Source organism: Myxocyprinus asiaticus, chromosome 38 (genome assembly GCF_019703515.2).
Source record: "Myxocyprinus asiaticus isolate MX2 ecotype Aquarium Trade chromosome 38, UBuf_Myxa_2, whole genome shotgun sequence".
In the NCBI taxonomy this organism is placed as follows: Eukaryota; Metazoa; Chordata; class Actinopteri; order Cypriniformes; family Catostomidae; genus Myxocyprinus; species Myxocyprinus asiaticus.
This window is the reverse complement of record NC_059381.1, coordinates 4,507,217-4,622,792: the sequence shown is the minus strand read 5'-3', so window position 1 is coordinate 4,622,792 and position 115,576 is coordinate 4,507,217. Positions and strand designations below refer to the sequence as shown.

General features: G+C 38.6%; 1 protein-coding gene across 1 annotated transcript; it reads right to left on the bottom strand.

The window, feature by feature from the left end:
- Window positions 1–5,850: 5,850 nt before the first annotated feature.
- Window positions 5,851–110,318, bottom strand: LOC127429293 (collagen alpha-1(XXVII) chain A-like). Its single transcript, XM_051678246.1, has 61 exons — window positions 110,124–110,318; window positions 102,506–102,573; window positions 97,019–98,784; window positions 91,846–91,899; window positions 86,330–86,383; window positions 82,219–82,272; window positions 77,168–77,221; window positions 66,504–66,548; window positions 57,159–57,212; window positions 55,155–55,199; window positions 52,831–52,884; window positions 49,897–49,941; window positions 48,901–48,954; window positions 46,529–46,573; window positions 45,135–45,188; window positions 44,999–45,043; window positions 44,379–44,432; window positions 44,219–44,272; window positions 43,746–43,799; window positions 43,292–43,345; window positions 43,114–43,167; window positions 42,982–43,026; window positions 41,308–41,361; window positions 41,171–41,215; window positions 41,031–41,084; window positions 39,012–39,065; window positions 38,295–38,348; window positions 37,956–38,009; window positions 34,125–34,178; window positions 33,987–34,031; window positions 33,849–33,893; window positions 31,949–32,002; window positions 31,308–31,361; window positions 31,024–31,077; window positions 30,608–30,661; window positions 29,821–29,874; window positions 29,611–29,718; window positions 29,303–29,356; window positions 28,377–28,484; window positions 27,931–27,984; window positions 27,727–27,780; window positions 24,003–24,059; window positions 23,847–23,900; window positions 21,762–21,815; window positions 21,616–21,669; window positions 21,293–21,346; window positions 14,312–14,419; window positions 14,061–14,168; window positions 13,840–13,947; window positions 13,641–13,694; window positions 12,920–12,982; window positions 11,713–11,766; window positions 11,568–11,603; window positions 11,427–11,444; window positions 11,284–11,319; window positions 10,965–10,991; window positions 10,775–10,837; window positions 10,494–10,662; window positions 9,630–9,739; window positions 9,217–9,417; window positions 5,851–7,390 (listed from the first exon to the last, which is right to left on the bottom strand). The coding sequence occupies exons 1-61, from the start codon at window positions 110,174–110,176 to the stop codon at window positions 7,244–7,246; spliced, it is 5,541 nt and encodes a 1,846-aa protein (XP_051534206.1). The 5' UTR covers window positions 110,177–110,318; the 3' UTR covers window positions 5,851–7,243.
- Window positions 110,319–115,576: the final 5,258 nt, after the last annotated feature.

Here is a 115,576-nt window from a genome sequence, read left to right as displayed (position 1 = left end):
TGTTGCATCAGTGTAATCTATGATTGTACCTCACAATGAGTTCACCCAATGCTTAGTGATTGAATTGATCGGGATAAAGTAGAGAACAGCTCGCTCGCTTTCTCTCTCTGTGTCCCCTCCAGCAATTTTCATCCCTCACACAGTATTACATTGTCAAGCGACTTCGTAGTCACCCTGGAAAAGGTCTACCAGCAAGATGTTACTACTAATGTCGTGAGCGTGCTTGTGTTCAGAATGCATCGGTCTCGAGCGTTGCGGTGTGTGTTTGTTTGGGTGCTGCTGGGTGTGTGTTGTCGAGCGTTTGAACTGCAGGATACGATCCATGCGCTGATTGAGGAGAACATCCACCTTCATGACCAGCTGGAGAACCTGACGAGAGCCCTGAGAGAACTGCGGCAACTCCTGTTCCACCACAGCGACGGTACAGACGTTAGAGAACCCGTCAGGAGCCCCTCCTGTGCTGGTCTACATCACTTTTTGCTCTTCTTAAAATGCTCTTAAAGGGGTAGTTCGCAAAAAAAAAAAAAAAAAAAAAAAAAATCTGCCATCATTTACTCGCCTTCGTGTTGTCCTAGCCTTAATGACTTCTATTTATTCTCATTCTAGGCAGAATGACAGCCTCAGTCACCATCAGCGTTGTGTAAGTTACTTTTTAAAAAAAGTAATCCACTACAAATTACTAACTACATCTCTGGAACTATAATCAGATTACTTTACTAATGACTTTATTGGAAAAGTAATCAAACTACTAATGACTTTACTTTTAAGTTACTTTCGAAAACACGTATCACAATATGTTTTTTGTTTTTCTGCTCGACAAATTCAAAATAATGTTTCATTGTCGCACGCCCTTCAGCTGTCACAGAATTATAAACAGACATACATATAAACATATGAATTCACATTTTAATTGTATTACACATAAATTATATATTTTTTAGACATTTTTCTAACCTAAGTAATGTACTTAAAAGTAATTATTTTCATTGAAAACCAGTAACTGTAATCTGATTACAATAATTTAAAATGTTACGCATTACACTACTTTCTGTGCCTAAAAGTAATTAGATTACAGTAACAAATTACTTTGTAATCCAATTACACCCAACACTGGTCACCGTTCAGTTTTATTGTATGTGATGAAAGTGAATGGTGACTGAGGCTAACATTCTGTCTAACATTTTCTTTTGCATTCCACAGAAGAAATTGAAAACTTTTGGGGTTGGAATAACACGAGGGGCAGTACATGATGAAATTTTGGGTTAACTATCTCTTTAAATTTGAAGGGATGATGTTAGATGTGAAATGTAAACCTTATTAGAATTGTGTTTTTTCCACTCTGAGAGAAAAATTAGACCAAAATGACAATCTGTTTAATCCAGAGCATGACCACGAACATGATGAAGAACTTCAACATCTATGGGAGGAATGGTCACAACACAGTGAGTTTATCTCTCTCTGTCTTTCAATCTCGTTAATATACATTAATAACTTGTATTAGAATTTCCAAACATATTTTCCTTTTTTTGACTTTCTTTATTTTCCCCTGAACTAACACGGCCTATATCGACGTGTTGTGTAATGATGGAAACAGAGGACACTGGTTGTCAATAATAGGCTCAGAGTCACTGATCGACAGATCACAAAGCAGACACAACAATACACTCATATATTCCAAAAATCAACTTATTTTCTGGTTTTCATGTAAAAATATAAATGGCGTACTCACTTTCACATGCCCTTTCGGAATTTAATCACGTTCAGGATATGAATATCAAAATTAAATTTTTACAAGCTAATTCTTGAAATCAGCAATTACATTTGCACTAGTAAAAATTGTAATTCTTGATATAAAAAATGACAGCATTACTCACTGAAATTCACAATCTTGATATCAAAAATTGAATTTTAACAAGTAAAAATCTGTAACTGCATTTCATTAATAGTTTCATAATGATCTGACATTCTATGGCGAGCACTTTTAGCATTTAATCATGAGCTGGATATGAATTATATACATCAACCATTCTATTTTTACCAGTTAAAATGCTCATTCTTGATATCAGGAATGGAATGTACAGTAATTTCAAATCAGATGATTGCAACACACTCCAAAAAAGTTGGGACAGATGAGTGTTTTCCACTGTGAAACATCATCATTTCTTCTAATAACACTTATTAAGCACTGAAGACCCCATTTTCCCCCATTCATCCATTATGTAGGTCTGTAGCTGCACAATTGTACAGGGTCTTTGTTGTCGTATTGTGTGCTTCATAATGCGCCACACATTCTCTATTTGAGATGGTAAGGACTGCAGGCAGGCCAATCTAGCACCCACACTCTCTGCTTATTCGGCCAGTATGTGGTTTGAAGTTGTGCTGCTGAAAATGCCGGGGTGTCCCTGGAAAAGACGGTGCTGGATGGCAGTATATGCTGCTCCAAAATTTGTACATATCTGTCTGCATTCATGGTGTTCTCACAGATGTGCGAGTTACCCATTCCATGGGCACTGACACACACCCCTGACACATACAGACACTGGCTTTTGGACCTGATGCTAATAACAGCTTGGATGGTCCTTTTCCTCTTTGGCCCGGATAACACAATGGCTGTGTTTTTCAAAAACTTTTTAAAATGTGGACTCTTCGGACCAAAAAGCACAGTTCTACTGTTCTACTTTTCATCTAAGATGAGACCGAGACCAGAGAAATCGGCAGCGCTTCTGGACAGTGTTGATGTATGGCTTTTCCTTTACATAGAAAAATCTTAACTTGCGTCTGTGGATGCAGCAGCGACTGGCGTTGACTAACAAAGGTTTACTAAAGTAATCCCAAGCCCATGTTAATGATATCCATTACAGATGAATGATGATTTTTAAGACAGTGATGTCTGAGGGATCAGCGATCACTCGCATTCAGAAGTGGTTTTCGTCTTGCCCTTTACGCATCGAGATTTGACCAGATTCCTTGAATCTTTTAACTATAATGTGCACTGTAGAGGTTGAAATGCCCAAAATCCTTCCAATTTGTCTTTGGGGAACATTGTTCTCAAAGTGCTGGATTATTTGCTGAAGCATCACTTGGCAAATTGACAAGTCTCAAATGATCCTTGCTCTTGAAGGACTAGGCTGTTTTTTGAGGTCTCCTAATATACTATGACACGATTGCCTCACCTGTTTAACATCTCCTGTTTCACATTGTCTTGTTATTTTAACCCGTCAAATTGTTATTAGCCTTAAATTGCCCGTCTCAACTTTTCTGGAGCGTGTTGCAATCAACTGATTTGAAATTACTGTACATTTAAAAAAAAATAAATAAATCACTGGGTAAAACATCATATAATGTGTAGTTGTAGTGCTTTCAATATAGCAAAGGGTAAATATAATTTACAAATCACTCCTTTTTGTTTTTATTAGCATTTTTCATACTGTCTCAAATTGGGATTGTAGTTAAAATAACATTATAGATATCTAAAATTAACACTGACACTAGTGAACAGCAAATTACCCATATCAAAACTGAGCCTTTTAATGGACCAGAGCATGTATTGATTCTGAAATGTGTTTTAAAGGTTAATAATTGTTTAGTGGAACACATGCAGTCCTAATGCAGCAATTTATTAAAGTGTGTGTGTGTGTGTCTTGCAGGCATTACACCTGAGACTCACCTGCTTTTGGAGCATGCTCTCTGTGGACATGACCTCCATAGCTCCACCCACCTCATTTCAGGACACACCGCCTTTCTCTTTATTCTCACTGTCATAATGCTAGCACACTTTCTCTTTTGAAGTGCACATAAATAACTATGTTTATGAGTTTTTTGGTATGTAGTTGTTGCACAGTGTGAGTGTGTATTCAGCATTTTCAGCCACCCATAACTGGTAAAACAAAATTTAGCTGCTATTCCTTTTTATTCAGAATTGTGATAAAGGAATTTTTTATAGTATCAGGCCAATGCAATGTCATGAGGGAACAAAATAACCACAATGCTGTATTAATGCAATTATACTTGTGATAAACTGTTTATAGAGCAAATTGGACTGGTTTTGGGTTATTTTATATTTACAGTATAATGGTTTGTTTTCACCCTGGATCATTCTAATTTGCTAAATAATTATGTGCTTCAAATACTAAGCAATACATTTTGTGTTTGTAAGCACTTAGTAATAGTAAAAAGTGGGTGAAACTGTCATGTTAAATGTGTTAATTTTAAGGTAAAAAAAATGTATGTTTGTTGTTGTCTGTTGGTCTGGTACAAATTGATTTTAAAAAACCAGAAGCAAACGTTTGGTGTAAGAAGATCTTTATTGGGTATGTAAGCATTAATTCCAATTCAGAATCCACATATTTAACTGACACAAAGAACAACACTGAGCAAGACTGAGAACTGTGTTTAAAGAATAAACTGATTACTGAGCCTTCATTACACAAGACTGAGTTGAATTTTCACAAACAGAAATGATGTTGCATTGAGGTAATCAGAATTCAAAACTTCTGAAATGGAACGTTCACATGTTTTAAAATGACTCTTAGAACTTTAGAATAATGTTGAACACAGTCCTGGTACAGTACGACTTTTGATTACTATAGACAAATATAAACAGAAATTGAAACAAGAAGGCTAGAAAAAAGCAATATATTGTTCTCTGGAACCCCAAATGTACATATTAAATAGAAATCTTATCAACTGTACGACCAGTTGGAATACGGATAATTAAGTTATCTGGAGAGAAACTCAACAGAGAATTTTGTTAAAAGCGCATTTGTAACATTTAAATAACATTAAATAAGCAAAAGGGACTCACTGTATACACCAAAGCCTGCAGAACTATACACACTGTTGTGAAGAATACAGGACCAAAAAGCTTTTAAAAGAACATCACTGTTTTTTCCTTGTTGAAGGGAATGCAACATGTTGTTCACAAGATTATGACCATTATTTATAGACAATAATACACTTGCAAGACATTCCTGATGAAATTTAACATTTATTTAAAAATGTATCTATGAAAAATGTTTCCCCTTACAATAGGTATTAGTTGATGTTTTCACTAGTGAGGTGAAAATACAAAACTGTTCTCTACCACAGAGTATGAAGCACACAAGAATTCAAGATTGTGTAGCAAACACTCAAGACTGAATGGTAAATTTCATTCAGTTCAATGGCAGATTAAAAATGATCGCATTTTGATGACCACTGCTTGTTCTGGGAGCACCTTTAAAAGTACACAATATTCCCACATCATATTTCAGCATAACGTGGGCAATTAACGTGACAAAAACACTGAATCTTAAAGACAAACTTTACAACAGCTTCATATTAGCACCATTGATACTGAGATAAAAGTGTCAGAAACATGTCTGGGTCATGTTTCACATCAAATTAAAAGAGAGAAATAAGAAATTATATTTTGCATAAAGACAGTTTTATTGTAACATTTCCACCCAATAAATTCTAATTTCCGTTATGCAATAAACTAATAATAATAATAATAATAATAAAACCCACAAATAATTATTGCTGTAATTCTGTACTCTTTAGGGGAAAAGAATACAGTACAATTACACTAATGAGAATCACCTTTGGGATTAAAGATGCATAATGTTAATGAGAATTTAGGGGTAAAATGTGTAATTGTCATGAAAATAACATTGCAATGCAAAAATCTTAATGCTCCAAAAAATAAGCTTAATTTTTTTATGCAAAATATAATTTAGTATTATTTTAAATTTTTTTGCTAAATATAATCCAGACTAATTTATGAATGATAGACTTTCAGATGAAAACTATTTTTAAATGATCATAAGTGAAAATAAAAATCTTGAAGGAAAATGTTGAACTAAAATGCATACTACATTATAAAGTAAAGAATTAAAGTACTATAATCCATTGTGTATTGTATGTATTGGTCTGGTACAATTTGATTATTAAAAATCAGACGCAAAAAAAATGCATTACATTAAAAATAATTTATTTGTCATAAAAAAAATGTCACAACACAAAAATCATAATGCTTCATTTTCTATATGCAAAATATAATGTATTATTTATTATTGTAGGTGAAATATAACCTGAACATGTTTTCGTGAGGGTTTGCCCCTTATACACACACCTTTGAACAAGACACACCCATTTGTCTGAGACACACCCCCTCTTAAAGTGACAGGTGCACCTCAGTCTGTTAAAAAACAAGAGTCAGGCATGTTAATATGCACAGTCGTGTCTGTTTAGTGACGGACAAGGTGTAGGCTTGATAGAAAAACACACCTTCACTCATTTATTGAACTGCGACACAAACACACAAACATACACTTCCACAGCTACACTAAAATGTGACTTCTCTAACAAACACATACACACTTCCCTGTTTGATGGAGTAAAAGCCTTCCATAAAGAGACACACACTCAGCAATATATAATCAATTATCATTTTTTTTTTCATTTTCCTATTGCACTTTAGCATTTCTTTTTTTTTTTTACATGTGACAACATTACTGTAAAAAAGATCAGATAAACGTTATGTTTATGTATATAATATCTCCCAATGATCTTACAGGGTTAGTTCACCTAAAAATGAACATTCTGTCGTCATTTACTCACCTTCAGCCTTAGTCACCAATCACTTTCAATGTAGGGAACAAATGTGCAATGAAAGTGAATGGTGACTGAGGCTAACATTTTGCCAAACATCTCCTTTAGTGTTCGGTATGGGTTTGGAACAACATGAGGGTGAGCAAATGATGACAGAATTTTAGTAATTGGGTCAACTGTCCCTTTAATTAATCTCTGCATTAAACTGGCTCTTATATTAAAAGTACAAGTATTATAATAATTTATTCATTTTATTATTGTACATTTGAAAGAGAGCAACCAAAAGAAACATGAAAGAAAAAGGAAAGACTGATAGAAAGAATGAAAAAAAAAAAGAGATAAAGAAAGACAGAAAGGGCTTGGCAGTGTCTCCCTGGCCAGGATGTCCTAAGTGTTTGTCCCCGCGAGATGATTGGCTTGTATTGTCGAAGAGTCAAATCTGATTGGACATCCGTGGCTGGTAGGGGCGGGGATTCCTTTAGACTGTAGGAGTCTTTAGTGCTAAATCTCCCAAAGCCCCGCCCACACCACCTCTTCCTGTTGCTGCAGTCCAATCAGTGGCTGAATACCGAAGGGGGCGGACTGTGGGCGGGGACACAGTGTGTGGCGTTAAGCACACACACAAACAAACACACTCTTACACAAACACACACTACAGGAAGCACACAGGTCCGACCTCTAGGTGAAAGCGTGTTGTGGCTGTCATCTTCGGTAGATTGCTTATGCGTACAACAGGAAGTAGGTATGGGTCCGAGACCCGGAACAGGAAGTGAGCTTGTTGCCAGTGCCCATTCAGTTGCTATGCAACAAAAAGAAACAAATAAATATTCCGAAGGTAAATCAGTAAGTATGTTTACATGCACAGCAATGGCATTATTAGGTCTGTTAGTCTGACTTTGCAAAAATCGGACTGGTACGATTTTAGTCAAACTAAAGTGTTTACTTGACATTTTAAAAAGACGAATGGTTGTTTTTAGCCCAACTGAAATCAAACTTTTGAAATGCATTTAACCTTGTGCGACCCTGCGTACACATGCGTGGACGTTGCAGTTTGGCTTTGCTATATGCAATGCATAATTTAAATTCATTTAAACCAACTGATGTCAGTTTAGAAGACTCTGTGCTGTCAGTCACTGGGTTTCCATCCAAAATGTTAAAAAAATTGTATGCGCATTTCTGAATATTCGACTAAAGAGAATGCTAATCATTGTGTGTTTCCATCCACTACGTTATGTGCATTATCTTGAGGGAACCCGCTTTGTCATGATGGAGCCCGTTGCTTCGGAGAGAGTTATTTGTGGTGTTGGACATCGTTTGGCAGACATGGGACAATGGTAATCAGTACATAGATTCAGAATATATAATGTATAATTTTATTTTAACATGGTTGGCAGTGATTGGATGATGCTGACCATTACTTTGAATCAGAATTAATTATGCAAATATCTAATGTAATGTCTGTAACGTCTCAAAAACATGAATAACCAACACTCCTGGAAACATAATAAACAATTTGATATAAAAAATCTGACTTTCTAAAGCTGGGTTTTACTTACAATTTCACAACTTAGTCCTGCTGTCCACATATGTGGACATACATTTTTAGGAAATCTATTTGCTCTAGAATTTTTTTTTTTTTTTTGCATGTTAATTATGTGCTACTAGTTACAGATCAAAAAGGGAAATGGAAAATGCACACAGCAGTCATGCTCGTGTCTCAAGGGGTTAAACGTGCTGAGTGGCCTTATGCCTGTAAAAAGAAAGTCAAAAATCCTCTGTTTTGCATAAATAATAACACTCTGGCATGCTAATTAGACAATTTAAGATATTATTATTTTATTGTGTTATTTTTTTGGGATTTTCCCCCTTTTTCTCCCAGTTTGGAATGCCCAATTCCCAACTGTGCTTTTTAAGTCCTCGTGGTGGCGTAGTGATTCGCCTCAGTCCGGGTGGCGGAGGACGAATCCCAGTTGCCTCCGCGTCTGAGACCGTCAACCCGCGCATCTTATCATGTGGTTTGTTGAGCGTGTTGCCACGGAGACATAGCGCGTGTGGAGGCTTCACGCCATCCACCGCGGCAACTATGCGCAACTCACCACGTGCCCAACCGTGATCGAACCACATTATAGCAACCACGAAGAGGTTACCCCATGTGACTCTAACCTCCCTAGCAACCAGGCCAATTTGGTTGCTTAGGGGACCTGGCTGGAGTCACTCAGCATACCCTGGGATTCGAACTAGCGAACTCCAGGGGTGGTAGCCAGCTTCTTTTACCACTGAGCTACCCAGGCACAGTACTAGGGTGGTTGCCAGGGCATTGCTATGCAGTTGCTAAAGTGTTGTAAGTTGATTTTAGCATGTTGCTAGGGTGCTTTGGATGGTTTCCAGTTAATGAATTACTGGCAAAGGAGTAAAAATTCAAAAGTCTCTATGACATTTTGGCTCGGGTCCCTATTTCAACATAAGTCTATGGGTTATTTTGCCTGTTTTATTGTGTGCCAGGTGAAAATCATAAGTCCAAACACTTAAAAAAAAAAAGTAATAGCACACCTGTCCTCAACAAGCCACATGATTTAAAGCATCATTCTCAACATAGCAAAAATGCAATTGCAATGACATTCTCACCCAGCATGTGTCTGTTAACACATCAGGCTCTAGGGTCTCTCCAGTCCACGCGTGAAACTGAACAACATTCTGGGATGGGAGTTGGGAGGGGCCGTGGCTCCAGATCGTCACGTTCAGGCAGTGTATTGTGATTCGCTGTTCGGCTCCGGCACTCAGCAGATGCAAGAAGTTCATCTGGACACGCCCAACACTGAACACCAGCTGCAACCAGCCAATTGTAAAGCAGCGATCAATGTTAACGCTTGAAAATGTGATCTGTGATCTAAAGCGATTCTAAACAGAACTTTTTTAAAAAAAGAATACATGTTCTTTCCTCTCAAAATACAAGTAAAAGAGTTTTTAAAATGGAAAACTCAATGGGGTTAATACAGATGATTTGGTTGCTTTGGAAACGTTGTCTAAAAGTTACAGACCTTGGCTGTGGTGATGGGTCTGAGACATGTTCGTCCACCACCCGTGAAGTTACACATCACTTCTATAGAGTCAGAGGAGCAGCCCAGATTTGGGTCGATCCAATAAGTGCCTGTAAAATTGGATTGGTTTATAAATATTTCAGTAAACACATAAAGACAGTCCATTCGTAACATATACAAATCAATCTAAAATGATTCATCAAAGCAGGGTTTAATAAAAAATCAGAGTAGAGTTTTACACATTAAAATGGTGTAAATGTGTCTTTCAGGTGTCAATACATCCAATAATAAAAATACATAATGAAGCAACAAAGAATGTATTTAAAGTATAACATATGAGTGGCTAAATTTTGAACCAATGAGGTTGGAGCTAATGAGCATGGCACATCGGAAATTTGAACATAACCACCAATCAACTGACATGGTTTTACAGACTGTGCGATGACACATTTCCACCTTATTTAGCAGCATAAATGTAGCATTTACATTTATTTTTGTTACATTATTAAATTTATAACAATATTCTTTGTGTTATTTTACCCTGGTATTAATAAAAAAAAATATAATCATAAATAGGCATCTTTCTCTGTTCTGACTGTCATAATCCATCAAAAAATCTTCCTCTCTTGGAAAGTTGTGGAAACATAATAGTGAAGTTTTCACAAAAAATTATATTTGCTGTGGTCTCTCATTAACCACTACAGAAGTTTACCCTGAAATAGTTTACTTCCATGTTCCCAACCAAGAAATGTGAAAAGGGTCTATTTAGGACCCAAAAAACCCCTCAAGATTAACACAGAAGACGTGAATTTTTTAGGATTCGCCGTTACACTGATGTAAGACCATTTTCAGGTCCCAGCTCACCATCGTAGAGTGTGTCCTGACAGTCGTGCAGGTCTTTGCAGAGTCGAGCAGGATGATCTTGTGTGCCCAGTGGATTCTTCAAGCTGTGAACCAGAGAACTCAAGTAATGGAGAGTCCGCAAGATCTCTGGAGCCTGATCCAACATAAGCATGTCCAACACACTCCGACCCTGAGAGAGAGAACATTGAGACATAAAAACACCCTCATCAAAAACAATATGTAGTGAGATACATATGTCCTCCTAGTGAATAGTAATGTGTGTTGTGTTTGAATGCTGTCACCTCAATTTTGTGTGTGTGTGTTTCCATAAAAACTGGCATGGGTACACCAAGACCATCTTGCTTCTGTTAAAAAAATAAATAAAAAATAAAATATATATATATATACACACACACACACACAAGAGTGAAATTAAGATACAGATTGCAACCTTACAAATGAATGTGTGAACAAAAAATGTAAAGTACTTACAAAGTTCAATGGGACTCCTAATGGGCCCTTCAGAGAACAGAAACATAAAACAATTAACCTTTGGGGTCATTCGGGGACATCCTCATCCCCTAGTTCATTCAAATGAAACAAATAGTGCTTTTATAAATTCTAAAAATGCAAAAGGTTTTCTGTTAGGGTTTGTCTGTAGTTATTACAATTAGCTTTACACAAAAACAATAAAAGTCTATGGTATGTCCTCTTTTAGACGGCCAAATAAATGTGAGTATGTGTGTGTGTGTTTATAAGATATTAGTATTATTATTATTATTAAGTATTAAAAAAGAACTGATTATTGTACCGGAGGTCCTGGAGGGCCACGTGGTCCCGGAGCGCCCTGGAAAAACACACAAATAAACAAGTTAAAAATAGATGACAGACCATTAAAAAAAAAAAAATCACTGATTGGTGTGATATTTTGTATCTGTGTGTTTAAAGACTTACTCTAGGACCCTGAACACCCTGTATGGAAAAGAATGAACACGTTTATGAGAAATCCATCTTTTCTACTGCAATTTGAAGTCTCATCAGAGACATAGAGAGAAGAAGATTGAGAGAAAGAGATAATCTATCTTCATATCTCACCATTCCTCCTTTGCTGCCAGTGTCTCCTCTTGGGCCCTACAGAGAGATGTCAGTGAGAAATCAGAAGTCATTTGTAACTCACACAGCAGATTTGACCTTAATTTACACCATTGTTATGTGTGAAAATGATGTGAAATATACTCACTGGATTACCGATAGGACCAATTACACCAACAGGTCCAGCTAAACCACCTCTACCCTGAAACCAACATACCAGCAGATCAATATTACAACAAGACCAGACAGACAAACAAACAGACAGATTTTTCGACAGACAGACAGATAGATTTGTTCGACAGACAGACAGACAGACAGACAGATTTGTTTGACAGACAGACAGATTAGTTTGTCAGACAGACAGATTTGTTTGATTTTTTGACAGATTTGTTTTTGACAGACAGACAGATAGATTTGTTCGACAGACAGACAGATTTGTTTGACAGACAGACAGACAGATTAGTTTGTCAGACAGACAGATTTGTTTGACAGACAGACAGACAGATAGATTTGTTTGTCAGACAGACAGACAGACAGACAGATTTGTTTGACAGACAGACAGATTTGTTTGAAAGACAGACAGATAGAAAGACATTTTTTTGACAGACAGATTTGTTTGAAAGACAGACAGATAGAAAGACATATTTTTTGACAGAGACAGATAGACAGATTTGTCTGAGAGACAAAAAAGCCAGCCAGATGCTGCCAAGCACTAGAAATATTTGTTTGACAAACAGACAGATTTTTTCGACAGAGACAGATAGATTTATTCGACAGACAGACAGACAGATAGATTTGTTTGTCAGACAGACAGACAGACAGACAGACAGATTTTTTTGACAGACAGATTTGTTTGACAGACAGACAGATTTGTTTGAAAAACAGACAGATAGAAAGACATATTTTTTGACAGAGACAGATAGACAGATTTGTCTGAGAGACAAAAAAGCCAGCCAGATGCTGCCAAGCACTAGAAATATTTGTTTGACAAACAGACAGATTTTTTCGACAGAGACAGATAGATTTATTCGACAGACAGACAGACAGATAGATTTGTTTGTCAGACAGATTTGTTTGAAAGACAGACAGATAGAAAGACATATTTTTTTGACAGAGACAGATAGACAGATTTGTCTGAGAGACAAAAAAGCCAGCCAGATGCTGCCAAGCACTAGAAATAAAACTTGTCACACACGTGCGAATGGGTTAAAATTTCTATACGCACATTAGAATTTTAACTGCAAACGCGAGCACAACTGTTGCACTACACAGCTCTGCATCTACTACACACACACAGAGTGGTTCCAGGTTTTCCAGAACGTGTGGAAACCTAGTGTGTGTGTGTGTGTACTCACCATGTTGCCCTGGGGTCCTTTAGGTCCCTGAATCCCCTTTGGTCCAAAGTCTCCTGGTGGCCCCTAAATAAACATTAATTTTAAACACCAAGCCCACACAAACAAACACACAAATACACAGCTATTCATAAGAAAACATTACTGCTAATATGTGTGTGTTTGGGTGTATTATCTACGTACAACACTAGATCATTTCCAAACTTGAACATTCAGTGACCACAGACACCATGAAAACACGAGGCTATTTATCACTGTGTATGTGTGGCTAGCATTGGTGGTCTTCTTTTTTTCCATAACTCTACCATAGTTCTGAGTCTAAAGGCTAAAAGCATTTAAAGTCTGCATAAATTAGGACACCACAGTAACTTTACAACAATCCTTGCTTGTCCTGTTTTATGAGTTTACTGGCTCAGGGTCTCAGATGCACAGTTAATCCAGACAAAACCGCTTTCTAGCTTCTTAACAAAAATACATAATAGCTCTCTGAGCGTATGTCTGAAGATATGCTTCCCAGAGGAAGGATCTGCTTAAAAATGATGAATCTAATCTCTGCTAGTTTTCCTTGGCCACACACACACACACACACACACACACACACACACACACACACACACACACACACACAGACACACACCACATTTTCATGGACTATCACTTGTCTGTTTTTCACCATTAAGAACAAATAACATTAGTTGCCTTTCAAACTGGCAAACACACTCACCTTTGGTCCAAACATTCCAAGTATCCCTGGAAAACCGGGTTCCCCAATGTCACCCTAAATTAAACATGGCTATTAATGCTGTTTTCCAAAATTAACCCTGGGACTTTACAAAGCAGGATTAGTAATAGTTGTTTTGGGAAGTTCACAGTAAAAAAAGTTCAGTATTTGTGGCATTTTTCGGATTGTGTGTAATACTCACAGGTTGGCCCTTACGGCCCCGGTCACCCTGGGTTCCAGGAAGCCCCATTCCTCCCTTAAAACCTCTCTTTCCTGAGGGGCCAGGGTGCCCGGGAAGGCCCCTCTCACCCTATTCATAAACATACATAACACATACATCAAAACAATGCAGTGGAGATAAATTATACAATATCACTTTGCATTTCTCTGTAACTTAAATTATCCTCAGGGTTATTCTCAGACCTTTGGACCAAATGATCCCTGATTGCCTGGTAACCCGGGCACGCCAGCTTTGCCATGGGCACCTGGTTTACCAGGCAAACCGAATTCACCATCGTCTCCTTGATCACCCTGAAGAGAGAGAGAGAATTTACATGTCAAAAATAATCAAACATTTGCAGAACGTTAGCGGACCTAGTACTGGCACCTGAGGTACTCCAATAATAAATGTAAAAGATAGATCATAGATTAGGAATCTCAAGATGAATTCTTACTGGTATTCCTTTGCTTCCATCTTTCCCAGGAACCCCATCCATGCCAGGAACTCCCTCCTGTCCTTCTCGACCAACAGTACCTTTCGGGCCAGGAAACCCAACAACACCCTGATGAGAAGAGAGATCTGATAATTTATTCTGTTATTAAGTATGAAAGACAAGTTGTTCAAGAAGGTGTATTTGGGATTCATTACTGGGTGAATCTCACAAAAACTGTCAAATGCCGGTCATACAGTATTTGATCCTAACAAGGAAGCTTGACTATTGGCCTGGTTTGTTTATGATCTGAATTATATATACACTGGCGGCCAAAAGTTTGGAATAATGTACAGTTTTGGCTCTTATGGAAAGAAATTGGTACTTTTATTCAACAAAGTGGCATTCAACTGATCACAATGTATAGTCAGGGCATTAATAACATGAAAAATTACTATTACAATTTGAAAAAAATATTCAGAACTTCTTAAACTACTTCAAAGATTTCTCATCAAAAAATCCTCCACGTGCAGCAATGACAGCTTTGCAGATCCTTGGCATTCTAGCTGTCAGTTTGTCCAGATACTCAGGTGACATTTCACCCCATGATTCCTGTAGCACTTGCCATAGATGTGGCTGTCTTGTCGAGCACTTCTCACGCACCTTACAGTCTAGCTGATCCCACAAAAGCTCAATGGGGTTAAGATCCATAACACTCTTTTCCAATTATCTGTTGTCCAATGTCTGTGTTTCTTTGCCCACTCTAACCTTTTCTTTTTGTTTTTCTGTTTCAAAAGAGGCATTTTCTTTGCAATTCTTCCCATAAGGCCTGCACCCCTGAGTCTTCTCTTTACTGTTGTACATGAAACTGGTGTTGAGCGGGTAGAATTCAACGAAGCTGTCAGCTGAGGACATGTGAGGTGTTTATTTCTCAAACTAGAGTCTCTGATGTACTTATCCTCTTGTTTAGTTGTACATCTAGCCTTCCACATCTCTTTCTGTCCTTGTTAGAGCCAGTTGTCCTTTGTCTTTGAAGACTCTTTGTACACCTTTGTATGAAATCTTCAGTTTTTTGGCAGTTTCAAGCATTGTATAGCCTTCATTCCTCAAAACAGGATTGTCTGACGAGTTTCTAGAGAAAGCGTTTTCTTTTTTGCCATTTTTGACCTAATATTGACCTTAAGACATGCCAGTCTATTGCATACTGTGGCAACTCAAAAGCAAACACAAAGACAATGTTAAGCTTCATTTAACGAACCAAATAGCTTTCAGCTGTGTTTGATATAATGGCAAGTGATTTTCTAGTACCAAATTAGCAATATAGCATAATTACTCAAGGATAAGGTGCTGGAGTGATGGCTGCTGGAAATGGGGCCTGTCTAGATTTGATCAAAAATGACTTTTTTCAGGGGGTCTGGGTAACTCAGCGAGTATTGATGCTGACTACCACCCCTGGAGTCACGAGTTCGAATCCAGGGTGTGCAGAGTGACTCCTGCCAGGTCTCCTAAGCAACCAAATTGGCCCGGTTGCTAGGGAGGGTAGAGTCACATGGGGTAACCTCCTCATGGTCGCTATAATGTGGTTCGCTCTCGGTGGGGCATGTGGTGAGTTGTGCATGGATGCCGCGGAGAATAGCGTGGGCCTCCACACATGCTACGTCTCCGCGGTAACGCGCTCAACAAGCCACATGATAAGATGAGACCGACGGTCTCAGACGTGGAGGCAACCGAGTTTCGTCCTCCACCACCACGAGGACTTAGAGCACATTGGGAATTGGACATTCCAAATTGGGGAGAAAAGGGGAGAAAAAAAAAAAAAGACTTTTTTCAAATAGTGATGGTGCTGTTTTTTACATCAGTAATGTCCTGACTATACTTTGTGATCAGTTGAATGCCACTTTGGTGAATTAAAGAACCAATTTCCTTCCAAAACACCAAAATCTGTACATTATTCCAAACTTTTGGCCGCCAGTGTGTATATATATATATATATATATATATATAGTATATTAATATATATACGTAATGTATATTCAGAAAGTATTCAGACCCCTTCATTTTTTTTTTTTTTTTTACATTTTCTTATGTTGCAGCCTTGTGCTAAAATGCTTAACATTTTTTTTTTCCCTCACATCAGTCTTCACTCCATACCAAATAATGCAAAGCAAAAACCAGATTTTTGATAATTTAGCAAATTTCAGGGTTCGTACAGTTATTTAAGAGTGAAATTCAAGCACTTTTCAAGGTTCAAGGTCCCTCGAAGCTTTAAATAAACTCAGCAAAAAAAGAAACGTCCTCTCACTTTCAACTGCTTTTATTTTCAGCAAACTTAACGTGTAAATATTTGTATGAACATAAAAAGGTTCAACAACTAAGACATAAACTGAACAAGTTTCAAAGACATGTGACTAACAGAAATTGAATAATGTGTCCCTGAACAAAGGGGGGATCAAAATCAAAAGTAACAGTCAGTATCTGGTGGCCACCAGCTGCATTAAGTACTGCAGTGCATCTCCTCCTCATGGACTGCACCAGATTTGCCAGTTCTTGCTGTGAGATGTTACCCCACTTTTCCACCAAGGCATTTGCAGGTTCCCGGATATTTCTGGGGGGAATGGCCGTAGCCCTCTCCCTCCGATCCAACAGGTCCCAGATGGGCTCAATGGGATTGAGATCCGGGCTCCTCGCTGACCATGGCAGAACACTGACATCCCTGTCTTGCAGGAAATCACGCACAGAACGAACAGTATGGCTGGTGGCATTGTCATGCTGGAGGGTCATGTCATGATGAGCCTACTGGAGGGGCACCACATGAGGGAGGAGGATGTCTTCCCTGTAACTCACAGTGTTGAGATTGCCTGCAATGACAACAAGCTCAGTCCGATGATGCTGTGACACACCGCCCCAGACCATGACGGACCCTCCAACTCCAAATCGATCCCGCTCCAGAGTACAGGCCTCGGTGTAACACTCATTCCTTTGATGATAAACACGAGTCCGACCATCTCCCCTGGTGAGACAAAACCGTGACTCGTCAGTGAAGAGCACCTTTTGCCAGTCCTGTCTGGTCCAGCGAAGGTGGGTTTGTGCCCATATGCAACGTTGTTGCCAGTGATGTCTGGTAAGGACCTGCCATACAACAGGCCTACAAGCTCTCAGTTCAGCCTCTCTCAGCCTATTGCAGACAGTCTGAGCACTGATGGAGGGATTGTGCATTCCTGGTGTAACTCGGGCAGCTGTTGTTGCCATCCTGTACCTGTCCTGCAGGTGTGATATTCGGATGTATCGATCCTGTGCTGTTACATGTGGTCTGCCACTGTGAGGATGATCAGCTGTCCTTCCTGTCTCCCTGTAGCACTGTCTTTGGCATCTCACAGTACAGACATTGCAATTTATTGCCCTGGCCACATCTGCAGTCCTAATGCCTCCATGCAGCATGCCTTAGGCACATTCACGCAGATGAGCAGGGACCCTGGGCATCTTTCTTTTGGTGTTTTTCAGAGTCAGTAGAAAGGTCTCTTTTGTGTCCTAAGTTTTTATAACTGTGACCTTAATTGCCAACCGTCTGTAAGCTGTTAGTGTCTTAATGACCGTTCCACAGGTGCATGTTCATTCATTGTTTATGGTTCATTGAACAAGCATGGAAAACATTGTTAAAAAGTTATTTGGATTTTTACAAAATTATCTTTAAAATACAGTGTCCTGAAAAAGGGACGTTTCTTTTTTTGCTGAGTTTATTATCCAATTCTAAATGTTGCTTGACAAAAATGCAATAAAAAAAAGCACCCTCTGTGATTTCAAACATTGCCCAATCTATAAAAGTTAAAGTTTTAAGAATTCCTTTAAACCCACAGACAGATAAGACTGGAATCCTTAATATGATTACAATCAATGTCTTGCGTTAACACACAGATACAGTCGGAACACCAGTTATCTATAGGATGTGAATTACCATAGGGGAAAACAAATCCTGGTTACTGTAGTTACTTATTTATTTCCATGTGGAAAATGAAAATATTTGGAAATCTACATGAAAATAAAGTGATGTTGTAGCACTTTGCTTTGTCAACACATGTATTAAGAAAAATGCACTGCGCATTAATAGTAAACCAAACTCAAGAGTCACAACACTCCCAAGATCGATGGCGTTTATGTGGGCTGTTCGCTGTTTGCGAGCCCCTGAGACAGTTGTAAACACAGTGGGCATGTAACATGGACCATTTTAATCCAGACTTTAAGTACATTTATTTAATGAAATTGCAGCCTTTTGGGGGGGTTTAATAAATCACACTGGGCCATGTTGCGATTTCGATTTTATTTGGATTAATTTAGCCCTGGATTTAACATATTTAATTTATCACATACATTGACTTTCTGCCCTAATTAAGTATTCATGCGATACTACATATTGTATTATTGATTGTAAATTATTCCAAAGTAAATTCAAGTTTTAATGAAATCTTTGTCTCATCTTATACCTTCAGAATGGCTTAGTGCCAACATCCATTGAAGAATTTTTTTTTTCTTAGCCCCCTGAGGTTGTGTCCAAAACCAAATGTAGCTGCCTTGTTGCCTCGCTACCCTATCAGTCAATGACTCAACAGACAGCGTTTGTGTAGGAAACTGGTTTTGGACAGGCTACTGAGGCAGCATAAACATCATTGCTAGGATACCAGCAACTGATTATTGCCATCTGTTGTCCACTAAAGGTAACGTGTCTGCTTCATTCATTCCAACCGAACCACAATGGTCAAATAATCTAAAACAAATCAAGAGAGTTTTGGCGATAACCAAGTGTATACTGTATTTAATAACTACAATACTACTTTCTTGCTAGAAATGGAAAAGTTGGGAAAAGTGAATAAAAACCTACATTTATACACAAATTGGCTATCAACTGCCTCTTCAGCCACCTTTTTTTCTTCTTCAGCTCAATCACTGTGGATCCCCACACACAGAATTGTGGGATTTGATAGGCAGCGAAGGATACATCTATGCTACCTTCAAAAATCGATCAGATGAAGGTAGTTCAGTAGACAGGATGTGATGAGGACATTGGATTTGGACGTGCCTTGATCCCTTCCTGCCTCCACATACAGCCACTGGAGGCAGCATTTTCCTGGTTTCCTGGTGCATCCCATTTCTCTGGATCATCTTTGAGATGTTTCCACACTTTGATTGGAGTCCACCTGTGGCAAATTCAATTGATTGGACATGATTTGGAAAGGCACACACCTGTCTATATAAGTTATCACAGCTGAAAATGCATATCAGAGCAAAAACCATGAGGTCAAAGGAACTGCCTGCAGAGCTCAGAGACAGGATTGTGTTGAGGCACAGATCTGGGGAAGGCTAAAAATTTTTTGGCTGCATTGAAGGTTCCCAAGAGCACAGTGGCATCCATAATTCTTATATGGAAGAAGTTTGGAACAACCAGGACTCTTCCTAGAGTTGGCCGCCCAGCCAAACTGAGCAATCGGGTGAGAAGGGCCTTGGACAGAGAGGTGACCAAGAACCCGATGGTCACTCTGGTTGAGCTCCAGATATCATGTGTAGAGATGGGAGAAACTTGCAGAAGGACAACCATCACTGCAACACTCCACCGATCTGGGCTTTATGGCAGAGTGACCAGATGGAAGCCTCTCCTGAGTGCAAGACACATGAAAGCCCACTTGGAAGGACTCTCAGACTGTGAGAAACAAGATTCTCTGGTCTGATGAAACAAAGATTCAACTGTTTGGCCTCAATTCCAAGCGTCATGTCTGGAGGAATCCAGGCACCGATCATCACCTGTGCAATACCATCCCAACGGTGAAGCATGGTGGTGGTAGCATCATGCTGTGGGGGTGTTTTTCAGCGGCAGGGACGGGGGACTGGTCAGGGTTGAAGGAAAGCTGAACACAGCAAAATACAGAGATATCCTTAATGATATTAAAACCTAGTCCAGAGCGCTCAGGACCTCAGACTGGGCCAAAGGTTCACCTTCCAACAGGACAATGACCCTAAGCACACAGCCAAGACAACGCAAGAGTGGCTTAGGGACAACTCTGTGAATGTCCTTGAGTGGTCCAGCCAGAGCTGGGACTTGAACCCAATCGAACATCTCTGGAGAGACCTGAAAATGGCTGTCCACTGACGGCCCCCATCCAATCTGACAGAGCTTGAGAGGATCTGCAGAAAAAAAATGGCAGAAAATCCCCAAATCCAGGTGTGCAAAGCTTGTAGCATAATACCCAAAAAGATATGAGGCTTTAATCACTGCCAGTGGTGCTTCAACTTAGTACTGAGTTAAGGGTCTGAATACTTTTTTTAAGTTAAGTTTTTAATAAGTTTTTTCTTTTTAATACATTTGCAAAGTTATAAAAAAATCTGGTTTTTGCTTTGTCATTATGGGGTATGGAGTGTATATTGATGTGAAGGCATATGCTTAAATGTTTGACATTAGTTTTGTAGACAAAAATATTATTGTGCCAACACATTTTTTTATTTCATTACAGAACTAAAATTTTATTTAAAAAAAGTTTTTGAAATGGATGACTTGAATGTTGGTTGAGAAAATGCCAAGAGTACATTTCTGCAAATTCTAGGCAAAGGGTGACTACTTTAAAAAAATCCAAGATAAATCTATTATATTTTAGCATCTTCAGTCACAACATAATTTCCATAGTTCCATTTCTGTTATTTAATAGCTTTGATGAATGTATTTTTCTAAAATGTGAATAATAATAATAATAAAGGATGAGTGATATCTATCTATCTATCTATCTATATATATATATAAGTATTAAAATTAAAATGTGTTATTTACATGTATTCACATTTATTCATGTGGCAGATACTGCAAGAAACTATCTAAAGTGACTTACAATGCATTCAAGTTATATGTTTAATCTGTATGTGTGCATCTCCCTAGCCAATTTGTGAGACTAATATAATTTTTTTCTATTATAGTTATTATTTTTAACATTTATAATTATTATAACAAAAAGAGTTGTATCTTCTTACTGGTGATCCTCTGCTGCCATGCTCACCCTGTTGACCCTGTTTACCCTTCTGACCCTTTGAGGGAAAGAAAGAGAGAAAGTGATGAAGAAAAACAGACAGCATTTGAGAAGTGAAAGTAATGCCAGGATGAAAACCACAGAGACTGAATTAATCTTATAAAGCACTAACATAAACACACATATCAAACCCATAATGCTGTATTATGTGACACGGCTGTGATTTCTACCATGTGTTGTTTACAACTGTCATTCCAAAGCATAATCTGAATCAAGACAAAACATATGCACAACTTCCCAACACATATGAAGTGCTTATAGCTTTACCTGTTCTCCCTTGGATCCTTTAGGGCCTTGTAATCCACATGGACCAGGATCGCCCTAAAAACATATTCAAAGACATGAAAGTGCATGTGAGTATGTGTGTTTAAGTTCATGCATGTGTGTAAAATTTGATATCATAATGTACTCACAGGAAGCCCAGGAGCACCAGGTTTGCCTCTTAAACCATCAACACCCTGCTGACCCTGTGCATCCAAACAAACATTTTCAAAAACCTCTTGAACAAAAGGATCATATGTAGCATAAAGTTAATTATATATGCAAAATGAAACTTAATTAATTAATTAATCATCAAGTGGTACTTGGCCACGCAAAACTCGCCACCATAATGCTAGGGTGATGTGGATGGTTGCCAGGGTGTTGCTATGTGGTTGCGTACGTGTTCTAAGTGTATGCATTGCTATGCCGTTGCTAGGGTGTTCTGGGTGGTGTTAAGTACGTTGCTATGCAGTTGCTAGAGTGTTCTGGGTGGTTGCTAGGGCGTTGCTATGTAGTTTCCAAAGTGTTCTGAGAGGTTTTAAGTGTGTTGCTATGCAGCTGCTAGGGTGCTGTGGGTGGTTGCCAGGGTGTTGCTATGCAGTTGCTTAATTGTTCTGAGAGGTTTTATGTGTGTTGCTATGCAGTTGCTAGAGTGTTCTGGGTGGTTGCTAGGGCGTTGCTATGTAGTTTCCAAAGTGTTCTGAGAGGTTTTAAGTGTGTTGCTATGCAGTTGCTAGGGTGGTTTTTTGTGGTTGCCAGGGCAATGCTATGGAGTTGCTAAATTGTTCTTAGTGGTTTTAAGTGTGTTGCTATGCAGTTGCTAGGGTGCTGTGGGTGGTTGCCAGGGTGTTGCTATGCAGTTGCTATATTGTTCTGAGAGGTTTTATGTGTGTTGTTATGCAGTTGCTAGAGTGTTCTGGGTGGTTGCTAGGGCGTTGCTATGTAGTTTCCAAAGTGTTCTGAGAGGTTTTAAGTGTGTTGCTATGCAGTTGCTAGGGTGGTTTTTTGTGGTTGCCAGGGCAATGCTATGGAGTTGCTAAATTGTTCTTAGTGGTTTTAAGTGTGTTGCTATGCAGTTGCTAGGGCGCTGTGGGTCATTGCCAGGGTGTTTCTATGCAGTTGCTAAATTGTTCTGAGTGTTTTTAAGTGCATTGCTTTGCAGTTGTTAGGCTTCTGTGGGTGTTTGCCAGGGCGTTGCTATGAAGTTGCTTAATTGTTCTGAGAGGTTTTAAGTGTGTTGCTATGCAGTTGGTAGGGTGCTCTGGGTGGTTGCCAGGGCGTTGCTATGCAGTTGCTAGATTGTTCTGAATGTTTTTAAGTGCACTGCTATGCAGTTGCTAGAGTGATGTGGGTGGTTGCCAGGGCATTGTTATGCATTTGCTAAAGTGTTCTGATTAGTTTAAAGTGCATTGCTATGCAGTTGCTAGTGTGTTCTGGGAGGTTACTAGGGCATTGCTATACAGTTGCTAAAATGTTCTGAGTGGTTTTAAGTGCATTGCTATGCAGTTGCTAGGGCGCTGTGGGTGGTTGCCAGGGTGTTGCTAGGCAGTTGCAAAAGTGTTCTGAGTGGTTTTAAGCGTGTTGCTATGCAGTTGCAAGGGTGCTGTGGGTGGTTGCCAGGGCGTTGCTATGCAGTTGCTAAAGTGTTCTGAGTGGTTTTAAGTGCATTGCTATGCAGTTGCTAAGGTATTCTGGGTGGTTACTTACTGGACCAAGTCAGGCTCGGGTCCCTCATTCAATGTAAGTCTAAGGGATTTTTCCCTTGTTTTATTATCCACCAAATCAATCAAATGTCCAATCACTTAAAAAAGTAATAGCACACTTCTCCTCACTGTCTGATGTATCATTTATGTCTGTAGCACAACCAATGTGGGACAAGTTTCGTGCTGAAATTTAAAACTCAGGGAAACCTTGCTTTAGGAAGCACAACTAATAATATTTTGTATTTCTCTGCCCAAAGATATTTTATTTATGTATCAAAACACTTATTTCTGTCTACACTAATCATAGTTTTTGCTGGGAGATATTTAAGTAAACAGAAAGTCAGAAGTCTTGAAATGTCCTTCATCTTAAACAATGTAATCCATAACACATTTCTTACATTTACTTAATTAAAGTTAAATCTTCTTAGCGGGTTCTTAATCTGTTATAGGAAAGTCACATTTCGGTGTGAGCAGGAAGCACATTGGTAAATTATCTGATGCACTTCATATGTGATAAGGCAATATTTATCTCACCACGTATCCTGGATCTCCTGACTCGCCCCTGTCTCCTCGCTTTCCTATTGGTCCCTGAAATCACACAAGCCAAAACACATGAAGTTATGAATTCTTCTAATGACATTGGGGAGAAATTGCAGCCAGAGATAAAGAGTGAAGATGAGAGCGACTCACTCTGAGTCCTGGTGGACCGGTCGGGCCCTCCACCTTCCCATCATCCCCCTGTTCACCCTACAGCATTACATCATGCAAAACATCACATGATTACTGAAAACTGAAAGAGGAATATCTGATGTTTGTGACAGAGATAAGGATGAGTGTGTAATGCATTTCTCAACACCAAATAAATAATTTATTGCCAAAACAAAACTGCAAACTCTGGTGATACCATGCTACAGTGATGGTTTCAGATTGTAATATCATGGCACTGTTTGATCGCCATATTCATACATCATTGCTTTTAAAAGCAGTTAATGTAATGTGTTACCTCAAAGATGGCCAAAGGTTTTACTAAACTTTTTTTTTTGTTCCACATTTTAAGTACATTTAGGTGCATGCACACACACAATCTTAAATGCTTACGCTACTAGACATCTATTGAACAACGTGTGTGCATGCAGATTTATTTAAGCTGTGTTAGAGGGTGAGAGATATTTAAACATCACAGCACGGTTCCTATCTGAGCAATTGAACGGTTCACAAGAATCGCCTCTGTAACCTCTGCAAACCATCCAATTAAAGTGAAAAAAAAAAATTGTGAGGGATCTTGACTAGAAGTGACTGAAGGTGAATCCCTCGAAAACAGTCAAGAAATTTCATGACTATTTAATTCACAAATTCAGAAGCCAACATTTTAGAAAGCAAATTTTGCATAAAGAAAATTTAAGATAAAAATACCAAACTTTTTTGTTTTGTTTTTTTGTATTGTGACATTATTATCTTGACAATTAAGCACATTTCTTTCCTAATAGTCTGTAGCGGTAATTTGAAAATCTCTCACTTTTATTACTGTAATGCAATAAATAAATAAAAAAGTAAATAAATATTGAATCAATATATTTTTTAACCCTTTAAGCTCTGAAGGGTTTTTAAAGATTTCCTGTTTCAGTGGTGTGCCCAAAATTAAAGGCTTATAATATATAGTAATAATATAATAGTAATATATATATATATATACACACACACACAGTGCGTTGCAAAAGTATTCAGACCCCTGACCAATTATCTCATATTACCGAATTACAAATGGTACACTGAAATTTCATTCTGATTGATATTTTATTTTAAAACACTGAAACTCAAAATAAATTATTGTAAGTTTTTTTATGAAAAATATAAAAACTGAAATATTTTGCTTGCATAAGTATTCAACCCCCACACATTAATATTTGGTCGAGCCACCTTTTGCTGCAATAACTGCTTTAAGTCTTTTGGGGTACATATGTACCATCTTTGCACACAGTGACGAAGTGATTTTGGCCCATTCTTCTCAGCAGATTTGCTCCAGGTTGTTCAGGTTGGTTGGGTGACGCTTGTGGACTGCAATTTTCAAAGAGAGCCACAGATTCTCAATAGGACTGAGATCAGGACTTTGACTGGGCCACTGTAGGACATTTATCTTTTTGTTCTTGAGCCACTCCAATGTTGCTTTGGCCTTGTGCTTGGGATCATTGTCCTGCTGAAAGGTGAATTTCCTCCCAAGCTTCAGTTTTTAGCAGCCTGAAGCAGGTTCTCTTGCAGTATTTCCCTATATTTTGCTCCATCCATTCTTCCTTCAATTCTAACAAGATGCCCAGTCCCTGATGATAAGCATCCCCACAGCATGATGCTGCCACCACCATACTTCACTGTAGGGATGGTGTGTCTTGAGGCATAGGAAGTGTTAGGTTTGCGCCACACATAGCGCTTTGAGTTTTGGCCAAAAAGCTCTATCTTGGTCTCATCTGACCACAAAACCTTCTCCCACATCGCAGCTGGGTCACTCACATGCTTTCTGGCAAACTCCAGACGTGCTTTCAGATGGTACTTTTTGAGTAACGGCTTCTTTCTTGCCACCCTCCCATACAGGCCAGCGTTATGCAGTGCTCTTGATATGGTTGACCGGTGCACCATTACTCCACTCCCAGCCACTGAACTCTGTAGCTCCTTCAAAGTGATTGTTGGCCTCTCTGTGGCTTCTCTCACAAGTCTCCTTTTTGTTAGTGCGCTGAGTTTTGAGGGATGGCCTTTTCTTGGCAGTGTCTGGGTGGTGTGGTGCAGCTTCCACTTCCTGATTATTGATCCAACTGTGCTCACTGGGATGTCCAAACATTTGGATATTATTTTGTACCCTTTCCCTAATCTATGCATTTTTATTACATTATCTCTAAAATTTGTGGAATGCTCTTTGGTCTTAATTTTCCTTCAGATTCACAGTCTGACCAATGGTCCTTTAACAATGGGTTTTTTATCCAGAAAATGTGATTGTAACTTTAATGTTTCACAGGTGGATGCCAATGGTAAAGTAACTGTGTCCTCGTTAGGGCAGTTTCTTTCATTGGTGTAACCTGGCACCTTCCACAGCACAGGTTTTTTATTTTATTTTTATTTATTTATTTATTTATTTATAACAAGGAGGGTCAAGTGTTTGGTATCATTATAAAAAAAACTTCTCAAATTTTTTAATGATTTAGATTTTCTGATTTGACATTATATATATCTGGCTGTAAATAAAAACTTTTGTTTTGTTCCCAATCATGTCACCTGTATCTGAGAAAAATTTTGTTTTGATACGACAAAGCAATCAAAAGTTATAGCATTGCAAAAATGATTTATCATAGCATCCAAAAACGTCTCCATGTGTCTGCATCGAGTTTGTGTTATTTACTTGGCGCCATCTCCTGGTGGCCATATGTAACATTGCACTTCGTGTGGATTATCTAATAATCTATGCATCCGATTACCTTGTGGGTGGGCTCGTTTGAAAGGTAATCACCTCCTCTAAGTAATGGTATGTAAATTATATTTTAGTTTCCATTTATGTTTCATGAAGTTATAAGCGAAAATGCGGCTTATAGGCAATACCAACATAACTGTCAAAGGCATATACTTAGTTATTACTCGCTATATTTCTGTCTGTGAGTAAAACAAATAGGCTGGTTGTATTCTAGTCTTTGAGAGTTTTCCAGCAACATATGACACATGGCTAAAGTTTGAAGTTGTTACTGATTGCAATAACATGTACAGTGCAATTTTTCTTGTAAATTATCAAAATTGAACACGTCTGATTTGTCTGCGAATTTCAAAACACTTGTTCAGTTTTGGTCATGATGCCTACATATATTGTAAAGTAGAACTTCTAAGCTTTCAAAAGATACCTATTTTGTGTTGGTCAAGATTGTAGTTATTAATGGCTAGTTATAGTTATAGTTATAACTATTTTTTATTCTCGTGGGCCCATCCGACCTTAAAGGGTTAAGTATACATCAAGGTTGAATTTGTTGTACCGCATTTATGTAGATTTTAATAAATAAAAAATCTCTGTGTCCGTACAGGGTGTTTTTCATTTCAGTATTACAGTAACAAAAATTATTATTATTATTATTATTATTATTTCTTTTTTGCATTACAGTGATGCAAATTTGGGGCATTTGATGTGCTTTATTGTAATTAAAAATAATCTAATGCAATGCACAATATGCAAAACACAATGCAATGCAAAACATCTCAATGGTGCTATGATAGGCTTTCTTTTCATCATGCAAATAATAATTGAATTTATTTTCTTTTATTTTGGGGTGACATAAAACCCAGACATTTGTTTGTGAGATTCACCACGAAGGTCACATCGGTCTACAATACACATTACAGGTAAGAATTCAGATGCTAATCCAAGATGGAACATGGGAGGAAATTCTACCTTTTGACCTTTCGATCCTGGGGGTCCCATTGGACCCTGAGGTCCCTGATGACCCTGTAGAGAGAGAGAGAGATTTCATGCACTGTTCCACTAGCTGGCCTAATATAAGTTGATACATTTGTGCACTGACACAGGAATGAATGATTGCTGATGTGCTAGTATAATGTGATCATGTGATTGTATTTATGCTCGTCTCTCTCTCACCCCATATCCTGAAATGCCTGGATCACCCTGCAGCCCCATCCGTCCTGGAGCACCCTGTGACACAGAAAGGAAGAGGATGAGATACAAAGTCATGTGAGAATTGGGGCTGTTTTTGCAACTTGGGGGATATTTCCCCTTTTTTCACCCAATATGGAATGCTCAATTCTCAATGCATTTTAAGTCCTCGTGGTCACGTAGTAATTCACCTCAATCTGGGTGGCAGGGGACGAATCCCAGTTGCCTCTGCGTCTGAGACCGTCAACCCATGCATCTTATCACGTGGCTTGTTGAGCGCATTGCCACGGAGACATAGCGCATGCGCACCACGCGCCCCAAGTGCAATTATACATGATAAATAGAACTTGTAACGTTTATTGTGCAGATTACAAACAAGATCAATTTGGTTAAACTGCTAAAACAAACTAATAATAGCTGTTTGTTTTTACCACATGCCCAATGGTTCCTCGAGAGCCCTTTGGTCCGGTGGTTCCGATAGGTCCAATCTTTCCCATGGTTCCTGTCTCTCCCAAGTGACCGATGTTACCTTTGGCACCCTACAGGTAACGTAAAATTGTTGTCAATATGGATATTGTAGCAATTTAAAAATAATGTAATTACTTTTAACTAGGGCTGTCGATTTAATGCGTTAATTCAGTGCGATTAATTATATTTAAAAAAAAGCGTTAAAAAAATGTACGCAATTATTCATGTTCGCGGACTGTAATAAGGAATATTCCTTCCATCTGAGCAATTCAAGATTGGAGTCCCACCTGTTTTCTCCAGGGGGCAGTAAATGAAACTTGCTGTATAGGCAACGTGCAGCTTATACAGAGAAGAAACCACACTTACTGAGATGCAGGGATCTCAAGGCGTGTTTTTCTAAGTTTCAAACTTCGTTTAACATGACACAGCGAACTAAAAATGGTATGTTTATGACGCAACTTAACAGAGACGCTCCAAAAGTGTTCGTCTGATGCATGTGTACATTGAAGCGTCCTTAGAAAAGCCCTCATAATAAATCTCGGACTGATTGAGGAATTCAATTGCCAAATGGATTGCTGTGAACTGTAGGCCAATGATTGACTTATGTTCAATAATAAACAATATATTGCATTCTAAAGCCACTTTTTGAATGATGTTTTTTAATGTGTAACTTGTGTGCCTAAATAATGTAATGCATTTTAATTATCTGTATTAATGTTTTTTATAATGCATATATTTTATTTATAATTATTTAAACATTATATACTGAATTATTGTTATTTGAGGGGCTTTCTCAGCAAATATTTATGTATGCGATTAACTGCGATTAATTTGATTTAGTAATTGGCACACCATGTAATTATTAGTTCTAATTAATTAGAACTCTTACCTTTAACCCCAGTTTCCCTCTTTCACCATTTTTACCAGATTTTCCTTCAGGACCCTAAAAAAGCACATAAAACAAAAAACGTCATTCCGCAAAGATAATAATAGGAGATAACAATCACTGCTCTGCAACAGAACAATAAAAGTGAAAAACAAAACAACGAATCTAACAATGTTGCCACAGATTCTTTACATTTCAACAACATATGGGGATGGAACAACATGAGGGTGAGTAAATAATGACAGAATGTTCATTTTTGGGTGCACTATCCCTTTGATGTGAGACTGTATGTGCACAACTGTGTCACTCACTCTGACGCCGGTGAGTCCGGGGTCGCCCGGTGGCCCTTCTTTGCCCTTGATTCCAGGTTCACCTCTGACACCCTGCTCACCCTCGCTGCCCATGTCGCCTTTTTCACCCTGTTCAAAAATCAACATTACAAATGAAACTGTTTGCTGCACATTTTTGCAGTTTAATCATATATTCCAGGACACTTGTGAACATGTTTGTCATCTGTTTACCTTGGCACCATCAGGACCAGATGGACCAGCTTCACCCTCCAAACCTGGTTCTCCCTGTATCAAACAAACAAAAGCACATCCTTAAAGGAATATTCCAGGTTCAATACAAATTAAGCTCAATCGATGCATTTGTAGCATAATGTTAGTTACCACAAAAATTACTTTCGACTCATCTCTCCTTTTCTTTAGAAAACAAAAAAGCAAAAATCAAGGTTACAGTGAGGTACTTACAATTGAAGTGAATGGGGCCAATTTGTGGAGGGTTTAAACACAGAAATGTGATGCTTATAACTTTACAAAAGCACTTACATTCATTCTTCTGTTAAAACTTGTGTAATACTTAAGTTGTTTAGTTGTTAAAATTGTTGTTTTTAGGCTCGTTTTAGGGTTTTAGTGTTCAATGTGTTATATCATCATGGCAACAAAGTTGTAAAACTGTATGTAACTTTACACAGAAAAGATTAGCAAGGGATTTTATCACACTAAAATCATGTTAACACGCATATTGTTTACATTTTGTGGCTATACTTTTGAAATAGTGAGTATTTTAACGTTTATGGATTGGCCCCCATTCACTTCCATTGTAAGTGCCTCACTGTAACCCAGATTTATTTTATTTTTTTTAAGAATTATTAGATAAACCTTTACACAGATAGGCGTTTAGTAAGCGATGTTCACACGTAAAATGTTTACGTTTTGTGGTTTTACTTTTGAAACGGTGTGTATTATGTAGTAGCTGGCGATACCCAGAATATCATATATTTTTACAGACGAAATGAACACACACCCGTGGTCCGATAAGTCCTGCTGCCCCAGCATTCCCTGCCGGTCCGAGTGAGCCCTACGGAAACAATGAAAAGACATAATAAACATTTCTTTCTTGCAAGTTTACATTCTTTTTATTTAATTACACTAGTCAAGTTAGCAAAATGGCAATTATGTCCACTGATGTGTGACTGCATATTTGTGGCGGGGAACTGCTAAACTCAGCCTGACTTTATCTAACTTTAACAATGCAAATGTAAAACAAACATAGCTGTGATTGCGACACATACTCTGTGTTAGTCATTACAGCAGCTTAATGGGGGTTTGAACTGCCCAAAACAAGCAGATTTAGCAACAGCTATTTTTCCTGAGCATAATTGCACTTCAGGAAAGAGAATTAAGGGAAAACAGGTTCACAATATGTTGAATATACCTCACCTTCTCTCCAGGTTCTCCTGGAAGTCCAGGGTCGCCAACTTTTCCTGCAGGGCCCTGAGAGAAGAAGGGTTTTTTATTATTACTTATTTTTATTTGTGCCAAAAACGTTACATGCATCAATTGAAATTACTTTCTTTCTGTAAAGAAGTGTGTAAAGAAGATTAATCACAGCTGACAGAAACATCTGACAGAAGCTTAATATGACAAAACCTCATATTATAAATAAAGTAAATTATGTTCTGTGCATGTATTGTGTATGTACATAATGTCTGCATGTGTATTACCTTCAGCCCTGGATTTCCAGGAGGTCCGATAGTTCCTGTGGCCCCTGGAGGTCCCTTGTCACAAACAAACAAAATCATTTACCATTAATATATCAACACAACACATACAGTATACACACACAGACAAAACATATGCAAATGAAGCAGACTAATTAATCTCCCATTATCAGAGGCCAAAATGTTAAACTGTGATGCAGATGTTAGCATGTGCGTGTTGCAGAACTGCTGAAAATCTGCTTTACAGTACGTTCTTAAACTGCAAATAAGTGTTTGATACCAGGAATGACAATCTGATGATTATTAGAGCTGAAAACCTGTTAATGTGCTCTTAATCACATTAGATGACAAACCAAATGCACCAAGACAAACTACACATGTGAGAATTTGACTGAGTAAACATAAACAGAAGATAAACAGGTATTTAATTAACATTTATTTGATGAACGCTTCAATGTAAAAAATGTTAAACCTCTTAGAGAGACACTCTGAAAACAAAGGACAAAAAGATGAATTTACACATTCTAGATATTTTTGTTTTAATACTCAGAGGATGTAAATATATTATCAGCTCTCAGTTTACGTAAAAAGAAAGAGGGAAAAATATGTCTCTGTGCGTTGAAGAGAAATAAAGCATAACTCACTGGCTCTCCTGCAATTCCTTTGTCACCTGTGGCTCCGGATGGCCCCTGGATTCCCTAAATAACAAATTATTGCTCAATTAATAACATGGTAATAATAACAACATGTCAATAAATTAATGATTAAAATAATACATACTAGAATAAACATTTAGAAATGTTAATAAATAAACATTACAATGAATGAACCTATTCTGAAATGAATAAAAAGAATGATTAAAATTTGTCAAAATATTTTTGAATAATTACATTTTTGTAACTACATCCGCTGTCATTCAAGTTGTTTTTTAATTTTATTGTTTTTATGTTTTTATAATCTGAAGCACATTGAGATGCATTTTATTCCACAATATACAACCCTAACCCTAAATAACCCTAACCTAACAATATACGATTCACATAATACAGTGGCAAGAAAAAGTATGTGAACTCTTTGGAATTAGCTGGTTTTCTGCATTAATTGGTCATAAAATGTGATCTCATCTTCATCAAAGTCACAAGTATAACAACTAACAACACACAAACAATTATAATCTTTCATTTCTTTACTGAACACATCCCATTAAACATTCACAGTGCTGTGGAAAAAGTAAGTGAACCCTTGGATTTAATAACTTGTCGATCATCCTTTGTCAGCAATAACCTCAACCAAACGTTTCCGGTAGCTGCGGATTATACCTGCACAATGTTCAGAATGATATAGCCCTAATCAAACAACCTGATTCAACTAATCAGCTCGTTAGTAGAGACTCCAAGACCTGAACTGTGTCAGATAAGGGAGATATACAAAATGTGCAGTGTTGGGGGACCTCCAGGAACAGGGTTGGTAATCACTGCTGTAGGATAGGATATTAATTTTTCCCTTGATGATGGCAAGCGGTACAGGCCCTGAAGCAGTCCCAAATCTTGATGCTCCCTCCACCGTACTTCACCGTTGGGAAGATGTTTTCATGTTGGTATGCGGTGCTCTTTTTACACCATACATAGTGCTGCATGTTCTTCCCAAACTATTCAACCTTAGTTTCATCAGTCTACAAAACATTTTCCCAGTAGCATTTTGGAGTGTCAAGGCGGTCTTTGGAAACTTCAGCCACGCAGCAATGTTTTTGGTGGAAAGCAGCAGCTTCATTCGTGGTGTCCTGCCATGGACACCATACCTGTTTAATGTTTTGAACAGAGAGGTTAACCAGTTCCAATGATTCCTTCAAGTATTTAGCTGTCACTCTAGGGTTCTTTATTACCTCATTGAGCATTCTGCGGTGTGCCCTTTGAGTCATCTTGGCTGGACGGCCATTTCTAGCGCAAGTACCCACAGTACTAAATCAACTCCATTTATAGACAATTTGTCTAACTGTGGACAGATGAATATCTAAGCTCTTCGAGATAACTTTAAGCCTTTCCAGCTTTATGAAAAGCAACAATTCTTGACCATAGATCTTCTGATATCTCTTTTTTGCGAGGCATGGTCCACGTCAGCAGATGCTTCTTGTGAATAGCAAACACAGTGCTTTTTATAAGTCAAAGTTGCTCTAACCAACACCTTCACACACCTCTCGTTTCAATAACTGGATGCCAGGTTTGCCAACTCATGACTCTAATTAGCTTTTGTTGATGTCATTAGCCTATGGGTTCACATACGTTTTCCAACCTACACTGTGAATGTTTGCATGATGTATTCAGTATGTACAAGAACAATACAATAATTTGTTTGTTATTTCTTAAAACTGATTGTGTTTGTTCATTATTGTAACTTAGATGAAGATCAATCTAGATTTTAAGACAAATTTATATATAAATGCAGGTAATTCCAAAGGGTTTACATACTTTTTCTTGCCACTATTACATTATTTCACGAATATATCAAGTGGAATATGTCATAATAATTGTCGATAAAGGGACGAACCGAAAATCCTTTTGGCCCCACCTCCCCAGATTCCCCAATCTTGCCCTGCAGAGAGATTGGAGAAACATAGCAACAGTTAACATGGTAACACAATCAGAAAGAAAATGTCAAGAGCACTTAGTAGTGAGGAGTTTTTACCCCATTTCCTGGGAAACCAATTTTTCCTGGAGGACCATCAGGACCCTATGAGATGAGATGAGATTAGTTAGATATAAATGTGAAGAACATTAACCTGTGGTCACTGTGTGAACCATCTGGGTGGATTTTGGTCTTTACCTTCTTGCCTTCAGTTCCAGGTTCACCTGTCACACCATCTAGACCTCTCGGACCCTGAAACACAAGCACAAATACATAAATTATGTAAACAAAAGCCATGAGCACTGCTGGGATGTTTCATACACTGATATCCTTGGCTATTTTAGGAATAGAATATTGTATACTGCAAAGTATACACTGAATACTGCAGATTACTTTTCAAAAATAGTATGTGAACGCATCAACAAACTTTTGCATTATTCTGAACATACACAAATTCTGCAATATATACTCAAACACTAGAGGGAGCTGTGCTGTCAGATTTAGATACGTGGGATATTGTGAGTAGAGTTCACCCCATGAACACCTTCAATGAACATTTTGTCATCATTTACTCACCTTCATGTTTTTCCAAATCTCATGTTGGTGACTGAGGCTGTCATTCTTCCATACATCTTTTGTGTTCAATGGAAATAGAAAGTCATACAAATTTGGAATAATATGATGGTGAGCGAATGATGACAGAAGTTTCATTTTGGTTGAACTATCCCTTTAAGGATGTCCCTCGATGTCCCCGAACTGACATTTTGTCAGATTTATCTAAATTTTGGGGACAATTTTGTCCACATATTACGGGCAAGTGTGCACACATGTATCATGTACAAAGAAATACTGTCCCACACACACATTTACACTACACAATCCTAAACAATCAAATCCTCCTAGCTATCGCAAACAGCAGTCTGGCTCACCAACAAAATATGGTTTCAAACACAGACTCCATCAAGAGAGCAGACACAGATTATCTTTCACTCGAAGAATGCTGAGTGTGTGAGTGTGTGCTGATAATTACACTAACTTATGGAGTGTGTGTTTGTGTGTGTGTCCAGCCAAAAAACATTACACTGTTGAAACAAAATCATTGCATACTTTCTGCCAGTTGGCAAACACTCTACTTGTCTGTTTCTCTCTCACACACAGATGTACACATACTGCTGGGCAGACAAAAGCTCGGGTTAATCTATACAGTATGCCAGGCAACTTTAGATGGGTTAATGCTGCTGTGTTGTTACTATGGTGACCATCCTTATTTTCATTAAACATGCCAAACTAAATTGTTTCATTAGCTGTCAGCACCTACAGTATTAGTGCTGCAAATGACAGTATAAAGTTATTTCATTCTACTGGTCCCTTGTGTTGCTAATGAACCGAGTAAACCCAATATTACTTTGCATGGTTTGAATATATGGATAGACATCCAAGATACTTTAAAATGTCTAGCCAGATTAGAAAACTTTGCATCAATGATATTTATTGTTATATAATGCTTTATTGGATACACAACTGCAAGCAATGACATACAGTAGGTCTTTGTAATGTGCTGATACCGTATTGAATAAAAAAAAAAAAAAAAATACTTTTACATTTTCGCAAAGGAAATGAGAACATTAAATAGCATTTACTCATTAAACATTACAAAAATTAATTGTTGCATCTTTGATTGGACAATCATTGATGATTTTGATGTAATGTCAGACAGCTTTGCCTGTATAATGAAGTATTTTTGAAAGATAGAAAAGTACATTATCGCTGAAAATATGTCACCAGTACTCTATACATTCTACACTGTTTCAGATAATCTAACTTTTCTGTTATGGAGGCGGCAAATGCAGGATACGAAAATGGGGTTAAATGCTCACTGAGGGTCTCTAACTGAGACCAGACAGTGGTCTGGAAAAACACAACTCCCTGAGTTTCTTTCCATCACACCCCTGTGCTCTCTGTATCTATCCAGTAACTAATGTTGATTCGGTTGGTTAATGAAAAACTTTTACTCTCCGTCTGTGTGTGAGTGAGTGTAAGATAACAAACTACCTGTTTCTGTGCTGATTGAAACCCAAAAATAAAAATAAATACAAACACCTACACAAAGTAACTAACTAACTATGAGAGGTCCTGTATTTTAGCCAAAATAAAGACATGTCCCATACAGGACTCCTATTGTCCCGTATTTTAGTGGAGAGACACTCAAGGAAGACCTGTATTGAATCGTCCAGTATTGAAGTGCTCAAAATGCTCAAGTGTTCTGCGTTAATTTGGCAAACAGTTGGCAACCCTTAACTGACTAACTAAAAGTTAGCTAATGACAAAACCATTATCTTACTTGTTTACCAGTTAGACTAAGTAGTTAGCTATATACAGTAGCAAACAAATGACAAAACTCACTTACTCAATCACTGACTGACTAAGTTAGCCAATGAATAAACTAACTACTATCTAACTTGTTTACCAGCTAGATAACTAACGAATAAACAAATGTGCTAACTAAATGAATAAAGAACGAATTAATAACTAATGAATAAACTACCAACTAACTTTTTTATTTGTTAGACCAAACAGTTAGCTAGCTAGACAGCTAACAAATAAACGAACTCGCTCACTCAGTCACTGACTGTCTAACTTACCAAAAGTTAAATAATGAATGAACTAACTAATATCTAACTTGTTTGCCAGTTTTACTAAGTAGTTAACCAGCTAGATAGCTAATGAATGAATATTTTTTAACTGACTCTCTAGTCAAACTAACTAAATTAATAACTAACTAATGAATAAACTACCTACTGACTTGTATATTCCTGTAGACCAAATAGTTAGCTATATAACGAATAAACTAACTCACTCACTCAAACACTGACTGTCTAACTAACTATATAACCAACTAAAAGCTAATGAATAAACTAACAGCTATCTGACTTGTTTACCAGTTAAAATAAAAAGTTAGCCATCTAGAGAATAAACTAACTTGCCTACTGTCTATCCAACTAACTAACTAACTAACTAAAAGTTAGTTATTGATTAAACCATTATCTTACTTGTTTACCAGTTAGACTAATTAGTTAGCTAGCTAGACAGCTAACAAATACTCCCTCACTTACTGACTGTCTAAATAAAAGTTAACTAATGAATATACTAACTACTATCTAACTTTGTTTACCAGTTAGACTAAGTAGTTATCCAGCTAGATGGCTAATAAATAAACTAATTTTCTCACTGACTGACTCTATTGCCAACTAACTAAATGAATAAATAACTAATGAATAAACTACCTACTAACTTGTTTATCCGTTAGACCAAATAGTTAGCTAGCTAGGTAGCCAACAAATAAACTAACTCCCTTACACAATCACTGACTGTCTAACTAACTAAAAGTTAGCTAATAAACAAACTATCTGCAGTCTCACTTGTTTACCAGTTAGACTAAGTAGTAAGCTAGCTAGATAGCTAAAGAATAAACTAACTTGCTCACTATCTATCCAACTAACTGACTAACTAACTGACTAACTAACTAAAAGATAGTAAATGTATAAACTAAATGCTGTCTTACTTGTTAACCAGTTAGTCTAAGCAGTTAGCTAGCTACATAGATGAAGAACAAACTAACTTGCTCACTGTTTATCCAACTAACTAACTAACTAACTAAAAGACAACAAATTAATAAACGAATTAGTTAGCTAGCTAGATAGCTAAGGAATAACTAACTAGACTAACTAAACTCACTCACTGGCTGGCTGGCTGGCTGTCTGTCTGTCTGTCTGTCTGTCTGTCTGTCTGTCTGTCTGTCTGTCTGTCTGTCTGTCTGTCTGTCTGTCTGTCTGTCTAACTAACTAACTAACTAACTAACTAACACAGGTAGAGGTGGTGCAGTGGTTAAGGCTCGAGTCTGGTAATTAAAAGGCTGCTGGTTCAATCCCTGTACTGTGGTGTGTAAAAGTACTGTAAGTCGCTTTACATAAAATGATTTGCTAAATGACAAATTACTTACATACACACATGTCCTGTATGATGCCTTACCCGTCTTCCTTTAGGTCCTCTCATGCCAATGGGTCCACGTGATCCCGGTGAGCCCTATAAAAGAAACACAGTTAAATACACACACTCTAAATCTCCTTAATCTCTCTCTCTCTCTATCTGTCTTTTGACTCACACACACTCTTTGGGGCTGTTGGTTAATGTCGGACAGACTTACTGCTACTACCTGTATGTGTTTGTTTTCATATGTCTATCTGACCTATAACCGCAGATCGTTACACAGAGGTGTGTAACAGCTAACAGACAGTAGGCTGATCTAATGACAGCAGGTGATGGCACTTTTCACCTAAAGTTATTTGACATCCAAAGATGTAGACTCACCGGACTGCCTGCTGGTCCTGGTGGGCCACTCTCTCCAGGGGTTCCAGGGTGACCCTGTAAGCGATCCACATAATACACATAAAATCACACACATACATATTACGAAAAAAATTTGATAATTTTCAATACATAATACATAAATATATACAGTATATTTATATAAATAAAGTATTAAATGACAGAATATTACATTTTATTCACTATTACATAAAATATTTAAAAATAATATCACTTGTATGAAGGAAGTACCATGGTTCAGTGATGGTATCAGATGGTAATAGAACTGTGCTTTGATATCTTTTATGGTACTGTATGATTATCATATTCATATACTACAGTATTGACATGGTACTTCAAGGTACTTTTTTGTTTAAGAATCTATTACCATCATGGTAGTGTTAAAAAAACAAGGTATTACCATAGATATATTATCATGGTATTTTTGGAAGGGATGATAGGTACAAGAGACTTTGTTTTCAACTCATATATTATTCTAGAAACAAACATTCTAGATACCCCCTCCCCCCAAAACACTTCCACACTTGAGTTCTATTAACACTCTGGTCAGCTGATGACTGGAAGGAAGTGACCTGTGTAACAGTGATGGACAGCTGAACTTCCTGTTTTAAACAACACTCATAATTCGATGTTGAGAGAAGGAGGGAGGAAGTGTACGCTCAGAGTTTGTGCATAGTTTTTTTGTGTGTCGTATCGTACCGTAGATCCTTTCTCTCCTGGAGGCCCGGGCAATCCCATCTCGCCACGATCGCCCTAATAAATCACATTAATCACATTTAAACATCACACACACATATGCATAGCTAGTATTCTTGGACAGTGGCAACAAACTCTTCCTGAAGCGTTAGGTAATCAGATCACATTTAGGAAGTAACAAGTAACATTACTTTGAATTGACACTTTTTCAAGTTACTTTTTCAAATAAATAACAAATAATAAATACATTTTTATTTGAGCTTTTATTTTAACAAAGCTTTTATTTTGAAGTGTTTCTGTGTGATGATGGTAGCTTTTCAGTCTGGAAAATCCAGTCGCTATGGGACTCAAAGTGATTACTAAACTGCAAAAGGCTGCTATTTAATTAAATAAGTATGTACTCTGTATGTGCCTCGCACTACAATGTGTATTTGCGCTCTGTTCACTGTCATCTGCCACAAACAGAGCATGTGACGCTCATAACGGTTTTTCCTTGTATGAGTCAAGGAGGACCTTTAAAAGGTACGTGTAGCCAGCGTCATTACAACACTGTCACATTTGAAGTGTGCTGCACATGCAAACTATATATTTATCCTAATAAATCACAGTTTTTGATGTTAACCCTTTAAGCACTGATGGTGTTTTTAAAGATTTTTCTGTTTCAGTGGCATACCCAAAACTAAAGGCTTATAACTCGACACACACACACACACACACACACACACACACACACACACAAACCCAAAGAGGGTGAAGTGTTTGGTATCATTGTAAATAACACTTTTCAAATGTTTTAATGACATAGATAGATTATGATTATGATAGATTCTGAGACTCTCAGCCTAAGAAACTGCTGAAAATTTGCAATAAAAATTGAGCCAAAAATTTACTTTTTTTTTCTTATTTCACATTATATATCTCTGGGTGTAAATAAGGTGGCTCATGTTAACTGTATCTGAGAAAAAGTTTGTGTTGATATGACAAAGCAATCAAAATTTATAGCACTGCAAAATTATTTATCATAGTTTCCAAAAACGTCTCCATGTGTCCAAAAGTCTCTCCAAACAAATAAAACATAAAAAGTGTTTATAAAAACTAATTACACATGCAAACACAACAATGACTTAAGGTATGCATAGCATGCAGACTTGATTTTAGTAATGAGATTTCACAGAATGATTTCCTTTTGAGTCATTGAGTCTGCATCACTGAGTCTGTGTCATTTACTTGGCGCCATCTCCTGGTGGCCATATGTAACATTGCACTTCGTGTGGATGATCTAATGATCTTTGCATCCAATTACCTTGTGTGTGGACTCATTTGAAAGATAATTACCTCCTCTCAGTAATGGTATGTGATATATTATGTTCTGTTCGTGAAGTTATAAGCGGAAACGTGGCATATATGCAACACTAACATAATTGTCAAAGACATTAGCTTGTTGTATTCTACTCATTGAGAGCTTTCCAACATCATATGACACATGGCTATTTGATCAGTTTTATGTTTTTACTGATTGCAATAATATGTACAGTGCAATTGTTTTTATAAATTATCAAAACAGAACACTTCTGATTTGTCTGCAAATTTCAAAGCACTTGTTCACTTATGGTCATAATGTCTTCATGCATTGAAAAGTAGCTTCTAAGCTTTCAAACGATACCGATTTTGTGTTGGTCAAGACTGTAGTTATTAATATTTTGACGATTAGCGGGCCTATCCAAATTTAAAGGGTTAAATAATCTCATTAGGACAATATGTGATTTAAATTTGTGTGCTAAATGTTTATGTAATGACATTCGTACATCAGATGGTATTGGTTTTTGGTATCGGAGCATTTTTACAAGTACGAGTACAGGAACGTGGTATCTGATCTGATTCTGATACCAGTACCGGTACTGGGACATCCCTAATAATAATGCAACATGTTACTAATGCTCTCTGCACTGTATTCTGCACGTCAGTGAAGTCATGCCTACAGATGGACCTTAAAATCAGGTAAACCTCTCTGGTGTGTCTCACCTTCTCTCCAGCTAGTCCAACCTCCCCTGCAGGACCGATGAAGCCAACAAGACCCTAAAACACAATATTAACAGTGTGAGGGTCACAATTTGTGTTTTTACGTGTGTTCAAAGAGTATAATTCACTCATAATATACTCACCCTCTCACCCATGGGCCCAGCCTGTCCTGTGACTCCCTGCTCACCCTTAAAAACATCAGAGATTGTTTGAGTGTGTGTGTGTGTGTGTGTGTGTGTGTGTAAAAGATTTGTGTGTTTATATTGCTTAGCATTCTCACCTTGACTCCTTCAAGTCCAATAGCCCCAGGGAAACCCTTACTACCCATTAGACCCTGTAAAGACAATAAAGACAGAAAAAAAAAACTATTAAATTTAGAGACAAGTGAAAATGACAGCCATTTGTAAAACTAGAATGCATACAAACACACACACACACACGATGAGCTTACACAATACACACATGAGAATTACATTTTTTGTCAAGATGCAAAGGTCCAAAAAAAAAAAAAAATGCTATATTTCCTTTAAGAAATATTTTCCTTTTTGATTTTTGGGAGAAATATGATGCAGACATTTCATAATGAGATTTATTCACAGAATCGATGACTTTTGATAGTGACTGTGCAAATTGTGCATGAGATGGTGACTCTAAATGCCAATGTAAAAGAACCGCGGTCAGACACACAAAGAGTACATACTGAAATACTCCTCAAGACATATCCAATGACAGACCACAAAACAGAGAGAAAGAGAGAGAGAGAGATGAGGAAAACAGATACCTGTTTGAGGAAAAAGAGGAAAGACTTCTGGAAGACATCCAGAAATGTTCTGAGTTTGAGCCAGAGACGCAGTGAGTTCAGTTAAACAAGAAAATGTGAAACGAAAGAAGGAAAATGAGGAAAAACAGAGACAGAGTGGGAACGGGTCATGTTCTGTTATACAGAGACTGTTCATGGGGAACTTATCTGCCTTATGAGACTGAAAATATTCTTTTCTTAGGTCTTATAAGAATAAAATCCCTTAATTACTTGCATCTATGTTTCATTGACATTTACAATTATATTAAAGCTGTTCCAAAGTAAGATCCCCATTTCGCCACCGTGTGGTCCATTAGGGATTTTTTTCTCCACTCAAATAGAATATAAATGGTTAATCTCATAATAACAACCCAATAACCCAAAAATAAAAATTAATAAACTGTATTTTGCCTAGTGTTTCATAGTATTTTGAAAGTAAATGTAGTTTTTTTAGGATCATTCAGATATTTTGCAGTGTAACATTATTGTTCTAACAACTTAGCCCAAAATTCTCATTACCGTAATGTGTCCCAAAGTTTTATTTACATTTGAGTTTTTATGTAATTCCCAAATGGTGATTCTAATAAGATTCTCATAACTGTAATAACATTATTTCTTACAGTACAATAAATACTACCATGATGTATAAATCCTTTACATTTCTTAATAACTTTTTGCACATTCTTTGCATTACAATAATGAAAACAATATTTGTTTTATTTTTTTTAAGCATTACAGTAATCAGAATTGGGAGGTGGTGGTGGTGGTGGGGTGGGGGTGAGGTTAATTGCCATGAACATAATTTCACAATGCAAACAAATCCTAATGTTCCTAAAAATAGACTTTGCATTTAATGCAAAATATATTTTGTACTTTTTTCTTTTGATTTTGTGGTGAAATATGACCCAGACATGTTCATTACAGGTTTTGTGAGATTCAACCATAAAAAAGTACATTTGCAATAGAGTCTAAAATTAACAAATAACATCAGTTTCACTAAACTGTGCATTTCCAAAAATCTCAACATTGCAAACAAAAACCTTACAGATACACTGTCCCACATACTGGAATAAGAAAAAAAATAAAAAAAAAATAAAATCGCCAACACACAATTAACAAAATGCAAATTCTGCATATGTGTAAATCACAACTCACCTCGAGTCCGACTGGCCCTGGTGGCCCCACAGGACCCTCGTCACCCTGAGAATGAAAATTAAGTTAAACTCAGTCTTCTGTTTGTTTAATGAAAGTAATTTATGGAACTCACAAATAAACACACACACAAACCTCTCGTCCTGCAGCTCCACGTGGCCCTGGTAAACCCCTCGCTCCAGGCTTACCCTGAGAAGAGAACATTTGTCCACACATACAACATGAGGTTACATTTACATTATATATATATATATATATATATATATATATATATATAAAAACTATTAAAATGTTTTTTATTCAATAAACACACCTTTGGGCCCTCAGGTCCATTGAGTCCAGGTTTTCCAATGTCACCAGGGAAACCCTGTGTGAAATGAACCAATTAACCAATCAGCATTATATGTTAACATACATAGAACTGGACAAGTTGCACATCTAGGCACATTTTGTAACAAATATTAATATAGATATAATAATTTAGTATTCTAAATAAATTCATTTCATTTCATCACCTTATTTTTGCCATCAAAATTAGATTGCAAGCTATAAAAAAAAAGAGGCTGCTGATAAATATCTTTAATCATATATATATATATATATATATATATATATATATATATATATATTATTATTATTATTATTTTTTTTTTTACTTTTTTTATTGATGGAATCTTAGGGGCTAATTATAGCAGATTTCAAATTAACAGAATTTTTTAAATCTTAAAACAAATGAGTTTTTATGGTAATTATGTATGGAGTCATACCTCAGGTCCTGGTGGACCAGGTAATCCACTGGGCCCTCTCTCTCCTGGTTTGCCCTAGAAAACACACAAATAACTCAGATATTGACACAGACAGACACAAACACAAACAAATACTGTAAGTTGAACCTTTTTAGGTTTCAGGTTAAAATCTTGTTAATATTGTTTTCTGGGCTCTTAGGCTATCCACAGTGTCAGATTAATATTTAAGTGTTAATACATGGTTAATGCTAAACATTGCATCTGGTACACTGATTTACAGGTTAATTGGGAATTTGTAATTTTTTGATGAATTCCCAATTCAACCAATCAAATTCACACACTCAAACATAAACAGAAGGATAAATCAATCAAAACATCTAAATTCGTATATAGAAATTGGAGGCCAATTACACTATTTTGTGTAGATTATAAAATCTGCAATTCACACATTCACACAAACAAATCTATTCAATTAAAGAAAAATAAGAACAAACCTGGGGTCCTGGCTTTCCTCGAGGCCCTGGCAATCCTGGTAAACCCTGAACACCCTAAAAAATCACACACAATATTAACACTAGTTGAAGTGCATGCAAGTGAGTTTGTGTAACACTCTGACAGCAAGTGTACTTTTGTGGGGGGGGATCAAAAGTATACCTTGTCTCCTTGGAAGCCAATCTCCCCTTGCTCTCCAGGAAGTCCCACATCACCCTGGGAGAAATAGCAAAGGAAAGAGAAAGAAAAAAGTCAAAGTGAGTCACAAAGCCAGAAAACAGACAAGGGAAAGTCATGGTAGAAGATAATGCAGTAGAGAGAATACAGTTAGGGCAAGATATATTTTATTCTCTCAAAAGCAGTTTGAAAAAAGGGTTTGACTTCTATACATACAATCTAGTACATAGATTAACTCTAAAAATGGAATAGGCCATCCAAAAATAAACTTTTGTCATCTTCTGTGAATTTATGCACCACTAGTGGCACCAAACAGAACTGCAGCCAGTTTGAGTGGCAGGCTACATGTTTGTCCAAACAATGGCAGACATGGGTTTTTTATTTTATTTTTTTATTTAAAAAGCAATTCTTGCTATTCTGTTTGGTGCCACTAGTGGTGCAGAAACTGCCCGCATCTCCTATAAAATCACTTTGATAATATGCTACTCAGGGGCTGACCAGGGATGCTTTTAAAACACATGCTTAACACAGGCTGGCCAATGGGGAGAGAGATTTTCCATCACATGCTGCTGTATAACAGGCCAATAACAGAGTATTCAGATCACCTTATCACCTTTCAGTCCGGGCTCGCCCATGTTTCCTGGTACACCCTAGAAAATGCACACACACAGACAAATACAATAAAATCGATAAGTTTGAGTGATAAAGGTATATATGGCAGTACATGTGAATATGACTTACTTTTAGTCCATTTGGTCCTGGTAAACCGACTATGCCAGCCGGGCCCACATCACCCTTGAGGAGAGAAAAATATGATTGTAAGATTAGGGGTCATTTATACCGAATGCATTTTTTGCATCCGTCTGCAGTGTTTTTTAATTGTTCAATCATCAGTGCTTTTAAAATGGAAGGTTGATCTTAAAATTTTGGTCCGAATGGCACATTAAATCTGCTGTTTTTTATTTGTTGACGTCTGCGTTCAAGAAAAAATTCCAGAAGTAATACACATTTTAATTTGGTTAACATCTTTCTCATTTTTGCAGTTCTAATTTCAAAAGCAACTCAGCTTTTGGCCACATCCACACAAATCTGTTTTCTTTTGAAAACTTACTTTTTAGTTTCCTAATGTCATCGTTTTCCAAACTGTGCATTAACGGAGAGCATTTTTGAAACAACGCCATTCTAGTGTGGTTGAGAGGCGCAAAGGTAGCAAAATGAATGAAAACATATTTATGTTGCCTTTGTGACCCTGCAAAAACAATTTTCTGGGTTCAAGTTGAGCTTTATGCTACAAATGCTGTTGATTACAACAGAAAATACCTCATACCTCAGTTTGAAAAACAAATGTGTATACAGAAATGCATTTATAATGAGAGTCTATGCGGCAACAATAATACAACATTGCCCCATAGACTTCCATTGCAAGTATCTGTCAACAGATTTGAAATTTGTTTTTTGTGCTTATCGTTAGCATGCCACAGATATTGTTGATAGAGCTTAACTTGTATTTAATCTGGAATATTCCTTTAATGCTTTTCTTAGGTGAAATGCCATGTTAGTGATGTCCTGCAGGGGGCACATTATCTCACTTAACTTACCCAAATAAAAATAAACAAAAAATGGTTTGTTTTGGAAAATTCTATGAACTTATTTGCATTTGTGAATGCAAGACGAGAAAGAATGTGTTATTAATGGGTGTAAAATGAATCACAGTTGAGTTATTTACGGTTGCCAAGGAATGCCACAACTTATCACATTAATTTAGAATTCGACTGATGTATGGTCTCAGGTATTCTCATATCTGAGACCAGGGCCTTGAGGAAAGCCAGGAACCCAGGTTTGTTTTTCTTTTTCTGTAATATAATAAGATTTTTTTTGCTTATAAAGATTTGTGAATTGTAGATTTTATAATCTATATGAAATAGTGTAACTGGCCTCCAATTTCTATATAAAGATTTTGATTTTTTATTTATTTGTGCTTGTGTTTGAGTGTGTGAATTTGATTGGTTGAATTGGGAATTCATCAAAAATGTATTTTACTACAGCTTTTGAAGTATAAATCATTTCTTTCATTAAATGTTCAGCAAAAATATCATGATACAGTGTTACCATGATACAAAACAGACTTTACTCACAATCAAACCAGGAACACCAGAAGGACCAGGAGCTCCAATCACACCCTAATAGAAGTACAGAAACAAGAGTGCTATGGTTTCTTACCTAAACGTACAGAATTCTAGAGCTTAATGGGTTAAGAGTCAATATGCGTCCCTAAACTTGGGTGTGGAACGTGTGGCATTTATAACATTTGCTGTGTGAATGTAAATGCCCTCTTTTCATATTCATAGATGTTAATATGGCTGTTCAAATGACTGTATATATGTGTGTGTTAGACACAGAGATGGTTTATTGTTGGCTCTGCTGCAGCGTACTAGAGCTATTTCCTCTCTGTTCCCTGGTGAGATGAACGGGTGAAAGGAGCACTTCACTCCTCTTCAGGAAAGGGATAACAGGAAATGAGAGAGCTAAACTTCCTGTTTTCACAGTCCAGCTGAGATTTACAGGTGAAAAAAGAGGTGCTATAACAATCTTTAAATTATTCAGTGATCACTCTGAACACTTAATTATCAAATACATTATGCTATGGACCTAACCTTAATCAGGGTTGACATATAATAACATTTTTCAAGAATGAAAACAAAGCTGTGAGGGATTGATGCACAGTCTCTTCAATATGTTATATATCTACGTTTTATCGATTGTTTAACAAATGAAACATTGAAAATACGGAATTCCCAAAAACTTCTCGGTGGACAAAAAACTTGCAAAAGTTAGACATGACCAAAATCTTAAAGGTGCTGAAAGTAATTTGAGGTGTTTTGTAACTTCAACCACACATTCGCTCTCCAAAATTCCATGCTTTAAGCCAATCGTATGTCAGGAAAACTGAATGTGCAAAATGACTGAGACACAAAGAGTATTTCTGATTGGCTATTTTCTGAGAAAATAGGGAATGTATGTCTATCTCTCACAGCCTCATTTTTTGTTAGCCTCAAATGTTTTTATCCTGACTAAGGTCAACTTTACTGTATATTAAAAGATAAATGTCCACAGAAAACACAGAAGTTACATTTCTGCCACCGGAAGTAAAGGTTGAGGTTTATATACATACAAAATCCCCAGAACAGACAGACAGACAGACAGACAGACAGACAGACAGACAGACAGACAGACAGACAGACAGACAGACAGACAGACAGACAGACAGACAGACAGACAGACAGACAGACAGACAGACAGACAGACAGACAGACAGACAGACAGACAGACAGACAGACAGACAGACAGACAGACAGACAGACAGACAGACAGACAGACAGACAGACAGACAGACAGACAGACAGACAGACAGACAGACAGACAGACAGACAGACAGACAGACAGACAGACAGACAGACAGACAGACAGACAGACAGACAGACAGACAGACAGACAGACAGACAGACAGACAGACAGACAGACAGACAGACAGACAGACAGACAGACAGACAGACAGACAGACAGACAGACAGACAGACAGACAGACAGACAGACAGACAGACAGACAGACAGACAGACAGACAGACAGACAGACAGACAGACAGACAGACAGACAGACAGACAGACAGACAGACAGACAGACAGACAGACAGACAGACAGACAGACAGACAGACAGACAGACAGACAGACAGACAGACAGACAGACAGACAGACAGACAGACAGACAGACAGACAGACAGACAGACAGACAGACAGACAGACAGACAGACAGACAGACAGACAGACAGACAGACAGACAGACAGACAGACAGACAGACAGACAGACAGACAGACAGACAGACAGACAGACAGACAGACAGACAGACAGACAGACAGACAGACAGACAGACAGACAGACAGACAGACAGACAGACAGACAGACAGACAGACAGACAGACAGACAGACAGACAGACAGACAGACAGACAGACAGACAGACAGACAGACAGACAGACAGACAGACAGACAGACAGACAGACAGACAGACAGACAGACAGACAGACAGACAGACAGACAGACAGACAGACAGACAGACAGACAGACAGACAGACAGACAGACAGACAGACAGACAGACAGACAGACAGACAGACAGACAGACAGACAGACAGACACACACACACACACACACACACACACACACACACACACACACACACACACACACACACACACACACACACACACACACACACACACACACACACACACACACACACACACACACACACACACACACACCCTTCCACAGCTTGTTTGAGCTGAAAACGCTGTGTACACATATGTGTTTCTTATCATATCTGTTTTGAGTGAAAGCAGTTATATGCTGTGATCTGTTTGTCAGTGTGTTATCTGCTTTGTGACAGAAAAAATGACAAAGTGTGATATAAGAAATAACAAGCAAAAAAATAAAATAGATGTTCAACTCACTGGTTCTCCATCAAGTCCCGGTGGCCCTCTCTCTCCAAAATCCCCAGGAAAGCCCTGAGTGAGAGGCCAACATTACAACACAACATTATTATAGTCATTTATGATGTGGTGGACATTTATGCAACATCTGTGCAACTATATTTTGACATTTCTGAAGAAAATATAAAAGGTGCTTGCCTGTGCAAAACGGTTTGCCAGGGTGTTGATATGCACTTGAAAGGGTGTTCTGGGTGTTTGTTAGATGGTTGCTTATTGGCAAAAGAGTCCATTGCCAAGTCTCTACATTTATGATTTGATATGATGGTTTTTTCAAATACCTAGCCCTTAATAAGCATGAGCAATAGTAGTAGTGATGCTTGCTTTAGTAAACAACACTAATGATGGCATCACTGTGTTAACATGCTGACCTCTGCTGACTCAACAGGATGTTTTGAGGTCAGATGTCAAAGGTCACTGTGATTGAAATAACCTCTGTATGGCTGATTCCACATCTCAGCATTTTCTTTTTTGTAGTTGTGTATTCTTAACACAGTTATGCTTTGTGTTTATACGTTTGAATCAATCTGTGTGTGTGTATGTCATAAATAAAGCAAATAATTAGTTTTTTTTTTTTTTGGTATCCTAAAAATGCAAAACGTTTTCTTTTAGGGGTAGGATTTGGGCGAGGGTTAATTTATACAGCTCTATATATAAAATCAACAGAAGAAGAAAAGTTTTATGTCCCCCATTTAAATAGCAAAAGTATGTGTGTTATTTATTGTGTACTATGACCACAAGAAAATAATGATTTAATACAATCACGAAACAATCTCTCTTTCTCTCTCTCTCTTCCATACACACACACAAATGGCAACCCAATGCATTTGTTAAACTTATTAAATGCAGAAACATACATTCAATAAATGCACTAGACTAAACAAGCTTACATTTGTCACATACACACTTACAAGCCAACTCACATCTGTATCTATAAAGTATGTTGAGACAAAACTTTACCGGCCTACCCATCTTGCCCCTCTTCCCTGGAGGACCAGGAATACCCTAAAAATTAAGAGAGAGAAAGAGAGAGAGAGCGAGAGAGAGAATGAGAGTGAGACGTGCTAATATGATTACCTTTGCTTAAAAGTCCTATGGCATTAGAAAGGAAGTACTTAGAAGACACTAATTATCTGACAGTTCGTTCAAAGACCGATCATTTGTGTGTGTGTAATCAGTTATCATATGACTCATCTAAACACCCTCAATTTAGTGCCAGGCCAGCTGGAAGCAGTTTCAATTTTCAAAACACACAAACCAACCATGACAGGATCTGCTGACCTACATCCACCAGTAGTGGGCAGCACTTGATTTAAAAATCTACATGTGTTGTATTTGCCAGAAATTAATCTCCATTCTAATGCTTTTGTTAGAGCAAAATCATAATCAAAACTAGATGTTTACATTTTCTGAAGAAAATTGTGTGGTGTTTGCCTATGCAAAACTTGCTGCTATGATGCTAGGGTGGTTGCCAGGGTGTTGCTATGCAATTTCTAAAGTGTTTTGAGTATTTTTTCCTTTATTGGTTGCTCAGCAAATGCAATGGCCCAGGCAAAAAGAGCCCGCCCCCAAGTCTCTATGATATTCTTGTCTCTAGATATGGCTCGATCCCTTATTCAACGTAAGTCCATGGGTTTTTTCCACCCCTTTTATTGTTTGCCAGGGAAAATTCAGAACACAAGAGTGCAACAGTGCTACTTTTTCAACTATCTTGGTTCCGGAAGTATTTTTCAACAATAATTTTTTCCATAGGGATTTCAGAAAATCCTTCAAAAAGAGTTCTAAGACATGAACCAAACAAACCAGCTCTGAGGTGAATCTTAATGTTACAAACTTTGATTTGAAGCAAAAAATTATTTGAAAATCCAACAAAAAGACAAAGATACAAGACTGTGTGTTTACCATCTTTCATGAGGGAATGAACTACAATCCCATGAAGCATTACATATGACGTAATCGAATTAAAAATTAAAGTATAAAACTATTAATTTCAATATGTTGATTATAAGTATTCACAATTTGTTTAACATTTATTGCAATACATTCAAATTTATACAAATATAGTAGCCTTAGAATGTAGGGATATCGGCTCTATTGCATCATTCAAAGTGAGTTATGCGAGTTTACAGTTTCTGCAGAGCTCTTTTGGCACGCATAGTTCACCGTGATTCTCTGATTGGTGGATCTTTCTCTGCTGGATCATGGGTAGTGTAGTTAATCAGTATAAATTCTGCTTTTTTTAATTAGGTTCAAATAACTTGGACTCAACAGAAGCATATACCAATTAACAAGTAGGAGTTATCATTAATAATAAATTCCCCAATGGAATAAAATGAATCGAATTTGTACTTTCAGAACCAGACTTTTGAGCTCTAAAGCACACTTCTCCTGAATAAGTCACACAGTTTTACGTATCAATCATCTCCATGGCACAAAAAGGACAAATTACATGCTAAACTTTAATACTTAACCAGTTTGAACAATATACACTGGTGGCCAAAAGTTTGGAATAATGTACAGATTTTGCTGTTTTGGAATGAAAATTGGTACTTTAATTCACCAAAGTGGCATTCAGCTGATCACAAAGTATAGTCAGGACATTACTGATGTAAAAAACAGCACCATCACTATTTGAAAAAAGTTTTTTTTTTTTTAATCAAATTTATTCAGGCCCCATTTCCAGCAGCCATCACTCCAACACCTTATCCTTGAGTAATCATGCTAAATTGCTGATTTGGTACTAGAAAATCACTTGCCATTATATCAAACACAGTTGAAAGCTATTTGGTTTTGTTAAATTAAGCTTAACATTGTCTTTGTGTTTGTTTTTGAGTTGCCTCAGTATGCAATAGACTGGCATGTCTTAAGGTCAATATTAGGTAAAAAATGGAAACTCATCAGTCAATCATTGTTTTGAGGAATGAAGGCTATACAATGCTTGAAATTGCCAAAAAACTGAAGATTTCATACAAAAGGTGTACACTACAGTCTTCAAAGACAAAGGACATCTGGCTCTAACAAGGACAAAAAGAGATGTAGAAGGCCAGATGTACAACTAAACAAGAGGATAAGTACATCAGAGTCTCTAGTTTGAGAAATAGACACCTCACATGTCCTCAGCTGACAGCTTCATTGAATTCTACCCGCTCAACACCAGTTTCATGTACAACAGTAAAGAGAAGACTCAGGGGTGCAGGCCTTATGGGAAGAATTGCAAAGAAAAAGCCACTTTTTCTAAGGTTAGTGTGGGCAAAGAAACACAGACATTGGACAAAAGATAAATGGAAAAGAGTGTTATGGATCTTAAACCCATTGAGCTTTTGTGGGATCAGCTAGACTGTAAGGTGCGTGAGAAGTATGTGCTACAGGAAGTGTGGGGTGAAATGTCACCTAAGTATCTGGACAAACTGACAGCTAGAATGCCAAGGATCTGCAAAGCTGTCATTGCTGCATATGGAGGATTTTTTGATGAGAACTCTTTGAAGGAGTTTACAAATTGTTATAGTAATTTTTCACATTATTATTGTCCTGACTATACATTGTGATTAGTTGAATGCCACTTTGGTGAATAAAAGTACCAATTTCTTTCCATAATAGCAAAATCTGTACATTATTCCAAACTTTTGGCCGCCAGTGTAATAATAGTGATGCTTGCTCCAGCAAACACTGTAACTCATGTCATATGGTTCATATCAGTGATGTGACTACATTAATGAAGTATTTGTATGTGTGTGTTTAACTTATTCATGTGAACTACATTAGCTTCATTACACAACAGCAGTTTGCCGGAATATTCGCCCACAGACTGGCAGTTACTGTGATCACATGACTGCTGATAAAGCACCATAATAATGGAAGTCACATATGATATCATAGCATGACCTTCATACTCACTCTCTCACCATCAGGTCCAGGTAAACCAAAAAGTCCAGGAATTCCAATGAAACCCTGTAAAGAGGGAGAAATAAAAAATGAGAGCTCTTTAATACCTTAATTGTTTCTCCAAGACAGTAATGAGATAGCAAATATAGACTTGGCAGGAAGTCTCCTGCTTTTCAGATGTTTTTCCCGAGAAAAACTCAGCAATCTCATATTTGCGCATGCGCCAGCAGTTAACTGTACTAAAGGAGTATCAAAAAGCAGTTTAAACGGGCATGCGTCAAACGCGTTCACATTCGCTCATGGTCAGAAGAGTATACTTCGAAAGGTAACGCGGTCGACCTGGTGCGATCCAGTCTGGAACGCACAAAAATGAAGTATACCTGGGCCTTTAGTCGCTGTTCAGAATAAATGTTCAGAACAACAAATGGTCAAAGGCATCTGTCTAGCACATGTTTATGAAGAAAACAATCGAAAAACAGCACAAATGGACACAAAAAATGCGTTCAGTGTTTACAGCCCCTTATGTCAACAGTTGTGTATTTTTATCTTTCTAAGAACTCTATTAAGTCGCCTGAGCTATGAAAGAGCAACCTTTCTTCTGGATGACGTAATCTTTGTAACTCTTAAGGCTTTAAGACAGTAGTCTATACAATCATTGGCATCCAATGGCAGACGTCCACAGTATAATACAAACACAAGGATGTACAGATGAATGAAGAGGTGCTGGGATGTATGAATGGACGTCTTCATGTTGATGCAGACCATGAGGTAAGTGTATATGCCCATGGACTGCATGGTGCTGGCCTCCACAATGTAGTCCAAGGGCACATACGCTCACTTCAGGGAACAAACGATGACACACAAACAACAGATACAAACAAATACATGATATAATGATAACAAAAGACAAAAGATTCGCTTATACACACATCCAACAAAAACAGCACAAGACGAGGTAATGCTGTCTTGAAATCCTCCAGGAATGTTCCTACTTATTGGTTTTGTTAGTCATATGATTTTGTGATCTGAACTTATTTACTCCTGTAGAAACATAGAAAGCTTTTTTAGAGCTAATACAACACAATGTAGAGTCAAAGATGCACATTAGATGCATTAGTGTGATTGATTCTTTTATTTATTTCATCATTCTAATACTGCTACAGAAAATTATGGAAAATTACATCATGCAAGTCTGCTCATAAACTAGCTAAATGAGTAGTATTTTCTGTCAAGCTTTATAGCTATTACTTTTTATTATTATTATTAAATTTAATTTTGAGCAATACCATTTTGCTTATGCAATGATTTCTGAATTGACATGCCCCCATTTTGGAAAGTTACTTTTCTGGAGTTTCTCACTCACGCAAGGTGTGTTTATATGTTGTAATACAAATGTGCATTTTAAGACACATGCATGTATGTGAATGTGTGTGTGGCATTTAAAGACAACAGGGCCTCAGTCTGATTTTAAACAGGAAATTCCAGCCAGTGGGGGCGGAGTTTTGCTTGATAAAGAGCCTTTAATAAAGCTTGCCTACAAACACAATAGTTAAGGTATGTATGTGTGTGTGTGTGTGTGTGTGTGTGTGTTTGAGAGAGTGTATGTGTGCGTGTGTGATATGCATGCAATATAAAGTGGAGCAGTGAGGATAAAACATTGTATTTGCAAAGTAAAAAAAAGAACAAGGTAATTAATGAAAAGTGTTTGTACAAGTGAACATGTTAATAAGACCAGAGGATGCTAAAACACACTTAAACATACTTTTATGGCTTGAGCAGCTGTCAGCAGCAAATTTGTCATGGTTAAGTCTCTGTTGACTCAAAAAAAAGGAAAAAAAGGAAAAACTGAAAAGAGGGAGAGTTCTCATACTGTAGTAAAATCTCTCTTATTGAGTCTAATCACTAAAGGGATAGGTCACCAAAAAATGAAAATGTTGTCATTGTTTAATCACCCTCATGTTCTTCCAAACATGTGTGACTTTCTTTCTTTTGCTGAACATAAAAGGAGAGCAGAATGTTGGCCTCGGTCACCATTCACTTTCATTGTATGGGAAAAAAAAGCAATGAAAGTGAATGGTGACTGAGACTGTCATTATGCCTAATACATCCTTTTTTGGTCCACAGATAAAAGTCATACGGGTTTGAAACAACATGAGGGTGAGTCAATGACGACGAAATTTAAATTTTAGGTGAACTATCCCTTTACGGTTTTAATTATAAAAGGACCACAAATACCAGAATCATTAGCGACTGCTTAGAGAGCTCCAAGCTCACAATGACTGTTACTGGTTGCAATCCTACATAAAAAAGGAAGAAATAGGAAGATGTGTACACACCCGAGCACCTTTTGACCCAAGAGGCCCTATTGGTCCAGGTAAACCCTGGAAAAGAGAAAACAGAAACAGAAATTTCAGTAATAGGAATAGAATTTTATAATCAACACACATTAATGTAATAGGCCTCCAGTTTGTTAATTGTTTCAAACAGGAATTAAATAGTTTTTTTCTTACTCACTTAATATATATATACTGACTTACACACACAAACACACACACACACACACACACACACACACATATATATATATATATATATATATATATATATATATATATATATATATATATATATATATACACATATACAGACAGTACAGTGTAAACAGTACTGTGCAAAAGTCTTTTGTCTTAAGATGGATATCTTCAGCTTTAGTGTGTCAATAGGAAATACACATTTTAGACTCCCTCAATATTCCTTTCGCAAATAGAATAGAATAGAATAGAAGAACAGGGAGCCCTGCAACAGACTGGATGGCCCCCGCACAGCCCCCCACTGAACATTGAATCAGTCTGGGATTACATGATGAGACAGAAACAATTGAGACAGCCTAAATATATAAGAACTGTGACAAATTCTCCAAGAAACTTGGATCATACTATCTGCTAACAACCAAGAAAAACTGCCCAGGCGTGCCTAAGAGAATTGGTGCTGTTTTAAAGGCAAAGGTGGTCATGCCAAATATTGATTTAGCTTTTTTTTTATGTTTACTGGACTTTTTATGATGTTAATTGATAAATGAAATGAAAACAATTTTTGCCATTAATTTTGAAGACATCCTCACAATGCAACATTTTTCACAAGTGCCTAAAACTTTTGCACAGTACTGTATTTATGTATATATATATATATATATATATATATATATATATATATATATATATATATATATATACATACACAAACAGAGCCACAAAAGTCCCCTGTATTGTAATAAATTTTTAGGCAGATTTGTAGATCATGGCAATGATGCTAATGCATAAACATAAACCAAACTTTCCGCTCTTAATACGGTTTTAAAAAAGAGGCATCCATTTTAAGCAATAATGTAAAGTCAGATGGTCCTTACAGCAAAATAAAACCTGATTTAAAGCAGAGGGTTCTTTATATAGTGATAATAGTCTCGTTCACACATACAGCCTTTTCCAGAAAATTACCTACCATTTCCAGTTAGTCATGTGTGAACACAACCCTTTTGAAAATACTGGTAAATTTGCTCTGGAAATTTTCCTTAATGCGAAGTTGTATCATCACCTATAAATATCCTTATATGGAATGTGTGAACAGCGCATTTGGTACATTTACCACTAAAGGCAACCAAACGATTTTCCTGTACTTTACCTGGTTGCTTGTGTGAACGGGGCAAATGACTGTCTGACTGTACATTATCATGCTTATTACATGGCTACTTAGCAAATAAATAAATACAAGAAAATGGAACATTGATTTGAGTTAGAATGATTTTAATATGTGAGAAGAAATATAGTGTATGCAGGGGACAAAGCTCAATTATACGGATGACCGGTCAATATACAAAAATGTTTGACAGTAGAATACCACGTCTGACCAATCAGATTTTAATATTATAAAAAGCTGTGTGATAATTTCATACAGTTTATCACAAGCAACTTTTATGAGCCCAAGATGTGGAACAAATTGATGGCTTGTGGCTCTGGATGGATTTAGTTTTATACTGATTAGTTCCAAAGCTTCATCAATGAAAACAATCAGAGTTTGTCAAAACAGTGTACTACCAAGTTGTCAACTCTCGTGGAAACATCCTTTCCAACAATGGAACATTGTGATTTCCAATGACTGTATCCCCCAGCTATACTAAAATCCAGTTTGCATGCCAGCGCAATGTGTTGTGAAATTAATTGCATATTTTTTGTGAACAGTCAATGAAATACAAAGAAAAACATCCAGTTCATACAAATCCATAAACAGGCGCTCACACACACAAACACGAATAACTCTCCACAGCAGAGCAAGATCTACTGCACCTGCCTGCCAGGATAGCCTTTGGCTCCAGCACTACCAACAGGACCCTGTTCACCCTGAAGAGAGAAAGAGAGAAAATCATTGGATTTCCTAATTGTTTAAAGTAAATTAAAGCAATATCACATGACCAAGAGTGCTGCTGTACTGAATACTGAGACCACAGTTAATTATAGCCATGCAAATATTCAGACCAACAGCACAATTACGTGTGTTATATTACCTAAATATAATATTAACATAATATAATATATAACTAAAATATACCTTTTTTTTATAATATATAAACATTTTACATGACAAAGTAAATATCGGGTCATTTCAGACAATTATACTTAAATTAATATACCTTTATATACACTGGTGGCCAAAATGTAATGTACAGATTTTGCTGTTTCGGAAGGAAATTGGTACTTTAATTCATCAAAGTTGCATTCAACTGATCACAAAGTATAATCAGGATATTACTGATGTAAAAAACAGCACCATCACTATTTGAAAAAAGTCATTTTTGATCAAATCTAGACAGCAGCCATCACTCCAACACCTTATCCTTCAGTAATCATGCTAAATTGATCATTTGGTACTAGAAAATACACTTGCTATTTGGTTCATTAAATGAAGCTTAACATTGTCTTTGTGTTTGTGTTTGAGTTGCCACAGTATGCAATAGACTGGCATGTCTTAAGCTCAATATTAGGTCAAAAATGGCAAAAAAGAAACAGCTTTCTCTAGAAACTCATCTGTCAATCATTGTTTTAAGGAATGAAGGCTATACAATGCTTGAAATTGCCAACAAACTGAAGATTTCATACAAAGATGTAAACTACAGTCTTCAAAGACAAAGGACAACTGGCTCTAAGGACTGAAAGAGATGTGGAAGACCAGATGTACAACTAAACAAGAGGATAAGTACATCAGAGTCTCTAGTTTGAGAAATAAATGCCTCACATGTCCTCAGCTGACAGCTTCATTGAATTCTACCCGCTCAACACCAGTTTCATGTACAACAGTAAAGAGAAGACTCAGGGGTGCAGGCCTTATGGGAAGAATTGCAAAGAAAAAGCCACTTTTGAAACAGAAAAACAAAAAGAAAAGGTTAGAGTGGGCAAAGAAACACAGACATTGGACAACAGATAATTGTAAAAGAGTGTTATGGATCTTAACCCCATTGAGCTTTTGTGGGATCAGCTACAGAAGTGCCCGACAAGACAGCCACATGGCAAGTGCTACAGGAAGTGTGGGGTGAAATGTCAACTGAGTATCTGGACAAACTGACAGCTAGAATGCCAAGGATCTGCAAAGCTGTCATTGCTGCATGTGGAGGAGTTTTTGATGAGAACTCTTTGAAGTAATTTAATTTCAAATTGTAATAGTAATTTTTCACGTTATAATGTCCTGACTATACATTGTGATCAGTTGAATGCCACTTCGGTGAATAAAAGTACCAATTTCTTTCCATAAGAGTAAAATCTGTACATTATTCCAAACTTTTGGCTGCCAGTGTAAATGTATTAATTAATGTAATGTAATATAATATAAAATATATAATAGAATATTATAGAATATAATATATATTTTTAAATATACATTTACAGTTTTTCTCAATCGCTTTGGCTCAAGTCTCGAATGAGAATTATTTTTTTCAAAACAATAAATTCAAATCTCTGAACAATTAGTTCCCTATCTGTCACTCACTCGACGTTGGTGTCGATGTAGTGACACTAGGGGTCACTCTTGGGAGCCCGAGACACTTCTGGTCTTTGATAAAAGGCCAATGAAAATTGGCGAGTGGTATTTGCATGCCACTCCCCCGAACATACGGGTATAAAAGGAGCTGGTATGCAACCACTCATTCAGATTTTCTCTTCGGAGCCAAACGGTCATGCTCACTGAGCTGAATAGCACTGTTCATTCACCTCTGCTGGATCTGACGGCGCATTTCAGCGGCTTCTCCCTCCTCTGCACTGGTGCACTGCAGAGAACGCCCCTGGGTGCTTCGGCAGAAAAACTAGAGAGTATATTTTCTAAAAGAGCGTTTTTCCCCTCTAAAAGAGTATATTTCTCTAAAAGAGCGCACACACGGAACGTCTTTTTAAAGACGCGTCTTTCTAAAGATGCCTTTCCGTTCGTGTGTTATTCCTGGTTGCGGTCGTTTTCTCTCAACTTCGGATGGTCATGATCGCTGTCTCTCATGTCTGGGCGCGACCCACACGGAGGCAGCGTTTATGAATGGTTCATGTTCTCACTGCGAGAACATGACCATGGCAACGTTGCTGTCACGGCTTGCTTTCGTAAGGAAGCAAGCCACCCCAGCGGCTCCCCGCCTTGGTCCTCCTACCTACGGGTTTGAGGTCAGCGCGGCTGGCGCTGGGGGCGATTTGGGGACCTCAATGGGATCGCCTCCGCCGGGTATCCCCCCGCGGACCTCCCATTCCCCAGCACGCTCGTCTGCCCCAATCGGGCTTTCGGATGAGTTCGCCGGCTCGTCGCACGGCGAGTCTAGCTTCTTGTTCGAGGCCCGCGAAAATGATGAGCTCTCGAGCGCAGCATCGGAGAGCGGGCTTGTCCAGTCGGAGGCAGAAGCCTCAGCTGGGCTTCCCCCTTTCGGGGACGGTCGCCCAGTTACAGGCCGATGCCGAAATGACGGACATGCTTTCCCGGGCGGCCGCGAGTGTCGGGCTAGAGTGGAACCCTCCGCTCTCCCCTGAACCCTCGCGGCTTGATGATTGGTTTCTGGGCTCGCAGCGCCGCTCAGACCAGCCGCGCCCCGCTCCAGTGCCATTCTTCCCGGAGGTGCATGAGGAGCTGACGAAGTCGTGGGAGGCACCTTTTACTGCCCGACCCCGACTCCGCAGTTCCCCCGCTCTCATTACCCTCGATGGCGGGGCGGCCAGGGGCTATACGGCGATTCCCCCGGTGGATAAGGCGCTCGCGGTGCACTTATGCCCGCAGAGCGCCGTCACCTGGCGTGGACGCGCTAAGCTCCCCTCCAAGCCCTGTAGGCTCACGTCGTCCCTGACGGCCAAGGCCTACAGTGCTGCTGGACAAGCCGCCTCTGCCCTGCATGCCATGGCTCTCCTGCAGGTCCACCAAGTCAAGGCACTGAAAGAACTGCACGAGGGTAGTTCCACCCCAGATTTGATGCAGGAACTGCGCTCGGCGATCGACCTCGCCCTCCGGGCGACGAAGGTCACAGCGCTGTCTCTCGGGTGGACGATGGCCACACTAGTGGTCCAGGAGCGCCACCTGTGGCTCAACCTGGTCGAGATGGGCGAGGCCGACAAGACACGGTTCCTTGCTGCCCCCATTTCCCAGGCGGGCCTATTCGGCGACACCGTTGAGGACTTTGCCCAGCAGTTCTCGACGGTAAAGCAGCAGACGGAGGCAATCCCGCACATCCTGCCCTGGCGCGGCTCAAGACCCCGCACCCCGTCTGCTTGTCGCCAAGGGCGTCCCCCTGTGGTGACTGCACCGGTTCCGCCGCAGCCCGCCCCTCTGGCCCGGCCCCGGTGTGGAGCCCACCACAGGAAGCCGACGCCACCCATCTCACAGCCGGCACCGAAGAACCCATGGAGGTCTTTGAAGCGCCCCTGAGATGGGCAACCGAGGGAAGAGGGAACCCACTCACCTGGAGCTGGTAGAAAGACCACTCCATCCCCCGGTGGAGGGCCAGGTGGAAAATCTTTTGTTGCCTTTTTGTTTGATTTCGCCGTACGCCCAAGTGGCTGCGGTACCCAACAGTTCAACAAAAGAGCGGCTTCCTTCCTCCCTGGGTCACATACCCGGTGTGTACGGTCGTCACCACGACTACCGTCCACGGGCTTTATCTTGCAGGATTGGCACTCCAGCGGTGCCCTTTCAGCCCCTGAGCGCCCAGCTGTGGCACAAATCCACCCCCGATGTGACAGCCTCCATGGGTCGCGAGGACAGGCCTCTTCCTCCCCTGTCCCAGGCTGTTCCGGGGGTGGTCACAAGGAGCCAGGTAAGTGCTTCGATGTCCCTAGACTCAGCACGGCCACGACGTGCTGTGGCACCTCACACTCCGCCCCGCCGCGAGGCCCCACCTGCCGGTACGTCCGACGACGTTGTCCCCTTGGTCCCCCTCGCACGGAATTTGGACGCATGGCTTGCGCTTCCCAATCCATCGCAGTGGTTGATCCGGACCGTCCGACTCGGCTACGCGATTCAGTTCACCAGGCGCCCGCCCAGGTTCAGCGGTATTCACTTCACCTTCGTCAAGGGCGAAAACACTGTTACCCTGTGAGCTGAAATCGCTACCCTCCTACGGAAGGGCGCGATAGAACCTGTCCCTCCAGCCGAGATGAAGAAAGGGTTTTACAGCCCCTACTTCATCGTACCAAAGAAAGGCGGTGGGTTGCGGCCAATCTTGGACCTGCGAGTACTGAACCAGGCTTTACACAGACTCCCTTTTCAAGATGCTGACGCACGCAGAGCTTTAGACTCTCTGAGCAGCTCTTTGTCTGCTTTGGTGCACAGCGGAAAGGAAGCGCTGTCTCCAAGCAGAGGATCGCCCACTGGCTTGTTGGTGCCATAGCTATGGCATATCTCGCCCAAGACATGCCGCCCCCGGTAGGGCTACGAGCCCATTCTACCCGTGGTGTAGCGGCTTCTTGGGCCCTGGCCAGAGGTGCCTCTCTAACAGACATTTGTAGAGCAGCGGGCTGGGCAACACCCAACACCTTTGCAAGGTTCTACAACCTCCGGGTGGAACCGGTTTTGTCCCAGGTAGTGGCACGCAACCTAAGCGGATAAGCCCGGGATAGCCGGCCAGGTGTATCGCTTGCACATAGCACCTTCCACCTCCTTTTGAGCTGAAGATGTGCGCTGTTAATTCCCAGTAGTGTTCACAAAAGTTGTTCCCTGGTTGACTTCCTCCGAGCCCTGTGGCAGTCGAGTTTTCGGAGAGACTCATTGCCGGCCCAGTACACGCGCTAACTAAGAGCCCGGTTCTGGGGTAGGTGCTCTGCATATGGTGGTTCCCTGTAAGGCTAACCCCATGCGATCTATATCTTCCGCTAATTCGTTTCCCTGCTGGCAAACTGCGTCTTCCTTGGGCAGAGCCCCTCTGCCCCAGTCTCCATGTTGTAGTAACTCCTCCCCCATTGGGCAGGATCTAACTTGAAGGCTCTCCACATGGTTGGAAAGACCATGTGACGTATTTTTCCACTTAAATATCCCCCCCTCTCTGGGGTGCGGTGTAGTCTCCGCGGTGTCCTCCCCTTGGGAGGGACACCCCCCGACTAGACCTGGTGGCCCAGTCGGATAATCCCCCTTCTTTTTTTAGGGAGTGGAAAAAGAGAAGGGGGAAAGAGGCCACGACTGGGTTAAGCCCGTCTCTATCTTTGGGTAGTCGACTTGTCCCCAAAAAGGGCCGTTCGACACTCATAACTGTGTTGGGGGAGGTTACGTGTCGACCTGGTGTGCTGCTATGAGGCACACAGCAAGTCTGCCCACCACACACCGCCAGTTCACGTAACACAGTTCAGCCTTGTGGCGTTTTGTATAGGGACCCCTAGTGTCACTACATCGACACCAACGTCGAGTGAGTGACAGATAGGGAACGTCATGGTTACTGGTGTAACCTCCGTACCCTGATGGAGGGAACGAGAGGTTGGTCACTCCTGCCACAGCGTTGAACTACCAGCTGAAATGGCCGGACCTTATATCGGCTCCTCAGCGTAAAACCTGAATGAGTGGTTGCATACCAGCTCCTTTTATACCCGTATGTTTGGGGGAGTGGCATGCAAATACCACTCGCCAATTTTCATTGGCCTTTTATCAAAGACCAGAGGTGTCTCGGGCTCCCAAGAGTGACCCCTAGTGTCACTACATCGACACCAGCGTCTCGTTCCCTCCATCAGGGAACGGAGGTTACACCAGTAACCATGACGTTTCTTGTTCAGACCAGATTTGAATTACTTTTTCATTTAAGCAAATTACACATGTTTTGGCACATGTGTGCAAAAGAGTAAGAACAATTGTCTACAATTTGCACAATAACTAAATGCACATGGCTTGCTGATCAAAACTGATGAGTTGATTCTCAGTGAAACTGTCATACTCTTCACAACGTCTAAACATTCTTTCATCGTGTGAGACATCATGACATGGAATGTTTGTGATGTCTGCTAAACAATTTATTATTTTTTACAGAATTACCACAGGTTTTTTTTTTTTTTTTTTTTTTTTTGCATGGATGTCATTTTGTGGCAATTTTCTGTTCACTATATATGACTTTACATGTAAGAAATGTGTAAAAATGGACATGCAAATGTGAATTTTCTGTTTACATGTAACACACTTCTACAACAATATACTGTATACATACAAATGTGCATATCCTTTTTCTGTGTATTACAGTATTGTACGGTATTGACTTTCCCCAGTAAACTTTTACCTATTGTTGAAATCGGTATCTAAAAAGCTCAGTGTGATACACAATAGCATTCAGCTAGACAAAACTAACATTCTTGCATAATACAGTAAGCAGTCAGTGTAAAAAAAAAGTAGGAAAAAAAATATTTGTATATAACAAACATTTCCAGGGTTGATTGCCATGGTGAAAAAACATCTAAACAGTTTGACCATTACGGCTCTCACGATGACAAAAAAACATTTCATTTCGGTGGCACTGGCCAATTTACCGACACAATAACTAGGTTTTGATGCATGAATTAAATGTTTTGGGTAAGTTACTACATTTTGCAGACAAGCAATACAATGAGCATAAATGGTGACTGACAATGTCACTCTTTTTAACGAAAACAATGGATTCCGATGGCGCTATTACCAAGTCTGACAAATCGTTCGCCGACAATCCAACATTTTTTTTTTATCAGAGAGTGGTCCAATTTTCTTCGGACTGCGATGAAAACTGACTGATCAATGAGAAAATAGCTTTTTGGCATTTTCCGCTGCAGCTGCTCAATCCAGCACATTGTTGGCGCTAATCAACTGGCAAACACTGGCACTGGACGAGCAGCTGGTACACACCCCGAAAATTATATACCTAAAAATAAATAGTTGCAGTTCGTGAACCCTTTGTACTGCAAAGATAAACCCTGTCTGCTTTTGAAAGTCTGCTAATGGTGTTTTGTCTTAATGTACATTATTTAATATGTATATCACTGTGCCTGTTATATTCTCATGGCAAAATAGCAGCGAGGCTCGTAAATTTGTTTGCACTAAGCTCGTAGCTAAATATCCCATAAAAAGATTTGTTACATGCAATGTTTTACTGCTAGACAAACGAATTGCAGAACCACACTGCTACTTTCATTGCAAGGACAATATAACATATAAAATAAAGAAAAGACCGTGAGCCAGTGTTTTCTTTTATATTATTTTTATTATTATGCATCCTATTTTATACTATAGCCTACTGTTATTCTTAATGTACATTATTCCATATGTATTTATATAACTGTACCTGGTGTTATATTATCCAGGCATTAATCCAGACATTATAAAAATAGAATATGGTTCGGGAGTCCGTTTGGAATACTCGTAGCAAAATACATGTGCAAATAAATATGTGGCAACACGCTTTACTCATCTCACTTGCATAAAAAAACACAGATTATATACTCCTCAAAATGCATCAACACCATGGAAAGAACATAATGAAACAGTTATGCCAAAGTAGGTAAATAAATGCTTTAACAGTGTTCAATATATTAATCTTTAACAGTTGAAGGTGCAGGCAGGAGACTGGTATAAATGTTTGTAAATCAGCAACAGCGCCGCCTACAGTACAAGGGTAAAATTGTTTTTAATTTCATTTTTATATGGACTCTGTGTGAATAGACCTTCCATCAAAGCAGGGTGTAGCAGTCATTTTAAAAGTGTGTGTGTGGAGGGGAGGGGGTGAGTAGATGGCTTGCACAGACCCAACACTTACAGTGCAGTATGAATATATTACAGTATATATTAATATATAAGTATGATATAAGTATTCTATTAATATATATGTATTATTTACTTTTAATATTTGTAGTATTTTAAAGATTCAAGTATTGCAAAATAATTGCAAATTTTTGCTAAATTAGCTGCAAAAATAAAGGGCATCTTGTGGAGCACTTGCTTCTGTTTCACACATGACAATAAAAGACTGAGCACAAGCTGGTCCTGAATAAATTATTTAATCAATTAAAATAATGACAATTGTGCATGTGCACAATTTTATTTTTTACTCGGTGCTTGTGCATTGTGGAATTTAAATGTATCCATATGGCACGACTGTTTTGACTACATTTACCAAAATTAATTCAGATGCATTTAATGATTCAGTGACCATTTCTGGTGATGCCAGAAGGTGACAAATGAGTGTCTTGTGTGAAATGAGTTAGTCACTGAATCAACGATCAAATGTTTAAAATTTGTATGTATACAGACCTACAAAGAGACTTTAGTTGAGGTTTTAAGCATTATAAGAACAAAGCAAATCTATCATTTCCCTACAATTTGTGAGCTGCTGAGCATGACTTTTGCAAAAGACATTAATAATAGTCTCATAATAATTATGAGTTTCAATAATGGCTGTACGTTTTCATGTATAAAAAAGCGTGTCTACATATCTATTCACTTCAGTAAAATGCCAAAGTGTTGTAAGAACACAGCAGATCTATATTTTTTCTTACAGTTTGTCAACAGCACACCAACATAGAAGTAAAAAACTGGAGCTGATATTAAAAATAGCTTTACATATTTAACACAGATCTAGTAATCTGTTTAATTTGCAAAAACAACAGATCAAACTATTACCTCACAAACATAATGTAAAAAGTATCACTTAATGAAGACTCAGGTGCTGATATAAACTCCACTTACAATGTGTGCTTAAAAGAAGGATTGTCCTTTGTTTTTGTTTTTTCTGCAGTGCATTTTCAGTGCTGCCAATCATGAACAATATGCTGATAAATAACTCTCATTTGTGTGTTCCTCATCTCTAGATTATTATTAGATCAACATCAATGCAGATAAAAAACGTTTAAATGAGCATTATTGAAAGCAACTTTGTATAAATGAACAGAGCCGCGTTGATTAGACTGTCTGACTGACGGCCTATTACGTAAGGGTTGTTTTGGCTCATGAAACTCACCTGTGATTGGCTGGATGGTCGCTCAATCAGCCCAAAGTAACAAAACATAAAGAATACTGTATACAAATCCACCATTTGTACACGGTATGGGTTTAGCTTGGAAAAGTGCAGGGGACAAAAATCACCTGTTTAAAGAGTGAGTGGGATGTGTAGGCAGCTCATAGCAACACTGTGTGTTTGTTTGTTTGTTTGTTTGTGTGAGTGTTTGTGTGTCTGTATTACTCACTGGTTCCCCGGGGAGGCCTGGTGGACCTGGATGGCCTTTTTGTCCCTGTTCATAAAGAGGACACACAGTAACTTAGTAAAAAACTGTCTTTAAACACACACACACAAATGGGAATAACTCTTAAGACAAATTAATGTGTAGGAGCTTTGTAAATATATACTGTATATGGAAACCCACAAAAACATGCGTTTCTTCTGCAGCGAGCGTACGTTTTATAGATCCATCATTATTGACTTATCCATCTGTAGTCAATCAGCAAAAGCAGTTTGACATTTCCCAGCACTGGATTGTGTGTATGTCTGTATGTACATCTGCATCTGTGTGTTTGCAACATATGTGGGTTTCAGTGAGCAAATGTGTGTGTATTACAGATAAAAATGTTTTCCTGCTAAAGTCACGCTCCCACGAGTCTTACAGGCACAATATTGTGCTGACTACAGCAAGACGTGTACACAGAGCGGAAAATATGCATCAAAGGTGGAACAGAGTGAGAGAGAGAGAGAGAGAGAGAGAGAGAGAGAGGGTTACAGTAAAGTGTAAGACCTCAGGAGCACCAGTAGACAGAAAAGAAAAACTAAGTGATAAAAAAGAGAAGATTTTACATGCACTAATTGAACCACACTGTGTATTGGCGGTTCTTACAGCAGTGAAGAATAGAACATGAAGCTGTATGTATGTACAGTATGATGGATGGATGGATAGACAGACAGACAGACAGACAGATAGACTGACAGACAGTTCAAAAATCTGGGAGAAGGAGACATTCTGGCAAATATAACATTAAAAACTCATAGAAAGTAGTAATAAGTAATTAAAGACACACTAAAAATGTGCAAATCTATTTTGATTAATTCTTTAAAACAAGAACGATTTTTTTACAGACACACACACACACACACACAGAGAGACAGACAGACAGACAGGCAGGCAGGCAGGCAGGATAGATAGATGATTCGTTCGACAGACAGACAGACAGACTGACAGATATATAGAAATATAGATTATTAGTTCGACAACCAGACAGACAGATAGATGATTAGTTTGACAGACAGACAGACAGACAGACAGACAGATAGATAGATGATTCGTTCGACAGGTAGACAGACATGCAGTCAAATAGATATGCAGACAGACAGACAGATAGATGATTCGTTCGACAGACAGAGACCGACAGATAGACAAACAGACAGATAGATAGATGGAAAAGAAAGACTGATAGATAGGTAGATAGATAGACAGACAGACAGACAGACAGACAGACAGACAGACAGACAGACAAACAGACAGACATAGACATAAATCACTCTTCAAAACACACACACTTTTTTTTGCTGGCAAACCAGTGAAATCTAATCCGTGAAACACACGCTTGAGAAATGTCTTTTTTTTTTCATTACATTTGTTTGTGGGAAAACCAGCTCTAATTCCTACATCCACCAAGACATTCCAGTGAAAACACACACACACGCTCTTTGTTGTACATCTATAATCATTTATATGTATATGCAGACACACACATGCATACTCACACATCTACAAAAAACTAAAATTAATTATAACTTAAAAGTTTGTATTTTTGTATTTTTGTTTGCTATAATACCAATAATTTCCAATAAGGGTCTTTTGTGACAGAATACTTTTTATTTATTAAATAACCCTAACACACCCTAAATAATATTAAACTGATATAAAATGAACAAATGATTAAACCCATCTAGGTTCTTTATCTTAAGCTTATTTAAGTTCTTTCAGCGTTGTACAAACAACATCCCTTATCCACGGTAAAATCAATGTAATGTACAGCTTCTCATGGCTTATTGTTTTAACATCCTACTTGCTGTCCTCCTCTAGATTATATTTTACAATGTACAGTAGAAAATGTGCTGAAGGTTTATGTGCTTAAGTAAATCAGATGCTTCATTAAGTGTCTGGCCCCTTCAGTACAATCACAGGCTGTGCTCGTTTATTATTCAGTTCTTTCATGGGTACATTTATCCCTTCATTCACTGATTTATGACACACTGCTGTCCATTTTTCCAGTGGTTCTGCTCTACATTCTGATGTCTCTGTCTGCAACCACACACACATACTGTAACACAAAGCACATGGAGCGTGAAGTCTGCCAGGTACATGCTAACACACACACGTGCATACACAAACACACTTACAGTAAAACACATGTACAGATATGACTACTATCAACTGCAATTATTAACTAACAACAAATCCATTGATTATTACTTAAATCAATGAATCTGATAAAAACAAAAGCCTTTTTCTGCATTATATTGAAAAAGCATGTTATTTTAAACTTTGACAAAAGCAAAAAAGGCAATCAAAAAGCTGAAAATATGTGCTATATTTTACTGTTTTGTTGTACAAATACAACCAAATACATAACAAATAAAAATGAGCTGATAATTAAAGGTTCCAGTGTTGGTTAAGCCACTTTGAAATTGTAGTTTCCCAAGTTACAAGCTACACATAACTTTAAGTTGTATAGTCAACAACAAACAAAAAGTAGCTAACTACATTGAAGCTATTTACAGAAGAAAATATTTATAACATTTGGATGAAATTAATTCTATTTTATTTAATATTCAATAATATCACCTGATACTGTAGTTATATATTTAATTAGTGTGACATTCCCTTAAAAAAATGAAATAGAATTTTCTACGGCAACCATAGTTTAACCATGATATTTGTAGTAAAATCATAGTAACCACAAAATTAACCATGGTTACCACAGTTATGGTTACTACAATATTACTATAGTAAAACCATGGTTAATTTTCATAAGGGTTAAACAAATAGGGTGACAACGTTAAACTGAACATAAATTTATACTAAATATACATTAACCCTTTAAGCTCTGAGGGTATTTTTAAAGATTTCTTGTTTCACTGGCACACCCAATATTAAAGGCTTATAACTTGACAAAAATAATAAGGAGGGTCAAGTGTTTGGTATCATTTTAAAGAACACTTTTCAGATTTTTAATGATATAGATTATGATAAATTCTCAGACACTTACTTGTTTTCTTATTTTTCTGATTTGACATTATATATCTCAGGGTGTTCATAAGGTAGGTCTGAAAAACTCATGTAACCTGTAATTTAATTTTTGTGTTGATACATCAAAGGAATCCAAAGTTATAGCATTACAAAAATAATAAAACAAATAAAACATAATAATTGTACATAAGAACTAAAAACGCATGAAAATACAACAATGACTAAAGTTATGCTCTCTCTCCAAAGCATGCCTGGCAAAAGTAACAAGATCTCATTCAGTTCCATTCTGTGTCATTTGAGCCATCATTGAGTCTGTGTCATGTACTTGGTGCCATATCCTAGTGGTCATATGTAATTAAAATCAATGATCCTCTCTGCCCATATTTGGATGACTTCCACCACTGGTAGCAGCGAATCCTAATACAATTGGTTTAGCGATCCATGACACAGGACTTCGTACCCCACCATTTCCGATTAAGTCATCTGATTCAGGAAAGCTATCGTGTTTTTAGCCAAATAGCACATTATGTGCTGTGTACATTGTGCTTCGTGTGGATTATCTAATGATCTATGCATCCGATTACGTTGTGTGTGGGCTTGTTTTAAAGATAAATGCCTTAGGGGTTCTGGGTAGCTCAGCAAGTAAAGACGCTGACTACCACACCTGGAGTCGCAAGTTCGAATCCAGGGCGTGCTTAGTGACTCCAGTCAGGCTTCCTAAGGCCCGGTTGCTAGAGAGGGTAGAGTCACATGGGCTAACCTCCTTGTGGTCACTATAATGTGGTTCTCACTCTCAGTGGGGCGCGTGGTGAGTTGTGCATGGATGCCGCGGAGAATAGCGTGAAGCCTCCACACGTGCTATGTCTCCGTAGTAACATGCTCTACAAGCCATGTGATAAGATGCGCGGCTTGATGGTCTCAGACATGGAGGCAACTGAGATTCATCCTCCACCACGAGGACTTAGAGCGCATTGGGAATTGGGTGAAGAAAAAAAAAGATAATTGTCTCCTCTAAGTAATGATATGTGTATTTTATGTTCTGTTTATTTTTCATTTAATTATAAGGAAAACGCGGCATATAATTGTGACGCTCCTGTTCTATCTGCTCTGTACGGGACTCGAAGCGGCGTCTACGGCATGGGAGGCTGGTGCGCTAACAAGGAGGCTACAGCCTCTAGCATCAGTCACTAATGCACCTCTTGACGTAAGGAGAGTGAGGTTTATACACATTGCACAGCTATATATCAGATGGCCACCGTTATACTCACCCCTTTAAACCTCACTCTCATCCGGGTCACAGCACCATTGTGACACTCCTGTTCTACATCTCCTACGTGGGAGGCGGGTCCGCTAACAAGGAAGCTAAAGGCTACAGCCTCTAGCATCAGTCACTAGTGCACCTCTTGAGATCAGGAGAGTGAGGTTTATACACATTGCAACGCTATCTATCAGCTGGCTCCCGTTACATAAGCAACACCTGTTTACATGTAACGTATGTCAAAGACATATACTTAGAAATTACTTGCTATTTGTTTGTCTCTGAGAATAACAAATAGGCTGGTTGTATTCTACTCTTTGAGAGCTTTCCAACAACATATGACACATGGCTATTTGATAAAATTTATGTTTTTACCGATTACAAATAGGTACAGTGCAAATTTATAAATAATAAGATTTCTATTTTGTGTTGGTCAAGACTGTAGTTATTAATATGTTGATAATTATTTGTTTCTCGGCCTATCCCAGCTTAAATGGTTATCAAACTAGAAAACACCCTATTTTATATATGTGAATTAAAATATAGTGATAAAAAGCAGCAATTCACTAAATATTTTGTTTCAAAAAAGTGAATGAGTGAATCGTTTATGCGAACTAGTTAATTTACATGAACAGTCCAAAAGAATCTATTCACTTAAATGATTTGGATTTCCCAGCGCTTCATGTGAGAGAGAGAGAGAGAGAGAGAGAGAGGATGGTTTAGGTGATCACATTTGATTACTTCCCCGACTTGCTGGAAATGAACAGTAACTTGTTACTGGAAAAGCTACACAATTGTGAAAATAGCTGAACTACTGTCATGCTAAAATGTGACGTTTTGCCATCAATTCTTTTGAAACACTTCTTTTTCTTTGAGTTTCATTTTGCGGAAAGTATTTTTTTCTTTGCGATGCTTCTTTTAATGTTTGCGGTACCTCTTTCCCTTTGCGCTTCATTTCTTTTTGCGCTTTACTATGTGGCACTGTTTTGACATGGGGCGGAGTTTCGAGTATGACGACATCACATGGGGCATGTGCAGTTTACATGCACCATGGGGCCCGCTAACTTCAAAACAAGTGGACGGGGTCACTGCGATTTAAGGTTTGTCTTATTTTCTCTCATTTCTAACCAATAATAATATCACTTAATGTTAAAAGCTGAAAAAAGCTCATTTTTAGAGTAAAAGTCCTAGTTACAATGCTTTGGTGCTACATGTAGCTTTTTAGCTAACATCACTGGGATGTGTCGTTTGACACACGTTACAGTCTGCTATTTTCATCTTAACTAGGTTTTTAAAAACTCCTATTTACATAATGAGAAGTATGTTTTTGTGCCATCAAAGCCTTGATCACAGTTCTTAATATTGATCTGATCAAAACACCTGACACTGTTTCATGATGTCGCTTGATTCAGTGTAAGAAGCTTTAAGGGGAACATAACAACAAACTTCATGGCTTGTTTTTAAATGTTAGTAATAAAAAAACAAGGCATTAATGCAGAAGAACTGCAGTATAATTTTACAGCATTATTTTATTTTTCTTAAGCACTTTTGAATGTTTTTGTGGCAGACCAATCCAATGTTACTCATGAGGAATAGTATATTAACCTTGTAAACAATGTGTATTCCAGTTATTTACTTAGGAAGTATATGGCTGAGAGGTACAAGAAGACCAAAGAATTTAGAGTATACTGGAGAAATGGTGATTCTTACTCCTTATCACAAGATGATGAAAACAGTTGTGGGGCTTTTGTGCTACTGGTGAGGCATTACAATGCTTCATGGCCACAGTCTTTTTTCTTTGTGTAACATTGTCTTTTCAATAAAGGAGTGGACTTATGTATAATATATATATATATATTTGACCAGAATGCTCTTGCGCTGATTAGAACCCAACATAATATTAGAACATAGCCACACACAAAATGCCAGAGCACCAGCTGTCATGTTCTATACCAGTGTGTGTAAAATGTACCAGAATGTCTTGTCTTTTGTAGTAACAATTTACTGATACTGAGTTTCACATGTTTTTAATAATTTATAAATAATACTTTAGCAAAGAGACTTGCTTTTGAGAGATTTTTCTCCTTTTTTTCTCCCCAGTTTGGAATGCCCAATTCCCAATGCGCTTTAAATCCTCGTTGTGGCGTAGTGACTCACCTCAATCCGGGTGGTGGGGGACGAATCTCAGTTGCCTCCATGTCTGAGACCGTCAATCCGTGCATTTTATCACATGGCTTGTTGAGCGTGTTACCGCGGAGACATAGCGTGTGTGGAGTCTTCACGCTATTCTCTGCGGCATCCACGCACAACACGCCACTCGCCCCACCTAGAGCGAGAACCACATTATTGTGACCATGAGGAGGTTACCCCATGTGACTCTACCCTCCCTAGCAACCAGGCCAATTTGGTTGCTTAGGAGACCTGGTTGGAGTCACTCAGTATGCCCTGGATTTGAACTTGCGACTCCAGGGGTGGTAGTCAGCGTCAATACTCGCTGAGCTAACCAGGCCCCCTACTTTTCAATGATTTTTTTGTGTTTTGTAAAATAAGAATGAGATATTTATGATTTTAAAGGGATTAGTTCATCAAAAACATTAATTCTGTCATTAACTTACCCTCATAGTTTCAAACCCATATTACACTCTTCTGTGGAACTCAAAAGATGTTAAGCAGAATGTTAGGGACTGGCAGCCTCAGTCACCATTTACTTTCATTGTATGGGAAAAACAGCAGCGCCAATATTCACAAATTCTCATGTTCCAAAGAAGAGGGTGAGTAAACAATGACAGAATTTTCATTTTTGAGTGCACTAATATTTTAATGTAACCAAAAGAAGACAGCGTTGCTAATTTTGTCAAGTTTTATTGCACTTTCATTTGAAGACATGGAAATATTACTAAAAAGTCTGACATAACCACCTCAGAAGAATTACTGATCTTATGTTACACATTTAAATATTTATCCTGTATTGGAGATGAGACCAAGGAGTTTGGGAGCAGGTGAGTCAAGTGCTCAAAGTTGATGGGCAATTCACAGGAGAAACATCTGGAAAAAGACTGCAAGTCAATCATCACTGCACATGAAATAGTATTTTATCAGCGTAATATATGACTGGTCTGCTATAACATACAAAAGTATGAATACTAACTAAATATAAAATATATTAAAGATAATGTGTTTTATTAAATTCATTAACAAATATGTTTCTTGCACAAACTCTAATTTAGAGTTAATTTATGGTATGTGTTCTTCAGGAAGTGTGATTCATATTTCATAAAGGCACTTCTATAGCTACACTGCAGTTCTTCTGCATTAATGCCTTGTTTTTTTATTACTAACATTTAAAAACAAGCCATGAAGATTGTTGTTATGTTCCCCTTAAAGCTTCTTACACTGAATCAAGCGACATCATGAAACAGTGTCAGGTGTTTTGATCAGACAGGTAATATTAAGAACTGTGATCAAGGCTTTGATGGCACAAAAACATACTTCTCATTATGTAAATAGGAGTTTTTAAAAACCTAGTTAAGATGAAAATAGCAGACTGTAACGTGTGTCAAACGACACATCCCAGTGATGTTAGCTAAAAAGCTACATGTAGCACCAAAGCATTGTAACTAGGACTTTTACTCTATAAAGGAGCTTTATTTCAGCTTTTAACATTAAGTGATATTATTATTGGTTAGAAATGAGAGAAAATAAGACAAACCTTAAATCACAGTGACCCCGTCCACTTCTTTTGAAGTTAGCAGGCCCCATGGTGCATGTAAACTGCACATGCTCCTTGACCTGTGAATAAGCCACGCCCCATGTGATCTTGTCATACTCAAAACTCCGCCCCATGTCAAAAGAATTGAAGCGCAAAGGGAAACAGGTACCGCGAACATTAAAAGAAGCATCGCAAAGAAAATAACACTTTCCGCAAAATGAAACTCAAAAAAATAGAAGTGTTTCAAAAGAATTGATGGCAACAGTCTGTTGCAGATTAAAAAAAGGATCTCAATTCTTGGGTTTTATTTAATACATTATATTGTTTTTTGCAATTAAATACAGCTTTGTCTTTTGCATTACTTAATTTTTTTTTTGAAAATATATAAGTCATCATTTTGTCTCCATACAAGGCATTTTGGTAAATAGATGGAATTAGCTGGTACCACAGAACTCATGCTAGAACACAAATGAATAAAGTAAGCCATATAAAACGAAACTCTGTGAATAGAGAGATAGTTTAATTATATCATTTTGTTTTTTAGAATAAGTTCAATGATACCAGCAAGTTCCATCCATCCATCCATCCATTTACCATGCCAATGATAATTAAAAGTAATTAAAATAATGAACAGCAACTAGAGGAAACATTTGAACACCAGACTGAGATTTATACCTGGTTACTAGAAGCAGGTAGACCCGCCTTCCCCCTCGTGCTTGCAAAAATATTTTCAGTGAGAAATTCATGCCAAAAGTGTGAGCGCAACAAAGGGAAGACGGAACAGTGTATATCGGATTATTTCTGGAAAATATTTATGCCACAAACACAAGTCATTTACACGTTTGGAGTAGTTTATTTTACACATACAGACTGATTCTACATGGTCAATCCGTTTTGCTGTTCTTTTAACCCTTTGCTTGCATATCGCTGAATTATGATATGTGTATATATATATATAGAACTGGATTGCTCATGACATCATATCATTGAAGCCACTGTGCCGCCATATTGCTATGCCCAAACATTCCAATGTGACTATTGACTTAATAGGAAATCATCTCACTTCAGCGAGTAAACATTAGTCATTCAATCACCTATTTTATATATGAAATCCGAATGTATTTTATATCTGAAATCTGCATGTACATCCCTACAACACAAATGTCCTACACATGCAATTATTTATTTATTAAGTCAGGAATTGTTCCTGCTTCTTGAAGACCCGAGCGAGTTATGTGTATCTGTATCAAACAGTATCCACCTTTAACAAACTTCATCAGCGAACAAATCAGCTGAATGTAAACAAGTTCACTGAAACTGAGGTAAAATACATACATACAGACAATTTTTATTTATTGTGAATATCGAAGTGTTTGTTCAGAATTACTTGTTTTATGTTTTCATTAAAAAGTGCCTTGTTCTCGCGGTCACCTGAATAAGAGCACGCGCTCTCTCTCTCTGTATCACACACGCAGCACTGAGGGAGACACGCAAAGCAAAGCTGGATAAAATTAAACTGAAAAATCCCAGGAGATCAGCAGTTACAGAAATACTCAAACCAGCCTGTCTGGCACCAACAATTATGCCACGGTCCAAATCACTGAGATAATTTTTTTTTTCCCATTCTGATGGTTGATGTGAACATTAACTGAAGCTCCTGACCCATATCTGAATGATTTTATACACTGCTGCCACACGATTGGCTGATTAGATAATCGCATGGATGATTGTTGGTGCCAGATGGGCTTGTTTGAGTATTTCTGTAACTGCTGATCTCCTGGGATTTTCACGCACAACAGTCTCTAGAATTTACTCCGAATTGTGCCAAAAATACAAAAACATCCAGTGAGCTGTTTTGGTGGCATGAGGGGGACCTACACAATATTTGGCAGGTGGTTTTAATGTTGTGGCTAATCGGTGTATATATCAGTGGTTTGCACTGTTTTTGGCCATATTTAGGTGCAAAAACAGTGCCAAAAGTGTAAGCGCGGAAAAAAGGAAGTCAGAAGAACACACACCAAATTTACTTTGTGTTAATATGAAATCACAGATTAACAACACAGGAATTACACTTATGCAAAGCATTAAAGTATTGCTAATATTTTGTTCTTACACTTACAACTTGATTTCCACCTTTACAAAATGTTCTGTGCGCATGCAATTTATTTTTACTCTTGCAATTTGGTTTACGCTTTCACAAATCTTACGCTGTGCATGCAGATTTTTCTATAATGCTTGTAACTTCATTTATGCTTTTACAAATCTTACTGTGTGCATGCATATCATTTAGGCACAATTTTACCCTCAAACACACAGCTGAGACACAAAGACACTCACATCTACATCCGTAATAAAGCAAGTTACTCAGAGGAACACTGTATAGTCTCAGTGGCCTTATTTGACGTTTGTGTATGCTGAGTAAAATGCAATGCTAGACAACTCATTGGGAATACCCTCCGATGTTTACACTGGTTTCCACGGTAACTGGGGACACACTGAGTGAAGGCGAGTGGGAGTGTTTCTCTGAGTTTGTGTGTATTTTGTAGGCAAAAAGCTGAGTGTATGTCAGAAATTATGTGTGAATATATGTCAGAAATTATAAAATAACATGCAAACAATGAAATCGGAAAGAGCAATTTTAGCATTTCATAATGATATCAGAGTTTATTTATATCTTACCTTACAGCCTTCTAACCCGACTAAACCAACAGGACCGAGCAGACCAGGGTCACCCTAAACACACAAAGGCAGGCAAACATGAGACATAAACAGCCTAGTACTGCCTTACAGAGGTGTTTGCTGTTAAAACTCTTCTTGTATTTGTGTATTATGTTTGTGTTCAATGAGGTAGAGAATAGAGAATAAAAACTTCTAATTTAAGTCCTCTTGAAAAGAACCAATGTCAGTGAAGTAACTTTTTACAATATAATACTGATGATGTGTATGTATTTATATGAATATATATATATATATATATATATATATATATATATATATATATATATATATATATATATATATATATATATATATATATATATAAAATGGCAGCCAAAAGTTTGGAATAATAGATTTTGCTCTTTCGGAAGAAAATTGGTACTTTAATTCACCAAAGTGGTATTCAACTGATCACAAAGTATAGTCAGGACATTACTGATGTAAAAAACAGCACCATCACTATTTGAAAAAAGTCATTTTTGATCAAATCTAGACAGCAGCCATCACTCCAACACCTTATCCTTGAGTAATCATGATAAATTGCTAATTTGGTACTAGAAAATCACTTGCCATTATATCAAACACAGTTGAAAGCTATTTGGTTCGTTAAATGAAGCTTAACATTGTCTTTGTGTTTGTGTTTGAGTTGCCACAGTATGCAATAGACTGGCATGTCTTAAGGACAATATTAGGTCAAAAGTGGCAAAAAAGAAACAGCATTCTCTAGAAACTCATCAGTCAATCATTGTTTTGAGGAATGAAGGCTATACAATTCTTGAAATTGCCAAAAATTTAAGATTTAATTCAAAGGTGTACACTACAGTCTTCAAAGACAAAGGACAACTGGCTCTAACAAGGACAGAAAGAGATGTAGAAGGCCAGATGTACAACTAAACAAGAGGATAAGTACATCAGAGTCTCTAGTTTGAGAAATAGACGCCTCACATATCCTCAGCTGACAGCTTCATTGAATTCTACCTGCTCAACACTAGTTTCATGTATAACAGTAAAGAGAAGACTCAGGGGTGCAGGCCTTATGGGAAGAATTGCAAAGAAAAAGCCACTTTTGAAACAGAAAAACAAAAAGAAAAGGTTAGAGTGGGCAAAGAAACACAGACATTGGACAACAGATAATTGGAAAAGCGGGAGCGGGATCGATTTGGAGGTGGATGGTCCGTCATGGTCTGGGGCGGTGTGTCACAGCATCATCGGACTGAGCTTGTTGTCATTGCAGGCAATCTGAATGCTGTGCATCACAGGGTAGACATCCTCCTCCCTCATGTCAGGGAGTCATTCCTCAGGAATGTCAGTGTTCTGCCATGGCCAGTGAAGAGCCCGGATCTCAATCCCATTGAGCACGCCTGAGACCTGTTGGATCGGAGGGTGAGGGCTAGGGCCATTCCCTCCAGAAATGTCCGGGAACTTGCAAGTGCCTTGGTGGAAGAGTGAGGTAACATCTCACAGCAAGAACTGGCAAATCTGGTGCAGTCCATGAGGAGGAGATGCACTGCAGTTCTTAATGCAGCTGGTGGCCACACCAGATACTGACTGTTACTTTTGGGGGACCCCCCCCCCTTTGTTCAAGGACACATTATTCCATTTCCGTTAGTCACATGTCTGTGAAACTTGTTCAGTTTATGTCTTATTTGTTGAAACTTTAAAGGTTCATACAAATATTTACACACCTTTTGAAAATAAAAGCAGTTGAAAATGAGAGGACATTTCCTTTTTTACTGAGTTTATATATACAGTATATACACCGATGAGCCAAAATATTATGACCACTCACAGGTGAAGCGAATAACATTGATCATCTTCTAACAAGGCCACATCTCAAGGTCTGAGTAGATTAGATGGTAAGCAAACAATCAGTTCTCATAGTCAACATGCTGAATGCAGGAGAAATGGGCAGGAGTGAAGACCTGAGTGACTTTGACAAGGGCCGAATTGCTATGGTCAGACAACTGGGTTAGAGCATCTCTGAAACATCAAGGCTTGTGGGGTGCTCCTGGTCAGCAGTGGTGAGTACCTACCGACTGTGGTCCGAGGAGGGACAAACCACAAACCAGCAACAGGGTGTTGAGCATCCAAGGCTCATCGATGCGTGAGGGCAACGAAGGCTGTACCGTCTGGTCCGAACCAACAGAAGGTCTACAGTGGCACAAGTCATCGAAACTTTTAATGATGGTTACAGGTGGAATGTGTCACAACACACAATGCATCGCACCCTGCTGCGTATGTGGCTGCGTAGCTGCAGACCGGTCAGAGTGCCCATGATGACCCCATTGTCCACCATCTAAAGTGCATGCAATGGGCACGCAAGCGTCGGAACTGGACATTGGTGCAGTGGAAGAAGGTCGCCTGGTCTGATAAATCCCGTTTCCTTTTACATCACATGGATGGCCGTATACAAGTGCGCTGTTTACCTGGGGAAGTGATGACACCAGGATGCACAGTGGGAAGACAACAAGCCGATGGAGGGAGTGTGATGCTATGCAGGGAAACCCTGGGTCCGGCCATTCATGTGGATGTCAATTTGACACGTGCCACCTACCTAAACATCATTGCAGACCAAGTACACCCCTTCATGGCAATGGTATTCCCAGATGGCAGTGGTCTCTTTCAGCAGGGTAATGCGCCCTACCACAGTGCACACATTGTTCGGGAATGGTATGAGGAACATGTTGAAGAGTTCAAGGTGTTGCCCTGGCCTCCAAATTCCCCAGATCTCAACCCGATTGAGCATCTGTGGGATGTTCTGGACCAACAAGTCCGATCCACGGCAGCTCCACCTCGCAACTTACAGGACTTGAAGGATCTACTGCTAATGTCTTAGTGCCAGATACCACAGTACACCTTCAGGGGTCTTGTAAAGTTCATGCCTCGGCGGGTCGGCGCTGTTTTGATGGCATGCGGAGGACCAACAGCATATTAGGAAGGTGGTCATAATGATTTGGCTCATCAGTGTATATACTGTATATACATGTGTGTTTTGTTTTGTTTTTATACATTAAAAGAGAAGTAATGCATTACAAATGAATGCACTTTATGTGGAGACAGACAGATAGATACAGTGGCAAGAAAAAGTATGTGAACCCTTTGGAATTAGCTGTTTTTTGCATTAATTGGTCATAAAATGTGATCTTATCTTCAAAGTATTGATAAGCACAATGTGCTTAAACTGACAACACACAAACAATTATAATCTTTCATGTCTTTATTAGACACATCCCATTAAACACTGACGGTGCTGTGGAAAAAGTAAGTGAACCCTTGCATTTAATAACTGGTCGATCCTCATTTCCAAGCTTTTCCTGAAGCTGCGGATTAGACCTGCACAATGTTCAGAAAGAATTTTGGACCATTCTTCCTTACCGAACTGCTTCAACTCCATATTCTTAGGATGTCTGGTGTGAATGTCTCTCTTGAGGTCATTCCACAGCATCTCTATTGGGTTAAGGTCTTGGCCACTCCAAAAGGTGAATTTTCTTTTTTTGAAGCCATTCTGTAGTGGATTTACTTTGATGTTTATGGTCATTGTCCTGCTGCATCGCCCAATTATTACTGAGCTTCAGCTGGCGCACAGCCACCCTGATATTATCCTTTTTTTTTTTCTTTTTTTTTTTTTTTTTTTTTTTACCTCATTCAGCATGCTGCATGAGTGCTTTTTATAAGTCAAAGTAGCTCTAACCCACACCTCCAATCTCATTTAATTAACTGGATGCCAGATTTGCCAACTCCTGACTCTAATTAGCTTTTGTTGATGTCATTAGCCTCGGGGTTCACATACTTTTTTCCAACATACACTGTTAATGTTTGAATGATGTATTCAACATGTACAAGAACAATACAATAATTTGTGTATTATTAGTTAAAACAGATTGTGTTTGTTCATTATTTTAACTTAGATGAAGATCAAACTAGATTCCAAGACAAATTTCTTTAAAGTAATTATTACTGGGGATGTCTGTAATGTTCTCTAAAATATTTTAGCAGCATATTGCACTTTTTGTTGTTTCCAAGAAGCCTGTATGTACATATACTGTATTTAATGTGTTTTCTTTTGGTGTAATAAACAACCTTTCTTTTTTGTGCCTAAGTCACACTAGGGGAAAGATTTAAAAATTCCAATAAATGCATTAAAAAAAAATAAATAAAAAAAAATCAAATCGTTAACTGAATTGAATCACATTTCAATTTGTATCTAAATAAGTCATTCTCAGTTTGCAAAAAATAGTTTATTTAATCAAAAACCTATGCTCGTGAATCAAATTAATTAGCTTTCAACATAAAGATTCACACTCCTAGTTGTAACATGTTCTAACATGTACCTAGGTGTTGCTAGCATGTTTTAGCATGTTGCTAGGCATTGCTAGCATTCTAGTATGTTGCTAGGGCATTGCTAGGTGGTTGCTATGGTGTTCTGGGTGGTTGCTATGGTGTTCTAAGTGGCTGCTAGGCTGTTGCTAGGGTGTTTTTGGTGGTCGCTAAGGCGTTACTATGTGACAGCCAGACAGACAGACATACAGATAAGTAGATAGATAGCTTCTGTTGAATGTCTGGCGAAATAGCGTTGGGAAGCCACAAGGGGGTGATATAACATTTACTGAAGCAGATTGCAAGGCACAGGTATTACAACATAGAACAGGTATTTTAGAGCTCCTTGCACAGGATGCAAACACACAAATGTTACTAAGGTTTTTACACTTCTTCAAGAATAATAGTGATGTTGATGAGTTTGCAGGTTAGTGTATGTTTCATTCAAGCTGTTTTATAAAAGACAGCAAGGTCTGTCACAAACTACAGTATGGTACTAGACAAGTATAATAGAATTTACTTTATGATTTTAAGTTTATGGGAAAATTGTCAGAACACTGTTAATAATGTGACACAAATATGCAATGTATGCTCAGCATTGATGCAAGAAGTGTCTCATAGTGTCTAAAGCTAATTGATCTAATGAAAGAGTAATGGATATTGTGGATAGTGTATTAGGACAAGTTTTTACTCACTTTATCTCCTTTTGGTGCTTTTCCAGGAGAGAGTCCAGGGTCTCCTTTTTTCCCCTGAGAGATAAAACAACAAAGAAACAGAAAGAAGAAAGAATGAAAACAAGAATTTTTACATCTGAAGAAAATGAGAGTGGTGTTTGTCTGTGCAAAACTCGCCACAATGAACCTAAGATGTTCTGCGTGGCTGCTTACTGACCCAAAGCTCATTTTCTGGTCCCTAAATATGGCTCAGGTCCCTCCTTTGTTATAATCTTCACTCATTTTTATTGTCTGCCAGGTGACAACTGTATGTTTGAAAACTAAAAGCATGCCTCTCCTCAACAGATGGCATGATTTGGGGTAAATTATGAATATAGAACAAGTGTGCAGGACAAGTCAAATGCCAAATTTCAATACTTAGGAGTAGGGGTTCAGTAATATTCTTAACCATAAGTATAAGCGTAATAGTGTTGCTTGCCTTAACAAACAGCGTTAATTATGTTAATAAACTCAAAGTCAGACAGTTATTTAATCTGTTTTTAGATGCTGATCTTCCATTTGATGAAAGCCTCATGTTAAAGTAATTAAGGGTTTGTGTGTACATTTACTGTACATGTGTGTGTCGCAGACAGACAGAAAGGGAGAGAGCATGTGGTAAGTTTTACTCGAGGCTGTTACACCTTTACCAGGTTTGTGTTCAAAGGGCACTTGAAATAATTAAACACAGAAAGCAAAGACCATGCAATCACTTAAACACACACACATTTCCTGCTGGGCCCCTCGGCTGTTTACCACCTTTGTTGTATTTAGAAGGATGAAAGCGGTGGACCAATCACACAGCAGGACATTACCCACACACTCACACACCTAAAGCCAAGCACACACCACAAGACTGAAGACTGTTCAGGCTAGGGTATACTTCATTTTCCACATGCCGTTACGTCTCGTGCATGTTCGTGAGATGACCGCCATACTTGCCCAGGCCGCCACGTGTGTCGAGTTGGAGTGGAACCTTCCACCGTCCTCTGAGCCCTCACGGCTAGATGATTGGTTCCTAAGTTCGGGGCGCCGCTCACAGCCACCCCCACCTCTTCCTGGAAGTGCACGACGAGCTGACGATGTCATGGAAGGCAACTTTTTCTGCCCGAAACCAACCTTCCAGACCTCTGGAACCTCCACGTCTGGCCCTTGGATGGGACATGGAAGACCTAAGTGGCCTACCACCAGCAGTGGTAGACACGATCATTCAGGCCAGAGCTCCCTCCACAAGGCAGCTTTATACCCTGAAGTGGCGTCGGTTCGCGAATTGGTGTTCTTCCCGAGCTGAAGACCCTCAGAGATGCGCAGTCGAGTCAGTGCTTTCCTTCCTGCAGGAGAAGCTGGAGGAACGGCTGTCCTCCTCCACCTTGAAGGTGTATGTGGCCGCCATAGCGGCACACCACGATACAGTGGACGGTAAGTCCTTAGGGAAGCACGACCTGATCATCAGGTTCCTGAGAGGCACCCGAAGGCTGAATCCTCCTAGGCCAAGCCTGTTCCCCTCATGGGATCTCTCCATGGTCCTCCTGGGCCTTCGCGGAGCCCCCTTTGAGCCGCTAGAGTCAGTCGAGTTGAAAGCCCTCTCCTTGAAGACGGCCCTCTTGATTGCATTCACCTCCATCAAGAGGGTCGGGGACCTTCCAAGCGTTCTCTGTCAGCGATACCTGCCTTGAGTTCGGTCCGGGTGACTCTCACGTAATCCTGAGACCCCGGCCGGGCTATGTGCCCAAGGTTCCCACAACCCCCTTCAGGGATCAGGTGGTGAACCTGCAAGCACTGCCCCAGGAGGAGGCAGACCCAGCCCTGTCATTGCTGTGTCCGGTGCATACTTTGTGCATCTACTTAGATTGCACACAGAGCTTTAGACACTCTGAGCAGCTCTTTGTCTGCTTTGGCAGACAGTGGAAAGGGAACGCTGTCTCCAAACAGAGGCTTGCCCACTGGATCATGGATGCCATCGCTATGGCATACCAGGCCCAGGCCGTGCCCGCCGCTATGGGAATACGAGCACACTCCACAAGGAGGTTGGCATCCTCATGGGCACTGGCCTATGGCACCTCTCTTGCAGACATCTGCAGGGCAGCGGGCTGGGCGACACCCGATACCTTCGCGAGATTTTACAATCTCTGGGTTGAGCTGGTTTCGTTCTGTGTTCTGTCAGGTACGAACAGGTACGTTTGGGAATACGGACAGCTGGCCGGGTGTATCGCTTGTGTATAGCGCCTTTCCCCTCCAAAGAGGCAAAGATGTGCGCTTTTCCCATGCGAGTTCACGAACCTGTGAACCCTGGATGTCCTTCCTCCCTAGCCCTGTGGCTCACGAATTCAGCGGAGGAATTCACAGCTGGAACCAGTACGTGTGCTAATATGCCCTTACTGAGGTAGGTGCTCCACAGGTGCCGATTACTCCGGTAACCCCCTGTGATGTATTTTCCACAGTACGGTCTCCCTGTTGGCAGACTTGCGTCTCCCTTCGACAGAGCCCTCTCTGTCCCGGTCGCTGTGTTTGTAGAGCTCCTCCCCTTTCAGGCAGGACCTACCACCGTGCCTCTTCCATGTGCGGCTCTGAGCCCACATGACGTGCTTGCCACATGTTACCTCCCCTCTGGGCAGGATGTGGTCTCCATGGGGACTTTTCCCCCTGAAAGAATAGGATAGGAAAAGAACACCTTCCCCGGCGCATATATTATAATGGCCCCAGCTGAATAACTGAATACTCTGTGGAGAGAAAACATAGAGAGAAAAGGCCACAGCTTGCGCGGCCTGCTTCCATACTAGATACGTCTCTTCCCCCCCAGGGATGTGGGGAACTATACAATGTTTTTTGGGGCGTTGGGGGAGGCTACGTGCAGACCGGTGCACCTGCTAATACGCACGCAGCAGCTTGCTTGCACCTGCACCGGCAGTCCACGTAACATGGTTCAGCTAGTTGTGGCATTTTGTATAGGGACCACTAGTGTCACTACATCGACACAATGTCGAGTGAATGACAGAAGGGGAACGTCTCGGTTACTGTCATAACCTCCATTCCCTGATGGAGGGAACGAGACGTTGTGTCCCCCCTGCCACAATGCTGTACTACCCGCTGAAATGGCCGGGACCCTGTCTCGGCTCCTCAGCACAAAACCTAAATGAGTGGTTGTGAGCCAGCTACTTTTATACCCGTATGTCCAGGGGAGTGACATGCAAGTTCCACTCGCCAATTCTCATTGGCCTTTTCTCAAAGATCTGTGGTGTTCGGAGCTCTCAAGAGTGACCCCTAGTGTCACTACATCGACACAAAGTCTTGTTCCCTCCATCAGGGAACGGAGGTTATGAGAGTAACCGAGACGATATCTTTAATGTTATTAAAACTAGTAAGAAAGTCTTTTAAGATATCTTTGATTACTCTTCAATTTTTTATATATAAAAATCAATTTCCAAATATCTGAAATACCATTGATATCAAGAATGCGTACTCCCGGGGTTCTGGGTAGCTCAACAAGTAAAGACGCTGACTACCACACCTGGAGTCACGCATAATTAAATGTAGAAAGGGCTTAATCTTGATGTTGTTCGTTAACATGTCGTCAGGAAAACATTCTCGCTAAAATGCTATGTGTGCAAATTTTAAGAATAAAATTTTAGGATGGTAGCTTCAGTCAGGGAAGAGAATGATCTTGTAATAAGGCACATCCACACATTTGTTTTGTTGTTTGTGTGTGGAAATGCTGGTTATCCAAGGAAGTCTTGCTGGTTAAGCTAGTCAAAAAGCCTTATTGGAACACCAGCACACCAGCAATTGTTTTGGTTTATAGACCCTCTTTAATATTTCAGCAATTCCTCACCACACAATCCGCACACAAATGTTCTTTTCTAAATCATGGGAAAGACTTTCCACAATCTGCTTGGATTCCCCTAAGTCCAGATAAATCAAAGTGTTTGCACGTGTGTGTACACAGGGTTTTGTACGCAGCCCAATAGTACCAGCAGGCGTAATGGTGATGAATATAACAGAATGGATCTCCAGTCCAGACAGAGAGAGAGATGAGCAGAGCAGTACTAGTGATCAGACAGCGGTTTATTTGATGGTAAGTGTGGGTGTGTTTTTGTACCTTCAAACCTAGAGGCCCGGGTCGACCTGGCTTGCCGTGTGGTCCCGGGGGTCCCTACAGGAAATGACAAAAAAACAAGACACAGACGAAATGAACAATTAAACGGAAGCACACACAATATAAAGGCCAGAAACATATGCTGCGCAAGTACAAAAGGCGAAAGCTTGGCCCATGCATCGCAAGAATGTGATCCTGATCCATATGTGTATACATATTTATGTTAATGTGGCAGTAACAAACGTCAATCCTCCAGGGGGCGATTCAGTTACTTTAAAATTTTTGTGTCATCAAACCGAATATTTTATTCAGGTAGTTAATTAAAAATATGTCAACAGTGTTAACAAAGTTTAATGAACTTTTCTATTGCTCCTGACCTTGTCCTAATAGCATCAATTCTAAACGATTTCCTATCTGAGGTCAGAGGTCACAGTGAGGGTCAAGTTCAGTGGGTTTTATTGAAGGGTAACAGTCCATAAATAACAATGGATTGTGTGTGTGTGTGTGTGTGTGTGTGTGTGTGTGTGTTTGTTACTATACCAGAGACAGTATAAGGAGGAAGTATTTGATTCATTGGAGAAAATTTAATGAGAGGAAATGCAATTTTTAATTTGGAGGATGAAAGAAGTTGCTTTGAATTGCTTTGCATGATGAAGAGACAGAAATTTATGTCATTATTCATTATCAAATCATTGATCAACTCATGTTTACAGAGCCCAAAGTAAATATGGTGACACATAAATAACATTATACCCAGTGTTGGGTGTATCCAAAGTAATTAGTAATGGTAATGTAATAACTTTTTAATCAAAAAGTAATGCAATGCATTACATTTTAAATTCTTGTTATCAGATTACAATTACTGACTTTCAATGAAAGTAATTACTTCTAAGTACAGGTACATTACTTGCACTAAAGTAATATGTATAATATGTTAAAAAATATGAGTTCAAATGTACGTCTGTTAACGTTTCAGTGACTGGTGAAGGGTGTGTGACAATGAATGAGAAAATATAGACATTTTGAATTTTTGAAAACCAAAAACTTTTCTAGGAAAAGTTATTTAGAAAGTAACTTAAAAATAAAATAATTAGTAATGTGATTCCTTTTTAGATTAAGTAATCATTAAAGTAATCTGGTTACATTTTTTAGAGAAGTTATTAGTCATTTGTAGTGGATTACTTATTTTGAGTAATTTACCCAACACAGATTATACCTCAACGGTTCTTGCACGTCTCTTGCCCAAGAACCAATGAGGTTTCATGTAAATGACGTGTCGCCATTTTTTATTTGGGCTCTGTAAATCCCGGTCTGTTTATCATACAAAGGGATCGAATGCCTTCAGAAGACTTGAAATATGATGCACGAGTCACATGCACTACTTTTGGGTGCTTTAAGCTTTATCCTCATCCATATGCGTGGCTGTTGCATTTTGGCTTTGCTATACACAACGCATAATTTAAATTAATTTAAACCGACTGATCTTAGTTCAGGAGACTCTGCGCTGTCAGTAAAGAGTTAAACTTTCGATGCACTGAGTCATGTGACCAAACAACATAGCGCTGATCACAGCAGAGTTTGTGTTTGGTTGAAACGGTAATAAAACTACATCTGGTAAGAAACCTAATTACGTTTTTACATTGAAATCTGTTTGAGTCAAAAGATTTGAGTCTCTAGTTTCATTCGATATGCCATTTTTATCGCGAAATGGCACGCTATTAAACACAAAGAGCACGCACATGGACTGTATGCTCAGTTTCAGTTAAAATATCCTTTATTCACTGTGCATTACCACATTGAGAATTAATGGATGCATTAATTTCAGAGGTTTATATGGAGTTAGGATGAAAACAGGGTGAATTTAAAACTGTTCTGAGACCAGTGCAGACAGACAGCACACTGGAGGTTAAGTCATTCACTAAACAGGGAGCAAGGGATCATCCTATTGGACTCTATACAGCATTCAGTGCATTCAGTCCAAACTTCAGGCTGCAGATGATGTTTAGATCATTCAACATGTTTGGCAGACATGGGACAATGGTAATCAATACATAGATTCAGAATTTATAATGTATCATTTTATTTTTACATGGTTGGCAGTGATTGGATGATGCTGGCCATTACTTGAATCAGAATTATTTAAGATAATTTCTGATGTAATGTCTTTAATGTCTCAAAAACACGAGTAGCCAACACTCCTAGAAACATAATAAACAATTTGATAAAAAAAAAATCTGACTTTCTATAGTTTGATATTATTTAAAGTTTCACAACTTAGTCCCACTGTCCACATATATGGACATACATTTTTAGGAAAAGTATTTGGTCTAGAATTTTTAATTTTTTAGTCAAACTCAGGTCTAAGGAGGAGGTTACACTGAGTCCACTGCCACTGCATGAAAATTAAAACAAGGGACGAGACCTTCTATATGTCCCACTAAAACAGCAATAACAACAATCCTTTAAAATATATCCTTCAGTGTTTCGCAGAATAAAGAATGTCTTAAAAGTTTAAAACAATATGAGATTAAATAATTACAGAATTGTCAATTTTGTGTGAACTATCTGTTTAAAAGGTTAAGGGGATGGAGGAAGTGAAAATTTAGAAGATTATAATGTGGGTCCAAATAATATAAGCTGACTTCACTGAAAGTCCTCTTTGTTTTACTAACAAGCATGCACTCACACACATGAATAATTGCTCATACACATTTAACATTAAAAGAGCGCCGGCTGAACAAGGACATGCAGTCAGACTTTATAACACATGCCCTTAAATACTAACACACACTCATTCACAGCAGCACACAGAGAGACTTCACTGTGATCCTTTGACGTGTGAACACTACATGTTGACTACAGTTGCTAAAACAACACCTCACACCCATGTGACCCTGTCAACAAAGGTCAGAGTTCAAGCAAAGTCTATGAATGGGACTATGTGTATACACTGGTGGCCAAAGTTTGGAATAATGTACAGATTTTGCTCTTATGGAAAGAAATTGGTACTTTTATTCACCAAAGTGGCATTCAGCTGATCACAATGTATAGTCAGGACATTAATGCGAAAAATTACTATTACAATTTGAAGAAAAAAAAATGTTCAGAACTTCTTTAACTACTTCAAAGAGTTATCATCAAAAAATCCTCCACTTGGGGGCCTGGTTAGCTCAGCGAGTAAAGATGTTGACTACCACCCCTGGAGTCGTGAGTTCAAATCCAGGTCGTGCTGAGTGACTCCAGCCAGGTCTCCTAAGCAACCAAATTGGCCCAGTTGCTAGGGAGGGTAGAGTCATATGGGGTAACCTCCTCATGGTCGCTATAATGTGGTTCTCGCTCTTGGTGGGGCATGTGGTGAGTTGTACGTGGATGCCGCGGAGAATAGCATGAAGCCTCCGCACGCGCTATGTCTCCGCGGTAACGCTCAAGCCACGTTATAAGATGCGCGGATTGACGGTCTCAGATGTGGAGGCAACTGAGATTCATCCTCTGCCACCCAGATCGAGGCGAGTCACTATGCCACCATGAGGACTTAGAGCGCATTGGGAACTGGGCATTCCATATTGAGGAGAAAAGGAAAAAAAAAAAATTCTCCACATGCGGCAATGACAGCTTTGCAGATCCTTGGCATTCTAGCTGTCAGTTTGTCTAGATACCCAGGTGACATTTCACCCAGTGCTTCCTGTAGCACTTGCCATAGATGTGTCTGTCTTGTCGGGCACTTCTCACGCACCTTACAGTCTAGCTGATCCCACAAAAGCTCAATGGGGTTAAGATCCATAACACTCTTTTCCAATTATCTGTTGTCCAATGTCTGTGTTTCTTTGCCCACTCTAACCTTTTCTTTTTGATTTTCTGTTTCAAAAGTGGCTTTTTCTTTGCAATTCTTCCCATAAGGCCTGCACCCCTGAGTCTTCTCTTTACTGTTGTACATGAAACTGGTGTTGAGCGGGTAGAATTCAATAAAGCTGTCAGCTGAGGACGTGTGAGGCGTCTATTTCTCAAACTAGAGACTCTGATGTACTTATCATCTTGTTTAGTTGTACATCTGGCCTTCCACATCTCTTTCTGTCCTTGTTAGAGCAAGTTGTCTTTTGTCTTTGAAGACTGTTAGTGTACCTTTGTATGAAATCTTCAGTTTTTTTGGCAATTTCAAGCATTGTATAGCCTTCATTCCTCAAAATAATGATTGACTGACGGGTTTCTAGAGAAAGCTGTTTCTTTTTTGCCATTTTTGACCTAATATTGAGCTTAAGACATGCCAGTCTATTGCATATTGTGACAACTCAAAAACAAACACAAAGACAATGTTAAGCTTCATTTAACGAACCAAATAGCTTTCAACTGTGTTTGATATAATGGCAAATGATTTTCTAGTACCAAATGATCAATTTATCATGATTACTCAAGGATAAGGTGTTGGAGTGATGGCTGCTGTCTAGATTTGATTAAAAATGACTTTTTTCAAATAGTGATGGTGCTGTTTTTTTACATCAGTAATATCCTGATTATACTTTGTGATAAGCTGAATGCCACTTTGGTGAATTAAAGTACCAATTTCCTTCCGAAACAGCAAAATCTGTACATTATTCCAAACTTTTGGACGCCAGTATAGCTGTGTTCGGATTGGAATACTAGCTTACTACATACTGAATACTGCACAGTGCACACTGTATACTGCCTACTAAATAAACGTTTCAAACAGTAGTTTGCTACATTGTTGTCACATGACCTCATCGTGCTGCATTTTTGAGGTGTATAGTTATCATATTGGAAATGAAAACAGTTATTTTTGTACCTGTAATTCAATTTGGCAGAAAAATGCCTTTGGCAATTCTATCAAAGTATTTTTGAGTATTTTTTGTCTTATTTACCGATAAAAATATGTAAACATCCTTAAAACAAGACAAAATTCCTTGAGAAGCAAAATGACATAAGATCTTGTTTTAAGAGAAATCTAACTAAATATAGTGAGGTTTATGCTTAAAACAAGAAAAAACTATTTGCCAATGGAGTAAGAAAAATTATTTTTTTTCATTTGAATCAAGTTTTTTTCCCTTACACAACTGGCCATAGTTTTTTCTTGATATAAGCATAAATATTACTAAATGTTGTTAGATGTTTCTGAGAAGTAAATGTATCTTGTTTTAAGAATGTTTAGATATTTTTTACTGAAAAACAAGACAAAAATACTCCGAGCACTCTTTATACACAAAGAGAGAGCAATGCAAATGAACGAGAGAGAACGAGAATTTAACAAAAAGACAGACTGGTCTGCAGGGGTGGTTTGTGTATCATTCTGAGGTCATTTTGACCTGCTGACCAGACAAAACATAATCACACACACACACACACACACACACACACACACACACACACACTAAAAGGAACAAATAAAGTACAAATACACTAGTGTGAACCATGTGCGAGAGATTTTATAAGGCACCATATTTTACACACTTCCTGTTTATAACTGGAGGTCAAAGGTCAATGGCTTTTTCATTCTAATGCTCACTCACCCGAGGTCCTCTTTTCCCTGGCTGCCCTGGTTTCCCTGGAGGTCCTGGAAATCCCTACAAAACACAAGAAGAGCATTTTTATGAATCAAACACACAGTCAAGATTCTTAGTGGCGTCTATAGGTGTGCAAATAGTCCTGCAAGACTCTGAAAACTAAACATTAAAAGGAAACAGTAAGTCATTTGAGGGAATTTCCTTTAACTGATAATGAGCTATAAACTTACAGAAGATCTGAATCCAACTGAGTGTGTATGTATGTGTATGAAAGGGTAGGGGGACACTGCAGTCCTTTTTGTACCAGATTTAAAGCTGAAATGTGTCATTTAATCTAATCTACTTGGCAACAATGGTTGATTGGTCCAAAATATGGTTACACTGACTGAAAAAAAAAAAAAACGTTATTAGCCATTTCAGAGCAAATACACTCTGAAATATACAGTGGGGTCCAAAAGTCTGAAAACTCCAATTATTGTGGTTCTAATTTAAATCCTGTCATTATTTACTCACCCACATGTTGTTCCAAACCCCGAGACAGACCACTTGTATTAAAATGAATAGGAGAAATTGGAATGCCCAATATGGTGGATGTAGAAAAGGATGTCCCGCCTTACAGGTAAAAGAGTCAGTCACCTTTTAGATACAGACATCGCCTGTCAGTCAACTCGAGAATGTGGTTTTAGCGTGATCTTAGCTGAAAAGCACAATTTATGATATCATTGTTGTCAGATTTCACTGCTGATTTGAAACATGTTATTTGATTGTAATCTTGACCAACAGTTTTGAGAGATTTCAGTCTTTCCCCATTCAAGTAGATTGGAGCTGTACTTTCATGCTGTTTCTGTCCATACAAAATAGCTGCTTGGGAGCATTCCAAAGAAGGCCGCAAAGTGGACTGACTTGCCTTGAAAGGGACTTTGCTTTCCTTCTTCCATGAAACACAAAAGTTAGGCAGACTGTTTAGCCTCAGTCACCATTCACTTTAATTGCATCTTTTTCTGTACAATGAAAGTGAATGGTGACTGAGGCTATTATAGTGTTCCACCAAAGACAGACATATGGTTTTTGGACAACATGAGAGTGAGTAAAAGGTGACAGATTTTCATTTTTGGGTGAACTAGTCCAACTTTTCTTTTACCATTACAAATTTTTTTATATTAACAATCTGAAGGCAAAAATTTGAGTTTGAAAAATAACTATTTGAGAGGCGGACGCACATTTCCGAATTTCCCCTATTTGCATGAACAAAACCTGGCGATCATGTTATCTAGAATGATTTGAGAATGTTCCAAAGAACATCTTGTGTGCTTAAAAGGAAGCAAGAAAATCTGAGCATTTGTACAAAGCAGTTAACATGGTCACAGATTTGCTCATTTGATAAGTGACCTAGAAATAGTGCAGAATCTTAAATATTTCTTCTTCATTTTATGTCATAACTTTTGTTTGTTATGTATATTCCAGGTTCAGTACAAGTTAAGCTCAAATCGACAGCTTTTGTGGCAGAATATTGATTACCACGTATATAAATTTCAACTCTACCCTCCTAAAGGCAAAAATCACGAATACAGTGAATCACTTACAATGGAAAGGAATGGGGTCAATCCGTAAATGTTAAAATACTCACTGTTTTTAAAGTATAGCAACAAGACATAGACAATATGCGTTTTAACATGAATTAAGTGTGATAAAATCGCTGACTAACCGTTTCTATGTAAAGCTTTAACCAAGTTTACAACTTAGTTGCCAACACCATAAACCCTGTAATCCCCAAAAAATGACAATTGATACAATTTTACAGCTCAAATGTAACACAAGTTTTAACAGTAGAGTTCATGTAAATACTTTTATAAAATTATAAGCTTCGCATTTCTGCCTTTAAACCCTCCAAAAATTGGCCCCATTCACTTCCATTGTAAGCGCCTCTCTGTAACCACGATTTTTGCTTTTTTGAAAAGAAAAGGAGGGACGAATCGAAATGTATTTTTTGTGTATATTCCACAAATGCTGTTGACTGAGGCTACGTCCACACTAATACATTTGAAAATGCATCTTTTTCGGGGGCCTGGCTACCACCCCTGGAGTTCGCTAGTTCGAATCCAGGTCTCGTAAGCAACCAAATTGGCCCGGTTGCTAGGGAGGGTAAAGTCACATGAGGTAACCTCCTCGTGGTCGCTATAATGTGGTTTGCTCTCGGTGGGGTGCATGGTGAATTGAGCGTGCTTGCCGCGGTGGACGGCGTGAAGCTTCCACATGCGCTATGTCTCCGTGGCAACGCGCTCAACAAGCCACGTGATAAGATGCGCAGGTTGACTGTCTCAGACACGGAGGCAACAGGGATTCATCCTCTGCCACCTGGACTGAGGCGAATCACTATGCGACCACGAGGACTTAGAGCGCATTGGGAATTGGGCATTCCAAATTGGGAGAAAAAGGGGAAAAATCCCCCCCCCCAAAAAAAAAAACAAAAAGAAAATGCATCTTTTTCTCTATGTTTTGGCCTTCCGTCCACACTGAGATGGCGTTTTTGTCAGCGAAAACTACGCTTTTTGAAAACGCTCTCCCAAGTGGATAAATTTGAAAATGCCGTCTTCACATTATAGTGTGGACGGGGAAGATGGCGATATCCAAAAACAATGACGTTTTTGTTGTCATGTGACGCAGTCATGTGATCCATTCAGCCAAAACAATCAAGATGGTGGCCCTGTTGTGCCTGATATTCACTTTGATAGTGTTGATAAAGATAAATGTTACTTTGTACAACCTTCACATTGCCTTCCTTTAAAGGCGATGGGAAGTTTACTCAGAATTGGTGTCCGGTGACAGAACACGAGGACAATTGCGTTTCAGACCATACATGCAACAGCGATGTTTCACATGCGCAGTGAGGGGATTTAAGTGTTTTCATACATTTCATTGTGGACGAGCAACTTTTGGAAAACGCTTGAAAATGGCAGTGTAGGCGTTTCAAAAACAAAAACACTGTTTTCAAATTTATCCGGATTAATGTAGACATAGCCTTAGTTTCATTTTTAATGAACCTGGAATATTTCTTTAAAATTTTAAATCCCAAAATTATTTTTACATTTATTTTCAGGTTTAAATGAAAAAAAACAAAAAAAACAACAACATTTGGACACACTGTATACTGAATATTGTCCAGTAGCTATAAAATATTGAGATTATTTTAGTATATTTTTTTACCTATATCGTCCAGCCCAAACTGGTACACAGTATGCACATAGTTGTAGAAACAGAGGATCAGAGGGTCTCTCTCCCCCCACTGCAGTGCCACGTGGCCCAGGATGAAAGACTTCCATTGAGTTTGACTCACACTGGAGTGTGTGAGCGCGTGTGTGTTTATGTTAAGAATCTCAGAGGTCTAGAGTTATGCCTCTTTTGATTGAGGAGAGAGGTTTCTCACCCCCATACACACACACACATACACATATACTCACCTACTGCAATGTACATGGTCACACACACAGTCAAAGTCTTGAATGAACATTGAAATACGTCCATGATTCAATATTGATATATTATTATAATATATCAGCCGTGATATTTAAAGGGACAGTTCACCAAAAATGTTTAATTCTGCTAAAAGTTACGACATTTTACTCAAAATTGGATTAAGAATGAAAAATATGTTTTTCAACATTTCTGAGATGATAACTGGATGCCACTCACTAATGACGTCAACAATGTAGTAAACTACTGTTTGAAACTAAAAAAAGTAGGCTGGCAGAATAAAGTGTTAACTTTTCTTAAGAGTCTACAGCTTATTATCTTTGAGTAAATGGTGTACTGCACGTTAGGGCTGTACATAAAAAATAAGTGTGTGTCTGCGCACGTGTAACTGAGAAAAAACGTTGGGTGTGTTCAGGATGTTTAAGTGCGGTACCTGCAGTATATGTCTTTATAGTGGAAAATAGGGGCTTTTGTGTTATCCTTAGGTAATAACAGAGGACGTTCTCTTGGGTGGTACACACATATACACCCTTTACACACACACTTAGACATATACACACTGAATGCTTAGGTAGATGGAAGCATTGTAACCACTATGATGTTCAGACAAACAGACACCAGTTAAAATGGGGTCATTGTTCAAGTTGTATTTTGTCCTTACTCAGTCAAGTTTAGTCAGTCAGTTATTTTGGAAAATACCCTCTAGGGGTTCTGAGTATATGGATGGTCTCACTATGATGTCATCACAGACTTCCCTTTGAACATCCTTGTTAATTACACAGTTGCCAAGACGATTGCTCTGCAATATTAGAAACATCACTTGAATGTTCCATGTTTCTCCAGAATATGTGACTGCATTTACAGGATGTTACAGAACTCAAAGTCCTACTGTTTAAATATGGCTGACTCTGATTTAACACAGGACTTATATAATAGCTCACTTACCATTATTTGTTTTTGGGGACATAGATCAGGTGGTTTCTTTTGAAATCTAGCCTCTTAAATGAGGTAGTTTAAGAGTTTTCCAGTTCATCTGATTGAAATTCCAGGCCTAGTTTTCCACGGATGGATAAGGACTCCCTGCTTGTAAACTTCTGTATTTGAGTATTGGCGTGACGGACAAAATGTTCATGACTTCCCGGACTTCTGACCCCGCTCTAAAAACACAAAGCCCACTAAAAGCTATACTACAAAATTCTGGGCTCTCTATCGACATCTGTGGTTGAAACATAAAATTGCAAGGGGTTGGGGGCATCAGTAGTTACTAGGGGGGCACAGAGAAAATCCCCACCCCCAGCCCCCCCATGACATGTGCCATAGTAGCCGGACCTTCTTTTCTTCGTTTATGGATATAACGCAATTATGCAAGAACGAATGATGGAAGCCTGAAATTTCATGCAAAACCGAACCCGACAGCTCTGAATATAAATCATCATTATAGGCTTAATGTTATGACTGGGGATAAGCCACATGACTTATTCTGTACTGGCTCATCAATAGCATTTTGTTTATTTCTAACTAAAACTTTAACGACAAACCTTCCACAGTGTACCCTTAATCCACAAACTCAACAATGACATATGCTACGCTTCAAAGCTTTATCGAGCTCAAGATAGTACCTTGACAACACACACATATACTCTCACAGACACAAACAAATAGGGGTCAGTGACCACAATGGCTGACATAGACAAGGCGACACTCTTACCACTAGCCCAGGATCTCCTTTTTGTCCCGGTGGTCCAACCAGAAGCAAAACCAAGGTTGGGTCTGCCTCCAAGCTCTGGAAGTCGTCCAAAGCCGGGGAAGTCACAGATTGGATGGTGAGCCTTGGAGTACAAGGTGTGACATACTGCACAGGTGTTTTTGGTTTGTTAGAATTGTTTTTTGGGGTCAGCAGATGTGTTTTGGGTTTGCTTGTGGCAGCAGTGATGCGTAGAGTGGATATGGAGGTTGGCAAGATTATTTTGGCTTTGCTTGGAGCAGCGGTGGTCAGTACAGTGGATTTGGGGGTTGGAAGGCTTTTTTCTAGGGTGTTTGGGGCAACAGTGGTGAATAAGATTGATTTGGGGGTTGGCAAGCTTTTCAGGGGTGTTTTGGGGGCTATGGTGGTCAGCAGAGTTGATTTTGGGGTTTGTAGAGAGTGATTTTGGGTGTTGGTTTTGGACAGGAGTGGCTTTTTGTTTGGTGCCATTGAGGGTCTTTTGGAGGCGCTTGGTACCAGGTCTGATTGTGTTTTTTTAATACCATTTTGTTTATTATTAGGACTGGCAGATGGAGCACCAATTGAAGTCTTCTTCGTAGGGTTGATTTTAGTAGGCTTTGGCACAAGAGTTTGCTTCTTTGCTGTCAGCTTTGCGGCAGTTGATTTTGCAACTGAGGCTCTGGAAGGCTTCGCTGGCGTAGGTTTGGGTCCACTCAGTTTCGAAGTCCCGAGTTTGGATAAAGTTGGTCTGGTTATCGTGGGCTTTGGTCCAGAAGGTTTCGGAGAAGGTTTTCCTGGTGTGGGATTGGATGTACTTGGTTTTGTTGGGGTAAGCCAGACTGCTGCAGTCTTTCGTGCAGTCGGCTTGGGGCTTTTGAGTGTCCTGAGTGTAGGTTTTGGGATGACTGAATTTAAATATCCCCAAGATAACGGAGTTTCAAGTCCTGTTTGTATCAGGGGAAGGGGCGGATGTGTGGTAGAAGAAAACTTGGGAATAGCATCACTCACTTTAACAGCAGGAGAACCTCCTGCGGCATTTATGGATGTCCAAAGGAAACTAGTGGGAGTGATAGAGAAAGTGCGATTCGGCGGTAATGTTTGGGCCAATAGTGGTGGGACGTGTCTGGATGGGAGGGGCAAGAGAGCAGGGGGTGAGGCCGGCCTGTAGGTGTCATTTTCTCTGCACTGCCTGCGAATGGCGCTACAATAATTCTGTTGCGCCTGTGCCGAGGGCACAACATCAAACTGGCAGACTGCCCCCTCAAAAGCAACTGCACCTGGAAGCAAAGCGCTGCTTCCACCCAAGCGAAAAGTTCCGCGAGGATTTAGACGTTCAGGAAGAACAGGGAGTTTCTGCGCAACTCCAGCATCGGCCTCATCCACGCAGGGAGAGTGCAAAGTCACCGATTGTCCATTTAGAACGAAGGCTAAATGATGCCAGCGTCCGTCATGGAGGTCGTAAGGGAAGACGGCGGTATTCCCAGGCCCGGCATGAAACGTTAGATTACCTGGCGAAATTTCGAGTCCGAGCTGAATCCGACTCCCAGAGTGGACGGAAAAGAGAAATGCTGAGTTTAGGCGGTGAGATCGGACACTCAATACGATAGTGCATTTCCAAAAGAGTTCTGATGGGAACACGGAGCGTGTTGCTGTGGTAACTCTTGCCTGTGTCGTAAGGATGACTCCAGAACGGAGAGAGATGACACCAGTGGGAACGGTGCGAGAACCCAGTTCAGCGCGCAGAGCCAATCGCTGCAACACGTCCACATCTACAACACAAAGATATCTTAATAAACACATATATTAATACAGTGGGGTTAAAAAGTCTGAAATGCTTCCATTTTGCATTTTTCTACCTTGGTACAATTTTTAGCGTTACAAATTATATTATCAGCGTAATAATTTGAGTGAAAAGTTGGATTGAAAAGTTAACAGGATTTTCAGAATTTCTTATGTACCCCTTTTGCTTTAATAACAGCATGCACTCGAGCTAACATGGACTCCAGCTAAATCTGATGATCATGTTATTCAGCATGATTTGAAAATGTTCCAAAGGGCATCTTGTGTGCTTCAGTGGAAGCAAAGAAATATGAATGTCAGTAGAAAGGAGTCAACATGATCGATGTCACAAATTTGCTTCATGTGATTAATGATTAGAGTACAGAAACTTCTACAAAATTCCTTTATTTTAAAATATTTAAAAAATCATAAAACTTTCTATTTATTTCCAGGTTTTGATTAGACTTGAAATCTCACATTTTCAATATGGTCTCAAAATTTTGGATCCAATGTCCACAAACATTTAAAACACTGAATTAACACACCTTCTTTTGGGTGATTCTCATCAAATGTGTCAAGAAAATGTCCTGGTCCTGTTGTACTCCAATATTACAAGACACAAATAAGAAATGATATTTGTACCTAGAAAATGAAGCCTATTTTTAGGACCATTAAGATTTTTTATATTGTGACATTATTTTTAGGACAGTAATTCACATTTTATCCCACAATTCTCATTACCGCCATGCAAAAAAAGATGGTCATTATAATATTTGTATTACCACACTGTGAAAAAAAAAATAAAAAAATTGATTATTTAAATTGTAAAATATTTATTAATATTAGTGGCACTCCTCGGTACTGCCTTTTATATTCGCTTGATTTAATTTTTAAAAAATCATTGTACAACTGCAACTTTTTCATTGTACAGTAAAAATAAATGACTGTTAGGGTAATGAGAATCATCACTGGAAATAGTAAAAGTAAAACATCTAATGAGTATTACTGGGTAAAATGTCCTGTAAATAATGTCACAATGCAAAAAAACCTAAATGGTCCTTAATGTAGGCTTAATGAATTTAAAAAATGCAAAATATAAAAAAAATTTTTTCCTGTATTGATTTAGGGTTAAAATGACCAGGGCTGCTTTTCCCTAAAGCATCGCAAGCTCAAGTTGATCGTAGAGACCATCAGCACCAATGGCTTCTACAATCTACTTAGGTTTACAATGTTTTTGTGAAATGCAGTCCAGCACATTTTCTTGACTGGTTTCATGAGAATCATCTTTTTGCATCCTTCATTTAAAAACATTCTATTCATCTAATCACTTTTATTTCTCTCATTCTCATCATTGCAGTACTGTAGTTTTCAAATGAGATCCAGAACTTCCCATTACATAATTTTAATGTGTTAATTTTGTTTTATGCAATGGGTGTTCAATTTCATGCCTTGAGACTGAAAGCAACTACGCAAGTCCACATCTGTATGTGTGCGAGTGTGTCTGATTCCAAAACTCTTTAGTATTTCAAACTGGCTTTTATCAAGGAAAATTAGATAATGCACCACAATGAACTTGCATGTGTATGTGTGTGTTTTTGGACTTGTGTCCGTGTTAACAATGCCAGAACAAAGCAGAAAGTATGAGCAAAGCACCAGAAATCACTTCATTCATACCAAACACAACAGAAAAAAGTCTGAATGATGCATTTGATTGCATCAGTAAGTCTGTAAGTGTATTTCATAACAGCACCAATATAATAAACCAGCAGTCAGTCTAACACAGTACAATATTATAATGAATCAGTGGCTCTAGAGAGTAACAGTTATGTGGAAGGGGCGTATGTTGGGGTGGGGGGTGGGGGGTTTAAGTGGTTTACGAGGACTTTTTTTTAGGTTACAAACTTGTAATTACAAGGGTATTATACTATAAATGTGGTTTATAGAGTTATATAAGGACATTTCTAATGTCCCCATAATTCAAATCACTTAAAAAACATACTAAATGACGTTTTATTGAAAATGTAAAAATGCAGGAAGTTTTTTGTGAGGTTTAGGGGTAGAATTAGGGGATAGAATCTATAGTTCGTACAGTATAAAAATCATTATGTCTATGGAGAGTCCTCATAATAATAGCTGCACCAACACATGTGTGTGTGTGTGTGACTGTCAAGGGATCGGCATGAATCAGCAGTCAGAGGGGAACATGATGTCATTGCTTCTATAAAACATGCACTCACAAACACACACACTCATTCATTCATGTAAAAGGGGTTATAGACAGAGGACATGCTTTATTAAGGAAAAGTGCTTGGAACTGAAAGATTGTTTGGCAGGAGAAAGGGTGAAAAAACGGGTAAGGGAACTCATGCATGTGTGTAAGAGAGAGAAGGGATGTGCTTATGTTTCATGAATCAGAGTATAAAGTTTAATGGTGTAAAACATTCCCAACTTAGTAGAAAGAGTGTAAGCACATGAAACTTTATTAAGTGCCATCCCAAATGTGTGACTTTCTTTCTTGTGCTGAACACAAATGAAGATTTTATTTGAGGAATATCTCACCTCCGTAGGTCCATACAATGCATGTGAATGGTGGCCAGAACTTTGAAGGTCCAAAAAGCATATAAAAGGCAGCATAAAAGTAATCCACATGACTCCAGTGGTTAAATCCATGTCTTCAGAAGTAATATGATAGATGTAGGTGAGAAATCAATATTTAAGTCCTTTTTTACTATAAATTCTCCTCCCTGCCCAGTAGGTGGTGATATGCACAAAGATGCAAATCGTCAAAAACAAAAGAAGAAAAATGTAAAAGTGAAAGTGGAGATTTATATTTATTAAAAGTAAAAAAAAGACTATGTTTCGCACCCACACCTATAATATCACTTCTGAAGACATGAATTTAACCACTGGAGTCGTGTGGATTACTTTTGTGCTGCCTTTATGTGCTTTTTGGACCTTCAAAGTTCTGGCCGCCATTCATTTGCATTGTATGGACCTACAGAGCCGAGATATTCTTCTAAAATTCTTTGTTTGTGTTCTGCAGAAGAAAGACAGTAATACACATCTGGGAGTAAATGATGAGAGAATTTTCATTTTCGGGTGAATTGTTCAAGTTCCTTGCTAATTATTCTAGTTTTAACCACATCTTTTACAGTTGCCCAACTTTAAAGTATTTGGACACTTTTGGACACTTAAAGGGATAGTTCACCCAAAAATGAATATTCTCTCATCATTTTCAAACCCTCATGTTGTTCCAAACCGCTATGACTTTCTTTCTTCCATGGAATACAGATGGAGATGTTAGGCACCATTCACTTTCATTGTATGGAAAAAAATGCAATGAAAGTGAATGGTGACTGAAGCTAATGAAAAAGAAAGAAAGAAAGAAAGAAAGAAAGAAAGAAAGACATATTCTGAGCCATTTTTGCAATCTAAAAGTGATTTTTGTCAACCAGAAAGTGTCCACATACTTTAAGTCTTTATTTTGAACAATGTATCTATTGTTTTACAATTTGAAACTTCTTTTTGTTAAATGTTTTCCTTGAAAAGTGTGCTATCTTTCTTCAAAATGTATGCCACTTTGTTTGATATTTTGTTATGCAATGAGATTCGTACATTTTGTGGTGTGGTTTAAATGTCCAAATACTTTTTCAGGGCCAATGTATTTCCATATCCAAAGAGTATATTCATACCTATGCAAATGAATCTTACCTTCAGAGAGTACTTGGCTGAATCCAAAAGAAGTTAAATAAAGTAGAGTGCACAGAAGAAGAGCTCTCCTAGAGACCGAGAGAGAAAGAGAGAGAGTTACTCATTTGAATTTCCATTATTTTGTGGGAAACAATGTAAAATGTGGAATCAGACCTTTACATAACAGAAGCCACTTGTCAAAACATAATTTAAATGAAAGTCCACATTTCAGGCTTCTTGGACTGGCCTCGACCCAAACAAGTGGAAAATTTTACTTGCAAAAGCATCTTTCCGGAGCGAGTGGACTGAACCATCAAACTGATAGATGATGCCGGGCAGCTAAATATATTTCCATGTTTACAATTAATAAAAACATTCTGCTTGGAAATGTTTCAACAAATGCCAATAGGTGGATATTTAAGATGCACAGAGCATTATTTCCGTTACTTGTTCCTTCAGATATTGCAGGCGAAGTAAATGGATTTTCCAAGTTGAGCGGTTTAGAAAACTATCATGACTATAAACATATATGAACTTTTCATTCTAGTTTCCCCTTTAAAAATAAAGGTCCTTCTTTGCTAAAGGTTCTTGAGTTGCTATAAGGTTTTTGTACTTAAAAAACTTTATTTATGTTCAATTAAAACTTGGTCAGATCCGTGTATTGATTCCTGGTTTCTTTAAAACACCTGTACATAGAAGGTTTTCTAAAAAACAAGAGAATCAAAGTTATTTAGTGAACTGAAATAGTTTCCTCTACGACATCAGTCTGTAAAACCCTTGGTTCAACATATCCATAATGTTAACATAAACTGTGTCAGATCACTTAGAAAAGATTTAGATTCCTTATTGGTTCCATTAATGATTCTTTCAGTACTTTAGAGGAAGAAATATTTGGACACAAAAATTGCAATTCTTACTGGATTTACCGCCCTTAGCAGCCTGTTGCCAAATGATCATGTCAGATTTCGACAAAGGAGACAGAACAAATCAGAAATACATTAAATACAGTTCTTGCAAAAGGTGTGTTTACACAAACTTTTCTAAAAATTTTAGGAGGCATAAATGCAATCCAATAATTGGTCATAAAAATAAAACTACATACTGACTAAACATTATGTAGATTCAAAAGAACTGGATCATAAGAATCATTTGTTCAGGAATTGGACAACAATGGTCACGCTGTCTGTTTTGTGCAGAAGATTCAAAAGAATCGGCTCATAAGAGTCATCTGATTATCAGGCAGTCGGACTACACTGGTCGCGATGTATGTTTCATGCTGTAGATTCAAAAGAATCCTTTCATTAGAGTCATTCTTTCAGCAATCAGACTACACTGGTCACAATGTATGTTTCACACAGATTCAAAAGAATCGTTTCATTAGAGTCCTTCGTTCGACAATTGGACTACACTTGTTGCAATGTATATTTCATGCTATAGATTCAAAGGATTCAAGGCTCATTAGAGTCATTCATTTGGCAATCAGACTACATTTTTCACAATGTATGTTTCACGCAATATATTCAAAGGATTCAAGGCTTATTAGAGTTACTCATTCGGCAATCAGACTACACTGGTCGCACTGTATGTTTCATGCTAAAGATTCAAAGGAATCAGCTCATTAGAGTCATTCCTTCGCCAATCAGACTACACTTGTCGCAATATATGTTTCATGCGATCGATTCAGAAGAATCAGCTCATTAAAGTTATTCGTTTGGCAATCAGACTACACTGGTCACGATGTATGTTTCACGCTGTAGATTGAAATGAATCGTTTTATTAAAGTCGTTTGTTCGGCAATCGGACTACACTGGTCTCCATGTATGTTTCGCACTGTAGATTGAAAAGAATTGTTCCATTAAAGTCATTTATTCGGCAATTGGACTACACTGGTCGCGATGTATTTTTCATGCTATAGATTAAAAAAACTGGCTCATTAAAGTAATTTGTTCGCCAGTTGGACTACACTGGTCATGATGTATGTTTCACACTGTAGATTCAAAAGAATCAGCTCATTAAAGTCATTAGTTTGGCAATTGGACTACACTTGTTGCAATGTATGTTTCATGCTATAGATTCAAAAGAATTGGCTCATTAGAGTCATTCGTTTGGCAATCGGCTACACTGGTCGTGATGTATATTTCACTATGTAGAATCAAAAAAATTGGCTCAGAGTCATTTGTTCAGCAGTTGAACTACACTGGTCGCGATGTATGTTTCGCTCTGTAGATTCAAAAGAATCGTCTCACAAGAGTAATTTGTTTGCAAATCGGAAAACATTGGTCGCGCTGTATGTTTTGTGCTGTAGATTTAAAAGAATCGGCTCATAAGAGTCATACTTTTCGGAACTGGACTACAGTGGTCACGCTGTATGTTTCACATTGTAATTTCAAAAGAGTCGGCTCATAGGGTCATCCATTCGGGAATCGGACTACAATGGTCGCACAATCTTTTTGTGCAGAAGATTGAAAAGAATCTGCTTATAAGAATCATACGTTCGGAAATCAACTACACTAGTCGCATTGTATGTTTTGCGCTGCAAGTTCAAAATAACCAGTTAATTCGAGTTTTTCATTTTGGAATTGGGCTACACTGGTCGCATTGTGTGACTTGCACTGTTGATTAAGTAGCAGGTCAGCGCTTACCCTAAATAGCACTCCAGGAAACACTGTCAGAATATTTTAGTGCGATGTTCATACATGTTTTAGTACAGTTAATAAAATCGAAAGTCATGAAAATCATATGGTTCTGTTATTTATTCTTGATTCGCAAGCCTAAATTTGAGTAACCCTAAAATGAGCATAGTAGCAAAAACTGTTACACTTTGTGTTAAACCTCATCTGCACTTTTTGTCAGACTGACCTTGTTGACCTCTGAACCCTAACCTCTGATTTCACTGGCACATGAAAGAGGAAGTGGTCTGCAAGGGAATGATTTCAGAAATGATTGACAGGTTAGACGGAGCGCTCCAAACCCCCGCTGTGTATACGGACATGTTTTTGTGTGTCTCTTTGTCTGACAGCTGTTAAAATCATTACTTGGTTACCACAACACACACACACATCCATCTACCATGTACACACACATATGTGCTGCTAGACTCCCTCAGGATTCCCATACCTGAGTCAGGAAGTGAAGTGTCTCGCTTTAAGGCACCTCAGCCAATCAAAATGCCAGAAACACAGGCCAGTCTGACCTCACAGTTACTAAGCCACCACAATCAGATGAGTGAGAAACAGTGCATCTCAACTGAATGTGCTTTATCTATTTTTCTGTGTGTGTGTGTGTGTGTGTGTGTGTGTGTGTGTGTGTGTGTGTGTTGCACAAAAATGACACATGTATGTGTCAAGCATCTCTTGGGTGTCATAAACGTGTGTGAATATGTGTGTTACAGACAAACAAGATAGAAAAACATGAATTGTAACTCATGCTGTGCAGTAATACTTTAAATACTTAACCATACTTTCAGGACAAGTCTGTCCCAGAAGTTAGCAAGCCTAAATCTGACAATACTTCCCTTTGGAGATGTAAAAGTGCAAAAGGTTTCTTGTTTGGGGTAGAGTTAGGGCTATACATTTTTTCTCAATGCCCCCCCACACACACACAAACAGTAACACACACACACTATATACACAAATGACTAAAAAGACCCATCCTTCCATCCAACAACCCCTCTCTCTCTTTGTTCAGTATTAGAGCAGTGGAAAATTCTTTCCGTGCGGCAGTGCCGGTTCTAGAGGAAACGCCCGGGGCCTCCCCCCCCCCAAGAGAAGCCTGGCCCCCCATTTGCCCCCCCCACTCCCACTTACATTACTAGCATGTTTGGGATTAGTGTAATGAAGGGCGCTCCCTGGCGGACAGTAGAGGCAGCGAAGGGTATCCGGTTACTGGTCGCTCATAACGGTTCAAAACGGAGCGTTCTCACTGACCGGCATCAGAACACAACCGAGGAGCACAGAGATTAGACTGCACACAATGTCTTAAACCAGAGGAACCAAACAAAAAAAAAATGACTATAAAAGGGATAATTGATTGGTTATTACAACGTTTCAACGAAGCTAAATAAGCGATGTAGAGACAGCTACACCTGTTCACAGCTACTGTGAGAGGCATTATTCACAGAAGTGCCATCTTTGATTTTTGGCTGGAATGACAACAAGGCTGTGAGGGATAAACGTACAGTCTCTTCAACTGGTTGTACAGTTGTTCAAAGTGTTTTTGGATCGTTCCGCTAATGAAACATTGAAGCAAAAATCATTTTTCCAAGAAATGTCAATAGACTAAAACTCCAGACAACACCAGCTGAGTAAAATTAGATATTATCTATAAGCTTTTTGAAAGCTTTATACAGTTTATGTCATTGAAGAGATGCTAAGTCTATCCCTGACAGCCTCATTTTCATTCCCTTCAAAAATCAAAGATGGTGCTACTGTAAATAAGGTCTATATTGCGCTTTTTCAGCCATCTGGGTTCCAGAAGTATTTTTCCCCATTCATTTTTTTCATAGGCTTTTCATAAAAGCCATGAACCAAAGCAACCAGCTCCGAGGTGAATCACAACATCACAAACTTTGTTTTGAAGCAAAAAACTATATAAAAATCAGACGAAAAGACAAACCTACCAGACTTTGTTTACCGTCTTTTACGAGGGCACAAACTACAATCCCACGAAGCATTGCGAATTATGAAATTAAATAAAAACTGATGGGAATGTATGAAACTATTTATTTTAGGTTGTTGATTATAAGTAAAGAAACAATATATGCAGAATATTCCAGTATATACAAATATATACAGTAGTGTAAGGGTGAAGGAAGTTATTCACAGTGCGTCATTGGAGTGGGCAGTCGCTCCTGGGCTCCTTTCGCGGGCTGTTTGCTGCAGTTCTCTGATTGGTGAAGCTTTTTCTGTTGGACCATGGGTAATGTAGTTGTTTACCAGGATTTCTGCTATCAAACATGATTTTCAAACAATGAATTTGAGTGGCCTGGGTAGCTCAGTGAGTATTGACGCTGACTACCACACCTGGAGTCGCGAGTTCAAATCCAGGGTGTGCTGAGTGACTCCAGCCAGGTCTCCTAAGCAACCAAATTGGCCCGGTTGCTAGGGAGGGTAGAGTCACATGGGGTAACCTCCTCATGGTCACTATAATGTGGTTCACTCTCGGTGGGGCGTGTGGTGAGTTGTGCGTGGATGCCGCGGAGAATAGCGTGAAGCCTCCACATGCGCTACGTCTCCGCGGTTAAGCGCTCAACCTGCCACGTGATAAAATGCGCAGATTGACGGTCTCAGACGCGGAAGCAACTGAGATTCGTCCTCCGCCACCCGGATCACATAAAACACAGCTTCTATTCAAAAACTATACGCTTTTATTTGTTAAGAACTCAATTTAAGAGTTTAGGTGATATGATATGATTAATGATTTCGTTTCATTCATTCATATTTTTAAGATACTTCCTTTTCCCAGTGACTCTCTTTTCAATGTATTTGAGTAGCTCATCTTGTATTTAAAATATATATAGCCATCCGTTGTATAAAGACACAAAGTCCTCTTTAAACTCTATACAGATCTGGATGTACTGGCACACTGAACATCTCAAACTGGAGTAGCCTATTATAAACTTGATGCAGTTTTCCATGATGCGGGGCTGTTCCCGTTTTCTAAGACCACCTGAACAAATTCAACCATTCATTCATTCCTGACGCGTCCCCTCGCACCACGAGCATCACAGCGTCGCGGCTGAGGGTGTAAGGAGCGGAAGCCGTGTTTATTTAGCGTCACTGTGCGGTTTGCACTGTGATGCTCAGTTGGCAAACACACATGTACACCCACACTGTCCATGAATTTTCCACAAGAGTTCCTAAAGAATAACGAGCAGTCACGAGCCTGAAGCGCTTTTCCAGCACAAGACGGGTTCTTGCGCTCAAATACAGCGAGACGGGGCGCAACTACTATATGAAACAAATTGTATCTGCTTTTTAACTTAACACAGCGTCTTAAAAACGCGGCGCTCATGGAGCTGAACAAAGCGAGACCCAACGCAACATCCAAGACGTCCGTATGACGCATGTGCACCTACACGAACCATTAAAAATAGCTCAGACGCAACGCAAGAACGCGTCATGTGCGAACGGCCCCTTTGTAGAATTTGAAATAAAGTCAAAAACCTGCTCTATGTCATAGTCTATATAGGGTATGTATAACATACATACAAAAGGAGCTGGTTACACAGAACGCGTCCTTGCGATCAAAAACAGACGAAGCGTAACGGAATGGAACATTGGGTCTTTATGCTTTTTTCCCATCAATGTTTAACCACTTTTATTACTTAACTAAACGCAAAGCTCATTGCCGTGACGCAATAGCCAAAGAAGCATGCGGATTTTTTTATTTTTTTTAAAGAGCGTAGACGGATTCTGCGTGAACCACCCCTTACTAGAGTTTGAAAGTATACAGCACAAATAATCAGGGAGCCGTTCACACAGGACGCGTTCTTGCCATCAAACACAGGGAGACGGAGCAAAAAAAAAATGCAGCCTAACTACGTTTACCTGACGTGACGCAACGGCCAAAGACGCATGTGAAAATAGACAAACAATGTAAATTAGTGCATATACGAAACATGTACTTTAATAGCGACGCTTTTATCCAAAGGGAATAATACATCATACGCGATTCATCTTAAGGAGACAGCAGTACGAAAAGTGCTTCATTACAAATTTTCAGAATAATACTATCCAAGACAGAAGAGTGCAACAAGAATATTTATAATATTTATTATTATTATTATTATTATTATTATTATTATTATTATATGAGTGCATGGTTAAGTGCTCATGGAAAGATGTGTTTTTAGCCGTTTTTTGAAGACAGAGAGTGAGTCTGCTTCACGGATGGAGTTGGGAAGGTCATTCCACCAACGAAGTACATGAAACCGAAAGTCCAAAAGTTTTTCATTGTTTGTCTGTTGTTGCTATGTATGTATATACACACAAAATACACATACACAAGGAGTCGTTCACACACGACGCGTTCTTGTGATCAAAAACAGGGAGATGTAACGCAACGGAACGGAACAACACAGGGGGTCTTTCTTCGAGTTCGACTACGCTCACTGAAGTGACGAAACGGTCAAAGACGCATGTGAAGCGCAGACTGAAAGGCAAGAACGCGTCCCGCGTGAACGGCCCCTTAACTAGAAATAAACACAAAGACCTGTTCCACGAGCAAACCATATGCACAGCGCCTGCATACACCACAGATCGCAAAAGTTTTATATTAAACTGACCTGGAATTTCTTGACACACTTCAAAGCCCTACGTTGGCTGCGCGTAATGATGACAGATAGGGCGAAGAGCTGGCTCGAGCACACCTCTCCTGGTACACCTGGACCCCCTCAGTTAAAGATCTGTTTCTGTTAAGTTGTGAACGCTGGCCAAGTAACACACAGGTACAGCGGTGCGCTCATTACAAGCGCCCATTCACCCGGCACCAACACACACAAACCAATGCGCCCTGTGCGCAAATATCCAGCAACTAAGCGCTCTTTGTCTCTGCTATGCCGGGGATCGGTGGTGCCCAACCTGTGTTACCCGTTAAGACCCATTATAGGTACCAGGTAAAACGTAAAACTGCAACTTACTTTGCCACGAGACGAGAGGTTCTGCGGTCTCTCCTTCGGGTCGCTAAATTCATTTGTATTCATTTGTCCCGGCAGTCAAAATCCTGATCCGTTAATCTCTGCGTGACTGCGTCGCTGCCCGAGAGCGCGAGCCGTCGTCTCATGCATCGGATAAACCGTGTTGCGGAATGAGTGCGATCTCCCACCGGTCCGCTGCGCGACACCACCATAAATCCGACGGGAATAATCCGCGGGCGAGTCTCTCCACTCCTGCCCGGATGCTGTAGGCATTTATGCCGGGTTGGCAAAATCTACTGAGGCTACTGGATGTTTGGGGCTTTGGGGGGCTTGAGGAGTCAGGAGTGGAAGCTTCATCCTTTTTCCTTTTTTAAATAGCAGTTTGGAGAGCAGCTGTGCCGAGCGCTACGGGTGTCGGGTTACACTGCGGAGCTCAGCGCAGCCAGCAGCCAATACATAACGCCTCTTGTGGGAGGGCACACACCGGGCAATGGGCACCTCAGCACCCAGCCAAGGTTACCAATGGCCTTTTCATGCTTTTGTGAAACTGTTAACCCAGGGTCATTTTTAATCTTGGGTTATCTTGATCCATGTTTCACACTGTCCTTATCCTGGATTAGTACTCATTCCAGTTAGGTTTATTACAAGGTTTGTGAGACGTTCTTTTTTGTCTAATGTAAACATTAACAAGGTAAAAACAACCGATTTGACAACTACAGTTGCAGCTTATAAATAGCTAAGACTGTCTTCATCACTCCAGTCGCATTGGCTGACATTGTTCATCATTTTAAAGTCAACATGAAATCAAAATTGACCCTAATAACTTTATTAATAAACTTAACAGCTGAAAAAAGCAAGATGCGACGCAACAGCCAATTGTGCTCTTGTAACTACACAAACAATTATAATTATCGCAGTTGGAACGCAAGAATGCACTCAGTATGAATACCCTCTCAATATGAAGATAAATTAATGACAAAAATATTTGCATGTGCAGAATTTGTTATGAGTGCAATATAAGAAATACAGAACATCGGGTATCGGACTGTACGGAGCCCCTTAGAGGACAGAGCAGGAATAGTTTTTTTCTGAAATAGTTTTGCGTTCCCTCGCAATAGTTTGAGTTCCCTCACAATATGTTTTGTGTTCCTTAGTAATAGTTTGCATTCCCTCCCAATAAGTTTTACGTTTCCTTGCAATAGTTTGTGTTCCCTCACAATAAGTTTTGCGTTCCCTCACAATAGTTTGAGTTCCCTCCCAATAAGTTTTACGTTCTCTCGCAATAGTTTGCATCCCTCGCAATAAGTTTTGCGTTCCATCGCAATAAGTTTGCGTTCCCCCGTTCCCTCAAAATAAGTTTGTGTTCCCTCGTAATAGTTTGTGTTCCCTCGCAATAAGCTTTGCGTTCCCTTAGCAATAAGTTTTGCGTTCCATCGTAATAGTTTGCATTTCCTCACAATAAGTTTTGCGTTCCCTCACAATAAGCTTTGTGTTCCCTCACAATAGTTTGCATTCCCTCGCAATAAGTTATGCGTTCCCTTGCAATAAGTTTTGAGTTCCCTCGCAATAGTTTGCATTCCCTCCCTATAAGTTTTGCGTTCCCATGCAATAAGTTTTGCTTTCCCTCCCAATAGTTTGCGTTCCCTCCCTATAAGTTTTGCATTCCCTCATAATAGTTTGCCTTCCATAGCAATACCTTTTGGGTTCCCTCGCAATAGTTTGTGTTCCCTCACAATAAGTTTTGGGTTCCCTCGCAATAAGCTTTGTGTTCCCTCTCAATAAATTTTGGGTTCCCTCGCAATAGGCTTTGTGTTCCCTCGCAATACGTTTTTGCGTTCCCTCACAATTGTTTGCGTTCCATTGCAATACGTTTTGGGTTCCCTCCCAATAGTTTGAGTTCCCTCCCAATAAGTTTTGTGTTTTTTCACAATAACTTATGCATTCCCTTGCAATACGTTTTGCGTGACCTCACAATAAATGTACCATTCTTTTACTACAGTAATCATATTTTAACCACGATAATTGTAGTGAAACCATAGTGATAATACTGGAAATGAAAACTATGGTAATAAAAAATTATGGTTTTACTGTGCAAATACCATACTTTAACTATGGTTTTACTATAGTAATATTGTGGTAACACTTTAAAGTAAGGTTACATTTGTTAACATTAGTTAGCAACATTAGTTAACTTGAACTAACAATGAATAATACTTTAACAGCATTTAATAATCTTGGTTATTGTTAATTTCAGCATATACTAACACATTTTTAAAATCCAAAGTATATGTTAACATTAGTTAATGCACTAAGAACTAACATAAACTAACAATGAAACATTTGACTTTTATTAACTAACATTAACAAAGATTAATAAATACTGTAAAAATATTCTGTTCATTGTTAGTTAATGAAACCTAATGCATTAACTAATGTTAACAAATGTAATCTTATAACAAAGTGCTTTCAATACTGTAGACAGCAGTACCATAGTTTTTGCGGAAAACATTTTTTTTTTCTCGATAGTAATATTGTAGTAAACATGATTGTTGTAAGCTAACTTTTTTTTTATTTATTTTTTTTTATGGAAACCATGGTTTTACAATAGTAATATTGTAGTAATATTGTAGTAACTATGAAAAGTAAGTTAAGTAACCATGTTTTTCTTTTTCTTTTTTTTTTTTTTTTTTACAGAAACCATGGTTAATATATAGTAAAACTATGGTTACTATATGGATGCAGTATAGATTTAGTTTTTCTGTATTATTACAATGGTTTTACTATGGATATCAAGGATAAAATATGGTTATTTTAGTAAAACCATGGTAAATTTATTGCGAGGGAACGCAAAACTATCAGAAAAAAAATTCCCGCCCAGTCCTCTCAGGTGCTCCATAGATTGCTGCCATTATACAGTGATCTATAGCTCATATTTTATTGGTCAGGGCATTTCATCACCGGGCGAAGAAAAAAAAAATGGAAACACTCACCATAAAAAAAAGCTTTGCTTTGTTGGGGCGCAGTTCCAACCAGGTGAGAACGGCTCGTTAGGAATCAACTGTTTCAATTCAAAATGTTGATTGATTCAAAATTCACATTTAATATGCAAAGGCCTTAATCTGTTTTGCTGTTCATGACACCATTACTTTGCCTGGATATCACTGATTGCAGTGTTCCCTTTAACTCCTTTTAATTTAATGCAACATTTAAAAATGCAAGCTTATTGGCGTAAAGCAAAATAAACCAACAAGTAAAATTGAGTGTAAAAATGAAGCAAGAATGTGTTCTGCGTCAACAGTTTGAAATAAACCCAAAACATATGTCCTATGCCTGCATATATAACAGAATGCAAAAGGTTTATATTACACCGACCTGGACATGTTCCTGAATATATTGTGTACGATTTGTCAATATGTGTTATTAAAAAAAAAAAAAATGACACAAAATAAAAAAAAATATTTGTAATCTTTAATTAATAAGTAACGTTACTTGCTCTGCCTCTGAAACGATTTTCCTTTTCTGCTGACATCACCAAGCCCTCTTATTTTTTATTCCCTCCCCTCAAATAACCTGTCATTGCGACACCACTTTTCATGATCCAGTCAATTTCTGATGGATAAAATAAATTCCTGCCCTACATTTTCTCGTTAAATATGTTTTTCTCAGAAATACATAAAATTACAGAAGTAAAATGAGCTGTTTCATTTTGACTCTTTCTTTCAGACTGAAACTAAACAGTGTGTGAACATCAATTGTACAACACTCATTAATATTTTATGAGGCAAGCATTGAGGCAGTTTATGATTGGTTGTCTGTTGCTACAGCACTTAATAAATATTTCCGTCTTCTCACAAAGTAAGTTCTCGTGTGAAAAATTACTTAATTTTCATATGCATTCAGAAGACTTCAAATATGACTCACAAATCGAATAGACTACTTTTATGATACTTTTGGGTCCTTTTTAAGCTTTAAAGTTAATCCTTATCAACTGTCATTGTACTGTAAAGACAGACAGTCAAACAGATTTGGAATAGCTTGAGGGTGAGTAAATTAAGACTAATTTTTGGTTGAGCTATACCTTTAAATTAGAAAAAAATAATCACTCTAAGTTTCTCTATGGCTTCTTCAGAGGAGAAACTGTTCTACAAAATGTTACAGAGTAAAGCATTTTCTGTAATTATGCACACTTTGGATGCTTAACTAGCACTTAACCTGACAATTTGCCATGGATGTTTAGCAGTGTGAAATTTGAGTACAGTTAACTTGCTGTAAAGAGACAGATTCAGATCTAAATATGGGCCACACACCCACATTCAAACCAGCACACGTCACACCCTTTAAACTGGAGAGTATTTAAGTATACATTTCTTCTTGAGGGTACCACACACACACACACAGTTAGCAATTGTGTGTTTTTCCTCCATCAATCACTGAAGATTTTTTCATCTTTACGTTTGGTGTCAGCATCAGTTTACATCAGTTTGATGGTGGATGTCACAAATGGGTCATGAAAACAGAAAAAACAAGCAGAGGTGAGGCCACACACCTGGACAGGACTATTAGACATGGTTTCAACAAAGGCCATATGTAGATTTACAGTAACAGAAGCTCACACACACTGTTTACAGTAATCCAAAGACTTGAAATCAGTGCAGCCAGAACAGAAGGAATAACATGAGGGTGAGTAAATGACAGAATTTTCATTTTTTGAATAAACTATCCCTTTAAGTTTACATCTTAACCTTCTATTCTAATATATGACTGTAAAAACACTCTGATTCCATTAAAACAATCCACAAGTTCACTTTCCGCTAAAACAGGATGTGTTTTTGAGAGCATGTGCACGCGAGACAAAGAAATACAGATTATTTTACTGAAATGATGCATGAACGAACTGTTTTGGCGGCTTGTCTGTGTATTTTTGTCTGAGCTGTCATTATTGCGAGTGTGTTATAAGCATTCCCACAAATTTGACAAATTCTTCCTGCTAATCCTCTTTATAAACTAATCCATCATACATTGAGCAGTTTCTCAGAGCCCAGGCCCTATAGAACGTACAGTATATAACAAAGTTCATTAGATCGCTCTTTTCAAGCTCAAATTAGGAATTAAATATTACAGTTTCTGCATACTTATATTTAGAATAAAAGCAAAATTTTTAATTAAAATAATAAATATTTACTGAGTAATCCATAATTTTGTAGACGGGGGTCAAAATTTTGGAGCAAAACTACAGGTCAAAAATAACCTTAGAAAGATGGCAGCATAGGTATTACATTTTTACACAGAGATATGTAGTTCTATTACTAGAATCAGTTGACTTCAGCACCCCTTGTTGCATTATATGACAATATAATATCCATTTATGTGTGTAATCCTTTTTTATTTTCCTTCTGAAAAGGATTAACAAAATCAATTTTAGCTGAGGAAGTTCCTGAAAGTTGGTTGATTTTACA

Excerpts from the sequence above, each read along its gene's own strand:
- LOC127429293 (XM_051678246.1), bottom strand. The coding sequence starts at position 110,176 with ATGAATTTAGCGACCCGAAGGAGAGACCGCAGAACCTCTCGTCTCGTG. Across the intron at positions 38,349-39,011 it reads CAGGAGAGAAAGGATCTACG|GGTCACCCTGGAACCCCTGG; the intron begins GTACGATACGAC and ends GATCGCTTACAG. Across the intron at positions 29,357-29,610 it reads CCGGACTCACCGGCGTCAGA|GGTCCTGAAGGAAAATCTGG; the intron begins GTGAGTGACACA and ends GTGCTTTTTTAG.